Below are 129,803 nucleotides of genomic sequence, written 5' to 3' on the forward strand. Positions count from 1 at the left end.
ATATCACAGTCCTGCTGCTACTAACAACATACACAAAGGTCTGATTATGCATGTCTCCAGAGACAGTACATAACACTGGCCGAAGAGAGCACACAGCACAGCAGTGTGAGGACATTCCTCTGGAGAAGCTACAATCATGGATATAAACCCATATTTCACAATCCTGCTGCTACTAATCAGAAACGTCTGATTACACATCTCTCCAGCGTCAATAGCTAACACTGTGTGTAGAGAGCACAGCAGTGTGAGGACATAATTCTGGAGCAGCTACAATCCTGGAATATAAATTTATATATCACAATCCTGCTAGTCTTTATGGGCATGGGATTGTCCTGAGTGGGCCCAGATCATATACCTGCATATCTAGGATGTCCAGAGACTATGAGCCTCCCTGACATTCATCCATACTGGGGGTAACCCTACAATAGGGGTGGGGGGCAGACTTTTGGTAACATCACCCTAAATATCACATAAAGGGAGTTGTGCCTAGGAAATGATATCCTCTCCCCTTGTGAGATGCCGTCCTCTCCTCTTCTCCCCCTTCTGAGCACTTACTACATGAGGTCACCGCTCTGACATCACATCCTGACAAATGGCCGCATTAGTCGCACCCAGCAGCGTCCCATCATCCATCACCCCTTCTGCTGGGAACCAATTCATTCCCATTAATAGCTTGTAACGCTCCTTCCCAGCTGAGAGCGCGTCCGCAGACTCCCCCCCCCCCCTCCCCGTGGCGCGTGCAAGGCCATTAAGCGCTGTGTGGCACCTGCTATATATAGGCGGGTGACATCATCACTGGCTCCTTCTCCCATCTAGGCTCTTAGCATCACTCCCTGGAAAGGTCACGCGACAAAAACACTCAATGACGATTGCGTCTCTTTTATGTCAAAAACAAAAATTACATTCTGTTAACTTTTACAGCCCGTTTCTGATGTAGCTTAAAGGACACCTGTCATCAGGTCTCTGTCACTATTTCTGTCACTACTACGTGTTGGAGCAGCTCACAAGGATCCCATCCCAGCCTTTATCTAGTTATTTCATACATTATTCAGTGTAAAATCATCTATTCTTTATTATGTAAATGAGGCTGGTCACATGGTCATAGGCAGTGATGTCACCCCTGTTACCCCTCCCCTCTCCTCCCCCTGCTCATGTCTGTGTGTAATGTATAGTAAAGCATGGCTAGTGTGTGTGCTGCATCTGCTGACATGCTGCATCCTCCTAATATACAGGTGAGAGACACAGACATCAGTTACACATGAATCTGACATGTTCTGCTGTAACATGGCTGCCTGGAGCTGCTGTATCTCTCCTAAACACACACACACACAGGCTGCAGGGGGCGTGGCCACCAGCAAGCACATCATTATACAGCCTCACATCATTATACAGGCTGTCAGTCATGCACTGGGGGTGTGGCTGTGCCTCCCACTCATGAATAAGCTGGACAGCTTGAATATGCTAATGCTTCATTGGACATTTCACAGGTCATTTGCATACAGCTTTAGGACCTCATTGCTTAGGTTTACAGGCATGTAGAGGGACAATGAAGGGATAGAGGCAATGCTCTCTAATGGCAGTTTATGAAAATATATTTTGTTTAGGGGGGTTATTTTGCATGACGGGTTCTCTTTAAAGGGGACCTGTCTCTAAAACCAAAATCCTGAAAGACCCCCCTCATGTGATAGCTGTCGTTCCACCCACTAGTTCAAAAGATATGACCCCAGATATAAATATGAATACGAGCCTATTAGACAGGGGGCGTGTCATTGTGTGTTGTATGCACCGCCCACTTTCCTAGTAGGTGCTAATTCCCTCATAAACTTCCAAGGGCTGTATCTTTTGATTGGATGAACGGATTTGAATAAAACTGACTCCATGTTGATCATGAGGGAAGCAACCTTCAAATGATGTATGTTGTACAGCATTTGTACTTCGATGACTGGGCCTCCTTAAAGGGGCATTCCAGAAATAATTAATTAGGTGTCCGATCACTGCTTCTTTGAATTTAAGGATGAACCCTTTAAATTGAAGTTACCTCCTCAATTAAGGGGGTTTTGTTAAGAGGATACAATATCAGTACAAAATCAATGACAGGCCAGGACTAATGCCTGGCGTAAAGAAACTGGAACAAAGTCGAAGGGGGGCGCTTGGTTTTACAAATTGTTGCTGATGTGGTTATCTTTTTCAAATATGCTTCTTTTAAATACTCTACTATGGCACCGCAAGTACTAAAGGAGCTCCCCCAGAGGACTCTGATGGCGGGCCTACAAAACCACCACAAGGAGGCGCCATTTCAAAACAATAATAAAGTCCTGGAACTATTTCTGAAGACGCCAATTTTGTCCTTGTCCTCAATCTTTCATGTCACGGCCGACTGTAAGAAAGTAGCACAGAGTAAGACGACGCCGTTACACCACTTGTGACAGATTATCCTGGATGATACGGTCTCTGTGGTAGCCATAATGCGGAAGCTTTAACATTGCACCCTCCTTCAATCTTGACCTATTTTAATCTGTAGTGTAGGGAGTGATACATGTCTGTTGTGTAGCCCCCTATATTTTACATCTTATGGATAACAAAAACTGGGGTCCCTACTTATCCAAGTAGCTGCTGTGCTTGTAGGAGCTTTAACATTGCACCCTCTTGCAACCTTCACTTAATTATAGTGACAGTTATTTCAAATCTAAAATGTTGCAAGCTGCGATTATTAGCATATAAAGGCCTCTTTATTTTATGGAGAGCCTTTACACCTCTGCACAGGGGGACTTAAACCACGCCCCTTTACTGGAATGACCCCCCCCCCTTTAAATGTGACACACCCCTTTTTGTGCCATGTCTATACATATAAGAACCAGGAACATTCTGAAGGGTTTGGGGAATTTGCTTACTCTTTCAGGATTTTGGAAGGTCTCTTTTTTTTCGGGAGCCTCTCATCTGAGTTGTTAAGTTTTCAGTAGACCCACGCCTTGTATAGCAGCATATACACTGCAGTGTAGTGTTAGCATGTGGCCACTAGAGGGCGGCAGATTACAGACACAGGATGAGCCATTCCCTTCCATAAAGGGCCCTCTGCCCAGTCATAATTTATGGCTCCTCAATCAATGGGGCGGGTGGAATCTAACGTCGGGGTCCTTGCTAATCCCCAGATATTAGGTTAGAATATATATATATATATACACATATATATATGTAATAGTTAAATGGGGTCTCCTACACGGGTTGGTTCAGGGTTTCTATCCTTCCATGTTTGGACAGAGATACGTAATATTTAGGTGAGAGTAATTTTTGGAGATTGCTGCCTCTCCCTCTTCCCCGGTGTGTGGTGCCCTCTGCAGGCTGAAGTCGGAGTGACACCGATGTCCCATCTACCAGACAGATACAGATTTTCTGTCACTCCGGGATCAGTGATCTGCGCCTTATTGATCGAGGCTCCATTGATCGCAGTTACTGCAGCAATAGCGCACAACTCAGTCCCTGTCAGTGGCAGGAAAAAAAATAAAAACACTTGACCTCCGCCAAAAAAATAGCAAAGTTACAGCATCATAAAGCAGTAACCAAAACTTCCCTTAAAGCCGTGACCCTACAAGTGTCAGCCCCAGTGACCCCATAGGTGGCAGCACTGAGTCCCTGTAAGGGCAGATTCCCACCTGGCGTTTTTGTTGCGTTTTTAAACGTATCCAAAATGCAAGTGGGAGGAGCGCAGAGCCCCCTCACAGAAGCCCCTGAGGCCGCGGTCACACGTTCCGCTAACAGTCGGTTCATAACGCGCCGCTAGCGCACAGGGGGTGGTCCTCGGCCCGAACGCACATGCGTTTCCAATTGCATGCATTTCCCTGGAAACGTATGTGCTTTCCTGTGCGCTGGCGGCGCGTTATGAACCGACTGTTAGCGGAAAGTGTGACCGCTTCCTTAAAATTGCAACAAAACTGCCACGCGGGAATCCACCCTGCAAGTGAAAAGGGGGTGTGGCTAGTAAAACCCCCACCCCTGAAGTGGGTGGCCACAGATATCATCTGGGACATCGGATATGTGGGAGATCCAAAGCGGGATTTAAATGTACGTAATTAGGGTGGGAATTTACCCTTAGCAGGTGTATGATCTATATATATTATCTGAAGGCGTGATACTGACTGCTGAGCTGTGTATCTAATCCTATCCTGTGTGATACTGACTGCTGAGCTGTGTATCTAATCCAATCATGTGTGATAATGCCTGCTGAGCTGTGTATCTAATCATATCCTGTGTGATACTGCCTGCTGAGCTGTGTATCGAATCCTATCCTGTGTGATACTGACTGCTGAGCTGTGTATCTAATCCTATCCTGTGTGATACTGACTGCTGAGCTGTGTATCTAATCCTATCCTGTGTGATACTGACTGCTGAGCTGTGTATCTAATCCTATCCTGTGTGATACTGTCTGCTGAGCTGTGTATCTAATCCAATCATGTGTGATAATGCCTGCTGAGCTGTGTATCTAATCATATCCTGTGTGATACTGCCTGCTGAGCTGTGTATCGAATCCTATCCTGTGTGATACTGACTGCTGAGCTGTGTATCTAATCCTATCCTGTGTGATACTGACTGCTGAGCTGTGTATCTAATCCTATCCTGTGTGATACTGTCTGCTGAGCTGTGTATCTAATCCTATCATGTGTGATACTGACTGCTGAGCTGTGTATCTAATCCTATCCTGTGCGATACTGACTGCTGAGCTGTGTATCTAATCCTATCCTGTGTGATACTGACTGTTGAGCTGTGTATCTAATCCTATCCTGTGTGATACTGTCTGCTGAGCTGTGTATCTAATCCTATCATGTGTGATAATGCCTGCTGAGCTATGTATCTAATCTTATCCTGTGTGATACTGACTGCTGAGCGGTGTATCTAATCCTTTCCTGTGTGATACAGTTTGCTGAGCTCTGTATCTAATCCTATCCTGTGTGATACTGCCTGCCGAGCTGAGTATCTAATCCCATCCTGTGTGATACTGTCTGCTGAGCTGTGTATCTAATCCTAACCTGTGTGATACTACTGAGCTGTGTATCTCATCTTGAGCTATGTATCTCATCCTGTCCTGTGTGATACCTCTGAGCTGTGTATCTCATCCTGTCCTGTGTATCTCATCCTATCCTGTGTGATACCTCTGAGCCGTGTATCTCATCCTGTCCTGTGTGATACCTCTGAGCTGTGTATCTCATCCTGTCCTGTGTGATACCTCTGAGCTGTGTATCTCATCCTGTCCTGTGTGATACCTCTGAGCTGTGTATCTCATCCTATCCTGTGTGATACCTCTGAGCCGTGTATCTCATCCTGTCCTGTGTGATACCTCTGAGCCGTGTATCTCATCCTGTCCTGTGTGATACCTCTGAGCCGTGTATCTCATCCTGTCCTGTGTGATACCTCTGAGCCGTGTATCTCATCCTGTCCTGTGTGATACCTCTGAGCCGTGTATCTCATCCTGTCCTGTGTGATACCTCTGAGCCGTGTATCTCATCCTGTCCTGTGTGATACCTCTGAGCCGTGTATCTCATCCTGTCCTGTGTGATACCTCTGAGCTGTGTATCTCATCCTGTCCTGTGTGATACCTCTGAGCTGTGTATCTCATCCTGTCCTGTGTGATACCTCTGAGCTGTGTATCTCATCCTGTCCTGTGTGATACCTCTGAGCTGTGTATCTCATCCTGTCCTGTGTGATACCTCTGAGCCGTGTATCTCATCCTGTCCTGTGTGATACCTCTGAGCCGTGTATCTCATCCTGTCCTGTGTGATACCTCTGAGCCGTGTATCTCATCCTGTCCTGTGTGATACCTCTGAGCTGTGTATCTCATCCTGTCCTGTGTGATACCGTTGAGCCGTGTATCTCATCCTGTCCTGTGTGATACCTCTGAGCCGTGTATCTCATCCTGTCCTGTGTGATACCTCTGAGCTGTGTATCTCATCCTGTCCTGTGTGATACCTCTGAGCTGTGTATCTCATCCTGTCCTGTGTGATACCTCTGAGCTGTGTATCTCATCCTGTCCTGTGTGATACCTCTGAGCTTTGTATCTCATCCTGTCCTGTGTGATACCTCTGAGCTGTGTATCTCATCCTGTCCTGTGTGATACCTCTGAGCCGTGTATCTCATCCTGTCCTGTGTGATACCTCTGAGCTTTGTATCTCATCCTGTCCTGTGTGATACCTCTGAGCCGTGTATCTCATCCCGTCCTGTGTGATACCTCTGAGCAGTGTATCTCATCCTGTCCTGTGTGATACCTCTGAGCCGTGTATCTCATCCTGTCCTGTGTGATACCTCTGAGCCGTGTATCTCATCCTGTCCTGTGTGATACTTCTGAGCCGTGTATCTCATCCTGTCCTGTGTGATACCTCTGAGCCGTGTATCTCATCCTGTCCTGTGTGATACCTCTGAGCTGTGTATCTCATCCTGTCCTGTGTGATACCTCTGAGCCGTGTATCTCATCCTGTCCTGTGTGATACCTCTGAGCCGTGTATCTCATCCTGTCCTGTGTGATACCTCTGAGCCGTGTATCTCATCCTGTCCTGTGTGATACCTCTGAGCTGTGTATCTCATCCTGTCCTGTGTGATACCTCTGAGCCGTGTATCTCATCCTGTCCTGTGTGATACCTCTGAGCCGTGTATCTCATCCTGTCCTGTGTGATACCTCTGAGCTGTGTATCTCATCCTGTCCTGTGTGATACCTCTGAGCCGTGTATCTCACCCTGTCCTGTGTGATACTTCTGAGCAGTGTATCTCATCCTGTCCTGTGTGATACCTCTGAGCTGTGTATCTCATCCTGTCCTGTGTGATACCTCTGAGCTGTGTATCTCATCCTGTCCTGTGTGATACCTCTGAGCTGTGTATCTCATCCTGTCCTGTGTGATACCTCTGAGCTGTGTATCTCATCCTGTCCTGTGTGATACCTCTGAGCCGTGTATCTCATCCTGTCCTGTGTGATACCTCTGAGCCGTGTATCTCATCCTGTCCTGTGTGATACCTCTGAGCCGTGTATCTCATCCTGTCCTGTGTGATACCTCTGAGCCGTGTATCTCATCCTGTCCTGTGTGATACCTCTGAGCCGTGTATCTCATCCTGTCCTGTGTGATACCTCTGAGCCGTGTATCTCATCCTGTCCTGTGTGATACCGTTGAGCCGTGTATCTCATCCTGTCCTGTGTGATACCTCTGAGCTGTGTATCTCATCCTGTCCTGTGTGATACCTCTGAGCCGTGTATCTCATCCTGTCCTGTGTGATACCTCTGAGCTGTGTATCTCATCCTGTCCTGTGTGATACCGTTGAGCCGTGTATCTCATGCTTTCCTGTGTGATACCTCTGTGCCGTGTATCTCATCCTGTCCTGTGTGATACCTCTGAGCTGTGTATCTCATCCTGTCCTGTGTGATACCGTTGAGCCGTGTATCTCATCCTGTCCTGTGTGATACCTCTGAGCTGTGTATCTCATCCTGTCCTGTGTGATACCTCTGAGCCGTGTATCTCATCCTGTCCTGTGTGATACCTCTGAGCTGTGTATCTCATCCTGTCCTGTGTGATACCGTTGAGCCGTGTATCTCATGCTTTCCTGTGTGATACCTCTGTGCCGTGTATCTCATCCTGTCCTGTGTGATACCTCTGAGCCGTATGTAAGCCTTGCAGGTGAAGCTGGGATGCTGATGGGTTAATGTGGGAGGCTGCTGCACTGGCGCTGTGCTGCCAGCAGGGGGCAGTGTGGTTATGGCCTGGACACCTGGCTCCCCCTTCTATTCCTTGCAGCCTCCTCCGGAAGCCTTTGTACATGAGCTGTAGGGAGCGGGGATCTCCAGACTGCAGCCTGGCACTGCCCTCACCTGTGCGCCTGGCACTACCACCAGTGCTTGTGGACCCTACATGCACCCTGACACCCCAGGAGAGAGGAGCTGAGCGCTGCTGAGAGGTGAGTGCTGACCTGGGGGCCGGTGATGTGTGTGTGATCCCTATCACAGGGTGCCAGGCTGTCTGCCAGTGCCAGTCATTAGTAGATGATGGATGATCCCTGTCTGGTCACTGATGTCACTCATGCTGCCACTCAGCCCTGGCATCAATCTGTGGCAGCCGGGCATGCTGGGCACTGTAGTCCTACAGAGCCAAACTTGGTTTTCCTCTCTCAGACAGCTCTGGTATGTTACTGGTTAACATTGGCCAGAGACTTCTAGGCGGGGGCCGCCCTGTAATTAGTTTTAGGGTCACCCTCCAGGATAGTGGGGGCACAGGACAAGGGCACCCTGATATTTAAAGGGGGGAGATGTGGCCTTGTGTTAAGGACCCCTGAAATCTCTGCTTCATTATTTGATAATAGAGGAAACCTGCTACAATTTTGGGGCCAATTATGGGTGTACCCGGACCATATATAAAGGGGAAGAGCCCTGATTGTCCTTATTTTGGTTTATTCCTGCAGAAAATTTGTGTTGACGCCAACAGTTTTGTGACCTGGATTTGGGGGTGACCCCAGGGACCAGGTAGTAACAGGTGTGAGCAGGTGGGGGGGTCCTTATTCCCACTGTGGGTATATATGTGTTTGTTCGCCAGGGGAGAGCGGCTCATGACCTAATTTTCTGTGCCCTCCAGAGACGGCCTCACTTTTCGGAGTCTCGCTTGTGGTGCGTATATCTGTGTAGCCAAAAAATTAGGAGAAGGCATCGAAACTTAAAGGGATATTCCTATTAAATGTTATTGTTTGACTACAATTTTCCAATGTTCTTTATCAATTCCTCACGGTTTTCTAGATCTCTGCTTGCTGTCATGTGATCGACATCTTTGTCTATTTCCAGTGGACAGAAATCTGACCATGGTCGCACCTCGTTATAACTCACCCCTCTGATTACTTTTCCCAATGTAATGACCCTAACGAGCCGCGCACCTGTGTGACCATGGTCAGGTTCCTACAGAATGACAGTAAACAGAGATCTAGAAAAACCGGGAGGAATTGATACAGAAAGTATAGTGGGAAATTGTATCATTTTTCATATTATAAACAATAACATTAATTTGCCGAAATGGGAATATCCCTTTCATTTGGAGGAGATGCTCATTTAGCTGGAAATAATAGAAAGGATGTCATTGTAATTATTCTATAGGGACGTCATAGGGGAGGAATGTGGTGGTCAGGATATATTACATATGGAGAATCGCCTACTTTAACCAAGTTTGGGTTCTCCTTTATGTATACAGAGTGTGATTGCTTCCTTGTACCTGTGAGCCCAAACTTGTAAAATGTTTGATTCTGACCTTCCCCGGGGGTCAGAAGAATCAGGGTAACTATCTATTCTATAGCATATATAAGTCTCGTATAGCTTCCACCCCTTGGTGAGGTTTCTTTTCCCAGTTAAGGCATGTCACAGGTTACCCCTCTTTTTTGGGTTGTGACCCCCCCCCCCCCCCCCAATGGTGAAGTGTCAGATTTTGATTGGATCCACCAATCTACCAGTATCATGTCTGTAGTTCCCCACTTACCAAGTGCCACATATAATAATGTGGATAGAAAGGGGTAACAATGAATATGATTGTACAGATTTACCTTATTTTCACATACATGGCCTTTTCTGCCTTCCCTGAGCAGAATGTGTGGGAGGAGCCAGATCATTTACACATGATGGCAGTTTCCTACAAGCCTAATAATGCCTTGCATGTACTTCCTTTTGATTGGTTCCTCAACATACAATATACATACTGCACTTATCCCACAGATGTCTGTTTTACAACCAAATTTGGCTATTGCTCCCCTCTCTGAGCAAACTCTAATATGAGAGAAGTGAAGGTAGCAGCGTCCTACAAGCCTAAGGGTGAAGACACACGTGGCGTTTTTGGGCCGTTTTTAGTTAGTGCGTTTTCAGATTGTGAAAAAACGCATGCATTTTTGACAGGTTTGACCAATTATCTTAATTCAAACTGGTCAAAAACGCATGCGTTTTTTTCCAATCTGAAAACGCTCTACTAAAAACGGCCTAAAAATGCCACGTGTGTCTTCACCCTAATAGTGGAATGGATGCACCTCCTTCTGATTAGTTCCTCCATCTACTGTACACACTGTAATTTTCTTATATACAGTGACAGCCCCCTCCTCTTTCCCCACATGGCTATCTTCTTTTTGTGTTTTCCTGCTATGTATTTTTAGAAGTTCATGTAAAAGTAACAATTTTTATTGATTGCATGTTCGCTTTTGAGCTGGACTATCCCTTTATTCCTTGAATGTATCTTGACTGCAGCACTACAGGTCCGTTTGCGGCATCTTTCGCTCAGTGTGTTCAGGTGAACTGACCCTCCCTAAATTTTGTTAATGTACAATATACATAATGTAATTATCCTACGGATCTTCGTTTTCCAAACATAAGTAGCAATTCCTTCTGTCGTTGAGCAGGACCCTAACAGGAGAGTGAGAGAGACCATTGGATTCACTGCTTATGGCTGTTTCCTACAAGCCTAATAATGCCTTGCATGTGCTTTCTTCTGCTTGGTTCTTCCACCTTCAGTAAACACACTGCAATTTTCTTACATACAGTGACTCCCCCCAGCTTCAGGCTATTGTTAATGATGATATACAGAAGCGAGATTGTTCTTATATTTATCCCAATCTGTAACTCGCATTGTATAGTGGAAGTTGATAGAACTTATTTTAGACTTTCAGGACAGTAGGAAAACCTAGTAGAAGAGAACGACTTGCAACACTGTATCACTGTGCTGAAAAGTGATTTCTACTGAGCATGCCTGACATCAATAGTCTCATAGGAATAGCTATGTATGAGGAAACAGCAGGGGGCGCCACCAGTAGGGTCCACATACCTATAACGTCCTCCAATGTAGTCGGTAAAAAAATACAAGGCGAGATAAGCAGTGCCTGGCATCCGCTTATCTCCATATAAAGAGGAGCTTAGTCCTTATTAGTCCCCTGGACAGATGGTCACATGGTCAGGGGGTGCCGGCTGGTGTGACCCTGATTTCCACTCTCTGTATAGCACAGGCAGCTGTGGGTAGTGCGCGGCGATCTCCCCCTAGAGACAGAGGAGTGCGGAGGCTTTGATACAAGAACTAGACGGCTTTTATTATTCCCTCGAGGCGACCAAAGGAAATCTATACTGGAATCTCTCAGTAACACTAAGCGCACTTTTTTATCCTCGGCGGTTTTAATTGAGAGGGCCGAGAGCTTCGGCACAGATGGAAATGTATATATATCCATCCATCTATACATGTATATCTATGCACTATTAACCCCTGCACTGCTGGCGCCCCACAACCTGCACTCACTCCAGAATCCTGCAAATTCTCAGACAGGGTAATTGTTAGGGGATTAGATGAGTGGAGCGCCAGGCATTAGCGGGCAGCAGCGTGGGGAGGCCAAATGGCCCGGACTCTCACCTCCCGAGAGGGGATGGAGGGGTCAGCAGCGCAGTTGTTTGCGGTTTGCAGTCTGGAGCTCAGAACATTGCAGAAAGAAATGACATAACCCTGTACAGAGGGAACTGGAAGGAGGGGAAATATTACAAGCGGCTCCGGATAGACACTGAAAACAGATTATTTTAGATTGCATGTTCTTCTGCTGAGGAAATGTACAGCAGGGGCCAGATTCCTCTTAAAGGGCAATTACTGTAATTATTCATAGTTACATATGTGGTATCCCCTATGTACAAGAACATAACTATAATACTGCCCCCTATGTACAAGAATATAACTACTATAATACTGCCCCCTATGTACAAGAATATAACTACTATAATACTGCTCCCTATGTACAAGAATATAACTACTATAATACTGCCCCCTATGTACAGGAATATAACTACTATAATACTGCCCCCTATGTACAGGAATATAACTACTATAATACTGCCCCCTATGTACAAGAATATAACTACTATAATACTGCCCCTATGTACAAGAATATAACTACTATAATACTGCCACATATGTACAAGAATATAACTACTATAATACTGCCACATATGTACAAGAATATAACTACTATAATACTGCCCCCTATGTACAAGAATATAACTACTATAATACTGCCCCTATGTACAGGGATATAACTACTATAATACTGCTCCCTATGTACAGGAATATAACTACTATAATACTGCCCCCTATGTACAAGAATATAACTACTATAATACTGCCCCCTATGTACAAGAATATAACTACTATAATACTGCCCCCTATGTACAAGAATATAACTACTATAATACTGCCCCCTATGTACAGGAATATAACTACTATAATACTGCCCCTATGTACAAGAATATAACTACTATAATACTGCCCCCTATGTACAAGAATATAACTACTATAATACTGCCCCCTATGTACAAGAATATAACTACTATAATACTGCCCCCTATGTACAAGAATATAACTACTATAATACTGCCTCCAATGTACAGGAATATTACTACTATTATACTGCCCCCTATGTACAGGAATATAACTACTATAATACTGCCCCCTATGTACAGGAATATAACTAATATAATACTGCCCCCTATGTACAAGAATATAACTAATATAATACTGCCCCCTATGTACAAGAATATAACTACTATAATACTGCCCCCTATGTACAAGAATATAACTACTATAATACTGCCTCCTATGTACAAGAATATAATTACTATAATACTGCCCCCTATGTACAGGAATATAACTACTATAATACTGCCCCCTATGTACAAGAATATAACTACTATAATACTGCCCCCTATGTACAAGTATATAACTACTATAATACTGCCCCCTATGTACAAGAATATAACTACTATTATACTGCCCCCTATGTACAGGAATATAACTACTATAATACTGCCCCCTATGTACAGGAATATAACTACTATAATACTGCCCCTATGTACAAGAATATAACTACTATAATACTGCCACATATGTACAAGAATATAACTACTATAATACTGCCCCCTATGTACAAGAATATAACTACTATAATACTGCCCCTATGTACAGGGATATAACTACTATAATACTGCTCCCTATGTACAGGAATATAACTACTATAATACTGCCCCCTATGTACAAGAATATAACTACTATAATACTGCCCCCTATGTACAAGAATATAACTACTATAATACTGCCCCCTATGTACAAGAATATAACTACTATAATACTGCCCCCTATGTACAGGAATATAACTACTATAATACTGCCCCTATGTACAAGAATATAACTACTATAATACTGCCCCCTATGTACAAGAATATAACTACTATAATACTGCCCCCTATGTACAAGAATATAACTACTATAATACTGCCCCCTATGTACAAGAATATAACTACTATAATACTGCCTCCAATGTACAGGAATATTACTACTATTATACTGCCCCCTATGTACAGGAATATAACTACTATAATACTGCCCCCTATGTACAGGAATATAACTAATATAATACTGCCCCCTATGTACAAGAATATAACTAATATAATACTGCCCCCTATGTACAAGAATATAACTAATATAATACTGCCCCCTATGTACAAGAATATAACTACTATAATACTGCCTCCTATGTACAAGAATATAATTACTATAATACTGCCCCCTATGTACAGGGATATAACTACTATAATACTGCCCCCTATGTACAAGAATATAATTACTGTAATACTGCCCCCTATGTACAAGAATATAATTACTGTAATACTGCCCCCTATGTACAAGAATATAACTACTGTAATACTGCTCCCTATGTACAAGAATATAACTACTATAATACTGCCCCCTATGTACATGAATATAACTACTATAATACTGCCCCCTATGTACAGGAATATAACTACTATAATACTGCCCCCTATGTACAGGAATATAACTACTATAATACTGCCCCCTATGTACAGGAATATAACTACTATAATACTGCCCCCTATGTACAAGAATATAACTACTATAATACTGCCCCCTATGTACAAGAATATAACTACTATAATACTGCCCCCTATGTACAAGAATATAACTACTATAATACTGCCCCCTATGTACAAGAATATAACTACTATAATACTGCCCCCTATGTACAAGAATATAACTACTATAATACTGCCCCCTATGTACAGGAATATAACTACTATAATACTGCCCCCTATGTACAAGAATATAATTACTATAATACTGCCCCCTATGTACAGGAATATAACTGCTATAATACGGCCCCCTATGTACAAGAATATAACTACTATAATACTGCCCCCTATGTACAAGAATATAACTGCTATAATACGGCCCCCTATGTACAAGAATATAACTACTATAATACTGCCCCCTATGTACAGGAATATACCTACTATAATACTGCCCCCTATGTACAAGGATATAACTACTATAATACTGCCCCCTATGTACAAGGATATAACTACTATAATACTGCCCCCTATGTACAAGAATATAACTGCTATAATACGGCCCCCTATGTACAAGAATATAACTACTATAATACTGCCCCCTATGTACAGGAATGTAAGTGACATTTGGCACTGATCATGTAATGTTCTGATTGTTTGTTACTTTGTGTTAGGGCACTGACCCCTGCACACACAGATGTCAGGTATAATACCGCACTGTTGTATAATCTCCCCGCTTTCCTTCTATAGTCTCAGTAGAGGAGGATTGGAGGGGTTAAACATCTTGCACGCTGGCGGTAATCAGAGGCAGGCACAGTAGGGCTGCGGCTTATAATCATGTCCTCGGGAGTTCCTGGGCAGTGAAATCCATGGATCTTGCCACAAAATTCATCTCTCTGGCGTATGTAACCGCACACCGAGAGATTCACCTGGATTAACCCGTGTCTGGGGGGGGGGGGGTGCAGGGGGTTGGAGGGGTGTCTTTTGTTAGCGCTGCCCTTCCCCAGGATCCTCCAGTGACTCAGATAGCGGGATGTTTATGATACAGCAGTGCAGACTTGTTATTGCAGCAGTGGCGTACATAGAGCAGAGGAGAGCAGTGTATGAAATGAGGCCCCCTGGTGTCTGCCTCCTGCTATTACATGTCCCAGGGTCATGCCTTAACCCCTTCCCCTATATAAAAGTTCAGGTGCTCCCTCTAACGCTGGATCCAGTCTCAGGTGGGTCCCAGCTACATGGCAGCCATTTCCCTAAAATTCATAGCCAACGCTTCATCTGTCCTCACACTGCTGTGCTCTTAGTTTCCTGCATCGAACTGTTCCTTCCTTTTTGCTCCAAGTAAGAGGTAAAGCTTATGGTACAGCACAGTGCAGAGAGCTAGGGACACAACAGTGTGAGGACACGCCCCCAGTATAATCCTGGAACATAAATCAATATTTCACAGTCCTGCTGCTACTAACAGCGTACACAAAGGTCTGATTACACATCTCTCCAGTGACCATAGTTATCATTGTCTGTAGAGAGATAAGAGCACAGCAGTGTGTGGAGAAGCACTTAGTGCTACATAGATACTACAATATCTATCCGTTCATCACAGTCCTGCTGCTACTAACAACATACACCAAATATGAATAGAATACACAACGCTCTTTGTAGTTTGCATAGTGGTTGGTGCACAAGTAAGGGAACCGCCCTCTTCTCATTCATGCAGTGGGATTCTCACAATCCATATATCACAGTCCTGCTGCTACTAGCAACATACACAAAGGTACGATTACACAAATCTCCAAGGCTAAAACCTTACACTGACTGCAGAGAGAATAGAGCACAGCAGTGTGAGGACATGTCCCCAGTGCTACAATCTTGGAACATAAACCTATTTTTCACAGTCCTGCTGCTACTAACAACAAACACAAAGGTCTGCTGTCTGATTGGTTATTCTGTGAGGGCTCCTAGTAAAATACCATGGGGCCTGAAACAGGTGTGAACATGGCCTAACGTGTGTGAGATAAATGTGCGCGGCGCAGGCTATTAGTTTCCCCGCGCACATACTGTCTGTCTGTCGGGCCAGTGAAGCGCGTTGCCGTCAGTCACTTTTAGATGACATCTGCAGAGATGATTGATAACAGAAAGCAATAGTTCACACGCTGCTGCACAAGAACGATGAGATTTTATACACTGGGAGATTTCTTTCATCTGGAACCTGATTATCCGGAATGTCAGGTGAAATTGCTTTGGGATAAGGAAGTCCCATCTGGTCATCTGGTGTTTTTGGAGGAGGCAAGCAAACGCCTGGCCCCTCGCCTCACCCCAGAACAGCGTTATCTGAGTGTAATACTAGTGTCATAGCTATACCTCCAGGTCTAGGGGGCGCTGTGGTGCTAAATGATCTGCTACATTGTGATCACTGGTGGGTAAAAGCCTTGTGAGCCCTCAGCCAATCAGCAGAGCCATAACTGGTCACCTGTCACTCCCCTACAGGCCTGTCACAGGAAGAGATTTTTATGGTTTGGGCAGGGGCATAACTAGGAGAGGCAGGGACCCATAGTAGACCTCTGAATGGCCCCCCCCCCAAAATTTACATATTTGTATACTCACATGAGTTACAATCACACACCATAATACACTTGTGTATACAAAAAACATTTTATATACTTATATACATACAGCATATACATACAAACACGTACCGTATATAATAAACTTATATACTCACCCTCCAGCGTCCCGATGCTCCAAGCGGCTCCCCGATGTCGTCTCCTCTTCTGTCTTCTTTAACTGCAGGCATGGGCGCGGCCATGTTATCTTCCTGCCGTCCGGCACATGCTATGATGTCAGCAGCGGCCGCGTCATGGTATGCGCCTGCTGAAAGAAAACATGGCCACGTCCATGCCGGCAGTTAAAGAAGAGGAGCCACGTGGTAGAGAGGAGACAAGCCACACCGACAAAGGGGAGCCGCGCCGAGCATCGGAGGGTGAGTATATAAGTTTTTTTTTTTTTTTTTAAGTGCGGGGGGGGGGGGGGGTCTGCTGGCTGTATACTAAATGGGGGCTGACAGGCTGTAAACTACTGGGGGCTAGAAGGCTGTATACTACATGGGGGCTGGCTGGCTGTATACTACATGGGGGCTGGCTGTATACTACATGGGTGTGGCTGGCTGTACATGGGGGCTTGCTGGCTATATACTACTGGGGGCTTGCTGGCTATATACTACTGGGGGCTTGCTGGCTATATACTACTGGGGGCTTGCTGGATATGTACTGGGGGGGGGGGGGTCTGTGACCAATGCATTTCCCACCCTCGGCTTATATTCAAGTCAATAGTTTTTCCCAGTTTTTGGTGGTAAAATTAGGGGTCTCGGCTTATACCTGGGTCGACTTATACTCGAGTATATACGGTACAATGCCATGCACAGACATAGAGCATATACACACCATACATACATACATACATACACATACAATACCATACACAGACATACAGTATATAGACACCATATATACATAAACACACATACAATACCATACACAGACATACAGCATATACACATACAGTATATAAACACCCAATACACCAAATGCAAGGGACCTCTAACACTGTGGGCCCCATAGTAGCTACTATGTCTGCTAACCTTGTAGTTATGCCCCTGGGTTTGAGGTCTGCCTCTGGTCTGATTAATGAGTCTAGCCTGGAGTCTCGTTAATCTTTGTGTCTGGTCAGGGGTCTTTTATTAAAAGGGTCTTTAGGTAGTATATTGTTATGGCCTCATAGGACAGGGCATCATTATCAAATCAGAGGGGGTCGTACATCTGGTTGCAGAGGGTTATCAGACTCGCCCTATGTAATTTTGGTGACCTTTCTTATGGATGAGTAAAAGGGGTATGAATATATTTTGGGGGTTAGAATCTCATATAAAAAAATAATAATATGAGGGAGCTGAGTATACCCCGGTGCGGCGGTGATAATAATATGAGGGAGCTGAGTATACCCTGGGGACGGGGGTGATAATAACATGAGGGAGCTGAATATACCCTGGTGCGGTGGTGATAATAATATGAGGGAGCCGAGTATACCCTGGGGGCGAGGGTGATAATAATATGATGGAGCTAAGTATACCCTGGGGGCGGGGGTGATAATAATATGAGCGAGCTGAGTATACCCTGGGGGCAGGGGTGATAATAATATGAGCGAGCTGAGTGTACTCTGGGGGTGGGGGTGATAATAACATGAGGGAGCTGAATAAACCCTGGCGCGGTGGTGATAATATTATGAGGGAGCTGAGTATACCCTGGGGGCGGGGGTGATAATAATAGAAAGGGACTGAGTATACCCTGGGGGCGGGGCTGATAATAATAGAAAGGGACTGAGTATAACCTGAGGGAGGGTGATAATAATATGAGGAAACTGAGTATACCCTGGGGGGCGGGAGAGATAATAATATGAGGGAGCTGAGTATACCCTGTGGGCGGGGGTGATAATAATACGAGAGAGCTGAATATACCCTGGGGACAGGGTGATAATAATATGAGGAAATTGAGTATACCCTGTGGGCGGAGTGATAATATTATGAGAGAGCTGAGCATACCCTGGGGGCGGGGGTGATAATAATATGATTGAGCTGATTTTACCCTGGGGGCGGGGGTGATAATAATATTAGGGAGCTGAGTATATCCTGGGGACGGGGGTGGTAATAATATGAGAGAGCTGAGTATACCATGAGGGCGGGGGTGGTAATAATATGAGGGAGCTGAGTATACCCTGGGGGCGGGGCTGATAATAATATGAGGAAACTGAGTATAACCTGGGGGTGGGGGTGATAATAATATGAGGGAGCTGATTTTACCCTGGGGGTGGGGGTGATAATAATATGATGGAGCTGAGTATACCCTGGGGGCGGGGTTGATAATAATATGAGGGAACTGAGTATACCCTGGGTTTGGTCTAGGGTCTGATAATATAAGGGGACTAAGTATATTTTGAGATTTAACTGGGGTCTAATTTAGGGGGTATGGTTTGAGAACTGTCTGGGGTCTAATAGGGGTCTGGAGCCTGAATTTATCTAGATAAATTGGTTAGGGGTCTAAAATATAATATCAATAGATGAAGCGCAGCTCTTACTTAGAGTAAGTGGGAGCTGCACCTGTAGTTACGTACATGTAGTTATCTGTGTGCTTTTTGTATGTGCTACCCAATAGCTGATCATTGCAGGGGCCGGGTGTTAATAACTGGAAAACCTCTTTAATATACGGTAAGTATATAAGATTGTATTACACCCCGCCCCCTATTATATAATTTCTGCCCGCCATTAGGGCCTCTTCCTTTGTAGCGGCTTTGAAGGAGTCTGTAATAGTCTGAGGAGTGCTTTATATTCAGGGAAATGCCCTTTAAGCTTATTTGGAAGCAATGTCAGAGGCGCCAGCGTTCCACCCCGCCGCCAGGCTGCAGAGCGTTAGAAGAGGCCGGCGATGAGATTCTGAATCATTTGATAGAGTTCAGTGCGTCTCAGCGGGGAGTTGATGGTATGAGCAGGACTCTGCTGCAGAGCTGAACGCTCGCCTCGTACAAAGCAGCTTTGTCTCGCTCGCCGCCTTCTCATCTGTGATCCTGAGCCGATAGCGCCGCGCTGCAGACAGATTTTTCTGTCGGTTCCGTTGCCAGGCAGATGTGGCGTTCCCGTCCTTGGGGCCGGTACCCGCATGGAGGTCTTGGGTCGGCGTCTGCAGCTGTTGTAGGAGAGTAGGACGCGGTGTCGCTGCCAGCTAATAGACTACGCCAAAGCCTGCCAACTCTATCGCTTACAACATGCCGTACATGTTGTCACCGTCGTGTCGCCCATCTTATCAGCAGGCACCTGCGAAAAACAAAAACAAAAGGAATTGGTAGTATTTTTCCGCCGTTTATCCGAAATTAAAGGAGTTTCTGGGGTAAAAACGATACTAAAGAATCCACTAATTGAGTGATATATCAGATTTTAAGGGGTCTAACACCCAGTGCCCCCAAAATCGACTGCGGAAAGCCCCTTTATCTGCATAGTGGCCAAACCAAGTAACTACAGTTTAGCTTTCACTGAAATGACTGATCTGCAGTAACCTGGCCTGGCCACTACAATGATAACAGCGCTCTCTGCTACCTCCGTCGGCAGCCATACTTCCTGAGGATTGAAATTCCTCGTAATTTTCCAGATTATTGGACCGGATGTAAAAATTTCCAGACATCGGGATCAGCAATTGGGACTATAACATTTAAGGAAACTGCTCTACGAACTCATTACATGATTTAACTAAATGTCCACTTTTTTTTTGATGAAATACTTAAGGTTTATGTCTATTTTCTGAAATCTGCCACAGATTTCAGTCAGAATCTGTCTCAATAACTAGAATCCAGCACATAAAGGGTTACGTGGCCTGAAATGTGCGGTGTTTTGGATACGTCTTTTCTCTGAGGTAAAAAAATCTCCTCAGATCGCGGCATTCGCAAGCAGCTTTACGATAGATGGCGTCTGGTTGCTATGGGTTACTACACGGTTATTTTTTACCTGCATTTTCTTCCTCTTACATAGAAAAATCTGGAATCGTTTAAGTCTCCATTATAGAAAGCCGGAGATTTATTAGACATGGAGGAGCCTGGAATAAATGGCGCTTAGAGATTGCGGGAAAATAAAACGTGAGGTGAACTGAAATAGCGAGATCAAAGGAAACCCCATCGGCCAGACATCTGGATTCATTTTTTCCTACTTTCTGTATATTACGGCTCCTCTGTGTCGCGTACTTGTATTATGGTTAACGTCAAGGACTGCAGTTCACCCCAATATCGCTCTCTCGGGGTCCGGGAAGCTAAATCTGAGGGGCTTTCTGATGGGGTCCTTACACTATGGTCATATTTGTGCTGCCTGTCATGTGGGGGTAGTCACTGGTAATATCCTTACATAATATGTGCTGAGGTATGTCATATTTTGAGGGTCTCGGTTTTTCGGTACCCTCTGTTTTCCTGCTTTGGGGATTCCTGGATAAACATGGATCACATATTATCTGGGTTCTGTGTAAAGGGATTATGGCTCAAATCCCATAAACGTAAGACAAGTGCAGGTTGCTGGAGGGGGCCCACAATTGGGGCCCCCACAAAATAGCCACATATGTTTTATTGTTGTGGATAGGGGATACATGTCTTTTGTGGCAACACCCCTTTAAGTATAGGTCATCAATGTTTAATCCTAGAACGTGTACTTTTATGCAAATTAGCTTCTAGGTCACCACCACCATTTACAAAATGACTGCCCTCTCTGAAGAAAGAATAAGGGTCATGGCACACGTGGCGTTTTGAACAATTTTTTGGCCCGTTTTTCAGCAGTCCGTTAAAACCGCGTGCGTTTTTGACAGGTTTGACCAATTATCTTAATTCAAACTGTTCAAAAACTTTCAAATTTCCAAAATGTAATGGACTGCTTAAAAACAGGCCAAAAACGCATGCCATCACCCTAATACAGGTGCACTAAAATGCATAGCCCCGCCTCTGATGCACCGAAAACTAATTTACATAAAAACACAACAGAATTTCCTCTGACATAACAGTTGGAATCAGGAAACAGATGTATCTATATATATCTTATATCTATGGCAGATTGTATAATAAAAATATCTTCTATATGTAGAATTTTCGAGTATGTTCTAGTTTGATCCGACGCATTTCGCGGCTCACACAGTGTTAATACGGCTACAATATGTGCCCACTCTGTCCTGCCCAGCAGCCACTATGTGCGCGCTCAGGCTGTGTGTTTCGGAGGATGTGTGTGGGGCACGGAGCCCGCTAATCTCTTTTTAATTGGTGTGCTCGGAACGGCTGGGTAGAGAAATGACAAAACCCAACGACAAGAAGGCTCATGCCTCTGCAACACATTCATCTTCTGTTCTGTAGCGCGCGGGGAACAGGCACCTTCTGCAAAGGAACAGCTAATCCCCAGCTCAGCGCTCGCGGGGCGCACCGGGTGTGAGGCGCAGGCACCAGCCAGTCCTGATATTTATTCTCAGGTCCTTGGAGGACCAGTCAAACGCCGCGCTGCATTGATTCCCGGCTCCGCTCGCACCCGCACACAGGTTGTCATTTTTTTTTTGTTTTGCTTTATTCTTTGTCAACAGGAAAAGGAAATAGAAAAAAATCTGTTGTTCTGAAGAAGGGACAGAGGTGTCAGGGAGAACTGCAGTCACCTGAGGGAGAGAGATGGAGGGGCATTGTTCTAGAAAGATTACTTATAAGATCCTGATCTATCTATCTCAAATATATCTATCTATATCATATATATCTATGTCATTATCTATGTATTTTTGTCTATCTACCATGTATACTCTAGTATAAACCGAGGCTCCTAATTTTACCACAAAAAAACTGGGAAAACCTGTTGAAACGAGTATAAGCCTAGGGTGAGAAATGCATTGGTCACAGCCTCCTCCCAGTATATAGCTATTCAGGCTCCTGCCTCCAGTATATAGCTATTCAGGCTCCTGCCTCCAGTATATAACTATTCAGGCCCCTGCCCCCAGTATATAGCTATTTAGGCTCCTGCCTCCAGTATATAGCTATTCAGGCTCCTGCCCCCAGTATATAGCTATTTAGGCTCCTGCCCCCAGTATATAGCTATTCAGGCCCCTGCCCCCAGTATATAGCTATTCAGGCCCCTGCCCCCAGTATATAGCTATTCAGGCTCCTGCCTCCAGTATATAGCTATTCAGGCTCCTGCCTCCAGTATATAGCTATTCAGGCTCCTGCCTCCAGTATATAGCTATTCAGGCCCCTGCCCCCAGTATATAGCTATTTAGGCTCCTGCCCCCAGTATATAGCTATTTAGGCTCCTGCCTCCAGTATATAGCTATTTAGGCTCCTGCCCCCAGTATATAGCTATTCAGGCCCCTGCCCCCAGTATATAGCTATTCAGGCCCCTGCCCCCAGTATATAGCTATTCAGGCCCCTGCCCCCAGTATATAGCTATTCAGGCTCCTGCCTCCAGTATATAGCTATTCAGGCTCCTGCCTCCAGTATATAGCTATTCAGGCCCCTGCCCCCAGTATATAGCTATTCAGGCTCCTGCCCCCAGTATATAGCTATTCAGGCTCCTGCCCCCAGTATATAGCTATTCAGGCTCCTGCCCCCAGTATATAGCTATTCAGGCTCCTGCCCCCAGTATATAGCTATTCAGGCTCCTGCCCCCAGTATATAGCTATTCAGGCCCCTGCCCCCAGTATATAGCTATTCAGGCCCCTGCCCCCAGTATATAGCTATTCAGGCCCCTGCCCCCAGTATATAGCTATTCAGGCCCCTGCCCCCAGTATATAGCTATTCAGGCCCCTGCCCCCAGTATATAGCTATTCAGGCCCCTGCCCCCAGTATATAGCTATTCAGGCCCCTGCCCCCAGTATATAGCTATTCAGGCCCCTGCCCCCAGTATATAGCTATTCAGGCTCCTGCCTCCAGTATATAGCTATTCAGGCTCCTGCCTCCAGTATATAGCTATTCAGGTCCCTGCCCCCAGTATATAGCTATTCAGGCCCCTGCCCTCAGTATATAGCTATTCAGGCCCCTGCCCCCAGTATATAGCTATTCAGGCCCCTGCCCCCAGTATATAGCTATTCAGGCCCCTGCCCCCAGTATATAGCTATTCAGGCCCCTGCCCCCAGTATATAGCTATTCAGGCCCCTGCCCCCAGTATATAGCTATTCAGGCCCCTGCCCCCAGTATATAGCTATTCAGGCCCCTGCCCCCAGTATATAGCTATTCAGGCCCCTGCCCCCAGTATATAGCTATTCAGGCCCCTGCCCCCAGTATATAGCTATTCAGGCCCCTGCCCCCAGTATATAGCTATTCAGGCCCCTGCCCCCAGTATATAGCTATTCAGGCCCCTGCCCCCAGTATATAGCTATTCAGGCCCCTGCCCCCAGTATATAGCTATTCAGGCCCCTGCCCCCAGTATATAGCTATTCAGGCCCCTGCCCCCAGTATATAGCTATTCAGGCCCCTGCCCCCAGTATATAGCTATTCAGGCCCCTGCCCCCAGTATATAGCTATTCAGGCCCCTGCCCCCAGTATATAGCTATTCAGGCCCCTGCCCCCAGTATATAGCTATTCAGGCCCCTGCCCCCAGTATATAGCTATTCAGGCCCCTGCCCCCAGTATATAGCTATTCAGGCCCCTGCCCCCAGTATATAGCTATTCAGGCCCCTGCCCCCAGTATATAGCTATTCAGGCCCCTGCCCCCAGTATATAGCTATTCAGGCCCCTGCCCCCAGTATATGGCTATTCAGGCCCCTGCCCCCAGTATATGGCTATTCAGGCCCCTGCCCCCAGTATATAGCTATTCAGGCCCCTGCCCCCAGTATATGGCTATTCAGGCCCCTGCCCCCAGTATATGGCTATTCAGGCCCCTGCCCCCAGTATATGGCTATTCAGGCCCCTGCCCCCAGTATATGGCTATTCAGGCCCCTGCCCCCAGTATATGGCTATTCAGGCCCCTGCCCCCAGTATATGGCTATTCAGGCCCCTGCCCCCAGTATATGGCTATTCAGGCCCCTGCCCCCAGTATATGGCTATTCAGGCCCCTGCCCCCAGTATATGGCTATTCAGGCCCCTGCCCCCAGTATATGGCTATTCAGGCCCCTGCCCCCAGTATATGGCTATTCAGGCCCCTGCCCCCAGTATATGGCTATTCAGGCCCCTGCCCCCAGTATATGGCTATTCAGGCCCCTGCCCCCAGTATATGGCTATTCAGGCCCCTGCCCCCAGTATATGGCTATTCAGGCCCCTGCCCCCAGTATATGGCTATTCAGGCCCCTGCCCCCAGTATATGGCTATTCAGGCCCCTGCCCCCAGTATATGGCTATTCAGGCCCCTGCCCCCAGTATATGGCTATTCAGGCCCCTGCCCCCAGTATATGGCTATTCAGGCCCCTGCCCCCAGTATATGGCTATTCAGGCCCCTGCCCCCAGTATATGGCCAGCCTGGTCCTGGAATATGGCCAGCCAGCCCCTGGAATATGGCCAGCCAGCCCCCTGCCCCCGGTGTATGGCCAACACATAAAAAAAGAAAGTCAATACTCACCTTTCCAACGCCCCCCCTACAGGTCTTCTTTTCTTCTGTCTAGCAGGGGCAGGTCTGTGTAATGTTGCGATGCACAGGCTCTAACATCGGCCGCTGCTGCCATCTTCACTCCAAGTGGGTGTGGAGGGGTATAAAGGGGGTTGTGGTTCCTGCCCCGCACCTGCACACTGACTATACTAGCCTCCATCCATACAGGCACAGTCTAGGGCGCAGCGGCCCGCTAGGAAGAGCCTCCTGATTAGAGATGAGCGAACACTAAAATGCTCGGGTACTCGTTATTCGAGACGAACTTTTCCCGATGCTCGAGTGCTCGTCTCGAATAACGAACCCCATTGAAGTCAATGGGAGACTCGAGCATTTTTCAAGGGGACCAAGGCTCTGCACAGGGAAGCTTGGCCAAACACCTGGAAACCTCAGAAAAGGATGGAAACACCACGGAAATGGACAGGAAACAGCAGGGGCAGCATGCATGGATGCCTCTGAGGCTGCATAATCGCAACATTATGCCAAAATTATGGGCAACAGCATGGCCATGACAGAGTGACAGAATGAAGCTAGATAGCATCTAAAACATCCAATAATTGACCCTGACACTATAGGGGACGGCATGCAGAGGCAGCGGCAGCAGGCTAGAGAGTGTCATGGCGACATACCCTAAATGGACTCAGGCTTCAAACCAATGGGTGGCAGAGAGGAACCAAAGGAGGTGAGCAAGAAGCGCTCAAATAATATCGGTACATGATAAAAGTTTGCCAGTATATTTTGTGGATTACACAGCAGGGTGGCGACAAAGTTAACATGGAAGCCATGAAAACAACCCAAAATTCTGCCTGACACAGCTCGTTTGATAAGGGGACCATGTATGGAGGCAGTGAACTAGTAGTAGATTAAAGGTGCTGCAACTATGTTAGTTGGATCTTGGGATGGAGCTGGCGCTCCGCTGCCAGGCAAGCTTTCGCCAATCCAAGCCCCTGTCTATAGGCTACTCCCCAAACAGCACTTCTAAGAACCTTTTGTATAAGATCAAGTGTAGTAGCGTTCTTATAAGTTTAGGATATGGCGGGTGAGGGGAATGTAAACAGCTGCGCAAGAAGCGCTGAAATAATATCGGTAAATGATAAAAGTTTGCCAGTATTTTTTGTGGATTACACAGCAGGGTGGCGACAAAGTTAACAAGTTTGTTGTGGAAGCCATGAAAACAACCCAAAATTCTGCCTGACACAGCTCGTTTGATAAGGGGACCATGTATGCTTACAGTTCATGCCAGTCGCTGCACTGGCTGCCAGTCTCCTTTCGAATACAGTTTAAAATAATAATAACCCTCATCCATAAAGCTCTGTATAATGCTGCACCCCCCTACCTCTCCTCTCTTATCTCAGTCTATCGCCCAACCCGTGCTCTTAGATCCGCCAGTGATCTTAGATTAACCTCTACCCTAGTGCGGACCTCCCACTCGCGTCTCCAAGACTTCTCTAGAGCTGCACCAATTCTATGGAATGCTCTGCCCCGGACTATCAGACTAATACCTAACCTCCAAAGTTTCAAACGTGGTCTTAAAACCCATTTCTTTAGGCAAGCCTATAACACTCATTAACTGCATGAAGTTTTAACTCTTCTACTAACCCGTCCTCCCATCTGTTATCCAGCAACCAACAGGCACCAGACTTCTCTGCAGTCCCATTCACCCTGGACCTGGTATATAAGATGACGGCTGAGTGGTTCAAGCGACAGCAATTCCATTTATTATATTTTGTTCTATTCCCTAAGAAGAATGGCTTGACCATTAAATATTCTTTTACCTCGTGTTACCCCATCATCTTCATAAACCGTAAGCTCTGGCGAGCAGGGACCTCACTCCTGTTGTTCCATACAAATGTTGTGCTCTGTTACATTACATTTGTATTTGTTTCCTATGATTTGTAAAGCGCTACAGAATATGATGGCGCTATATAAATAAAGATTATTATTATTATTATTATTATGGAGGCAGTGAACTAGTAGTAGATTAAAGGTGCTGCAACTATGTTAGTTGGATCTTGGGATGGAGCTGGCGCTCTGCAGCCAGGCGAGCTTTCGCCAATCCAAGCCCCTGTCTCTAGGCTACTCCCCAAACAGCACTTCTAAGAACCATTTGTATAAGATCAAGTGTAGTAGCGTTCTTATAAGTTTGGGATATGGCGGGTGAGGGGAATGTAAACAGCTGCGCAAGAAACGCTGAAATAATATCGGTTAATCATAAAAGTTTGCCAGTATATTTTGTGGATAACACAGCAGGGTGGCGACAAAGTTAACAACTTTGATGTGGAATCCATGAAAACAACCCAAATTTCTGCCTGACACACCTCGTTTGATAAGGGGAGGATGTATGGAGGCAGCTATATGGACGACTTTTGGAGGTAGCAATGGAGACAACGTGTGGAGGCTGCTATGGAGACAATTTAATTTGGATAGTGCCTGTATGTGGCAGTCCCAAAAAGTTTTCAAACCAGAGGAGCAGGTAGGTGTCCCTCCAGAAAAATGGAATAGATTGAGTGCATGTATGTGGCAGTCCCAAAAAGTTTTCAAACCAGAGGAGCAGGTAGGTGGCCCTCCAGAAAAATGGAATAGATTGAGTGCCTGTATGTGGCAGTCCCAAAAATTGTTTCAAACAGAGGACCGGGTAGGTGGCCCTCCAGAAAAATTAAATGCATAAAGTACTATAGCAAGAGCCAGTGGGCCCTGTCAAAAAATAGCCATTTTCCTCTGCTTTACTGTACAAAGAGGAGGAGAAGGAGGAAAATGAGGAGGAGGAGGAGTGGATCAATTATTCAGGTTGAGCTTCCTTCACCTGGTGGAGATTGGAAATTCTGAGAAATCCAGCCTTTATTCATTTTAATAAGCGTCAGCCTGTCAGCGCTGTCAGTCGACAGGCGTGTACGCTTATCTGTGATGATGCCACCAGCTGCACTGAAAACCCGCTCGGACAAGACGCTAGCGGCAGGGCAGGCAAGAACCTCCAAGGCGTACAGCGCCAGTTCGTGCCACATGTCCAGCTTTGAAACCCAGTAGTTGTAGGGAGCTGTGTGATCATTTAGGACGATGGTATGGTCAGCTACGTACTCCCTCACCATCTTTCTGTAAAGATCAGCCCTACTCTGCCGAGACTGGGGACAGGTGACAGTGTCTTGCTGGGGTGACATAAAGCTGGCAAAAGCCTTGTAAAGCGTACCCTTGCCAGTGCTGGACAAGCTGCCTGCTCGCCTACTCTCCCTCGCTACTTGTCCCGCAGAACTACGCACTCTGCCGCTAGCGCTGTCAGAAGGGAAATACTGTTTCAGCTTGTGCACCAGGGCCTGCTGGTATTCATGCATTCTCACACTCCTTTCCTCTGCAGGGATGAGAGTGGAAAGATTTTGCTTGTACCGTGGGTCCAGGAGAGTGAACACCCAGTAATCGGTGCTGGAATAAATTCTTTGAACGCGAGGGTCACGGGATAGGCAGCCTAGCATGAAATCTGCCATATGCGCCAGAGTACCAACGCGTAAGAATTCACTCCCCTCAGTGGCCTGACTGTCCATTTCCTCCTCCTCCAACTCCTCTTCTTCTGCCCATACACGCTGAACAGTGAAGGACTCAACAATGGTCCCCTCTTGTGTCTCGCCAACATTCTCCTCCTCTTCCTCCTCATCCTCCTCCACCTCCACCTCCTCCGATATGCGCTGAGAAACAGACCTGAGGGTGCTTTGGCTATCAACAAGGGAATCTTCTTCCCCCGTCTCTTGTGACGAGCGCAAAGCTTCCGACTTCATGCTGATCAGAGAGTTTTTCAACAGGCCAAGCAGCGGGATGGTGAGGCTGATGATGGCGGCATCGCCACTGACCATCTGTGTTGACTCCTCAAAGTTACTCAGCACCTGACAGATATCAGACATCCACGTCCACTCCTCATTGTAGACTTGAGGAAGCTGACTGACCTGACTACCAGTTCTGGTGGAAGTTGACATCTGGCAGTCTACAATCGCTCTGCGCTGCTGGTAAACTCTGGATAACATGGTCAGTGTTGAATTCCACCTCGTGGGCACGTCGCACAACAGTCGGTGAGCGGGCAGTTGGAGGCGGCGCTGCGCTGCCCTGAGAGTGGCAGCATCTGTGCTGGACTTCCTGAAATGCGCACAGATGCGGCGCACCTTCGTGAGCAAATCAGACAGATTGGGGTATGTCTTGAGGAAACGCTGAACTATCAGATTTAACACATGGGCCAGGCATGGCACATGTGTCAGTCTGCCGAGTTGCAGAGCCGCCACCAGGTTACGGCCGTTGTCACACACAACCATGCCTGGCTTCAGGTTCAGCGGTGCCAGCCACAGATCAGTCTGCGCCGTGATGCCCTGTAATAGCTCTTGGGCGGTGTGCCTTTTGTCGCCTAGGCTCAGCAGTTTGAGCACCGCCTGCTGTCGCTTAGCGACGGCACTGCTGCTGTGCCTAGAGCTACCGACTGATGGCGCCGTGCCCACGGATGGTAGTTCGGAGGAGGAGGTGGAGGAGGGGTGGGAGGAGGAGGAGGCATAGTAGGCCTGAAACACCTGGACCGAGGTAGGCCCCGCAATCCTCGGCGTCGGCAGTATATGACCAGCCCCAGGGTCAGACTCGGTCCCAGCCTCCACCAAGTTAACCCAATGTGCCGTCAGCGATATATAGTGGCCCTGCCCGGCAGCACTCGTCCACGTGTCCGTGGTCAGGTGGACCTTGTCAGAAACGGCGTTGGTCAGGGCACGGGTGATGTTGTCTGACACATGCTGGTGCAGGGCTGGGACGGCACATCGGGAAAAGTAGTGGCGGCTGGGGACCGAATACCGAGGGGCGGCCGCCGCCATGAGGTTGCGAAAGGCCTCGGTCTCTACTAGCCTATAGGGCAGCATCTCCAGGCTAAGCAATCTGGAGATGTGCACATTAAGGGCTTGGGCGTGCGGGTGGGTTGCACTATATTTGCGTTTCCGCTCCAGCGTCTGGGGTATGGAGAGCTGAACGCTGGTGGATGCTGTGGAGGATCGTGGAGGCGACGATGGGGTTTTTGTGGCAGGGTCCTGGGCAGGGGGCTGACTATCAGCTGACACAGGGGAAGGAGCAGTGGTGTGCACGGCCGGAGGTGAACGGGCTTGTTGCCACTGAGTGGGGTGTTTAGCATTCATATGCCTGTGCATACTGGTGGTAGTTAAGCTAGTAGTGGTGGAACCCCTGCTGAGCCTGGTTTGGCAAATGTTGCACACCACAGTCCGTCGGTCATCCGGTGTTTCCTTAAAGAACCTCCAGACTTCTGAAGATCTAGCCCTCGCCGCAAGAGCCCTCACCACGGGAGCTTCACTAGTTGACACATTTGGCGCTGATGCACCAGCTCTGGCCCTGCCTCTCCGTCTGGCCCCACCACTGCCTCTTCCAACCTGTTCTGGTCGAGGACTCTTCTCCGTCTCAGAAGCACTGTGTTCACCCGGCCTCTCAACCCAGCTTGGGTCTGTCACCTCATCATCCTCCGATCCCTCAGTCTGCTCCCCCCTCGGACTTCCTGCCCTGACAACAACTTCCCCACTGTCTGACAACCGTGTCTCCTCATCGTCGGACACCTCTTTACACACTTCCACTACGTCAAGAAGGTCATCATCACCCACAGACTGTGACTGGTGGAAAACCTGGGCATCGGAAAATTGCTCAGCAGCAACCGGACAAGTGGTTTGTGACTGTGGGAAGGGTCCAGAAAACAGTTCCTCAGAGTATGCCGGTTCAAATGCCAAATTTTCCTGGGAGGGGGCAGACTGGGGGGGAGGAGGCTGAGGTGCAGGAGCTGGAGGAGTGGCGATTTCGGTGACATGGGTGGACTGCGTGGAAGACTGACTGGTGGACAAATTGCTCGAAGCATTGTCAGCAATCCACGACATCACCTGTTCGCACTGTTCTGGCCTCAACAGTGCTCTACCACGAGTCCCAGTAACTTCAGACATGAACCTAGGGAGTGTAGCTCTGCGGCGTTCCCCTGCTCCCTCATCAGCAGGTGGTGTCTCACCCCGCCCAGGACCACGGCCTCTGACCCCTGCAGTAGTTGGACGCCCACGTCCCCGCCCTCGTCCTCTACCCCTAGCCCTGGGGTTAAACATTTTTAAAATGAGAGTTATAACTTTATTTTTTTTTTAACTTTTTTTTTGTGTTTTTTGTTTTTTTTTGTGTTTTTGAGTTTTTAAAACCAAACGATGCTATCCTATTGCTATGGCTATTTTCTAGCCAAGTATGAAAGCACACTACTGTGCCAGATGAGATGACGCTGAGTTATTAAACAAAATAAACGTAAAATAAAAAAGGACAAATGGCAGACTGTGCCTAATTGAAATCCAACCCCTACTAAATTTTCCCACTTCGGTCTTTGCTATGGATATGTGCGTCACTAAGCGCAAAACACAGCGGTCGCAAGTCTCACTACAAATTGCTCACAATTGGCTAGTAGATGCACTGCAGCAAGTACAGCCACCAGCAGATCAACCAGAAATCAAATATATAGAACGCTACTGTAGGCGTAAGTAAGCTGTTTGGATTCTCCTATGGCTATTTTCTAGCCAAGTATGAAAGCACACTACTATGCCAGATGAGATGACACTGAGTTATTAAACAAAATAAACGTAAAAAAAAAAGTTAATGGCAGACTGTGCCTAATTGAAATCAAACCCCTACTGAATTTTCCCACTTCGGTCTTTGCTATGGATATGTGTGCCACTAAGAGCTAAACACAACGGTAGCAAGTCCCCCTGCTAATTCCTCACAAAATGGTACTAGATGCAAATAAAAAAAAAAAAAGTAGAACGTTATTGTAGCTCTAAGAAGGGCTGTTGGGTTCTTGGAGAATCACTCCTGCCTAACAGTAAGCTAATAGAACACCCTAACACTTTCCCTGACCAGCAGCAGCTCTCTCCCTAGCGGCATCCAGAGACAGAATGATCCGAGCAGCGCGGCCAGCGGCTAGTCTATCCCAGGGTCACCTGATCTGGCCAGCCAACCACTGCTATCGACGTGTAAGGGTACCACGTCATGCTGGGTGGAGTGCAGAGTCTCCTGGCTTGTGATTGGCTCTGTTTCTGGCCGCCAAAAAGCAAAACGGCGGGAGCTGCCATTTTCTCGAGCGGGCGAAGTATTCGTCCGAGCAACGAGCAGTTTCGAGTACGCTAATGCTCGACCGAGCATCAAGCTCGGACGAGCATGTTCGCTCATCTCTACTCCTGATAGATCTGGTGGTGCCAGCATCATACACTGGTGCACTTGGCGCCAGGGTATGATAAATGTGTCCCATAGATATATAGATGTATATGAGATAGATATATGATGGACATGAGCTAGTTAGATGGAAGATATATAGATATAGAGAGTCAAATAGCTGTGAGATATACATAGAATAAGATCAATAAATAGATATCTTATGGATCTATATTTCTCATTGCCGTTGCTCCTGTATATCTGCCCGGTGCTGGATTCTGTATATAGCCACATGTAATATACCGCATGTTTTATATTTAGCTCATATGCTCATTTTCTCCCCCATTTCTGACATATTCCCGCTGGGACAGGAAGCAAATACAGCAAACTGCAGCAGACACTGAGCACTGCCACTCGCCGGATCATCTCGCGCAGACCGCCGGGGAGCCGCGATGCGTCATCTGTCACTACATCCCATAAATACACGGATAATATCTCACATTAATGGAGTCTACCACACATCTTGGCTTTGTCCGGCCAGGGATGGAGAGCAAAAATGCCCTAAATATTTGATAAAGGAGAAACACGTCTTATTTACAGGCCCCTTCATATGTCCCTGTGGTCTTGTTACAGAGGCTTTTATTAACCCTTCGAGGGAATGAGCTGTGATAATGTGGCAGTCTCACAGGAGCTGATGGGTGACAAAAGCTAAAAGCATGGACTAAGAGGCGGCCGTACAATACACGGCGGACATGGAGTTACCACACAGGTCTCCTTACCCCCTGTATACCTAGTTATACATTATATTCTGTATTACTATTAACCTCAACCATAACTAACTGCAGCTTATAACTAACCACAACCTATAAGTAACTGCAACCTATAACTAGCTTCCATCTCCAAGACTTCTCCCGAGCTGCACCAATTCTCTGGAATGCCCTAACCAGGATTATCAGACTAATACCCAACCTCCAAAATTTAATTCATGCTCTTTAAACCCATCCATAAAACTTCAATTGTTTCTTTATTAACCCGTCCTGTGTCCTCCTCCCCCCTGTTATCCGACAAACACCAGATACAAAGCTCCAGGCTTCTCCGCAGTCACATTCACCTTGGACTTTGTATCTTAAGATGGTGGCTGATGGCTGGGTCAATCATCGGCTTTATATATTAAATTATTTTATACTGTTCCCTTATACAGAATGGCTGGACCATTATACAAGCTCTTATATCTCTTGTGTCACCTCCTCGTCCTCATAGACTGTAAGCTCTTGTGTCACCCCCTCATCCTCATAGACTGTAAGCTCTTGTGTCACCCCCTCATCCTCCTAGACTGTAAGCTCTTGTGTCACCCCCTCATCCACATAGACTGTAAGCTCTTGTGTCACCCCCTCATCCACATAGACTGTAAGCTCTTGTGTCACCCCCTCATCCTCATAGACTGTAAGCTCTTGTGTCACCCCCTCATCCTCATAGACTGTAAGCTCTTGTGTCCCCCTCATCCTCATAGACTGTAAGCTCTTGTGTCACCCCCTCATCCACATAGACTGTAAGCTCTTGTGTCACCCCCTCATCCACATAGACTGTAAGCTCTTGTGTCCCCCTCATCCTCATAGACTGTAAGCTCGTGTCGCCCCCTCATCCTCATAGACTGTAAGCTCTTGTGTCACCCCCTCCTCCTCATAGACTGTAAGCTCTTGTGTCCCCCCCTCATCCTCATAGACTGTAAGCTCTTGTGTCACCCCCTCCTCCTCATAGACTGTAAGCTCTTGTCACCCCCTCCTTCTCATAGACTGTACGATCTTGTGTCACCCCCCTCATCCTCATAGTCTGTAAGCTCTTGTGTCACCCCCTCATCCTCATAGTCTGTAAGCTCTTGTGTCACCCCCTCATCCTCATAGACTGTAAGCTCTTGTGTCACCCCTCATCCTCATAGTCTATAAGCTCTTGTTCCCCCTCATAGACTGTAAGCTCTTGTTAGCAGGACCCTTACTCCTATTTGTACACATGATGCTTCTACTCTGTGATGTATTATTTTATTTCTATATGTCCCCTATGATTTGTTAAGCCACATAATATGATGGCGCTATATAAATAAAGATTATTGTTATAACCGCATTCTATAACTAATGACTCCATAGAACTATCCACATTCTATAACTGACCACAACTAACCACACTAACCACAACCTATAACCAAGTCCTATAACTAACCACACTAACCACAACCTATAACTGGACACAACTAACCACACTAACCACAACCTATAACCAAGTCCTATAACTAACCACAGTCTATAACTAACTACATTATATAACCACAACCTATAACTGACCACCACCTAAACGTCACCGCAGCCTAGTTATAGTCTCCCTCTTCTCCTGTATTCTACATATTCTCTTGTCTTGTGACTGATCGGGGGAGGGGCGGGGGTGTTTTTTTTGCTTTTGGAGTTGTTCTTTCTTAGAATTCTTTTTCAAAAACGGTTTGGAAAGGGATAAAAAAATCTGGAATAATTGCCGAGGTGTCGTAGTCTGAGCGCCGTCGCTGTCTCTCCTCTCATCCATTGGCGGCTCTGATTCTCTTCTTCTCTCAGTAGCCGCTCGTCAGCCTCACTTCCTTCCTAATGAGCTTGCAAGTGGCCCTATGGGAGATGTACCTCACTGTAGTCTGGGATCCCTCCCTCCTCCTCCAGTTATGGAGGTCCCCTAGCACCGCGTTCACACTGCGCAGTACATCCCAGCGTGGAGCAGGCAGCCAGGATTATCTGCTGCTATCATCCACGTCACTGGAGAGACAGTCACAGAGACAGCTGGAGGGACTACACAGAGACAGCCACAGAGACTGCAGTACATCCCAGCGTGGAGCAGGCAGCCAGGATTATCTGCTGCTATCATCCACGTCACTAGAGAGACAGTCACAGAGACAGCCACAGAGACTGCAGTACATCCCAGCGTGGAGCAGGCAGCCAGGATTATCTGCTGCTATCATCCACATCATTGGAGAGACAGTCACAGAGACAGCTGGAGGGACTACACAGAGACAGTCACAGAGACTGCAGTACATCCCAGCGTGGAGCAGGCAGCCAGGATTATCTGCTGCTATCATCCACGTCACTGGAGAGACAGTCACAGAGACTGCAGTACATCCCAGCGTGGAGCAGGCAGCCAGGATTATCTGCTGCAATCATCCACGACACTAGAGAAACAGTCACAGAGACAGCTGGAGGGCAGCCACAGAGACTGCAGTACATCCCATTGTGGACCAGGCAGCCAAGATTATCTGCTGCTATCATCCACGTCACTAGAGATACAGTCACAGAGACAGCTGGAGGGACTACACAGAGACAGCCACAGAGACTGCGCAGTACATCCCAGCGTGGAGCAGGCAGCCAGGATTATCTGCTGCTATCATCCACGTCACTAGAGAGACAGTCACAGAGACTGCGCAGTACATCCCAGCGTGGAGCAGGCAGCCAGGATTATCTGCTGCTATCATCCACGTCACTAGAGAGACAGTCACAGAGACAGCCACAGAGACTGCAGTACATCCCAGCGTGGAGCAGGCAGCCAGGATTATCTGCTGCAATCATCCACGACACTAGAGAAACAGTCACAGAGACAGCTGGAGGGCAGCCACAGAGACTGCAGTACATCCCATTGTGGAGCAGGCAGCCAGGATTATCTGCTGCTATCATCCACGTCACTAGAGAGACAGTCACAGAGACAGCTGGAGAGACTACACAGAGACAGCCACAGAGACTGCGCAGTACATCCCAGCGTGGAGCAGGCAGCCAGGATTATCTGCTGCTATCATCCACGTCACTAGAGAGACAGTCACAGAGACAGCTGGAGAGACTACACAGAGACAGCCACAGAGACTGCGCAGTACATCCCAGCGTGGAGCAGGCAGCCAGGATTATCTGCTGCTATCATCCACGTCACTGGAGATACAGTCACAGAGACAGCTGGAGGGACTACACAGAGACAGCCACAGAGACTGCAGTACATCCCAGCGTGGAGCAGGCAGCCAGGATTATCTGCTGCTATCATCCACGTCACTAGAGAGACAGTCACAGAGACAGCTGGAGGGACTACACAGAGACAGCCACAGAGACTGCGCAGTACATCCCAGCGTGGAGCAGGCAGCCAGGATTATCTGCTGCTATCATCCACGTCACTAGAGAGACAGTCACAGAGACAGCTGGAGAGACTACACAGAGACAGCCACAGAGACTGCGCAGTACATCCCAGCGTGGAGCAGGCAGCCAGGATTATCTGCTGCCATCATCCACATCACTAGAGAGACGGTCACAGAGACAGCTGGAGAGACTAAACAGAGACCGCCACAGAGACTGTGCAGTACATCCCAGGGTGGACCAGGCAGCCAGGATTATCTGCTGCTATTTTCCATGTCACTTTATAGACAGCCAAAGGGACTGTCCAGAGACATGACAGACTGCCACAGGGACAGCAATAGAGACTCCCCAGAGACAGCCGCAGAGATTTCCCAGAGACTGTCACAGAGATGGCTATGGCCCATGCAGCAACAACCACTCATCTAACTATTATCCATTAACTGTTGACGTTATTCCTACTTATGTGTTCTTTGGGGTGAAGGGGTTAATCACATTATAAAAAGGATGGTGGCTGCGGAGGTGACCGTGACTGATATCACTAATTATTACTCCTATTATCAGACATGTATTACAGATTTGTTTGTACATAGGGTTGTACAGACGGAGGAACATGATAACATTGTTTCTGCCAGCAGTCACCACTAGAGGGAGCTCAGTTTTACTATGGATCTAAAATTTAGTGAGTGGTACATGCAGATAACCCTGGTGATTAGTGACAAATACATATAGACCACCTTGCTGACTAGTGAGAAGTTGATGAGAGGTTTAGTGAGAGGTTTATATGGAACCTCCTCGTCACTAGTAAGAGGAGCATATAGACCACCTTGGAGACTTGTGAGAGGTTCATGTAGACCACCCTGGTGACTAGCGACAGGTTCATGTAGACCACCCGGGTGACTAGTGAGAACCTCATGTAGACCACCCTGGTGACTAGTGAAAACTTAATGTAGACCACCCTGGTGTCTAGTGAGAACTTAATGTAGATCACCCTGGTGTCTAGTGAGAACTTCATGTAGACCACCCTGATGACTAGTGAGAACTTCATGTAGACCACCCTGGTGACTAGTGAGAACTTCATGTAGACCACCCTGGTGACTAGTGAGAACTTCATGTAGACCACCCTGGTGACTAGTGAGAGGTTCATGTAGACCACCCTGGTGTCTAGTGAGAACTTCATGTAGACCACCCTGGTGACTAGTGAGAGCTTCGTGTAGACCACCCTGGTGACTAGTGAGAGGTACATGTAGACCACCCTGGTGACTAGTGAGAGGTACATGTAGACCACCCTGGTGACTAGTGAGAGGTACATGTAGACCACCCTGGTGTCTAGTGAGAACTTCATGTAGACCACCCTGGTGACTAGTGAGAGCTTCGTGTAGACCACCCTGGTGACTAGTGAGAACTTCATGTAGACCACCCTGGTGACTAGTGAGAGCTTCGTGTAGACCACCCTGGTGTCTAGTGAGAGCTTCGTGTAGACCACCCTGGTGTCTAGTGAGAACTTCATGTAGACCACCCTGGTGACTAGTGAGAACTTCATGTAGACCACCCTGGTGACTAGTGAGAGCTTCATGTAGAACCACCCTGGTGACTAGCAACAGGTTCATGTAGACCACCCTAGTGACTAGTGAGAACCTCATGTAGACCACCCTGGTGACTAGTGAGAACTTCATGTAGACCACCCTGGTGACTAGTGAGAACTTCATGTAGACCACCCTGGTGACTAGTGAGAGCTTCGTGTAGACCACCCTGGTGACTAGTGAGAACTTCATGTAGACCACCCTGGTGACTAGTGAGAGCTTCGTGTAGACCACCCTGGTGTCTAGTGAGAGCTTCGTGTAGACCACCCTGGTGTCTAGTGAGAACTTCATGTAGACCACCCTGGTGACTAGTGAGAGCTTCATGTAGAACCACCCTGGTGACTAGCAACAGGTTCATGTAGACCACCCTAGTGACTAGTGAGAACCTCATGCAGACCACCCTGGTGACTAGTGAGAACTTCATGTAGACCACCCTGGTGACTAGTGAGAGGTTCATGTAGACCACCCTGGTGTCTAGTGAGAACTTCATGTAGACCACCCTGGTGTCTAGTGAGAACTTCATGTAGACCACCCTGGTGACTAGTGAGAGCTTCGTGTAGACCACCCTGGTGACTAGTGAGAACTTCATGTGGACCACCCTGGTGACTAGTGAGAGGTACATGTGGACCACCCTGGTGACTAGTGACAGGTTCATGTAGACCACCCTGGTGACTAGTGAGAACTTCATGTAGACCACCCTGGTGACTAGTGAGAACTTCATGTAGACCACCCTGGTGACTAGTGAGAGGTTCATGTAGACCACCCTGGTGTCTAGTGAGAACTTCATGTAGAACACCCTGGTGACTAGTGAGAGCTTCGTGTAGACCACCCTGGTGACTAGTGAGAGGTACATGTAGACCACCCTGGTGTCTAGTGAGAACTTCATGTAGACCACCCTGGTGTCTAGTGAGAACTTCATGTAGACCACCCTGGTGACTAGTGAGAGCTTCATGTAGAACCACCCTGGTGACTAGCAACAGGTTCATGTAGACCACCCTGGTGTCTAGTGAGAACTTCATGTAGAACACCCTGGTGACTAGTGAGAGCTTCGTGTAGACCACCCTGGTGACTAGTGAGAGGTACATGTAGACCACCCTGGTGTCTAGTGAGAACTTCATGTAGACCACCCTGGTGACTAGTGAGAGCTTCATGTAGAACCACCCTGGTGACTAGCAACAGGTTCATGTAGACCACCCTGGTGACTAGTGAGAGCTTCGTGTAGACCACCCTGGTGACTAGTGAGAACTTCATGTGGACCACCCTGGTGACTAGTGAGAGGTACATGTGGACCACCCTGGTGACTAGTGACAGGTACATGTGGACCACCCTGGTGACTAGTTTTTGATTGCCCTTGGACATGTGACAGATGTGTAGATTGTAAGCTCTGCAGCACATCTACATCCTGATGTACATATATATATATCTTGTGCGCTGAGCTTCTCTCATTATGGGCCGCCTGTCTCCTCCATCTTCCTCCTCTGAGGAGGTACATCACAGCTTAATGAGTGTGAATGAAGGGGGGGGGGCTGGTAATTGCACCTGTGTGGGTAGTGGGGGCAGGGCTGTCATTACCAGGGAACCAGTGCCCGTGATGGGGCATGCCAGGTGCGAGGCTGGCACAAGCTTATTTTAGAAGCACATCGCTAGTAGTCAGGGAGTGCGGAGAGCTCACATTTCACAGCAGCGCTACCTCATCGTTGCACTTTGACCTCTTATGCTGACATTTGCCCTCTGATCCTTGGATGGCACAGTGATTAACACCACCGCTATCATCTGCATCGCCATTTTCTTCAAATCTATATTCTGTGTGTGTGTGTCGGAGCAGTCCATCAAATTTAACCCTCACCGAGTCACTAGTGCCTGTAATTTATCTGTAAGGGCAATGCCTCCTCTAATACTTTGTAGTCTTTTACTTAATACCTTTTTTTTTTTTGTGAAATATGCAACGTTACGTTCCGGTGAGATGTCACAGCCCCGCCCCTTTAAGAAACCTAACTCTGCTGCGAATCCTGGAGCAGCACCTTAAAGGGGATTTCCAGGAGCCTAGAAAATTTCAGCTCTGGGCAAAATAACATTCACCCTGCATCTCCCTCTTCCTCTTCACACCTGTCTTCCAATTCTGCCCCTTGCTCCACCATACAAAATTCGGCTTAAAACCATCTTGTTTTTAGTTTTTAGTTTTCAGATCGTAAAAAACGCATGCGTTTTTGTCCCTTTTTAATTGTGTACATTTGGAAAACCGGACAAAAATGTATGCGTTTTTAAAAAAACAGATGCGCTTCTTAACGCATGCGCTTTTTACGATCTGAAAACGCACTAGCTAAAAACGGTCCAAAAAACGGCCTAAAAACGCCATGTGTGACATCACCCTTAGGCCGCGGTCACGCATTCCGCTAGCATCTAGTTCCTAATGCGACGCTAGCGCAGAGGGGGTGGGCATCGGGCGATAACCCGATCACATGCATTTCCTGGAAACACATATGCGATCGGACCGAGGCCCACCCCCTGTACGCTAGCATTGCGTTATGAACATGACGCTAGCGGAATGTGTGAACGCGCCCTAAGGAGCTCATTTATCGTACGCTGCCCCCACCCCTGTGTCCGTACCGGATATATCAGAAGGCTCCGGCCTCCTGATATCTCCTGGCAGGAAACTGAGCTGTGGGGCCTGTCCTGGCCTGCGCCGGTCCTCTGCACAGCCTGGCACCGCCCCTTCCACACCCTAAAGGTGATGCCACACATGGCATTTTGGAAACCGTTTTTGGTCCGTTGTTAAGCAATCCGTTAAACGCATCCGTTTTTTGAAAATGCATACGTTTTTGACAGGTTTTCCAAATTTGCGCAATTAAACACGGACAAAAAACGCATGCGTTTTAAAAACCGCTTTTTAACGTTTTTTAACGGACTGCTTAAAAACGGTCCAAAAACAGTTTCAAACGCCATGAGTGGCATCACCCTTACCAAAAAAGCTTTCTCAGAAACACGGAAGCTCGACTGCAGATTTAACTGCATCACAGTGGCTCGCAAGAGGGTGAGAAAACCTTCCTGGAAAAACTGCATAGTGTGAATATACCGTGACAATGATAGGTTGCAAATGAAGCGTAAAAAAAAAAAAAATTCAAGGTGGAAATGCTCTTTATTACGAGTGTGAGCGTGACCTCTCCTTGTAGTGAGTGAGCGGTTGACAGTTCAGTGGTCCGTGAAATGCGCGGTGAGGAGCAGGTCGGGGCGCCCTCCCTCCATCCCTCCCCTGTCAGTCATGCAGTCAACGGGGTGGACCGCCCCACCGCTCAGTCCGGCGCTGGCAGGGTCCGCGCTGCAGGTAGTAGCGCCTGTCATCAGCTGGCTGCTGCTGGTAATTAGCCGGAGAACACGAGTACTCGCTCGTTAGGGGCTCCTTTTAAGCACCGCTTGAAGGGAACGACAATGGGAATAAAGATGGGGTTGTCAAGCCAACTGCGCCGCTAGATGAGGTGGGCTATTTCTGCTCACGTCCGGGGTCCCAGGCTGGGGGGGGGAGGGGGGGATATGCTGGGTCTTCACTGAACCATAGGCAATAATGATGATAATAGAATGTGCGGCGGCTTTCTGTATGGCCGCTCGCCTGCGCCGCCGCGCTTCCAGCTCCTATTGATTAGGCTGAAATCATTTCCCGGGAGAAGACGAGATGTTCCATTTTTTTTTTCCCCCCATACAATGAGCTCTTAAAGCCGAGGCTTATTATTCATCCCCTCCCGTCACGCGCCAATAATTCATCTGATACGACCGTCCGCGCTGATATTTCAAAAAACAAAGGAATTTGTGTCCGTAAAAATCTAAACCGTTTTTTTTTTTTAGGTAGGATTTTTTTTTTCCTCTAATGTTGACATGATGGGTTAGAGGAGTGCGGCGATGCTCTGCGGATGCTCTCTGTTGCTCGGAGCCTGCAGAACATCACGGCGGTCAATTACTGTTCAGGGTTTTTGAAGCTGCACAGAACGATGATTGACAGGTGCGTTATGCCAAGGACCGCGACTGACTGACTCCACGGTAATACCTGCTTGGGGCTGGTGCCATGCTGGGAATTGTAGTTCTAAATCTATACTGAATAATGACGGACTAAAAGCACAGCAACCAGTCCAATACAATATCTTCTAGCAACCAATCAGATTGGTGCTTATATTTTAATCACCCGTTGCTATGAATAACACTCTTAGAATCTTATTGGTCGCCAAGAGCAATATGATTTGTTGCTATGAGCAACAGCAGCAGCTGGAATCTAGGCTGAAATGTAGAGATTTATCTACTTAACCCTTTATTTCTTGACACATCCAAACGTGAGGTTCAAGGGACGATTTCTGCGGGAAACCAATTGGAGTAGTGATGGGTCGTTCGCGAACGCGCCGGCACATTCGCGTGAACGACTTGAGTCGGCTCACTAAACCCACCCCTAAACGTCTCACCACGCCCCCTTTAACCCGATAAAATCGGGTTAAAAGTGGTGTGGCGTGGGGTGACTGACTAGCCTGCGGCTCCCTATTATATATTTAATAGGGAGACGTTCAGGAGCCAAAAGAGCCGGCTCTTCTTAGTCAACGGAAGCTAATGAGTCAGCTCACTAAGAAGAGTCGGAACTCCCATCACTAAAATATTAAAGTAAAGTTTGCTTTAAGGAAAACTTTAATGGCAAAAACACTAAAACTGTGCAAGTAATAAGCCCCCTACACCAACAGGTGCGGTCACAGTTTTCCAATATGTGGTGACAACTAATATAGGCCTCAGTTACCAAAAGTACAGTTTGTGGCCCATGGCAACCAATCAAATGTCGGCTTTCATTTCTGAAACTGCTTTGTTGAAATGAAAGCTGAGCTGTGAGTGGTTGTAATGGGCCACATAAACAGTGAGGCCCATAAGAGATGTTTATCATCGTATTATGTCACTTGTGTCACGTAGTCTCCTCACACACAGGTGTGTCGCTATAATTATCCGGAAATCTGACGTCTTATGTGGGATAATGACATTAACCCATTCCTTGTCATGCCACCAGCTTTTACAGAGAAAACATAATTTTTTTGGGGGGAGGGGGCTGGACATGTAGCCATTGGGGTGGCGGGGGGGGGGGGGGGGGAGGTCAGTCACGAACCAAGGGCTTAGATAAGGATTGAAATCAGCCGATCCCACGTGTGAGACCAACTAGAAAACAGCTTAAGCCCTTTGATTTCGGAGCAAAACTATGAGTAAATAACTGGATTATGTTCAGACGTAGAAAATGGGGGATTTATCTTCCCGCACATGAAAAAAATAAAAAGATTAGAAAAAAAGCCTGTAGCTGCCGCCGTTCCCTGCGCGGAGAATTACCTCAGATTTATCCGCACGCAGCCTGTCAGCCGAACACGAAGGATATTTCATGTTTTTTTTGGGGGGGAGGGGGGTGTATTTTGGGATAAATTAATGACACATTTTTGTGGAAAAAGATTGTGGATATCTGATTTTATGGGTTGGGGGGTGAAGGTTATGGGAGAATTGGCAGTGGGGGGTAATATGGCGGGAGGTGGAGACGGATCGGGGATTATTCGGATCTTATTGTGTGAGATTTTGATGTGATGGTAGAAGGAAGGAGAGCGAAGCGACAACAAGGAAGAGGATGAGAGACTAAACAACCAACATTTAATCATTAGTTACAAAAAACATGGCTCCCGTCTCCCCAGAACAGCGCCACCCCTGTCTGCAGGCCATGTGTGGTACTACTGCTGGCCAACTCCATTGACGTTAAAGGGGGTTTCCAGCAAATATTGTCATACAGCGTTCGATGTGGAAGATTTGTTCCCGTTATCGCTCTACCGCATTGTGCGGGCATGCTGGTACTTGTAGTCAATGTTATCGAAGTTATGGCACACAGTGACCACCTCATGCTGAATGGAAACTGAAAGCTGAGCTGTGATTGGTTGCTGCGAACAAGGAGTGATACGTTCTATACCACATAATCCTTGGAGCCATCTCCTTGCCACGGAGCAGTGGGTACGGTGCCTATTCCCATGATCTGGTAGGGTTAAAATATCCAGGTAGCACTTATCTGCTAGAAGAACCCGGGCCACAGCATCATCGCACAGCACTACAGCTTTCCGTGAGATTGATATGTCTCCAGGGGTTTCCTAATGCCTTGTCTAATCCTCGAGGTGTGAACAGGAAGTAACCTTGTCTGCCAGGGAAACCTGCGTCATAGACAGCAAAATTAGACAGACTGACCAGACAGCAGGGACCCTAAGATGCCAGGCTGGGCACATAGGTATATACTGCCAGGGTGTATGCCCTCCCATACCCATGAAAAGTAGGACGTATACATAGTAATGATATGTGCCACAAAATGTGATGAAATATGCAAGAATAAACATACTATAATACTGACCCCTATGTACAAGAATATAACTACTATAATACTGCCCCCTATGTACAAGAATATAACTACTATAATACTGCCCCCTATGTACAGGAATATAACTACTATAATACTGCCACCTATGTACAACAATATATCTACTATAATACTGCCCCCTATGTACAAGAATATAACTACTATAATACTGCCCCCCTATGTACAGGAATATAACTACTATAATACCGCCCCCTATGTACAAGAATATAACTACTATAATACTGCCCCCTATGTACAAGAATATAACTACTATAATACTGCCCCCTATGTACAAGAATATAACTACTATAATACTGCCCCCTATGTACAAGAATATAACTACCATAATACTGCCCCCTATGTACAAGAATATAACTACTATAATACTGCCCCCTATGTACAGGAATATAACTACTATAATACTGCCTCCTATGTACAAGAATATAACAACTATAATACTGCCTCCTATGTACAAGAATATAACAACTATAATACTGCCCCCTATGTACAAGAATATAACTACTATAATACTGCCCCCTATGTACAAGAATATAACTACTATAATACTGCCCCCTATGTACAAGAATATAACTACTATAATACTGCCCCCTATGTACAAGAATATAACTACTATAATACTGCCCCCTATGTACAAGAATATAACTACTATAAAACTGCCCCTTATGTACAAGAATATAACTACTACAATACTGCCACCTATGTACAGGAATATAACTACCATAATACTGCCCCCCTATGTACAAGAATATAACTACCACAATACTGCCCCCTATGTACAGGAATATAACTACTATAATACTGCCCCCCTATGTACAGGAATATAACTACTATAATACTGCCCCTTATGTACAAGAATACAACTACTATAATACTGCCCCCCTATGTACAGGAATATAACTACTATAATACTGCCCCTTATGTACAAGAATATAACTACTATAATACTGCCGCCTATGTACAGGAATATAACTACTATAATACTGCCACCTATGTACAGGAATATAACTACTATAATACTGCCCCTTATGTACAAGAATATAATTACTATAATACTGCCCCCCTATGTACAAGAATATAACTACTATAATACCGCCCCTTATGTACAAGAATATAATTACTATAATACTGCCCCCCTATGTACAAGAATATAACTACTATAATACCGCCCCTTATGTACAAGAATATAATTACTATAATACTGCCCCCCTATGTACAAGAATATAACTACTATAATACTGCCCCCCTATGTACAAGAATATAACTACTATAATACTGCCCCCACCCTATGTACAAGAATATAACTACTATAATACTGCCCCCCCCCCCCTATGTACAAGAATATAACTACTATAATACTGCCCCCTATGTACAAGAATATAACTACTATAATACTGCCCCCTATGTACAGGAATATAACTACTATAATACTGCCCCCTATGTACAAGAATATAATTACTATAATACTGCCCCCTATGTACAGGAATATAACTACTATAATACTGCCCCCTATGTACAAGAATATAACTACTATAATACTGCCCCCTATGTACAAGAATATAACTACTATAATACTGCCCCCTATGTACAGGAATATAACTACTATAATACTGACCCCTATGTACAGGAATATAACTACTATAATACTGCCCCCTATGTACAAGAATATAACTACTATAATACTGCCCCCTATGTACAGGAATATAACTACTATAATACTGCCCCCTATGTACAGGAATATAACTACTATAATACTGCCCCCTATGTACAAGAATATAATTACTATAATACTGCCCCCTATGTACTACTATAATACTGTAGTAAGCTATCGCTGTGTCTTATGGCAGGTGATTTGATTTCCTCTAGTGCTGCTCCGGTGTAGTCAGTGTTGGTGACTGATCTTATCATTATGGCGGTATAATATGTGACACTGTTACAGTTTGTGTATCAGGGATATTCCTCCCTGTAGATGTCTCTGTGATTCTCTTGTAGGGTTCCGGGTTCTCTCGCCCGGTCGCCCCGGGGCTGCACTGACCTCGGGCTCGCTGTATGAGAGGAGGTGGCGGTAGGAACGTTTCTGTGTCTGGCAGATAATGACTTGTGCGCTGGGTGACATTATGGCGGTCGGGGGTCCGTCACACACTCAGATTCTCCGGGAACATGATTGATCACATTGAGCGCAAGACGTTTCTGGTCCCCGGGGAGGACGCGTTCCCCTCCCCCATCTCCCCATCATTGATGACCCTCCCAGGTGGACGGCGCTCTATAATCATCTGACAAATCGCTGCGCTTCCTCGTCACGTACAGATGTCGCTGAGAGGAGTCTGTCTATGAGCTGCATCCCTGCAGTCCTGTGAAAAACACGCAACGCACTACACTATTACAGTTATGATGTTCAGTTTACCTGCAGTCCTATGTAAAGACTGATTTTTCATTATGATATGGTAGCTTACATAAAATAATAGCTTACCTGCAGTCCTATGTAAAATACTGTCATTGTTACAGATATGGTAATAGGTTTACCTGCAGTCCTATGTAAAACGTATTACGAAATACTGGCACAGGTATGACGATATGTTGAAGTGTTAAATGAATCATGTGTTATCTATTTAGGGTAATATGTGTACCTGCAGTCCTAAGTAAAAGTACAAGTAATGAAGTTTGATATATCCAACATAAGATTCTACATTTACATGCAGTCCTATGTAAAATACTGTCATGGTTCTAGTCGCAAGTTTATCTGCAGTCCCATGTAGAATGTCAGATGACCTTTCATCAGATAAGGGAGCGAGTTTACCTGCAGTCCCATGTAAAACAAAATGTAGATAATTCATTACAACATATAATGTTGCACGTTCATCTGCAGTCCTATGTAAAATCGTAAGGCTATCGCTATGGTAGTAGGGTCACCTGCAGTCCTGTGTAAGATGACAGATAAGACAGTCTCATGTAAAATTCTGTCATAGTGATTGTCACAGGTTTATCTGCAGTCCCATGTAGAAAGACAGGTGTCCTTTCATGAGATAGGACCGCAGGTCAACTTTTGTAAAGCTGTCGATGTGATGCAGTCCTATGTAAAATAGCTATTGTAAAGCTGTCGCTGTGATAGTAGTTTTACATGCAGTCCTATGTAAAACTACAGGTAGTTCATTAAAGGCAGCGTAAGGTTTTTCGCTGCAGTCCTATGTAAAACCATCTAGAACACGTTCTGCTTTGCTACATTGTTGCAGCGCTCGCTCTGAGGCCTCTGGGTCATTGTATGACTTTCGAGGGGTCTTCTACAGGGGTCACAGCCTCTCCCGGGGAGTTTCCTGTAGCATAGGAGCGGGTGTCAGGGGGTCTCTGTGGGTGGGCGTCTCAGGAACCTCCCCACAGCTGCCAGGATGGTCAGATACAGAGGTGGTCCGGGGGGCCCATATGAAGGGGAGTCACATGACATGTGTGGGAGGATGCGTTCCCTTTAAAATCAACCTTCAACCCTGCTCATTTGTGTCTGGGAAAGCTGGGTGACAGCCATGCGAGCGTAGTCACATCTGATACTTAGGGGTTGTCACTTTTTCTGTAAATGGGAGGTGAACATTTGATTACTGCGATCTTATTGGTGGAATCTGACAGTAAGTGTTCAGTTGCTCTACAGCTCCTCCACAGGGGAGATAAGGTATTACACACTTGATATCGGGATGATCTATGCACATGCCGGGTCCTTCAGAGCATGAGGAGTCCCCTCATATATCACTGAAAGAATCTGGCAGTAAGTGTACAGTTTCCCACAGCTCCTCCAGAGGCGAAATTAGGTATTACACATTTCTTATTGAAATCTGGATGATCTACCTGTAATACATGGACATGCGAGGTCCTCCAGAGTAAGAGGAGGCCTTTGTAGTTACTCTATGCCCCTGGATCGGTGAGGGAATCTGGCAGAAAGTGTACGGTTTCTCTACAGCTCCTCCAGAGGCGAAATTAGGTATTACACACTTCTTATTGAAATTGGGATGTTTACCATGCGTATGGCTGCTTACAACATGTTTATCTGTGAAGATAATTGGGAAAAAAAACCCTCAAAAACAAATGCGTTTTAAAAACGCACTGAAAACGCATGCTTAAAAACGGACCAAAAAACGCCATGTGGGGCATCACCCTCGGAGTGTAAAACAAATTATCGGTATCGGTGCAGGTGTATCCGGTGTTCAACTTAAAGGATACCGTTATCCGGTGCGGACATAATAATAATTCCTTTATTTATATAGCGCCAACATATTCCGCAGCGCTGCACACAGCTTGCCAAAGCAGTCCATGTAGACTGCAACCGGTGTTATGTATTGTGAGGGTGCGTTCACACGTCGCAGTAACGTACGCTTTTTCAAACGCAAGAGATTTGCCTGATTACATTACATTGTTAACACAACGTTAACAAATCATGTGTAAATGCAATGTTAACAGCCATGTAATCAGACAAATCTCCTCTTTTAGCTGTTCTGAAGCTTTTGAAAACGCATGCATTACTGCAACGTGTGAACACACCCTGAAAGATCATACCGCTGTGCATGTTGTTAGTAGCAGCAGGACTGTGATATATGGATTGATATACCAGGATTGTGCAGGGGGATTGTCCTCACTGCAGCCAGTGTTGGGTATTGTCCCTGGAAAGCTGTGTAATTGTTAGTAGCAGCAGGACTGTGATATATGAATTCCAGTATTGTAACTTATCCAAGTGCATCAGGGGTTTGTCCTCACACTGCTGCGCTTTGTGCTCTCTGCCGCCAGTGCTATGTATTGCCCCTGGTGAGATGTGTAATCAGACCTTTGTGGATGTTGTTAGTAGCAGTAGGACTGTGATATATGGATTTATATTATAGGATTGTAGCTTTGGCGAGGGGGTGTCCTCACACTGCTGTTATTTTAGCTCTGTGTAGTGAACATTCACACAACTCCTCTGCTATGAGGAAAGCTGCACAGCAGTCACCATGGAGGAGAGATGCTGTGGAAAAGATCAATTCAGATAGAAAAGAACACAGCAGTGTGAGGACATTTTCTCTTCAATGCTCTGAGTAAAAGCTGTAGAAGGCATTTGATAAATAAGAGAGCAATGGCAGGGAGCATGGAACAATTCAGTGCAGAGAGCTAAGAGCACAGCAGTGTGAGGACATAACCCCAGTGTTCTCCCATTGCTCTAGTTTTAGTTCTCTGTTTCAAACTCTTCCACGTTCTCTCTTCATTGCTCTGAGTAAAAGCTGTAGAAGGCATTTGATAAATAATAGAGCAATGGCAGGGAGCATGGAACAATTCAGTGCAGGGAGCTAGGTGCACAGCAGTGTGAGGAAATGTATATTTAGAAATGTAAATACATTTTGCGCAGTCTTGCAGCCACTAAGAGGAATGATTAAAATTGGGTGGATGTGATACATTGTAACGCATCCTCCGCTGTGAGAAGTGTTCGGATGTAAGGAAGAGTGACGGCTATGTAATGCCTGTAGCTTTGTTTGCATTGCATGAGCACCGTTATGGGGTCCCTGCTTCCCCACCACATATTGTAGATGAGTCGGGGCCACGCGGCTGCCCAGGATGCGCCTCTGCCGGCCTTCTGGAGTGCGGCGGCTCTGTCATCGTGAGTCATGTGCAAGAAGGGACAAGGCTACATCTGTTGTGCAGACAGATCTGGCACACTGCGCCCCCCCCCCCCTCCCCGCTACTACCACCCAGCCAATAGAAACCAATCTTGTGTCCCGCGTGTCATCACGGGTCTCCAGGAGGGGGCACTCCGCCATAGCGTACCTGCCCCCCCACCCCTATTATTTCACCATTAGTCGCCTGGCGTTGGATGCACATCACTCTGCAGAATCTTCTGCTCAGTAAGTGAGATCCTCCGAGAATTTCCCCTGAGAGTCATGAAGCCAGAATGTAATAGGGACGGCAGACAGAGCGGTACCGCGCCGTAATAAGGCACTTACCGGGGCGCACGTCGTGTCACATCACAGGGTCCATCATCAGATCCTTCTTCCTGACGCCTACACTTACCCGCTAAAAGCTTTTCCTGCAAAATAAATGTCCCCTTTAAGTGAGCTTTCCTTTTTAGGCTATTTTAAAGGGGATGTCCACTACTGAACACAATTCTACTGATTATATAGGAAAAGAACTGGCATGTTACATCCTGTATTATACCCCAGAGCTGCACTCACTATTCTGCAGCTGGTGCAGTCACTGTGTACATACATGACATTACTTATCCTGTACTGATCCTGAGTTACATCCTGTATTATACTCCAGAGCTGCACTCACTATTCTGCTGCTGGTGCAGTCACTGTGTACATACATGACATTACTTATCCTGTACTGATCCTGAGTTACATCCTGTATTATACTCCAGAGCTGCACTCACTATTCTGCTGCTGGTGCAGTCACTGTGTACATACATGACATTACTTATCCTGTACTGATCCTGAGTTACATCCTGTATTATACTCCAGAGCTGCACTCACTATTCTGCTGCTGGTGCAGTCACTGTGTACATACATGACATTACTTATCCTGTACTGATCCTGAGTTACATCCTGTATTATACCCCAGAGCTGCACTCACTATTCTGCTGCTGGTGCAGTCACTGTGTACATACATGACATTACTTATCCTGTACTGATCCTGAGTTACATCCTGTATTATACTCCAGAGCTGCACTCACTATTCTGCTGCTGGTGCAGTCACTGTGTACATACATGACATTACTTATCCAGTACTGATCCTGAGTTACATCCTGTATTATACTCCAGAGCTGCACTCACTATTCTGCTGCTGGTGCAGTCACCGTGTACATACATGACATTACTTATCCTGTACTGATCCTGAGTTACATCCTGTATTATACTCCAGAGCTGCACTCACTATTCTGCAGCTGGTGCAGTCACTGTGTACATACATGACATTACTTATCCTGTACTGATCCTGAGTTACATCCTGTATTATACCCAGAGCTGCACTCACTATTCTGCTGGTGGTGCAGTCACTGTGTACATACATGACATTACTTATCCTGTACTGATCCTGAGTTACATCCTGTATTATACCCCAGAGCTGCACTCACTATTCTGCTGCTGGTGCTGTCACTGTGTACATACATGACATTACTTATCCTGTACTGATCCTGAGTTACATCCTGTATTATATTCCAGAGCTGCACTCCTTATTCTGCTGCTGGTGCAGTCACTGTGTACATACATGACATTACTTATCCTGTACTGATCCTGAGTTACATCCTGTATTATACTCCAGAGCTGCACTCACTATTCTGCTGCTGGTGCAGTCACTCTGTGCATACATGACATTACTTATCCTGTACTGATCCTGAGTTACATCCTGTATTATACCGCAGAGCTGCACTCACTATTCTGCTGCTGGTGCAGTCACTGTGTACATACATGACATTACTTATCCTGTACTGATCCTGAGTTACATCCTGTATTATACCCCAGAGCAGCACTCACTATTCTGCTGCTGGTGCAGTCACTGTGTACATACATGACATTACTTATCCTGTACTGACCCTGAGTTACATCCTGTATTATACTCCAGAGCTGCACTCACTATTCTGCTGCTGGTGCAGTCACTGTGTACATACATGACATTACTTATCCTGTACTGATCCGGAGTTACATCCTGTATTATACTCCAGAGCTGCACTCACTATTCTGCTGCTGGTGCAGTCACTGTGTACATACATGACATTACTTATCCTGTACTGATCCTGAGATAAATCCTGTATTATACTCCAGAGCTGCACTCACTATTCTGCTGCTGGTGCAGTCACTGTGTACATACATGACATTACTTATCCTGTACTGATCCTGAGTTATATCCTGTATTATACTCCAGAGCTGCACTCACTATTCTGCTGCTGGTGCAGTCACTGTATACATACATGACATTACTTATCCTGTACTGATCCTGAGTTACATCCTGTATTATACTCCAGAGCTGCACTCACTATTCTGCTGCTGGTGCAGTCACTGTGTACATACATGACATTACTTATCCTGCACTGATCCTGAGTTACATCCTGTATTATCCTCCAGAGCTGCACTCACTATTCTGCTGCTGGTGCAGTCACTGTGTACATACATGACATTACTTACCCTGTACTGATCCTGAGTTATATCCTGTATTATACTCCAGAGCTGCACTCACTATTCTGCTGCTGGTGCAGTCACTGTGTACATACATGACATTACTTATCCTGTACTGATCCTGAGTTACATCCTGTATTATACTCCAGAGCTGCACTCACTATTCTGCTGCTGGTGCAGTCACTGTGTACATACATGACATTACTTATCCTGTACTGATCCTGAGTTACATCCTGTATTATACTCCAGAGCTGCACTCACTATTCTGCAGCTGGTGCAGTCACTGTGTACATACATGACATTACTTATCCTGTACTGATCCTGAGTTACATCCTGTATTATACCCAGAGCTGCACTCACTATTCTGCTGGTGGTGCAGTCACTGTGTACATACATGACATTACTTATCCTGTACTGATCCTGAGTTACATCCTGTATTATACCCCAGAGCTGCACTCACTATTCTGCTGCTGGTGCTGTCACTGTGTACATACATGACATTACTTATCCTGTACTGATCCTGAGTTACATCCTGTATTATATTCCAGAGCTGCACTCCTTATTCTGCTGCTGGTGCAGTCACTGTGTACATACATGACATTACTTATCCTGTACTGATCCGGAGTTACATCCTGTATTATACTCCAGAGCTGCACTCACTATTCTGCTGCTGGTGCAGTCACTGTGTACATACATGACATTACTTATCCTGTACTGATCCGGAGTTACATCCTGTATTATACTCCAGAGCTGCACTCACTATTCTGCTGCTGGTGCAGTCACTGTGTACATACATGACATTACTTATCCTGTACTGATCCTGAGATAAATCCTGTATTATACTCCAGAGCTGCACTCACTATTCTGCTGCTGGTGCAGTCACTGTGTACATACATGACATTACTTATCCTGTACTGATCCTGAGTTATATCCTGTATTATACTCCAGAGCTGCACTCACTATTCTGCTGCTGGTGCAGTCACTGTATACATACATGACATTACTTATCCTGTACTGATCCTGAGTTACATCCTGTATTATACTCCAGAGCTGCACTCACTATTCTGCTGCTGGTGCAGTCACTGTGTACATACATGACATTACTTATCCTGCACTGATCCTGAGTTACATCCTGTATTATCCTCCAGAGCTGCACTCACTATTCTGCTGCTGGTGCAGTCACTGTGTACATACATGACATTACTTACCCTGTACTGATCCTGAGTTATATCCTGTATTATACTCCAGAGCTGCACTCACTATTCTGCTGCTGGTGCAGTCACTGTGTACATACATGACATTACTTATCCTGTACTGATCCTGAGTTACATCCTGTATTATACTCCAGAGCTGCACTCACTATTCTGCTGCTGGTGCAGTCACTGTGTACATACATGACATTACTTATCCTGTACTGATCCTGAGTTACATCCTGTATTATACCCCAGAGCTGCACTCACTATTCTGCTGCTGGTGCAGTCACTGTGTACATACATGACATTACTTATCCTGTACTGATCCTCAGTTACATCCTATATTATACCCCAGAGCTGCACTCACTATTCTGCTGCTGGTGCAGTCACTGTGTACATACATGATATTACTTATCCTGTACTGATCCTGAGTTACATCCTGTATTATACTCCAGAGCTGCACTCACTATTCTGCTGCTGGTGCAGTCACTGTGTACATACATGACATTACTTATCCTGTACTGATCCGGAGTTACATCCTGTATTATACTCCAGAGCTGCACTCACTATTCTGCTGCTGGTGCAGTCACTGTGTACATACATGACATTACTTATCCTGTACTGATCCGGAGTTACATCCTGTATTATACTCCAGAGCTGCACTCACTATTCTGCTGCTGGTGCAGTCACTGTGTACATACATGACATTACTTATCCTGTACTGATCCTGAGATAAATCCTGTATTATACTCCAGAGCTGCACTCACTATTCTGCTGCTGGTGCAGTCACTGTGTACATACATGACATTACTTATCCTGTACTGATCCTGAGTTATATCCTGTATTATACTCCAGAGCTGCACTCACTATTCTGCTGCTGGTGCAGTCACTGTATACATACATGACATTACTTATCCTGTACTGATCCTGAGTTACATCCTGTATTATACTCCAGAGCTGCACTCACTATTCTGCTGCTGGTGCAGTCACTGTGTACATACATGACATTACTTATCCTGCACTGATCCTGAGTTACATCCTGTATTATCCTCCAGAGCTGCACTCACTATTCTGCTGCTGGTGCAGTCACTGTGTACATACATGACATTACTTACCCTGTACTGATCCTGAGTTATATCCTGTATTATACTCCAGAGCTGCACTCACTATTCTGCTGCTGGTGCAGTCACTGTGTACATACATGACATTACTTATCCTGTACTGATCCTGAGTTACATCCTGTATTATACTCCAGAGCTGCACTCACTATTCTGCTGCTGGTGCAGTCACTGTGTACATACATGACATTACTTATCCTGTACTGATCCTGAGTTACATCCTGTATTATACCCCAGAGCTGCACTCACTATTCTGCTGCTGGTGCAGTCACTGTGTACATACATGACATTACTTATCCTGTACTGATCCTCAGTTACATCCTATATTATACCCCAGAGCTGCACTCACTATTCTGCTGCTGGTGCAGTCACTGTGTACATACATGATATTACTTATCCTGTACTGATCCTGAGTTACATCCTGTATTATACTCCAGAGCTGCACTCACTATTCTGCTGCTGGTGCAGTCACTGTGTACATACATGACATTACTTATTCTGTGAACCCCATTTTAAAAAATGAATTCATTTCATGTTTTCTTTCTACAATAGACCTTAACCCTTGATGATACCTGGGATGTATTGTGCCCTCGGGTGTGTGCTTCTTCCTCAGATTCGGTGAAATCGCTGTATATTTCCGCCATACTGCTCTTGGCCGCGTCGCCACTTTAATTCGCTGCTGAGAGCCGCAGCTACATTGGGTACATGATCTCGGCTGCCTGTCTAATGATGTGTAGTCTCTAACTGTCCTTGAATCCACCGGCTCACACTGTGCTATTGAAGTAACGCAGCGGCTCTAGAACACGCTGGTATAAAGGGGATTCATTATAGCGGAATATATGTATGAGGAGGGGGCGACGGGTCCCCGAGTTTCATCACAGACAATGCTGTATCGGAGACATATGGTTCTTACATAGGTAGTGAAATATCACCTAAATCGCACTGTTTCATCCTGAGCCTCCTGGTTCACGAATAGAATTACAGACTGACTGTGAAGACTGACACTTGTATTTCTGCAGAACTGAAAGATTAATAGAATGCATACATGGATTTTTGTGGTATCTAGATCAGATAGGTGACCTTGGATACGACACTGATCTGTGTGCTGTATACTGCGTATACTGAGCGCATGCTAGGGGAATAGTCACTCAATGAAGGGTTAAAACCACTAAAAGGGGAGTGAACGGGGGGCTAAACATATAGATTTACTGTCTTGTACTTGACAAAGTGGTGCCTGTCCCCTATAGAGAGCAGCTCTGGGGTGTCCAAGGGCACGGACAGTAAGTAGCTCCAGACTGTATTGATGGCTGTCTGCACCGCAGAGACAGATATCCACGGATACAGCACACTGTATACAGGCAGCATATGGGAAACCATCTGCAGGAATTACCAGGTAGACATGCAGCCAGAGATCTATGTTGTCCCTAAGGAGATACAGTGTATGTATATATATATATATATATATATATATATATATATATATATATATATATATATATATATATATACACACGGCCACTTTATTAGGTACACCTGTCCAACTGCTCGTTAACACTTAATTTCTAATCAGCCAATCACATGGCGGTGATTGATGCCAGAGGTCAGAGGAGAATGGGCAGACTGGTTCGAGCTGATAGAAAGGCAACAGTGACTCAAATCGCCACCCGTTACAACCAAGGTAGGCAGAAGAGCATCTCTGAACGCACAGTAGGTCGAACTTTGAGGCAGATGGGCTACAGCAGCAGAAGACCACACCAGGTGCCACTCCTTTCAGCTAAGAACAGGAAACTGAGGCTACAATTTGCACAATCTCATCGAAATTGGACAGTAGAAGATTGGAAAAACGTTGCCTGTCTGATGAGTCTCGATTTCTGCTGCGACATTCGGATGGTAGGGTCAGAATTTGGTACAACAACATGAAAGCATGGATCCATCCTGCCTTGTATCAGCGGCTCAGGCTGGTGGTGGTGGTGTCATGGATCCATCCTGCCTTGTATCAGCGGGTCAGGCTGGTGGTGGTGGTGTCATGGATCCATCCTGCCTTGTATCAGCGGCTCAGGCTGGTGGTGGTGGTGTCATGGATCCATCCTGCCTTGTATCAGCGGGTCAGGCTGGTGGTGGTGGTGTCATGGATCCATCCTGCCTTGTATCAGCGGCTCAGGCTGGTGCTGGTGGTGTCATGGATCCATCCTGCCTTGTATCAGCGGCTCAGGCTGGTGGTGGTGGTGTCATGGATCCATCCTGCCTTGTATCAGCGGCTCAGGCTGGTGGTGGTGGGGTCATGGATCCATCCTGCCTTGTATCAGCGGCTCAGGCTGGTGCTGGTGGTGTCATGGATCCATCCTGCCTTGTATCAGCGGGTCAGGCTGCTGGTGGTGGTGTCATGGATCCATCCTGCCTTGTATCAGCGGGTCAGGCTGGTGGTGGTGGTGTCATGGACCCATCCTGCCTTGTATCAGCGGCTCAGGCTGGTGGTGGTGGTGTCATGGATCCATCCTGCCTTGTATCAGCGGGTCAGGCTGGTGGTGGTGGTGTCATGGATCCATCCTGCCTTGTATCAGCGGGTCAGGCTGCTGGTGGTGGTGTCATGGATCCATCCTGCCTTGTATCAGCGGGTCAGGCTGGTGGTGCTGGTGTCATGGATCCATCCTGCCTTGTATCAGCGGGTCAGGCTGGTGGTGGTGGTGTCATGGATCCATCCTGCCTTGTATCAGCGGGTCAGGCTGGTGGTGGTGGTGTCATGGTGTCTTTGGGCCCCTTGGTACAACGCCACAGCCTATCTGAGTATTGTTGCTGACCATGTCCATCCCTTTATGAGCACAATGTACCCTGTAACATCTGATGGCTACTTTCAGCAGGATAATGCGCCAGGTCATAAAGCTGGAAGCATCTCAGACTGGTTTCTTGAACATGACAATGAGGTCACTGGACACAAATGGCCTCCACAGTCACCAGATCTCAATCCAATAGAGCATCTTTGGGATGTGGTGGAACGGGAGATTCGCATCATGGATGTGCAGCCGACAAATCTGCGGCAACTGTGTGATGCCATCATGTCACTATGGACCAAAATCTCTGAGGAGCTTCCAGCACCTTGTTGTATCTATGCCACGAAGAATTGAGGCAGTTCTGAAGGCAAAAGGGGGTCCAACCCGTTACTAGCATGGTGTACCTAATAAAGTGGCCGGTGAGTGTGTGTGTGTATGTATATGTATATGTATGTGTGTATATATATATATATATATATATATATATATATATATATATCTCTATCAGTTTTGTATGTTGTTAGTAGCTGCAGGACTGTTATATATGGATTTATATTCCTGGATTGTAAAACTAGGGGTGTCTCCTCGCACTGCTGTACAGGCGGTCCCCTACTTACAGACGACCCCTAGTTACAAATGGACCTCTGGATTTTGGTAATTTATTGTACTTTAGTCCTAGGCTACAATAATCAGCTGTAACAGTTATCACAGGCGTCTGTAATGAAGCTTTAGTGCTAATCCTGGTTCTTATAACAACCCAACATTTTAAAAAAAAATGGTGACAGAGACCCAAAAAATTCTGGCTGGGGCTACTATTATAAAGTATACAGTTCCGACTTACATACAAATTCAACTTAAGAACAAACCTACAGACCCTGTCTTGTATGTAACTGCCTGTATTCTGTGATCTCTTTGGCTTGTGTTATGTATTGCCTCTGCAGAGATGTGTAATAAGACCTTTGTCTAAGTTGGTAGTAGCAGCAGGACTGTGATATATTGATTTATATTCCATGATTGTAATTTCTCCAAATGCACTTTGCGTGTGTGCTCACTGCTGTGCTCTGTGCTCCCTGCAGAGCTATTATATAAGCTGCTAGTAGCATCAGAACTGTGAGCAATGGATTAATATTCCAACATTGTAGCTGGAGGTGTGTCCTCACACTGCTGTTTCCTATGCTCTCCGCAGTGATCCGCTCCAAAGCCCCTCCCCTCTACTCTAAATGAAACCTTTAGTATTGGACCAGAATCCTGTCCCAGCTTTTCTTTAGAGTGGCTGGGCTGTGGAGCAGTTCAGTGTTACGGAGCACAGTTAGTGATAGGAGCTTCTTGATGTACACTAGGGGCATGTCCTCACACTGCTGTGCTCTGGGATCTACACCTTGAGCTGTTCCACAGCTCCTCCCCTTTGTTCTGAGTAAACCCAGGCTTCTGATTGGATCATCGGTCACATAGAGTAGAGAGGAGGGGTTTTATATTCAGTGTATTGTTTATTCAAAGAATGTTGAGGTTTGCTTACAAAGTGTAAATAGATTGATACAAATGTGTAACAATCACAGGACCTGATCAGTGTGATCTCTCTAGAGAGGGGATATACCACTAGATGTTTGTGAGAAACAGAGGGGCCGCAATTACTGTATAGGCAGAGTATGCAAACATCTATGGAGAGAGGAGGGGTTTTAGAGCATTTCATGCAAAGAGCACAGCAGTGTGAGGACAGCTCAGTACAGAGCCTAGCCCGTCTTTTTGTCCCTCATATATCTTTATGTATAGATAGTGTTGGCCGTATACATTTAAAGGAAATCTACCACCAGGATGAAGGATTGTAAACCAAGCACATGCTGTTGTATGCCCCCTCTGACCGGATCTGCTCTTCTTTTAGCTTCTTAAAGGGCTTAACTTGCTGATCAGTGGGGGTCTAAGTGATGAGACCTCCCACGGAGCACGAAAACTAGGGGTCTGAAGGAGTCCCATGTACCTCTGTCGGACCCCTCAGTGCTCCTTCAATAATTATGAAGCTGAGCGTGGGGTTTGATGGAGGTACATGGGACCCCATCGGACTCCTCGTTTTCCTGATCTCCGCGGGTCTCATCAATGAGACCCCCACTGATCAGCAAGTTAGGCCCTATCCTGGGGATAGGGCCTAACTTCTATTTGTGGGAAAACCCCATTAAGACCTTCTTTTTCCCAAAAATTTTTTACATTATGCAAATAAGCTTGAGGGGCTCTAGGGTCCATTGACATCTATTGAGCATGGAGCCCCTCAGGCTCATTTGCATAATTTTTTTCTGTGTTTTTTTTTTTTAAACAGGGGCTGAAGAGCTAGAAGAAGAGCAGAACCTGAGAGAGAGGACACACAACAATATGTAAGTGTCGGGCTCATAATCCTTCATCCTGGTGGTAGATTTCCTTTAACAATTAAAGACCCCACACCATAGGAGGGCCTTGGATCTGTGCACTGTATACATCCATCCCCGGCTCTATGGACTGGACTGTATACTGTATACCCTGCTCTGTGTGCCATGGGGCGAGGGGCATGGAGCGGCACTAATTCTCAGATAGAAGTGAATTTCCCTTTAATCACAGCGCTCAGTTTTTAATGGGAAAGAGCTCGGGGCGATCACACGGGATCCTCTGATCTGGAGACGCTTTGGTGTCGCCTCTAATCAGAAAGAGTCGCACCTGGTGACAGAGCCGGGGACTGGCTGCCATTGTAATGAGTCATTTATCTGGGAGCTGTGCCCCACCCCCTTATGGAGACCCCCTTATGGAATCCCATAGGACACTATTATTATTATCCTGCTCCTTTAATGCCGGGTTTTATGGGATTGGGTCCTGGTTCCCCAATTCTCCGGGTCTCTGGGTTACCTTCTTGTCACACCCCTTTAAGGGGCTCTCAAGGGATCTTAAAGGCAATGTTATAGGGAGGATTGGAAATAAGACATTTACACTGGGCCTGAATCCCATAGAATGGAGCAAAATTCCAGTAATGATCCAATCCTAATGGTAACAATACTGGATTTGTGCTCCACTCTATGGGATTCTGGCACGATAACCCATTCTCAGGGTCTATATGTCACCCAGTTGTCACCCCTCTATTTGTCAGATTCCATATTTAGCACAGGAAAAGCACATTGCGCTATATAGTCTTAACCTGCCCACAAAAATACCAAAAATAGGGCACGTTCCAGTATATAAAAGATAAAAACATTATTCCATAAAAGACTCAAAAACTTTACCCAGCTGTCATCGAATGCAAATTTTTGCTTTAAAAGATTCAATTAAAACAACAATTTTGAATTGCATTTTATAAAGAAAATACTTTTAATGCCTTTTTTCACATGCGGCTGCGTTGAAAATCTTGCAAAAAATTCTAAAGATTTTTTTGTGAGTTTTCTGCAATTTTTTTTTATATATTTCAATTCTGACAATGGGGTAATGCAAATTTTACATTTTAATCCAATTTCGGTGGAAAATTGATGACTGGGTGATATACATGTCGAGAAAAAACTTGGGGGCCTTATTGGGGTACAAGGTCATTTAAAAAAAAAAAAAAAAAAAAACATAAAAATTGATTTAAAAAAAAGTGCTTCTGTCTTTCTGGGGCGATGCTAGTTTTTTTTTTGTTTTTTTTTAACAAAAATTGTCAATTTTGCTGATGTTGTTTTGTGGGGGGATGTAAATTTTTGAAAAGTGATTGATTTTTGATAATTGACGGGCAATGTCATTTTTTTTATACAAATTTTTGAGAAACAATTTTTCAGAATTTTGTGGTGGGGTGCTAATTTTTGCAGAAAAAAAAAATAGTAATTTTTAAGAAAAATGTAGATTTTTAATTTCAGGGTACATGGGTGAGATTTGGGTAGAGGAGTGTATCCCACCAGCCCCGGTGATATTTTGGGTATTGTCTGTCCCGGTCAGCTTCCTTCCACGCACCCTCCTTACGGGTGACCTTGGAAGAGTTAATGACTGATAGAATTTCGGATGTTTTATTGATGGAGCCGGGGAATAGAATCTGGATGAGAGCACGAGAAGTCGAGCCCGCGCCCCCCCCCCCCCCCCCATCCCTCCCCTCAATCTCCTTCTGCCTCCTGAGGATAGCCAGCAAAGAGCAGAGCTCTCCGTCTCTCCCTGACCCTTCTCGTTGGCATTTCGGTTCCTTGCTTTCTATTCCTGGCACAAACAAGCAGCCACACACTCATCCACACAAACACGGCACACGAGAGGGGCGAGGGAGGGGGGGCACACCACCTACTCCCCAAACAAAGGCTGCCGTGCCAGCAGCATCTCCGCACATCCAAGCCCCCGACCTGATGTCTCAATAGACACTGTCAATGACCCCCCCCCCCCAAACACCTCCTCCTTTCGCCCCAACCTCGCGCTCTCCTCCCCACTATGCTGTCTACTCTCACACCCCTCCTACTTCTGCCTCTACATTTTCAGGCTGGATGCTACAGCGGCCGTTCCTAATTACCTCTTATCCCCAGTGGTTTGTGAATAATCACCGCTGAGAAGCATTGAAGGGGCTGCTGCTGCTGAGGAGGAGGATGAAGAATATGAATTGTGCCATATTTCACGTCTAAGGACATAACCTGGTCACGGTGCCGCGGTGGAGGAGAGCAGCGAGCGGAGGAGACATCTCAGGTACCTTCCCCTAATCTTCTCTTATGTCTATTTCTACGCGTTTCAGGTTTTGGGGGTTCTTGGTAGTTGACTTTATAAACAATGCAGTCATGGACCAGGGGACCTCAGGTGGACATGAAGGTCCTCTTCTGTCTTCTCCTAGTGGTCCTGTAGGTGACACTCGGAAGTTCCCGCACTAGATGTCCTTGTTTGTTGACCAGGGGCAGTCGATTGGAAAGCGTCGCATGTCATTGCAATACTTGGATCTCCGTGCACGTTCTCCATCCTACGTGACGGTGATCTGCTGATCTGTATTGATTAGATTGTTAGCTCTTTAGATCGTTTTTGGACCAGCGATAATTGGCAACTATTAGTAGAAACAGAAGAATGCGGCTTTAACCCTTTCTATGTTTCGTGTGTAAAACCTAAACATGACACCAACTGGCTGAATCCCCGTGTTGGTAAGGAGCCTACCTTGACGTATTGATGTGAAGGAAATTGGGAGGGGGTTGGGGGCAGGTCACCCATTTATATCAGACCCCAATTTTAGATGTCGTATTCACTGCAGTGGTTCCCGGATCCGTCACTCGGGGATCAGGTGAAATAATGTACGTCACATCTGTACTCGCAACCTTGTCCTTAGCAAGTTATGGTGGGAGGGAGGGAAGAGTTAAAATTTTGCGAGCCATTAGACGATGGCATCCATCATCGGTCCTTGTCCATTAACTCTTCTGTGACCGGTGACAGGCGCAGGGGGTGTGTGGTCGATGATTAGGAAAGGGGCAGTGCTGCTGCCTATATGACTTGAGCACCTGCCTAAATCCCCCCCCCCCCATTTCCCCTTAGACAGTCCTCCCAGGGTGATGATATATAGGAGCCACTTAACGTGTCACCGGGACATGACATCATTCTGCCTGTGCTCTTCGGCGCGGTCACATGACCTTCGTTTTTTGGCCATAGCATATGGAACTTTTTGCAGTGCCCGTTTAATGGGCTCATGATCTATTACCCTGCTGATTGGTCATTATGACGGTATCGGGAGCTTAGAGTTGGAGCTCATCCTAATGCATTTCAATAGGTCTTGGTGCCCTGAAAAGCGTTGCCTCTAGTCCCATATTACATACAGTACATGTGCTGGTATTGGGAGCCTAGATATTAAGATATTGCTATTGCATTTCGATGGGACATCGTGACCTGAAACGCGTCACCTCAAGTCTTGTATAACCCATGACATGAGATGTCACCAGGAGCCGAGCTACGGGACTAATTCTTACTCATATTGATAGGTTATCGTGCCCTGAAACGTGTGAAACCTTCTGTCCTGTGTTACCTATATGTCAAGTGATGGTATCAGGAGCCTCGCTGTGGAAGTACTCATTATATAATGTCCTGTATTACCTATAGATCATATGATGGATTAGTAGACCAGATATTGAACTCATCACAATGGGGCATTGTGCCCTGAAACGTGCCGCCTCCAGTCCTATATTACCTATAGGACAGGCGATGGTTTCAGGATCTTTCCCTTGTGTCTTCATATTCTGCAGTGCATCGCCTCCAGTCCTATATTACCTATAGGACAGGTGATGGTGTCAGGATCTTTCCCTTGTGTCTTCATATTCTGCAGTGCATCGCCTCCAGTCCTATATTACCTATAGGACAGGTGATGGTGTCAGGATCTTTCCCTTGTGTCTTCATATTCTGCGGTGCATCGCCTTTAGTCCTATATTACCTATAGGACAGGTGATGGTGTCAGGATCTTTCCCTTGTGTCTTCATATTCTGCGGTGCATCGCCTCCAGTCCTATATTACCTATAGGACAGGTGATGGTGTCAGGATCTTTCCCTTGTGTCTTCATATTCTGCGGTGCATCGCCTTTAGTCCTATATTACCTATTGGACAGGTGATGGTGTCAGGATCTTTCCCTTGTGTCTTCATATTCTGCGGTGCATCGCCTTTAGTCCTATATTACCTATAGGACAGGTGATGGTGTCAGGATCTTTCCCTTGTGTCTTCATATTCTGCGGTGCATCGCCTTTAGTCCTCTATTACCTATAGGACAGGTGATGGTGTCAGGATCTTTCCCTTGTGTCTTCATATTCTGCGGTGCATCGCCTTTAGTCCTCTATTACCTATAGGACAGGTGATGGTGTCAGGATCTTTCCCTTGTGTCTTCATATTCTGCGGTGCATCGCCTTTAGTCCTCTATTACCTATAGGACAGGTGATGGTGTCAGGATCTTTCCCTTGTGTCTTCATATTCTGCGGTGCATCGCCTTTAGTCCTCTATTACCTATAGGACAGGTGATGGTATCTTACACTAAGCTAATGCAGCTCAATAGATCACTTTGCCTGGACATACATCATCTCCGGTCCATCATAACCTCTAAAGGACAGGTTCTGGAATCAGGAACGGACAATATGAGCTCCCATGGGTCACCATGCCATGAAACCTGCAGTCTTTTATTACCTATAGGAAAGGTTCTGGTATCAGGTTGCAATATTTTGAGCTCCCATGGATCATTATGCCCTGAAATGCATCACCTGTAATCCTTTATTACCTCCAGGACCAGGTCATTGTATAAGGATGCTTTAATTTTGAGACATTTTCAAGCTCTGAAATGCATTACCTGCAGTCCAATGTTAGCTTTAGGACTAGTGCTTGCATCTGGAACATAGATTTTGAGATATTCCCATGGCTCATGCCCTGAAACGCGTCACCTCCAGTCCTGTATTACCTATAGAACCTGTGGTATCAGAATCCTATATTTGGTGCTAATCCATTGGGTCACCATGCCATAAAACATGTCACCTGCAGTCCTCTAGGACAGGTGCTGGCATTAGGAGCTTAGATTTTGAGATATTCTCATGGGTCACGTGTCACCTCCAGTCCTGTGTCACCTATGGGAGCAGTGGTACCAGAACCCAGAGATCCCCTTGGGTCACCATGACATGAAACGCGTCAACTGCAGTCCCCTAGGACAGGTGCTGGCATCAGGAGCCTAGATTGTGAGCTATTCCCATGGGTCAACATGCCCTGAAATGCGTTGCCTGCAGTCCCTGACAGGAGCCTAGATGTTGAGCTGTTCCCCAGGGTCACCAAGCCCCGAATATGTCACCTGCGTTACCTATAGGCCAGGTGCATGTATAATGAGACTATTTGCTTTGGTCCCCATGTCCTGAAACGCGTCGCATTCAATTCAGCGCTCTGTCATGTTGTTGTTGACCTGAAATGCAGCAGCGTTGCTTTCTTGTTTTCCTTCTGATGCCTTTAATTTTACTTGAAGCTTCATACCCCCCCTCCCCCTCCCCCTGCAATATTTCCGCTCTATTCCAGGATAGGAGTTGTTTACGCTGCAGTGAGAGATCAGACCTCGGCACAGGAGGGGTTAAATCATGAACCCCCCCCCCCTCCACTCGCCCGGTAGTTGCCTTCATAGAACAGACATCCGTAGCTGATCCCGGGGAGATTAGTGTCTCATCTTCCCACTGCTGACACATGAAGGACTCCAAAGTTTCTATAGATTGTCCAATATCAGCAATCCTCTTCAAAGTCTTGTATCCTAGCAACCGGGTGCCAACCAGTGTCCAGATGATGGCACAGGGGCCATATGTCAGTGCCCGGGGGCATTTGCAGCACTTTGTTGCCCGCTTGGCACCGGCTGTACCTCCCAATTGTAACCTTCATTCTCTTTCATTTTACATCCTCTATTGCTTTGGTAAGAATGTTCATCCCGATCCACCTGTTTCATGAATGTAATGATAGTAGGAAACTACTGCGATATTGGATGACATGACTGCACTCCACGTGACCACCTGGCACATAAACAGCCTGTGACTGCTGAGGCCAGTGATTTGGATGAGGGACCCCCCCCCCCCCCCAGGTAGCGGACCCCTCAGTGCTGGACCACGAGGTCCTTTCATTTGTATAACGTTATCTGCACCCTGCACGATGTACTTCTCCTTTAAGCGGGAGATGGAATAAGTCTGTGCTGGAGGGGCCTGGTAGCAGTCTGCTCTTCTCCGCATTCAGAAAACACGCAAGCTCAGCCGAGGGCTACATGAGAAATTATAATCCGCAGAATCCATAATATTATATTCCCCAGAATATTACAAACTGGAAATTATTCACAGGCTACGCAGCCTTAAAGGGAACCTGCCACCATTAAAACTGCAGCCCAATGTACCAGAAGTGCAGGCAGCATGTTATAGAGCAGCAGGAGCTGAGCAGTTTGTGCATAGTGTCCTATCACAAGGCAGCATGTTATAGAGCAGGAGGAGCTGATCAGTTTGTGCATAGTGTCCTATCTGCAGGCAGCATGTTATACAGCAGGAGGAGCTGCAGGACATAGTGTCCGATCTGCAGGCAGCATGTTATACAGCAGGAGGAGCTGAGCAGTTTGTGCATAGTGTCCTATCTGCAGGCAGCATGTTATAGAGCAGGAGGAGCTGAGCAGATTGTACATAGTGTCCTAAATGCAGGCAGCATGTTATAGAGCAGGAGGAGCTGAGCAGATTGTACATAGTGTCGTATCTGCAGGCAGCATGTTATAGAGCAGGAAGAGCTGAGCAAATTATATATTGTGTCCTAATTGCAGGCAGCATGTTATAGAGCAGGAGGAGCTGAGCAGATTGTACATAGTGTCCTATCTGCATGCAGCACATTATATAACAGGGGGAGCGGAGCAGATTGTATATAGTGTCCTATATGCAGGGAGCTTCTTATCGAGCATTAGGAACCAAGCAGATTGTACATAGTGTTCTATCTGCAGGTAGTATGTTATAGAGCAGGAGGAGCTGAACAAATTATATATTGTGTCCTGCTTGCAAACAGCATGTTACAGAGCAGGAGGAGCTGAACAAATTATATATTGTGTCCTGCTTGCAAACAGCATGTTACAGAGCAGAAGGAGCTGAGCAGATTATATATAGTGTCCGATCTTCAGGCAACATGTTATAGAGCAGGAGCAAATAAGCAAATTTTACGGTATCCTATATGCAGGCAGCATCTTATAGAGCATAAGAAGCGGAGCAGATTGTATATAGTGCCCTATCTGCGGGCAGCACATTATATTGCATGAGGAGCTGAGCCGATTGTACAAAGTGTCCTATTAACAGGCAGTATGTTATAGAGCAGGAGGAGCTGAGCAGATTATACAGTGTCCTATCTGCAGGCAGCATGTTATAGAGCAGGAGGAGCTGAGCAGATTATACAGTGTCCTATCTGCAGGCAGCATGTTATAGAGCAGGAGGAGCTGAGCAGATTATACAGTGTCCTATCTGCAGGCAGCATGTTATAGAGCAGGAGGAGCTGGCTGTCACCCAACTTTCCCAACAGCTTCAGTTTTTGATGTGAATGGACGTCTCAAGGACTTGGATTTTAAAAAAAAACCTATTTTGGAGGGAAAAGCGCTTTCAGGGCAAGACCTAAGCCGTGTAAGATGCCAGACGGACGGGAAGACGCTCATCCGAGCGCTGCCAGCACGTAAGTGACTCCTTCTTCCGGGCTGCGATTACCTCTGTGGCCAAGGACATCAGCGCAATGATCCGCACATTAATTAAGAATTATTAGATCCTGATTGAGCGGCTCCTGCATCACCTCTGCAAGGAAGAAGGAGGCGAGAGAGGAGGAGGAGGGGGACAAACCTGGACTACAATGTATCCGGCACTGCACAATACAAAAAGATTCCACAATTCCAGGACATTGAAACAATTCCCCAAAAATGTAAATATTTTTAAATCTCTATTTATTCCTTTTTGTTACTGGTTACTTTCTAGATTTTGTTACATTAAGAACAAAAGTCGCTGAAGATTCCGACTATAAACCCTGGACAGGTATTGTCTGATTTTTAGGAGAAAATAAGAAAAGAGAAAATGACAACAAAAAGTTGCAAGAAAAAAAAACCTGTGAAAAAAATGACATAAATAATGGAGAATCCAAAATTTTTAAATACAATTTATTCACCTGGTTTCAATATTCTAAACTGTAAGATAAATGTTACATTTGTGTAAAGAAAAGAACGAACAAGAATTCTAGAACATGAGGCCTTAGAAAAAGGATTCAAAAATTTCCCAAAAAATTGTATACAGGATTTTCTGGGTGTGCGCTGGGTCCCCCGCCCTCCCCCCTGGCGGCGCGCCCTGATATTATAACACCGGCGGAAGCTTCTTACTGCTGTTCCGGTCATAAAGGCAGAATCCTGGGCTCTGCAGAACGTGGCTCCATTAATCCCTGGGCCGGCGCTGAGCCGCAGATCTGCAGCAGGAAGAAAAAAAAAAGGCCTTGTAGTCTGGAGAAGGTCAATCCGGCAAGTTTAGAGGGGCGGGAGGAGCGGGCAGTGGGGGGCTCTGATTGTGTCCTCGCTATAGAGAGAGAGAGCGACTGCCTGATCAGTACAATACAGGAGACGGGGGCAGGAGGCGACCCACCTGGGCTACTGTGGGCCGGCATCCAGGTCAGTGCCCATAGTCTGCTGCGGGCATCGTATTGTCTCCTTTACTAATACCATCTGCTGTGCTATCTAAAGGGGAACCCCGCAAGGGATTGTGCCCATTGATTGGCACCAAATGCCATCAAGTGGTCAAGTACAAGCAAGCGAATATCCCTTCAATGTAAGATGGTAGCTTCATGAACCAGGGGGCGCAGGATGAACGTTGTAATCAATTCCTTCCATGAACCAGGATGCGCAGGATGAAAAAGATGATGACTCGCTTCTGCCTTTGGGTCATTGGCAGGGTACTAATGAACCAGGGGGCCCAGGATGAATATTGGTTTTTGATTGCCCCTACCAGTGTGCATATCATAATTGGTGAATTGATGAATCAGGTGGCTCAGGATGAACAGTGCTTTTGATTATCTGTGTCTGGTCATGAATCAGCCTGGCTTATCTATTTAGCAAATTGTATGTGAATCAGGGGGCTCAGGATGAACATTGCTTTGCATCAGCCCTACTAGTGGCAGTGTCACAACCAAATTCTCTATGAACCAGGGGGCTCAGGATGAACATTGCTTTGCATCAGTTCTACTAGTGGCAGTGTCGCGAGCAAATTATCTATGAACCAGGGGACCCTGGATGAACATTGCTTTGCACATGTTCTACCAGTGTGCGTTTTGCAAGAAATTTGTATTAGAAGGCTCAGGATGAAGTTGCTTTGTGTCTACCCCACAAGTGTAAGTGCTACTTGCAATCTTTCTATGAATCAGGCTGCTCAGTATGAACATTGCTTTTGACTTTCTGTATGTTTGTAGGCGTCCCTGGTGGTCAGCTCATGAATCAGGAGGCTCTGGATGCACACTGTGATATAGTGATAGAATAGAATCCCGGAACTACGGTATAGACTGACACTAGATTTATCCGGGCTGCAGTAATGGCCGCTATTGCTCGTCATCCAGTACATTTACATAACTCAGGCTGAGATTTCCAGGTCATTTGTTTGATTTTTTTGGAGGAAATGCTGAGATGACATCAATAATGGATCGTACCATAATAAATCAGGCGATTATACAGCGGTGACCTTTACTTTCTGGCATTTATATAATGGTACTGCCCGTGTCATCATCATATAATACATGATCTGTCAGGACATTGCTCCATAATGTGACTGAATCTACGTCCACTAGGGTGGTGCTGCCCGGACGCGGACCCCTATGGGACAGGAGGGTGTGTGGGTTTATGGGTGGGGAGGTATCACACTGATCCCTACACATCCACCCAGAAATAGCAGAAATCAAGCTCCCAAATCTGTATTATCAATCAAGAGTCTGGGAAAGCTGGGTGATTTCAACTCGGAAAGGCTCCGCCACACAGCTTTTCTAAAGTAATAATGCTTTGTTGAGCATTTTATTTGTAGGTTTGGTGCTACGGCTCTAGAAAAGCTGGGTGATCTCTAATGTGTATCATTCTGGGGATGTTATGAGGTTCCTCACACTGCTGTGCTCTTGGCACTTTGCGTTGAGTTTCTTCACAAGTAGTAAGCTTCTGATCACATACACTACCCCACCTCTGCACCTAACACTAGCTGCAGAGAGCACAGATCACAGCAGTGTGAGGACACGCCCCTAGTACAATCCTTGAATATATATCCATATATCACAGTCCTGCTGCTACTAACAACATACACAAAGGTCTCATTACACAGTGACAATACCTAACACTAGCTGCAGAGAGCACAGATCACAGCAGTGTGAGGACACACCCCCAGTACATTCCTAGAATATATATTCAGATATCAGCAAGTACTACAATCCCAGAATATAATCAATTTATTACAGTCCTGCTGCTCCTAACAACATACACAAAGTCTGATTACACATCTCTCCAGGGACAATACCTAACACTGGCTGCAGAGAGCACAGATATATATCCATATATCACAGTCCTGCTGCTACTAATAACATATGCAAGGTCTGTTTACACAGTGACAATACCTAACACTGGCTGCAGAGAGCACAGATCACAGCAGTGTGAGGACACACCCCCAGTACAATCCTAGAATAAATATCAGCAAGTACTACAATCTCGGAATATAATCAATGAATCACAGTCCTGCTGCTCCTAACAACATCCACAAAGTCTGATTAGACATCTCTCCAGGGACAATACGTAACACTGGCTGCAGTCTCCATGGTAATACCTGGTAATACCCCCCTTTTAATGCCGGCCATATTAGGCACTCTGGACTCCGGAAAAGCTGTGTGATCTTCATGAAACCATTAATAATAACCATATAGGTTGTCACTTAACACTTTAAAGTGGGTTAGAGTCTAGGATAAGGGTATTGGTGGCCACTTACAGGTTGTCACTCAGCTTTCCCAGAATCCGATATGTACCGATTGAACTGGTAACAACTTTCCAGGGACTTTTCTGCTTCGTTTCAGTGTGTCAGTACAGTCAGTCCCGGTGTGAGGACGCAGCGTCTCTTAAGTTCAAGGTTTCAACCATTTACATGATTTTCTCAAGGTTAGAACGACCCAAACAGCATCTGGGCGCCGGCGCCGAGTCCGGGGAAGCGCTGAGCGTGATTCATGCGGCGGCTGCTGTCATCACACAGGAACGTGGCCTTACATAATGGGGGGGATGAAGATGGAGCGAGGCAGGGGGGATGCTGAGGTCAGTGATTATTCTATACAAGGCATGCTGGGACTTCTAGTTCCTCTACAATGTCTAGATTTGGGACCAACACGGACAATGAGACCCTTAACCCAAAATGGCAAGGAAACCTGTCAGCAGGAGTAACCATGTAGCTGCAGATTGTAGCACTGGTCGAATGTCCTCACACTGCTGTGCACTTGGCTCTTTGATTTGAACTGCAGGCAGTGTTAGGTATTGTCCCTGGAGACTAGTAGTTAGTAGTAGCAGTATGTCCTTACCCTGCTTTGTTCTAAGCTCCTTCATCCACTGTAAATTACTTCTTTAGTATTTGACCAACAAAGTTCATTTTATTTAGTGCACAGGGGCTGTGGTACCATTCAGAGCAGAGATTTAGGAGCACAGTAGTGTAAGGGCGCACTACAATCCTGGAATATACAACCATATAACACAGTCCTGCTGCTACTAACAGCATACACAAAGGTCTGATTACACATCTCTCCAGGGACAATGTTTAATGCTGGCCACAGAGAGCACTGAGCAGTATGAGGAGACTTCTACATAAAGTTCAACACCGGACTATAAATTTGTGTATCACAGTTCTGCTGCTACTAACAGCATACAGAAAGGTCTGATTAAACATCTTTCTAGGGACAACACATAACACTGCCTTTAGAAAGCACAAGGCACAGCAGTGTGAGGACACGCCATCTTAGCACAATCCTTGAATTCAAAAACATATTTCACAGTCCTGCTGCTACCAGCAACATATACAAAGCTCTGATTACACATCTCTCCAGGGGCAATACCTAGCACTGGCTGCAGTTCAACATGTTGACAGTTTCCCTCTAATCTCTGATTGGCACAAATAATTTGGGCAGGAGGAGCTAACCTCTTTATATGGGGATATCCGATTCTAGCCCAAATGATGTTGCCATAAGAAGAGAGGATCATGGTGGCTGAGTGAGTAGCACTTCTGCCTTGCGGCGCTGGTGTCCTGGGTTCTAATCCCACCCAGGGTCAACATCTGCAAAGATTTTGTATGTTCTCTCTGTGTTTGCGTGGGTGTCCTCCGGTTTCCTCCCACACTCCAAAACAGGTGGACATGTGACAAGCTTTGTGCAGCGCTGCGTAATCTGTAGACGCTATATAAATAAAGAATTATTATTATATTGTTGGATTTCGTCATGCCCGATCCTTTGGGTAAGCCTCCATCAGGTGATGATTTTGGCCCCACTTGTGCAGTAATAGTAAATGTTCGGGGGGGGGGGGCGCTGTGTGTCATTTCTCCCCCTCGCTCTGCTTACAGGTTGTGCTGGGTAGTGTAGTTCCCCAGGACGCCGTATACATCAGCGCCTTCCTCTTGTGCATTGTGATGAGCGGGTAACAGCGGGGAGAGGGAGAATCTAGAGATCATTAGATGACGGATTAGGCGGGTACCGGCTTCTTAAAAGGATTGTGTCTGAATCCTCTATTGATCAGGCTGATGAGGGCAGGTGGACGGGGGAGGGGGGCAGAGGACGCCGGGGTCACCGCTCATTATTCCTCCCAGAGGAAGGAGAAGCAAGTTCAAAGCATGGCCTGGCTTATCCGCACTGATAGATATCTGGCCAGGAAGACGCTACAGCAAACTTTGCACGTTCATTCCCGTGGCGCAGAATGTGCGGCGATGAGAACCGTAGATCTATACGGTGCACAGTCATATGTGTTGTATCTGTGCCTGTATAGACCTCTCAGCATTCCTTTAGGGTATGTCCACACTTGCTGATGATTTAGTGTCACTAAAAAACCGCTAAAACAATCTGTTTCCTCACACTGCTGTGCTCTAAGCTCTCTGCATTCAGTTGTTGCACAGCTACTCCTCTCTCTTCTCAATGACTGGTAGTATCGAACCAGAAGCCTACTCTACAACTTTACTCAGACGCCAAGGACTCTGGAGCACACAGAGCACAGCAGTGTGAGGATCCGAATGCTACATTCTTGAAATATGAATCCATATATCACAGTCCTGTGACAAAGGTCTGATTACACATCTCTCCAGGGCCAGAGTATTTTATACTAGACATCAGGTCGTCGATAATCTACACATTCTTCATTGTTCTAGAATTCCCTTGTTGTAGGATCAACCACTATATATGTGATCCGGAGCACAATCATGTCCAATAACCGATCTAAAGGGAAAGAAAGATCAGGCATGTTGAATTATATTATGCCCAATCCAATCCTTTGTCCTTTTCGGAGATAATTCGACACCATAAGAAGAGTCTGGAGAAAACACAGGGGTCTAGAGTAAGACAGAGGAGTCTGAAGAGAACATGAGGGCCTAGAGTAAGACAGAGGATTGTGGTGGAAACAGAAGGGTCTACAGTAACACAGAGGAGCCTGGAGTGACCACAGGGGTCTAGAGTAAGACAGAGAAGTCTGAAGAGAACAGAGGGTTCTAGAGTAAGACAGAGAAGTCTGGAGAGAACAGAGGGTTCTAGAGTAAGACAGAGAAGTCTGAAGAGAACAGAGGGTTCTAGAGTAAGACAAAGTAGTCTGGAAATAACACAGGGGTCTAGAGTAAGACAGAGGAGTGTAGTGGAAACAGAAAGGTCTACAGTAACACAGAGGAGCCTGGAGTGACCACAGGGGTCTAGAGTAAGACAGAGAAGTCTGAAGAAAACAGAGGGTTCTAGAGTAAGACAGAGAAGTCTGGAGAGAACAGAGGGTTCTAGAGTAAGACAAAGTAGTCTGGAAATAACACAGGGGTCTAGAGTAAGACGGAGAAGTCTGGAGAGAACAGAGGGTTCTAGAGTAAGACAAAGTAGTCTGGAAATAACACAGGGGTCTAGAGTAAGACGGAGAAGTCTGGAGAGAACAGAGGGTTCTAGAGTAAGACAGAGAAGTCTGGAGAGAACAGAGGGTTCTAGAGTAAGACAGAGAAGTCTGAAGAGAACAGAGGGTTCTAGAGTAAGACAAAGTAGTCTGGAAATAACACAGGGGTCTAGAGTAAGACAGAGGAGTGTAGTGGAAACAGAAGGGTCTACAGTAACACAGAGGAGCCTGGAGTGACCACAGGGGTCTAGAGTAAGACAGAGAAGTCTGAAGAAAACAGGGGGTTCTAGAGTAAGACAGAGAAGTCTGGAGAGAACAGAGGGTTCTAGAGTAAGACAGCGGAGTCTGGAAATAAGAGATATTTAGAGTGAGACAGAGGAGTCTGGAGAGAACACAGGGGTTGGACGGGACAGGGGGTTTGGAGTAGCCCAGGGAGGACAAGGAAAGGATAGGTATTGGCATTAGAAAAACAGGTACACAATTCTTCCAGAAAGAAGACTGGAATAGGACACAATCCATGTACAGGTTTTGAACAACCCCTTTAATACAGACTCATTGGATGGTGTTTGTATTCTAGTTGAGCAGTAAATTGTGTAACAGGTAAGTGTCTGAGGTTGGTTGTACAGTGTAGAGCAATATCAGTTGTGGTGCATTATTGTACAGTGAGAGAACATGTGACATTGCAGAGTTGGCTGGAGATGATGGTCATACAATCGGAGTTGTAGTTGGAGTAGTCGCATGTATTGGTGACAGACATAATTGCATGATTGTTTATGCAGAATGGTTGTACAATGCACTATATCTAACAATGTGACTCTGCCTCTAGCCGGTGATTATACCATTGGGTTGCAGTTGTAGCCAGTTTTTCTCAAGCTGTTTAAACATATGGGAGCAATACTGTTACTTAAAGGGGATGCTTGTACAAGGAGAGAACATCTGACTGTAACTTTTGGGTTGTGGGTATCGGTGTAACTTGGATGTAGGTGCCTTTGAAAATTTGTTACTGATCAGGTACAATCAGGTTGTAGTTGATGGTTTTTCTGATGGTGGTCTGACTAGTAGACAATCTGATTGTCAGTGATAGGGGTGTGCAGGGAAGGATTGTGTAGAAATTTGCATGCTTTCTTATGACAGCTGGCTACATGAGGGGACAAGGTAGCCCACCCATTAATGAGGGGACGGGGGGCACAATGTCACCGCTGATTACGAGGGTCTTTGTATAATGACTTGTCATCGAGCTGTTATACAGCCAATGAATGGTAGTCAAGTGGCTACATTGGAACATACAGATGATACATTGTAACAAAAGAGGGGGTCACAAGCAAAGTTGTAACTTTCAAGCAGATTTACTACAAACAAGCAACATTTTCCGTTCCCTCTTTGTCTATGAATAGAGCTGTACACTGAGGCTTTATAGGCGGGTGCCTTTGTATGGGGGGCCGCTGCGGTGGAAGGAGAGGTATAATTTAGTTTGTCGTCATTGGCTGCCAGCCGGCTCGAAGGGGTTAAGCAGTGTAATGCTGTAAAATATTCCGGTTTACAGCCCTTAATTAGCTAACATCACCTCTGGCACTGGGATAAGATGAATTAGGAGATTGTGAGCGATGGCGGTGCCGGTGGTGGCGGCGGCAGAGTGCATCTCGCTTTGCCTAGCACCTGAAAGACGAGCAGCGTCGGAGGTGTGGGGCTGGGGAATATTAGCGCGCCGCATGCTGGATGAAATATATCAAGGCCTTGACAGCCGCGCAGCTGAGACGGGAGCGAGCCGTGATTGACACCTGGGGCACAAAGAGAACAATGATTCCAAGGATTTCTTCTTTTCCAAGGCGGAGAGGTGATGCGAGTAGTGTGGGTTGTATGCGGCTTTCACATCTTGGAGGTGGGCCAGAAGAAAGATGGGGTCAGCACCAAGGGGGACGGTCAGGATAAATGAGGGGTGATTGGAGGTGGGGGCTTGGTGCTCATTAAGAACTGGAAACTTCTAGGAAAATTGGAAGCTCGTGGCAGAGAGTCTGATCCTGTAGGCACCTGGAGGGTATATTATTCAGGGCTGGCATAAGAGTCACACTGAGCCCCCCGGACCGGCACATGTCACACTGGTTCTTTGAAGGGGACTGATGACTATTGTATGGTTTACGGACCCAGAACACTAGAGGGGTAGAGTTCACATCTGATTTGGTTACTGCAGGTTTCTGAGAATATCAGACTAGACAGAAATGGAGGATGAGACCAGAATAGTCAACACCAAGGGAGAAGATAAGACTAGAGAGAAAGAGAAAATTAATCTAGACTAGACAGAGAGAAAAGAACTGACTAGACTAGACAAGACAGAGAGGCAGCTAGATAGAGGGATTAGATTAGATTGTGGCTCAATTCACGTGTGGCATTTACAATGCTTTTTGAAATGCAGTGCAACAACTAAGGAGAGGAGATTTGCCAAATTACATTCGTGTTAACATTTGTGTTTACAAAACATGACTTGTTAACGTAGCACTAGTGTGCTGTGTTTTGGGAATGCAAATGTTAACAGTAAGGTAATTAGGCAAATCTCCTCTCTTCAGTTGTTGTATTGCGTTTGAAAACGCAATGTAAACGTCACATGTGAGCCTAAGCTAGATTTGAGAAGTTTAGACTAGACTGAAAGAGAGAGAATAAACTAGCCTTGACTACACAAAGACAGGATAGAGAGATACAGGGGCAGATTTACTTACCCAGTCCATTGGCGATCCAGCGGCGCGTTCTCTGCGGAGGATGCCGATGTGCCACAATCCGATCGCGTGCGCCAAAATCCCGGGGCAATTCAGGGAAAATCGGTGCAAATCGGAAATATTGGGATAACCCGTCGGAAAACCGTGATTTGGGCCCTTAGTAAATGACCACCACAGGGAACATTATACTGATTGCAGATTAGTCTACACTAGAATAGCCTGAGAGAAATCAAAATGGTATATAGAAAGAGAGATTAAATTACACTAAACTGGAGGGAGAAGATTAGACTAGGAAAAACGGAGACAAAGTTTAATAAACTTGACAAAACAGGGAGAAAAGATAAGACTAGTCTGTACAGAGAAAGAAGTTTAGAATGGACTAGAACAGGAGAGACTATATGACTAGACCAGAGAGCGAGATTAAACTAAACTAGACTAAAGAAGATTAGACTAGATTAGACAGAGGAAGATAAGACCAGACAAGGCAGAGCGTGAAGATTAGACTACCATACTGTCTAGATGAAGAGAGATGATTAAAATAGACTAGACAGAGAGAACGTTACACTGGCTAGTAAAAAAAAAAAAATTGACTAGACGGAGACTAGAATAGACTAGTACCAGTGAGAAGATCACTTTAGACTTGACAGACAGGGAAGATAAGACTAGACAATTAGACTAGACTATGATAATGAAGACTAGACTATGGAGAGAAAATTTTGTTTGACCCTGAGGGTGTGTTCACACGTTCAGTTTTTCAGATGCAGTTTCTGATGTCCAAAGCAGGAGTGGAGTGAAAAATAAGGAGGAGCAGCTTCTCTCATTGATATGTTCTGACCCATTATGAACCACACCCGCTTTTGGCTTTGAAAACTGCATCTGAAAAACTGAATGTGTGAGCGCAGCCTTGGTTTGTACTTGGTCCGTGTTTTTTTTTTTTTTTTTTTTAAATACTGAAAATGCATGTGTTTTCAGTCCGTTTAAAAAGTATCCAAGACCGCACTGTGTGACAGCATCCGCAATCAGTAATCGAGTGGCATGATTCATTTAGGAGCCCCAAAGTGGCGGTAAATAAAAGTGTCTGCACCTGTAATCAGCAGGGGTACAGAAACTGGGGTTACAACGCAGTGATAAACTCTCCAGCGATCCTTGGGGTGCCGTCTGCCTGGTCATCTTCTGCCCTCTGCAGTATCCTAACTGTTGGCTCAGTATTAAGAGGCCTCGTATAGTGGGTGGATATTGGGGTTCTGCCCTGTTGTGACGATCCTCAAGAGCCCAGGTGTGATTCTCACTTAGGGCCCCAGAAGATGGCAATAAAGGTCCTCTCATTCATGTGATCCTATGAAAGGCCTTATCTATTGGTTTCTATGGTGAGGCGGGTGAAGGAGATGACGGTTTTGTGTACAAGGTCATTATAGAAGTGAATGGGAAGGGGGGGGGGGGCGGTAATTGTGTAAAACACGCAGCCATCACGCCTTTGTGTTTTATGTGTGGGACACGAACAGCCCTGAAGGTTACAAGGTGACACGTAAAACACAGAGACAACGTGCGCTGCCAAAGCGGCTCCAGCGCCATCCATCCTCATCAAAAACGGATCTGCATCCTGTCACCATATGTCTACAAATGTGCATCAGGGGAGCGGGGGAGAGGGACGGCGATGTGATGGCTAAGACGGGGTTAAGAAGTATTTTTGGATTGTTGTGGCCTATGTAGCCAGGACTTGGGGGAGTAAACGGTTAAGGAATGTCATCATCACAATAAATTTTGCGATTTGTAGATAGATTTGGCAATTAACATGACACCAAACAGTATTGAGGAGCGTCCAACCCCTTAGCCTAGGCGACAGGCAACCTTCATATTCACAAATGTCCCCAAATCAGACTAGAGTCCAAAATGACACCTCCACTCAAGAAAGTGAAGTCCTAGACCTTTCCTAGTAAAAGAAAATCAGTTTTAGGCCTTGTTTATCTGCAGTGGGGTCCCTCATGTAGCAACAGCCAATCAGACGGATGCTTTGATCTTGGCAGTACTGGTTATGTAATTGTAAGCTGGAATTTGATTGGTTGCCAAGGATGAATTTGTCCACCATAGAAACAGAGGCCCAGGATCTAACACAATAACAGGCCCACAATATCCAGGAGAAAACAATCTAATGGGAAGGGTCATGGAAGTAATGGAAGTAAGTCTAAGGAGCCCTTACCCCACACAGTATTAGGTTTTTTTTGTCATATCTACATTGCTGATACAAAAGATGGCTGCCTCCTTAAAGGCAAAATTTTGGGTCTCTGGAATCTAGCAGTCAGTATTTTGCCTCGACCTTGTAATTGATTGCAATAGATTATTTCACATAATGAATTTCTGCTGAGCTACTGTCATCTCGTTCCGCCAAGGTAAAATGTCACCTCCAAATTGTCCCCGGGATAAGACCACTGAAGCAGGAGCGGGGTCTTACGATGAATAGGTATATGCAAATTGGCCCTATTATCATGCAAATTAGTCTCACCGCCTTGAAAAGGCACATTACCCTCCTCACTGGTGGATAGCCTTCCAGCGGTGCAAGTGGCTGGGCCGGCATACCGCGTCCGCGGGCCGCATCCTTCGCACTGGTGGTCAAAGATTATCCCAAATTTTATCACGCAAGCAAGGGCACTGCTTTATCGAATAATCTTTCAGCTAGGTAAGCAGAAGCCAGACAATTTTCGGACAGTTGCTTAGCAACAGCGCTCACGCTGTGTGGGTGACAACACGGGATCGCCATGATTGTTTTGCTGCATTTTGGAGGGTTAGAAAAACGTGTCTGTATTTATCCCAAAACAGCACCGCTCCTGACCATAGGTAGTGTCAGGTACTGCTGCTCTGCTTCATTGTTACACGAAGCCTGTGCCTGAAATTACTACATGGACTCAACCAATTTTTTTCTTATGCCCCTAAAACGATAAAACCCAACTAATCGAAATCTGATCCAAAGCCCGATTGGATCAGCAACGATAACATCTTCTTGACTATGGCTGCACTTTGTCTCCATTCCCATCATTGGGAATTTTTTCCCAAAAAATTGAGCAAAGTTGACTTCTTTTTAAAGGGTTAAAAAAAAAAGGTTTTTTTGTTGCAATGCTCCCTTCCCAGAGCAAAGTGGTGAATAGTGTGACACTGCGGCGTGTGACCGGGATGAGGGATGGGAAGTGATAAATAAATAAATCACGCTGCGGCGTTCGGGGGAGCTGGGATCTAATTGCTTCTCTGTTTGGACGCGGCGGCTCCTGACATCTCATCTACCGATGTCTTCAATGAGGTAATCACCACCTGTCAATCTGCCGCCACCACCGCTGCCCCCACTGACAAAAACGAGTCCCACCCTCCCCGCAGCCCTAGCTCCAGATGTTCCCTATGTCACGATGGCAGGCGGCTCATAATAGGGGCAGGAGAAATATGCAGATCAGGTACGATAAGGGGCTGCGTAATTGGAGTCATTAGGATTGGCTGCTGATTGGTTTTTTTTTTTTTTTTTTTGCCTGAACAATGAATTTTTTTTTTTCCCAAAAAATAAAACAATACAAATCTGCACAAAGGTCCGGTTTATGGTATTAAAGGACATTGACCACCTTTATGCAAATGAGCCCGGGGGGCTCCATAAGCGTTATTGGAGCATGGAGCCCCTCAGGCTCATTTGCATACATGTCCTTTAAGGCATCTTGCATACATACAGCATTGCCACCTTTTTGAATCCTGTAAAGTAACATATAAATATACCGCTGCTACATCTGGTCACTTTGGCGACCCCTAAATCTGGATGTGGTGCACCTATACAATAATACCAGGAAGATCCTGATTGGGCACTATCCCTATACGCCTATATTACAGTAATAGGGAATGGCGTTTTTATTTTACGGCAGTGGGTGGCCACTTACAAGAGCGTGAATTTGGATCAGATATGGAGACAATCTGATCCAAAAACATAAAGCCAGCCTTAAAGGGGAAGTACTGTTTTACGCAACACCTTTGAAAGTAGGCAAAACCATCAGATAAAGGGGCAAATATACTTATTTGGTCCTTTCGCGATCCCCGATTCGGACTGTCCGCCGAGGATGAAGTCCGAATGAAGATCGTGCGCCCGAGTTCCTGTATCCGTCGCTTTTGCGCCGAGGTCCGCCGGAGTTCACCTTCTCCTTCCCGGTGCTTGTAAGTGCGTGTCTTGCGACACAATTCAAAATGTTAAATCTTGCGCATTGTCCGAATCCATCGGGTTGTCCGACGGCCCGCCCCCCGATTTCTGTCGCGTGCAAACCAATGCACCAAATTCCGACCGCGCGCGACACAATCCCTGGCTTGATGCAGCGCAAAACGTTAAATCTTTACGAAAATGCGCTCCTCGGACCCTTAGTAAATGAGCCCCATAGAATCCCGGTAAGTTTCCCCCTATTATGGGCAGTTTTATTTAGTATTATGCCCGGATTTCCATGGCGTTTCGCCGGCCCTTCAGTATAGCTGGGGCCTGGTACAATTTTTGCGGCCTAGCAGATTCTCATGAAGCCTCACCTGGGAGTAGTAGTTCTAATCCGCCAGATAATCCCTTCTGGGGGCCCAGTGTAGCCAAAGAGATGAGATTGTGTGCTTCAATGTCTGCCACAAGAAGCAGCGGAGCCTCCTGGGGCCTCGTGAACTCCTCTCAATAACTCTCCATGAGATGCCTCAGAAGAAGACGACGACGACGTCCTGAAGAGGCTGCAGACGCTTCCCGGGTGTTCCCCTCACAGAACTGACGCCCTTCCCTGTTAGACGCCATTTTCGTTGTAAATATTATAGATTTCCTATTTTAAATAAAGGTTTACGTGAATATTTGAAGAGAAGCCACAGGCGACAATACAGGGAACGAAATCTAAAATTACCCGATAAATGTGCGAGCTGCGACATATATTCGTGAACCCTCTGCCCGCTCCTGGAAGTTATTAACACCTCCGAAATTGCAGGCGACAAACAAACACAAGTAACGTGGCAGAGTCTGTGTGAGTCATAAACACGGGGGACGTCTGTCGCTAAGGAAAACCGGAGAAGGTGCCCATAGCAACCAGTTTTCACCTTTCATTTTTTGAGAAATCCGGTGGAAAATGTAAATATTAAGCTGGTTGCTATGGGCAACTACTCTGGTTTTGATCAACCTCCGACATCTGAAGGTGGAAAGTGATGACATCTTCCCCCACTAATAATATCTCGCCGCCATTTTGTTAGCTTTGGTTTTTCAGAACTTTGTCGTCCTTGTCTTCCAACCATATTTTGGAAAAATACACCAGATGTAAGGGTCCCGGACCTCATTATTCTCATCCCCTGTGTCATTGGGTGGGAAACCCTGTGTATGAGTATGTGTTCCTGTCATGGACCATGGAGGCCCAACTGGACCTTTGATGTAGGTCCCATCTCTTGTACGTTGTGAACGCCTCTGTCCGGGGAGGTTTGAGGTAAAAATAGGCCCCATCCCCCTCCAAAACATGTCATCAAGATTTTGTAGCGTAAAAGAATATTTTTATGATTTTTTTTTTGTTGACTTTTTATTATTTTAATAAAATATCATTCCTGACTAAAAAAAAACTGTAAAAAACCCAATTTTTAAAAATATATAATCTCTTTGTCCTGCACATGTGACAGCGGTGTATATCATGGTGTGAACAGGGTCAGAGGTTAAACTGTCCAAAGCGGATGCTGATTCTTATTCCGGTCACGGCGAGGGTCAATCGCCTGTCTGCGGTTTTGTGGATGGATACTTGAGCAGGGGCGGAGGAGGGGTCCCCAGCTGTCCCTTCCTTTTGAGGTGACGGGGGTCTGGTACTTTTTGGCAGGCGGCCAGTGCATCCCCTTTAACGTCATTATCCGCAGTGACATGGGCTTCAAAATCTGTCTGGAGGTCACACGAAATCAATTGCAAGGTCAGGAGCGTACACACTTAAAGGGACGGCGCGGATTACACAGCTTTTTGAGGATCGCATTACAGCGTGTACATAGGTTGCCTAAAAAAATTATTGCAAATATACAACTGTGGCGTAAACATACGATTCTTTTGAAGCAGAATAGGCCAGAAATATATTGCGGCGATGGATAAAAAAAACGTTAATTTTGAGAAAAACAAAAATGGTGCCAAATCCATGCCAGGGAAATCGGCCCTGTCCCCCCCCAGGAGTAGTATATGATGATATGTTTGTGGCTATATGTAAATATTTCGATATTTTTAGTCTGTCCCCGACGGCAGCTTTTGCGACGGTCACGGTTTTCCAGAGGTGACGTTGCCGTGGTTACCTCATGTCCTTAACACGGAGTGATCTTTACTTCCTGGCTGGTGTTTGCACACCTCCGGTAAGATGGATTAGAGCGTGTTTACTGGAAGGGAACAAGAGAGCGCGCAGATGTGAGCCGATAAAGTTACAGGAGAGACGCTCTGCGCGCCTGATTGGAAATGCTCTGCACAACATGCTCACAGCGCCAGCTGCCCTGCACCCCTCCAGGTAAGTAGAGAGGCGCAGCCGCCTACTAGGGACATGTAGCATGAAGACGAACGGTAACACACCCTCATTTGACTGGTATTTTTGGGTCCTGACCCTATAATGAGTGGTATTTTTGGGTCCTGTCCCTATTTTGACTGGTATTTTTGGGTCCTGCCCCTATTATGAGTGGTATTTTTGGGTCATGTCCCTATTATGAGCGGTATTTTTTGGGTCCTGTCCCTATTATGAGCAGTATTTTTGGGTCCTGTCCCTATGAGTGGTATTTTTGGGTCCTGTCCCTATAATGAGTGGTATTTTTGGGTCCTGTCCCTATGAGTGGTATTTTTGGGTCCTGTCCCTATAATGAGTGGTATTTTTGGGTCCTGTCCCTATAATGAGTGGTATTTTTGGGTCCTGACCCTATAATGAGTGGTATTTTTGGGTCCTGTCCCTATAATGAGTGGTATTTTTGGGTCCTGACCCTATAATGAGTGGTATTTTTGGGTCCTGACCCTATAATGAGTGGTATTTTTGGGTCCTGACCCTATAATGAGTGGTATTTTTGGGTCCTGACCCTATAATGAGTGGTATTTTTGGGTCCTGCCCCTATTATGAGTGGTATTTTTGGGTCATGTCCCTATTATGAGCGGTATTTTTTGGGTCCTGTCCCTATAATGAGTGGTTTTTTTTGGGTCCTGTCCCTAATATGAGTGGCATTTTTTGGGTCCTGTCCCTATTATGAGCAGTATTTTTGGGTCCTGTCCCTATGAGTGGTATTTTTGGGTCCTGTCCCTATAATGAGTGGTATTTTTGGGTCCTGTCCCTATGAGTGGTATTTTTGGGTCCTGTCCCTATAATGAGTGGTATTTTTGGGTCCTGTCCCTATAATGAGTGGTATTTTTGGGTCCTGACCCTATAATGAGTGGTATTTTTGGGTCCTGTCCCTATAATGAGTGGTATTTTTGGGTCCTGACCCTATAATGAGTGGTATTTTTGGGTCCTGACCCTATAATGAGTGGTATTTTTGGGTCCTGACCCTATAATGAGTGGTATTTTTGGGTCCTATCCCTATAATGAGTGGTATTGTTGGGTCCTGTCCCTATGAGTGGTATTGTTGGGTCCTGTCCCTATGAGTGGTATTTTGGGGTCCTGTCCCTATGAGTGGTATTTTTGGGTCCTGTCCCTATTATGAGTGGTATTTTTGGGTCCTGTCCCTATTATGAGTGGTATTTTGGGGTCCTGTCCCTATAATGAGTGGTATTTTTTGGGTCCTGCCCCTATTATGAGTGGCATTTTTTGGGTCCTGTCCCTATTATGAGCAGTATTTTTGGGTCCTGTCCCTATGAGTGGTATTTTTGGGTCCTGTCCCTATAATGAGTGGTATTTTTGGGTCCTGTCCCTATGAGTGGTATTTTTGGGTCCTGTCCCTATAATGAGTGGTATTTTTGGGTCCTGTCCCTATAATGAGTGGTATTTTTGGGTCCTGTCCCTATAATGAGTGGTATTTTTGGGTCCTGACCCTATAATGAGTGGTATTTTTGGGTCCTGACCCTATAATGAGTGGTATTTTTGGGTCCTGACCCTATAATGAGTGGTATTTTTGGGTCCTGACCCTATAATGAGTGGTATTTTTGGGTCCTATCCCTATAATGAGTGGTATTGTTGGGTCCTGTCCCTATGAGTGGTATTTTGGGGTCCTGTCCCTATGAGTGGTATTTTTGGGTCCTGTCCCTATTATGAGTGGTATTTTGGGGTCTTGTCCCTATAATGAGTGGTATTTTTTGGGTCCTGTCCCTATAATGAGTGGTATTTTTTGGGTCCTGCCCCTATTATGAGTGGTATTTTTGGGTCATGTCCCTATTATGAGCGGTATTTTTTGGGTCCTGTCCCTATAATGAGTGGTTTTTTTTGGGTCCTGTCCCTAATATGAGTGGCATTTTTTGGGTCCTGTCCCTATTATGAGCAGTATTTTTGGGTCCTGTCCCTATGAGTGGTATTTTTGGGTCCTGTCCCTATAATGAGTGGTATTTTTGGGTCCTGTCCCTATGAGTGGTATTTTTGGGTCCTGTCCCTATAATGAGTGGTATTTTTGGGTCCTGTCCCTATAATGAGTGGTATTTTTGGGTCCTGTCCCTATAATGAGTGGTATTTTTGGGTCCTGTCCCTATAATGAGTGGTATTTTTGGGTCCTGACCCTATAATGAGTGGTATTTTTGGGTCCTGACCCTATAATGAGTGGTATTTTTGGGTCCTGACCCTATAATGAGTGGTATTTTTGGGTCCTGACCCTATAATGAGTGGTATTTTTGGGTCCTGACCCTATAATGAGTGGTATTTTTGGGTCCTGACCCTATAATGAGTGGTATTTTTTGGTCCTGACCCTATAATGAGTGGTATTTTTGGGTCCTGACCCTATAATGAGTGGTATTTTTGGGTCCTGACCCTATGAGTGGTATTTTTGGGTCCTGACCCTATAATGAGTGGTATTTTGGGGTCCTGTCCCTATAATGAGTGGTATTTTTTGGGTCCTGTCCCTATAATGAGTGGTATTTTTTGGGTCCTGCCCCTATTATGAGTGGTATTTTTGGGTCATGTCCCTATTATGAGCGGTATTTTTTGGGTCCTGTCCCTATAATGAGTGGTTTTTTTTGGGTCCTGTCCCTAATATGAGTGGCATTTTTTGGGTCCTGTCCCTATTATGAGCAGTATTTTTGGGTCCTGTCCCTATGAGTGGTATTTTTGGGTCCTGTCCCTATAATGAGTGGTATTTTTGGGTCCTGTCCCTATGAGTGGTATTTTTGGGTCCTGTCCCTATAATGAGTGGTATTTTTGGGTCCTGTCCCTATAATGAGTGGTATTTTTGGGTCCTGTCCCTATAATGAGTGGTATTTTTGGGTCCTGTCCCTATAATGAGTGGTATTTTTGGGTCCTGACCCTATAATGAGTGGTATTTTTGGGTCCTGACCCTATAATGAGTGGTATTTTTGGGTCCTGACCCTATAATGAGTGGTATTTTTGGGTCCTGACCCTATAATGAGTGGTATTTTTGGGTCCTGACCCTATAATGAGTGGTATTTTTGGGTCCTGACCCTATAATGAGTGGTATTTTTTGGTCCTGACCCTATAATGAGTGGTATTTTTGGGTCCTGACCCTATAATGAGTGGTATTTTTGGGTCCTGACCCTATGAGTGGTATTTTTGGGTCCTGACCCTATAATGAGTGGTATTTTTGTGTTCTGTCCCTATAATGAGTGGTATTTTTGAGTACTGAACCCAATATAACTGATATCTCTGAGTCCTGTCCTATCATGACAAGTATTATCCAGTTCCACCCCCTATTTTCACCCCTATATTTGAGTCCTGCCCATATCATGTGTCAACCAACCTTTGGGTTTCTAATAGCTGGAGACTCTTACTTCCAGTATGGCCACCATTAGATGGTCCCACAAGAGAAGTTCCTCAGATTTCCTGGTATTCTATATAGACTATGTACAGAGGACGATATAATTAGTCCATTTTAGGGGAGTAGTTTGGCCACCCCATGGGCCCTGCAATGGCAGCCATATTAGTTAGTACCCAAGTTTCCCAAAAAAATTTTATACCAAAAGGCTGACAAGCAAGGGGACAACCACAGTAGTAGGTTTGAATTTCTCTTCCTACCACTCCGCTCTAGATAAAATACAGACAACTCTTAGCTGAGAGCCATCGTCAGGGTTTGCAGGATCCAGAACTGGAGGCGGAAATCCTCTTTAAAAATTTTGGAAAAATGAGAAATTTGGATCCGAAAATAGGGATTGTGTTGGCAAACAGGTTAGTTATGCAACGGTGGCCACGTAATAGGTGTGGGCTGGTATGCATGGCAAGCTGTTGTGCCTGTTCCTGACGCCGTGCCACGGATTATCCCCATGCCCGCACACCACTCTGCCAATCACCCCCCCCCCCTCCCCCGATTCCCAGGTGCCGTCTCTTCATATCGTTCCCTGATTGTGCGGCTCAGGATGAGCGCGGATCCTCCCCTGTAATACAATCAGCAGCTGCGGCGGAGACGCTATGATGTGTCTATTCATCCTTTTATGATGGATCCTAATCTAATTCCATAGCAACAACACCAATCCTGCCTGCCTGTCCCTCCGTCTGCAGGGAGCGGGGGCCGCCGCCGATGCCAAACTCATTCCGATGCTGCCACATTGTGGCTCTAGGCGTTACATTTCACAACAAATAATTGGGGCGAGGGTTGTACAGCTGGATACGGATATGACCCTACACATTTCCACTATAATGTAACAGGACCACAACTAACCTGTGGCAGGAGGACATTACACCAGGTACACGTGACACACCTCATCTGATCGCCTCTCATCTCCTGATCAATTTGGCATTTGTTTTTTGAAAATCCACCTACCCGTTCAGGAGATATGGCCCCCTGGAAGTTTTTATGTTTATCAGTTCATAATAGGTGGAAGACATCTTTGGGGGCGTGTCTCTTGGTAGCACATGTACCGCCCCCACGGCTAGGAAGAGCAAATTCAAAAACTTCCCAGGCCACACCTTTTTAATAGGTGGGCGGATTTTAACAAAACAAACACCAATTTGATAAGGAGTGTAAGGACAGTCCTGTAAGGTAGGTCATTCAATGTTTTGTAATTGGTAACAAGTCCCCTTTAAGGCCCCGCAGACACCAGGGATAGGGTCATCAGGTCAATCTAAGCCTGTAGCAGCTGTATACACTTCTTTCATCAGACTTCTATAGTATGTATACCTATCACTAGCGCCACCAGAACTCATGGTGACATCTGGTACTGCAATAGTTACAGAATCTCAGTGTAGGCTGAGCCTTAATGAGTCCATTAACGACCTGACATTATTTCCCGGTACAAAGCGGCCAGCTCAATGATTTAATGGCGGGTCTGACTGAGCTTCCACATCACAAAGGGCAAGCAGAGTCTTCTGTAATGACAAGCACAAGACCACAGATGGAGTGTATAGTGCAGGCTGCGATTACTATTCCACAGAGGGTTAATTCAGTATCCGAGCTCACGTCAGCGGAGCTGCAAAGCCAGACACAAACAATATACTGATGGCCTGCTGTGTTTCAAGGCCCTATATTTTAGAATTCACTAGTTGTTAGTACTATACATAGGACAGTGAGTGCAGCTCTGGGGTATAATACAGGATGTAACTCAGGTTCAGTACAGGATAAGTAATGTCATGTATGTACACAGTGACTGCACCAGCAGCAGAATAGTGAGTGCAGCTCTGGGGTATAATACAGGATGTAACTCAGGTTCAGTACAGGATAAGTAATGTCATGTATGTACACAGTGACTGCACCAGCAGCAGAATAGTGAGTGCAGCTCTGGAGTATAATACAGGATGTAACCCAGGATCAGTACAGGATAAGTAATGTCATGTATGTACACAGTGACTGCACCAGCAGCAGAATAGTGAGTGCAGCTCTGGGGTATAATACAGGATGTAACTCAGGATCAGTACAGGATAAGTAATGTCATGTATGTACACAGTGACTGCACCAGCAGCAGAATAGTGAGTGCAGCTCTGGGGTATAATACAGGATGTAACTCAGGATCAGTACAGGATAAGTAATGTCATGTATGTACACAGTGACTGCACCAGCAGCAGAATAGTGAGTGCAGCTCTGGGGTATAATACAGGATGTAACTCAGGATCAGTACAGGATAAGTAATGTCATGTATGTACACAGTGACTGCACCAGCAGCAGAATAGTGAGTACAGCTCTGGGGTATAATACAGGATGTAACTCAGGATCAGTACAGGATAAGTCATGTATGTACACAGTGACTGCACCAGCAGCAGAATAGTGAGTGCAGCTCTGGAGTATAATACAGGATGTAACTCAGGATCAGTACAGGATAAGTAATGTCATGTATGTACACAGTGACTGCACCAGCAGCAGAATAGTGAGTGCAGCTCTGGGGTATAATACAGGATGTAACTCAGGATCAGTACAGGATAAGTAATGTCATGTATGTACACAGTGACTGCACCAGCAGCAGAACAATGAGTGCAGCTCTGGAGTATAATACAGGATGTAACTCAGGATCAGTACAGGATAAGTAATGTCATGTATGTACACAGTGACTGCACCAGCAGCAGAATAGTGAGTGCAGCTCTGGGGTATAATACAGGATGTAACTCAGGATCAGTACAGGATAAGTAATGTCATGTATGTACACAGTGACTGCACCAGCAGCAGAATAGTGAGTGCAGCTCTGGAGTATAATACAGGATGTAACTCAGGATCAGTACAGGATAAGTAATGTCATGTATGTACACAGTGACTGCACCAGCAGCAGAATAGTGAGTGCAGCTCTGGGGTATAATACAGGATGTAACTCAGGATCAGTACAGGATAAGTAATGTCATGTATGTACACAGTGACTGCACCAGCAGCAGAATAGTGAGTGCAGCTCTGGGGTATAATACAGGATGTAACTCAGGATCAGTACAGGATAAGTAATGTCATGTATGTACACAGTGACTGCACCAGCAGCAGAATAGTGAGTGCAGCTCTGGAGTATAATACAGGATGTAACTCAGGATCAGTACAGGATAAGTAATGTCATGTATGTACACAGTGACTGCACCAGCAGCAGAATAGTGAGTGCAGCTCTGGAGTATAATACAGGATGTAACTTAGGATCAGTACAGGATAAGTAATGTCATGTATGTACACAGTGACTGCACCAGCAGCAGAATAGTGAGTGCAGCTCTGGGGTATAATACAGGATGTAACTCAGGATCAGTACAGGATAAGTAATGTCATGTATGTACACAGTGACTGCACCAGCAGCAGAATAGTGAGTGCAGCTCTGGGGTATAATACAGGATGTAACTCAGGATCAGTACAGGATAAGTAATGTCATGTATGTACACAGTGACTGCACCAGCAGCAGAATAGTGAGTGCAGCTCTGGGGTATAATACAGGATGTAACTCAGGATCAGTACAGGATAAGTAATGTCATGTATGTACACAGTGACTGCACCAGCAGCAGAATAGTGAGTGCAGCTCTGGGGTATAATACAGGATGTAACTCAGGATCAGTACAGGATAAGTAATGTCATGTATGTACACAGTGACTGCACCAGCAGCAGAATAGTGAGTGCAGCTCTGGGGTATAATACAGGATGTAACTCAGGCTCAGTACAGGATAAGTAATGTCATGTATGTACACAGTGACTGCTCCACCAGCAGAATAGTGAGTGCAGCTCTGGGGTATAATACAGGATGTAACTCAGGATCAGTACAGGATAAGTAATGTCATGTATGTACACAATGACATACAAACACATTGATACATTGCCAGAATGAACGATTATTACATAGATATTTTTTACGAAAACCAAGCTTACTTCATAGAAACAGCACCAGAACCAAGATTTCTACATAAAGACAGGACCAGAAACAAACCGAGGGAAACAGGTCAATACTTCACCAGATTTATCACCATGTCTGATGCTGGATGACAAATCTGACATTGTATAAGACTGATTCCATGTAGGTCACCCTTCTAAGAAAAGATAACCTAGAGTCATAGCACACAGAGGCTACAGAATTGTGAGTTCATGGGAAAAACAGCACCTACTGTAAATCTGGTGACTCACAGATGACGTCTGTGTTTGGAGTCTCTCAATTGTTTTTTCTACCCGGCCGCCATGTCAGCTTCTTCCAGCCATCCTCGCTAGATTTTCCTACAAAGAAATTTTTGGGTCCCCACGTCATATTCATCTCCTTCACTGTCTTATGACAAACATAATGCTGTTCTTTTGCTCCCCTAGAGATCACTAGTATGCCACCACTGTAGCCAATATAGCAAAAGTGTCCCAACAGCAGCCAATATAGTTATGGTGACTCCACAGTAGTAAATATAGTCACTGGGCCTTATTTATCATAAGTTTTATCTTCAATCAATCCAAGCACATCTTTCATTTTATAACTTACTGTGGGAAATCAAAGCTTAGCTCTGATTGGTTACATTGAGAAAAAATTTGCTCTTAGACACTTGTGATAAATCTCCCCCATTAGGTCTCTGCTGATTAGAACATAGTCACTGGGTCCATCCTGTAGACACTATAGTAACGGTGCCCCCACAGTATCCAAAATAGTAACGGTGCCCCCACAGTATCCAAAATAGTAACGGTGCCCCCACAGTATCCAAAATAGTAACGGTGCCCCCACAGTATCCAAAATAGTAACGGTGCCCCCACAGTATCCAAAATAGTAACGGTGCCCCCACAGTATCCAAAATAGTAACGGTGCCCCCCAGTATCCAAAATAGTAACGGTGCCCCCACAGTATCCAATATAGTAACGGTGCCCCCACAGTATCCAATATAGTAACGGTGCCCCCACAGTATCCAATATAGTAACGGTGCCCCCACAGTATCCAATATAGTAACGGTGCCCCCACAGTATCCAATATAGTAGCGGTGCCCCCACAGTATACAATATAGCAACGGTGCTATATAGTCTCATTGCCACAACAGTAGCCAATACGGTAATTGTGCCAATATAGTATTGATGTCCGCAGAATAGCCAATATAGTAACAGGGCTTCCACAGTAGCCAATATGGTAATGGTGCCCACAGCAGCCACTACAGTAACAGGGCTTCCACAGTAGCCAATATGGTAATGGTGCCCACAGTAGCCACTACAGTAACAGGGCTTCCACAGTAGCCACTACAGTAACAGGGCTTCCACAGTAGCCACTACAGTAACAGGGCTTCCACAGTAGCCACTACAGTAACAGGGCTTCCACAGTAGCCACTACAGTAACAGGGCTTCCACAGTAGCCACTACAGTAACAGGGCTTCCACAGTAGCCACTACAGTAACAGGGCTTCCACAGTAGCCACTACAGTAACAGGGCTTCCACAGTAGCCACTACAGTAACAGGGCTTCCACAGTAGCCACTACAGTAACAGGGCTTCCACAGTAGCCACTACAGTAACAGGGCTTCCACAGTAGCCACTACAGTAACAGGGCTTCCACAGTAGCCACTACAGTAACAGGGCTTCCACAGTAGCCACTACAGTAACAGGGCTTCCACAGTAGCCACTACAGTAACAGGGCTTCCACAGTAGCCACTACAGTAACAGGGCTTCCACAGTAGCCACTACAGTAACAGGGCTTCCACAGTAGCCAATATGGTAATGGTGCCCATAGTAGACAATATAGTAACAGTGCTTACACAGTAGCCAGTACAGTAACAGTGCTTACACAGTAGCCACTACAGTAACAGTGCTTACACAGTAGCCACTACAGTAACAGTGCTTCCACAGTAGCCAATGTAGTAACAGTGCCCTTCAAAGTAGCCAGTAAAGTCACTATTGGCTAGACTATTTCCAAAGTTGCTTTATTTTACATTTCAGCGATAGTCGGCGTGGATTGACCTTGCTGCTGCTGCTGTGTGAATGTAGAGATTTTAGCAGGACTGTATCTGCAGGACAAGCACTAAAGAACTGCCCTTCAGCTTAATATATTTAATTGTGTATAATGTGCGGGTCCTTGTCTCTGTTTCCCCTCCTGTGACTGCATAGTAGGGGGGCAGTGTATAATGTGGTAGGGGGGGGGGGATTGTCTCCTTTCTACATATTTTTGGCGCTGCTCGTAGGTTGCAAAACCTAATATTTTAGCTGTTGCAGTAAAGCGGTGAATTGCGTATTCCTGGCACGGGGGGGGGCGGGGGGGGGGGGGGGATTGGGATCTCTGCTCAGATTTATTTTTAAAGCTTGGCCGGGGTGAAAAATATCTCTAATTCTCAATTTCATTGGCTGCAACGATCAGTGGCAAAATTACTCAGCCATGCGGTGGGAATGAACATCCAGACGGGGGGGAGGAGGAGGATGGCTCAGTATTCAGATAATGGAAATCTGGCCAGGGAATTTGTACAATCCGACGTCTGTGGCTTAGGCTGAGGAATACAGAGCGAGCAGCATGGAGGCAGCGCGGAGCCTCTGCGGGATCTCTGAGGGGGCACGCATCCCTCCATTGTCACTAAGATATTCATCTGCGCGCCTCTGTGTGCCGGGATCAAAATGGAGGTCGCGTTTCTCCAGGCTGTGTCACTATGTCCCCCCCCCTCCCGGGGAGGGGGGTACAGTGTAATGATTTGGGGGGGGGGGGTTCTTTTGTGTTATCTGCGGCCTCCGCTTGTCACAGGAGGAGAACGTTTTTCATACGGCGGCAAATCGTTTCCTTGTATTTTCCGGAGCCGCCGTTCCTCGCTGTGAGGTGAATGAGATAGGCGTCATTTTCCTGTCATGTGGCCGTCAGCCGTACACAAAGGCCCCCGTGCGCGTCCTGCACCAAAAATACAGCTGGGGAAAGGGGGGGGGGTGAAAATCGGGAAATCACATGAGGATATCAGCCAAAATCGCCACTCTGCTGGAGATAATTTTGAGCTTCCTGTCCGTCACCTCCTAAATTGGCTGATAACAGTGAACAATAGAATGTATTCCTCTGTCTAGTTGTACTGTGTCACTCACAAGCTGGAAATATTCAGCAGGTGTCACCGTACAGACCGCAGCCAGTGTCCCAGGAGAGATGTGTAATCAGACCTTGTGTATGTGCTGTTAGTAGCAGCAGGACTGTGAAATATGGATTTATATTCCAGGATTATACTGGAGGCGTGTCCTGACACTGCTGTGCACTGTGTTCTTTGTATTCAGCTCATCCTTAGATCCCTGCCTACTGCTATGAGTGATTGCTGTAGTATCCAACCACTAGCCAGCTACAGCTTTTATTCAGAGTACAGGGGCTGTAGAGCAGCTCAATACATAGAGCTGAGTGCACAGCTTCGTGAGGACATAACCCTAATTCTACAATCCTGGAATTTTAAGCCGTTTATCACAGTCCTGCTGCTACTAACAACATACACAAGGTCTGATTACACATCTCTCCAGGGACAATTTTTAGTGCTGGCCACGGAGAGCACTGAGCAGTATGAGGACAATTCCACAGAAAGTTCCGGAATTTACATTTGTGTATCACAGTTCTGCTGCTACTAACAGCATAAAGAAAGGTCTGATTACACATCTTTCCAGGGACAGAACACTGCCTTTAGAGAGCACAGAGCACAGCAGTGTGAGGAAACACCAGTACAATCCTTGAATTTAAAAAAAAAAAACATATTTCACAGTCCTGCTGCTACTAGCAACATATACAAAGCTCTGATTACATATCTCTCCAGGGACAATACTTAACACTGCCTGCGAAGAGCACAAATCACAGCAGTGTGAGGACATGCCTTGAATCCATATATCACAGTCCTGCTGCTACTAACAACATACATAAAGGTCTGATTACACATCTCTCCAGGGACATTACATAAAGTACTGGAAAATAAATATGTATATCACAGTCCTGCTGCTACTAACAGCATACACAAAGGGACAATGCTGACTGCAGTCTACATGTTCATTCCAGTATTATAAACAGGAACCATTTTGCACAGGTTGCTGTCAGTGAATAGAATCGCTCCAGGTACATCCAGAGGTGGAAGACAAGAATAGACCTCGGGGAATGTTCACATGCAGACGATACTTAGCATAAATGCATTGGGCATTTACATATACACATCCTTCTCACAGCTGAGATTTTTCTACATTTGTATTCAGCGTGAATTAAACAGTCTGGATTACATGTCACCAACACTGATACATTGTTACAAGCTATCAGGACAGAAAAGCGACTGTCTAGACCAGTGGTGGCGAACCTATGGCACGGGTGCCAGAGGTGGCACTCTGAGCCCTCCCAGTGGGCACTCAGGCTGTTGCCCCAGCTCAGAATTCACCAGACAGGACTTGAGGGATCCTCCTGCAAGCCCAGGTAGCCCAAAACGTGAAGCATCTTGGTCTACATGAGACTACAAGAAGAGAAGTTGAGGACATGGTCAGATTATCATTGGAGCCATTGAAGCTCCTGCTCCTGGCCCCACAATTTTTCAAGTTCAGGGAAGCTCCAATGGCAATCTGAATTTTCCCACCTTCTGTCAACGATATTAATGTCCTCGGGACCCTTGAAAGCTGTGGTATAGCACGGAGCAAGAAGATTTTAATAATTTAATGCTAGAATTGCCGTGTTGGCACTTTCCAATAAATAAGTGGTTCTGGTTTGCATTTTGGGCACTCGATCTCTAAAAGGTTTGCCATCACTGGTCTAGACTGTAGCAAGTATGTTCCTTGTCACTGACAGCAAGCAGAGATCTTGGGAGAGGTAATGTGATGCACATACTGCAGATTTCGGAGGGTATTGTAGATGGTGACACCCCTAGATCCCCTGTGGTCACATGACAGGCCCCTGGCAGTATTTGGGTCGTGCGTGATCTGGTGACGGGCTCCCATTCTGCTCAGCATCCGAGAGGAACCTGATATAAATAGTCAGCGGATGAATAATTTATTTTGTGGGCTCCCTCTCCGCGCAGCCATCTCCTATTTATAACCCGTCCTGTGACCTGGAACGCAGAAACCGTGGATTTGGATCTTACAGATAATTTTTCCGCTGTCCCGGGAGGGATGGGTCCCCTTCCTGTTCACCATGGTAACCTCACGTGCTGTAATCTATCATGGTGGCCTCTTAAAATATCCTCAGTCATTAGAGGTGGGATCGTCTCAAAGGGATACTCCAGCTGTGCACAAATCCCATGTGGGAGGTGCAGGGTGGAAGTGTTTCCAGCAGTGGGCAGCATGTGACCCATTGCCCCCAACCAGAACACTGACCAATCACAGGAGTGTCCCGGACCCCTGGACAGGTTCATCCATGCACCTTTGGGCAGCAGATCCCTGTGGGACCTGGGTCGGGTTAGATTTGTCAGTAACAAGGTACAAGCGAACCCTAATATTACATTGTGTACGTGGCTCATGGGCCTTGCATGGATTGTATGAATCTTGAGGTACAGTCACAACTAGAACTTGGGGGGGTCTTTCTGAGGATCCAATAGCAGCTTAGTGTTCTCTACTGCTAACTGATAAAAAAAGATAGATGTTAAAACTATGATTGCATTGTCTCCTCACACTGCTGTGCTCTTAGCTCTGTGCACTAACTCCCTCCACATACCCTTTCCAAAGCTCTGAGTAAAAGCTGTTGCTGGCTTCAGGTTGAATATTACAACAGTCACTCAGAACCAAAGGGGAGGGGCAGTAAAGCAGTTCAATGCACAGAGCACAGCAGTGTGAGGAAACGCCCCCAGTGCACTTGGAGAAGCTACAGTCCTAGAACACAAATCCATATTTCACATTTCTGATGCTACTAACAAGAACCCCAAAGGTCTGATTACACATCTGTTCATGGAAACTACCTAACACTGGCTTCACAGGGCACAGAGCACAGCAGTGTGAGTCCTGCACGATTACTATAACATGTGGCCCTTTCTATATATAGGTCAGAGCTTGCAGCGAGTCCTCTAACCTCCCCTAGAGCTTGGGCCCTTTGTTATGGCCCAGAATTTTTTTTAATTTTTACAAAATCCGTCCACCCATTCAAAAGAAGGGAGAGATCTCATACTTATCTCATGTTTGCCAAGTGGGCGTTAACATCATATTTTTTCCTTAATGGGTAAACGGTTACCGCCCCCTTGGATAGTGGATGTTAATTCCCCGGGGTGGGGAGGGGGTGGTCATATCCTTTGACCGGGTGGACGGATTTTAACATGAGGGGGCTCCTTCTATATGTCGTATTTGGTGACAGATCCTCTTTAATGCAGGAGTCCGATTATTTTCCATATCAGTCGCATATTCCGGGCTGTGCAGAGATTTATACTGCGGTCTGGGGCCCAGATCCATCCGGTAATGTAGAGCACTGCAGTGCCACCATCGCGGGCCCCATGCCTGGCGTTGCCATCCTCTATGTCTTCTGATACGCCATTAAGTTCCAGATAATTACTGTAATTCATTTGTCATCAGTAAGTATCTGGTGAGTGCCAGGCGCGCGGCCCTGCGCTATCTCACGGGGTGGATCCTGACCATAAAACCTACACACCGCAAAGCATTTCCATGTCCTCGCTGCCGGGCTCTGATCTCGCGGTGCCCCCCGTGATGCCCGCTCCATGCTAAGTATATGAAGCACACAGCAAGCTGCGAGGAATATGACAGCGTAATGGATTTATTAATAAATCGCTGCGAGGAGGACGGATAAACCCTCGTGGAGGGAAAGCGGAGCACCCATAGACTTCACGTCTTAAAGGGGAAGCACATCCCCATTAGCCGAGTGGTGGGCGATAATGGTAGGCAGTGGTGGGCGTCACGTGATGATTTAGTCTCCGCTGATTAGCTGTGAGGTGTTATCATCCAGTGCTCAGCGTCTCTTCGTGCAATCCGAATCATGCGCATTTAGCCGGCAAGTAATTTTACCAGATGATAGGAGTCATAACAGCAGCAGGAGATGAGTGTGTCGCTCTTGTGGGAGACAGTGACCTGACACTGGAGGGAATCCAGCAGCACAGAGTATTTCAGGATGGTTTTGGTTCTGTAGGGGGCAGTGACTTGGCCATTCATCATAGTGAGGATTAGGCTAGAGACAGCAGAAGCAGCACAGAGTATTTCAGGATAATAATAGAGTTACATTATTGGAAGGGGCGGCCACACAGGAGCACAGAGTATTACAGGAGTGGAGTGTGCTGAGCAGAGTGATACATAGTGGCACAAAGCAGGATTGTCTTCTCATCACAGCACAGAGTATTTCAGGATAATAATAGAGTTACATTATTGGAAGGGGCGGCCACACAGGAGCACAGAGTATTACAGGAGTGGAGTGTGCTGAGCAGAGTGATACATAGTGGCACAAAGCAGGATTGTCTTCTCATCACAGCACAGAGTATTTCAGGATAATAATAGAGTTACTTTATTGGAAGGGGTGGCCACACAGGAGCACAGAGTACAGGAGTGGAGTGTGCTGAGCAGAGTGATACATAGTGGCACAAAGCAGGACTGTGTCAATTTTGTGGACTGCCGTCTCATCACAGCGCAGAGTATTTAAGGATAATAGATTGCTGATCTAGTGCCACAGATTGGAAGGAAGACCACAGTATTACAGAAGAGGGAATATGCTAATCCTGTCCTGATGGGGGGCAGTGTGAGCGCAGGGCCGCGTGCATGATATCATGATGTGGGAATGGCGCCCCCCCACAGGGTGGGATCCTCTCCAGGGAACCTGCGGATATCATTGAAAGTTATCAGTGCAAGGAAAGTATGCAAAGGCGGAAGGGAAAGAGACTTGGCAGAAGTACAGGAGATCAGGGGAGGACAGGGAACACAGACAGGAATGAGGCGGAGGAGGGTGTGCATATATATAGGAGGCGCATGCACGATTAAAGTTACTAATCTGCTTTTCACAATCTTATTGAATTCTAATGCCTATATGTTCACGTCTGCATATTGTATAGATTGTATACAGTATGTCCCTTCTTATGGACCCTGGCCAGGCGTGCCTCCAGACTGGCATTGAGCTTCCAGATTTTTGGAGACATGTAAGGGATCTTCTGTATCCTGCAGGCCTCTCCAGAGCTCCTCTGCAGTTTCAGATTATGTTCCTTTTATCTGAATCTTAAAGGGACCATCTGTTTCCAAAGGATGTTAAAAAAACAAAGACCCTGGGGAACGGCAATTGTGAGAGAGTCTGGGACTGCAAACCTCCTGACAAGAAGCTGGGAACGTCTTGGGCCGGCACACATAAGACATATGAATGGCCAGGAGCCCAAAACACCAGACGCCTTGTGTTTGGTGCTGCGGGTTGACAGACCCAGACGGCAGAACAGTGCGATAATCTGCTGCTCCATACTGAGGAACAATGGGTCTTTTAACCTATTGGGGGGGCTATATGTGGATAAAAATGGCCACCCTGACGTTAATAATAAGAATTTTGTAATCCGATCTCATCACAGAGGATGTGTAAATCATTTTATGTAATGCAGCACCTTATACAAGGCACATGCCGTAGTCTCATCACTGCTTACCCAGCACAGTGCCGTGCATAGTATAGTGGCTGTGCTTAGTATTGCAACTAAGACCATAGACTTGATTAGGACTGAGCTATTGGTTATGTCACAGGCCTGGGACGTGGCGCTCCGGGTGGGTGTGAGACCCCTGCGTCTGCATATTGATCAACTATTGTATTTTCATTGCAGATTCCTACATACAGCTCCTCCTTCTGGACCCCTATGGGTGTTATATTGGGGTGCACCATGAGACTTTTTTGTTTTGGTGTCTGTGACTCCCATTATACTAATGGGCAGTCACAGAAATGTTGGCAGCAAACCCAGCTCTGCTACATCCTCCCACAGCAGGCCTTGCCACGTGTGGCGGTATGAAGGACACCTCCGGTCATTTTTCTCTGCGGATGATTATTTTTCCCGCTCCCGGAGGTGGGCAGGAGGCGCAGCGCACTAATTCTCCATGTCTCATCTCCTTTCCCTGTGTCAGCAGGTAACCCGAGGCGGAGACGCTTGTCTGTGCTTCCTCTCGCTCTCCGCTCTGATTGTTCTGCCACAAGCAGGTGTGGGAGTTACAGACCCCCGGGCAGAGGATGCTACACGGGTAAAAGTGTGTCAGCTCCACTCAGCCGTCTGCTCCGACTTTCACCGTTTCACCAGCAGATCAGCCCCGAAGCAGAAGGCAATTACTGGGGGCTCAGACTGCGCGCCCTCCGTCCCCCTCCTCCACCCAAAATGCACAGATGTTTACTCGCACACAATGGAGAGACTCTCATCAGGACCCATTGATTGCGAGGAATATACAATGGCCCTGCGCCATTTCACTCATATACCAGGCCTCATTTATACAACCTGAACCCCTAGCAACCAATCAAGGCCGGGCTTTCATATTTCTGGAGCGGTTTGAGAAATCAAAACGGAGCTCTGATTTGTCCCTTGTCTAGCACAGACAATGCTGATTTCACAAGTGCGGCCTTCGTTTTGACTGAAAAATGGCGCAATTAAATCACGAAATAGTCCTAAACATAAAGGGGGGGATTTATCATCGAGTTTCTGAGGTAAAACTGGTCTAGTTGCCCATGGAAACCAATCAGAGCTCAGCTTTAATTTTATAAACCGCTGTGGGAAAATGAAAGCTGAGCTCTGATTTGTTGCCATGGGCATGTAGAATAGTTCTGCTCTAAGAGACGTATGATAAATCTCCCCCAAAGAACAGTTTTACCTCAGAAACTTGATGATAAATCTCCCCCAAAGAGTCATAAAGGCCCGCACCTAATCCCTCATCACATATCAACAGCTTTAGCATCCTTAAAGGGGATGTCACAATAGAAGAAGTCGCTGCAGCCTTTAACACGATAATAGTGACGTGCAGCACCGACATGACAGAACGGGCAGGCAGTGTTTGTTTACATGCGCTTCACCGTATGTATCACTTCCATGCAGAGCAGACATGACCAATCAATCCTGCGGGGAGCACACGTAAACAAATGATGGCTGCCTGCCGCCTCCACCAGCCGGGATCAGCAAGCGGGGGCAACGACTTGTAACACGATGAACGTTCGATGGATGGCGAATCATAACTTTTACCTCAAATTATAGAAAATAGTAGAACCCCTCTACATGATAACGTTTTTTTTGTGTGCGCGCTGAATGTAGTATACGTCTACGTGGCGCACGCCAATATATTAACCCCTCCACCCCTACCCTGCATTACACAGCAATGTCCCCCTCCCCTCCCGTAGCATCGCACAATAGCTCATTTTCAACTCCAATCCCGCCGCTAAAATCTCACACAGCGCTCGTGAAAGGATTGCCGCCGGATCCTTCCTGTGAGTGCTTCTCGCCTTTTATATATTTATTTATTTAATTTTTTTTCATTTATTTTTTTTTCCTGTGGCGTAGATAGATTTTTATAGAGCCTGGATATTAATTGATCGCTTCTGACTCCGGCGTCTCCACCTCCCCCCATCCCCAATCCCAGACCTTTTAGGGAAGATACATGGGGGGGGGGAATTAAAAGGCGCCCTGTGGTGTGGAGTAGATTTTTTATTTCTTGCTGATTTTTTTTTTTTTTTTTTTTCCGGAGCTGTCGAGGAAACTGTATTTTTCATCGTGCGCGGTTCCCCCTGTGTCGGGGAAGGGGTTAAGCACTAATAAGCCGCTGCCTGGAATTCATCCTGCACCTTGTGATATTGGCAGCGTTGCAGCAGCGCGAATGGCTTGCACTCCTCTACATTTCATTTGTATGCAGCGTCTGGCTCCACCAAAGCACCTTCTGTGCAGCTTCAAACATAGATCATGTAAAATGTTGCTGATCTTCCCCTGCACAAATCACTGGGAGGGAACCAGCTGACGGCGCGGGGGGAGGGAGGACGGTCTGTCCTGCTGGTGCAGGCTTTATAGGAAAGTACTGGGTAACCTCAGCTAATGAGGGGCACAGGTGCCGGTGTGGTGGGCACATTCGCAGACACACTGGGGAACGTGTGCAGACTTTGAGCTTGATATGTGATTAGGTCTGGAGATGGCAGGCTGTGTTTTTCCATCTGTTCGGATATGCTGGGACCTGTAGTTGGAGAACTTGAGGTTGCCAGGTTCTAGTGCATGTTCTAAGCTCAGGAGACCCGATATGTAATGCTGCGATCATCAAGATTTCCATAGTCGTGAGTATGTGCAACCTTGTTCCAGGACTAGTGTCGGACTGGCCCACTGGAGAATCAGAGGATCCTCTGGTGGGCCCAGGCTCCAACATGTTCTGTATCAATGGAGTCCAGTGTTAAGTCCACCTAACTCAGAGGCTGGACAGCCTATTTCCTAGGGGAGAATGAAGGGTGGGCATGGTCAAGGACTACATTTTGGAAATTTATTCTAAAGTGCATCTGATCCATGTAAGTACCTATAGGTAGTACCCAGCTGAGTCACAAGGTCTAAGGTGCCTCATCTCCTAGCCATAGGGTTTTGAGGGATAATCTGCTTAAATGCACATCAGGTCCTGTGCCAGGAAATTGTATCTTTAGGTTGAATTTCAGGAATTCCTATAACTTCGAAGAGTAGGGACTATAAATGGGTAAGCCGGCAGTGACAGGGTAGCAGGATTAGCGTGGTAGCAGGTGAAAGCCTCGTATCTGAATCTCTCCTGTTCTATTTTTTTCTACAGATAACAAGAGCAAGTCATGCAGTCTTTTCGGGAAAGGTGTGGTTTCCACGGCAACCAGCAGAACTACCAACCATCTTCACAGGATTCCTCACGCCTGGAGAATTACAGGCATCAAAGTCACCCGGGGCTCAACTGTGTGCGTCAGAGACAGATGACCAAAGGCTACTATGCCCAGACGTCCTATCAAGGTTACGAGAACAATACTGGGGAGAAGTACCCCCGCGGTGACAAGCACATGAATGTCCAGCAGCTCCAAGGCAGGGTCTCTTTTGCCAGTTTCCCTGAGGGCAATGTGTACCCAGGACAGTATACCGGAGAGGATGGGATGCAAAACTGGGGGCAATCTCAGGCTATGAGTGGGGCAAAATACGAGGAAAACGTAATAAAGAAGACCCCTGGAGAAAGCCGGGGGTATCAAGATCCAACTGGACAGATACAGTTCCGTTCCCACTCTCTACACCACCCCCAACAACCAAATCTTCCTTACACTAAGCTTCCACGGCAGAAGGTCCAGAATGACGTCCCATCTTCCCCCTTGCCTTTTACCCAGTCCTCCCACTTCAATCAGAATTTCCCCACTTCCACGTACTCCTCCGTACCAGGGAGCAGCCCTGTTTCTCATTCCTTTAAAAGTTGCACAGCCCCTTCTAACCCTCCTCATGACCGTGCTATGGCTACCGCCAGCCAACGGGTGCAATCCATGCATGGATACCAGTCGTCTAGAATGGCTTCCTTTGAGCAAACGCAGCGCCATACACAGGAAACTTTGCACTACCAGAGCATGGCTAAGTACCATGGACAACATTACAGCCAACAAGGCCAAGCGTATTGTCAAGCCGAGACTCCCAGCAGAACTCCAGAACAGTATTATCAAGCATTCAGTCCAAGTGCCAGCCATTCCCCAGCCCGCTCTGTGGGCAGATCCCCATCCTATAGTTCTACCCCCTCTCCACTAATGCCAAACATTGAGAACTTTCAATACAACCAGCAACAGCATAACGCGAACACATTCCCTATGGGTATTTCTGATCATAGCCACTACATGCCTCTATTGAATCCTTCACCTACGGGCACCTCCAGCCCAGAGTCTCAAACAAAAAACTTGCAGAATGACAAAATCCCAGAGACCTTGCTGTCTGACCTCAGTTTGCAAAGTCTTACAGCCCTCACTTCACAGGTGGAGAACATCTCAACAACAGTTCAGCAACTTCTTATGACCAAGTCTGGCATTCCACAGAAGAAAGCGATTAAGACATCTCCCAGGACTCCAGAGCAAATGAAAGGACAGCATTGCAGTTCAGAGAGTAGTGCCTACTCATCTGAACCAATGGGGACACCTCTTTCTGAAACCCTTGGTACCCCACAATCTGTCCATGCTGAGGTTCAAGACACAGACTACCTTAGTGGCTCTGATGACCAGCTTGAGAGGAACTACTTGTATTGTGGTCCTGGACGAAGCCCAGCAAGGTCCAACAGTACCAAAATGAAGCCAGAGTCCCTCTCTACATGTTCTGTGACATCACCTGACAACATGTCTACAAAATCTGACGATTCGTTTCAAAGCATACATGCCAACCTTCCCTTGGAAACCTTCGCAAAACTAGTGAGCAGTGAGAGAGAATGCCCACACTTACTGGTCAACGCTTTATCCCAAGAGGAGTTGTCTACAGAAATCATAGCTTTACAAGATGCTATTGAAAACGAGAAAGCAGAGAAGGCTTGGGTGGATTCTCCAGAATTGGATAACAGTTCGCCCAAATCACCATTTCCTGATCATACCTGTGTGGAATCAGTGGTCAAAACGACATGGTCCGTTCAGGAGAATGTACAAATGTTTTCGGAAACTTTGAAGAAAGTCGCACCAGAAAAAACTCCTCTGAGGAATCATGATGACTTCAACAAGGACTACTATGAGAAGAAGGAATTTAAAACATCTAATGAAAAAGTTGCAGAAGAAAACACTGAAAATTCTGTTGTTGTTGGCACAGGGAAGAATGTGGAGCCTGTAACATCTAGTGCCAGCTATACCAGTTACTCAAATACGGTGGCCAACTCAAATTGTGCAAAAAATTCTGATCCCTTTGACTGGCCTGACAAAAATATGTCTGAATCTTGCCTTCGGTGGAAGGAAATTGAGCTAACTCTTCGTTCTGCAGATCTGCAAAAAGGGTTGTTTCAATGCAAGGAAAGTAAAGTTGATAGCCAGCTAGACGTGCCCGATGTTGAGACAACTCTTGAAAATGACTCTGGAGAAGAGTTTAATAAAGAGGTGGCAGAAGAAATGGCTTATCCAGAAGATAGCAAAGACCATGAAAAGTGGTTGGAGGATACCAGAGACTGTTACACTGAAGATGATTTCCAAGACATACCTGATCTGCCGTCCCAGAAGGAATCTAATCTAGAACCAGAAGACTATTCCTCTCTGTGTGACTTCTCTGAAAGAAAATCTTTTATTTATGATGAGTCTATTACAAAACCAACTAGGGGATCTGAAGCATTGTCCTCCATAAACACACCGGAGTCGATTGAAAATCCAGGTGCCGAAGAGAAAGAGAATTTGGTTGGACCTTCCCATTTGTCTTGTAATTCTATCATGTTGCTTGGCCCTGCTGTCGAAACGGAGTCAAAGGTGAAAAGCTGGTTTGAATCCACAATACCACACATCGATGACACAAAAGAAAAGGTTGAAGAAGACATTGTAGACAATGTGCCAGACGTTGAAACCCTTCAAGAAGCTGAAGAAAAAAAAACAGACTTTATGATTGACCAACCACCTCCAAAAACTGAAGAAGTAGTTGAAAAGAAATCTCTGCGTGGTCGAAGGAGTCACTGTAGAATTGCCGAAAAGTCTGAGCCTGCCGCCCCTGTTCATACTGCAACTGAATCAAATAATAAACCTGAATCTGAAGAACATAAAGGTCCAACAACAGAATGTACAGATGAAATACCAGTAATCAGTAAGGTTCCTCTGACCGAAGTGACTCCAGCAAGGATGTGCACCCGTTCCTCTACTGCCAAAGTTGAACTTCAAGGAGGTGGAACAGGTCTTAAGGCACCCCCTCAAGAAAAGGTGACAAAGAAAGGAGCATTTGGCGAGAAAGAGAGGGCCCCATATAAAATGGGAAGGAGAGGTGGGAAGAATGCCCTGAAATTGGTACCAGAATCAAATGACGAAAATGTGTTTCTACAGCAAAACAACACACCCACAATCCTCAGTGGCACTAAGAAATCAAAAGATAATGGCTTCAGCATTCTGAAGGATGAACGATCCATGATTCTAAGGTCAAGAAGCAAGAAACAGGAGCTTTTTCCTGCCAAGAGAAGAAGAGGAAAGAAGGGAATGAACTTTGTCCTGAAGAAGCGTTCAACCTTAAAGAAGATAATCGCCAACAATTGCACAGCCGCCGATACATTTCAGATGATGCCGAAAGTCAGGAAAAGGATGAAGCTCACAAACCCGGCAGTGGGGATAAATGTCAAAAATTCTGAGCGGCCACTGCATTCCCTGAAGAGAAAGTCAAACTTGATCTCTCCGGTCCCAACCAAAAAACGAAACCTGATCATACGCACCAAAAAGACTAAAGAACAGAAGTCAGAGACTCCTCCCAATTTATTCAAAAAAATTAAGCCAGCCAAAAAAGAGAAGAAGGTCAAGTTAGCAATAGCAGCAAAGAAAAACTGTAAGGTCATCCTAAGTGCCCCCTCTGTGCGATTAACCCAAGACGTTTGCCTGAAGATGACCTCACGTGGGTCACATCATGGGCCAATGAAGACAAAGGTCTTACCTCCGAGAAAAGGCAGAGGTTTGAAACTGGAAGCCATTGTTCAAAAAATTACATCACCAAATCAGAAGAAGCACGGTGCTACCATGGCAGGGTCAATGAATGCTTTGGCTTCTAACAGCAGTTGTTTGAGTAGTATTGCCCAAGGAAGAGATAATAAAAATGGCTCCTTACTTATGCCAGAAGCTAACACAAAGATGACGGCTCAGGTTTTGACGTCTAGTGATTCTTCGAAAACAGAGCTTGAAACACATAATGGGAGCTGTCAGGGGTCGAGCCACAAACCCCTTAAGGGAAAACAGCTCTACAAAAAGAAAGCAACCCAAAATTCACTACATGGAGATACTGGTTTAAATAGTGTGGCCAAGAGGGAGGGCAAATGCCCACGCCCAAAAAAAACTAATGCTATTCCCAAAAAGAAGTTCAGGAGAGGAAGAACCAAAAGTTCCCCAAGCACTTCTAAAAAATCACCAAGGAAGCTCCTTGGTTCTTCTCCTTCTGTACTTCTTACATCTAAAGATAAAGCTCTGTCAGACAATATTCTGATGTCCAGCAAGTTCCGCTCAAGTGAATGCAAACAGGCCGGACCCAAAGAGAGATGCAGCAATCCTGACACATCTGTGGAAGCCTTGTCCCAAACCAGACCGAGGAAAAAATCCAAGTATCCATCCTTCAATGGCTACACCAAGAGGCAACGCAAGTGTCCTCCGCAAAGCAGGTCCACCAGCCAAGCCCCTGTCACCAAGCGGAGGTCAAAGAGACAAAACATTCCTCTTGTTGCACCCAAAGAGCCAGAGATTAAATTGAAGTATGTGTCCTCCAAGCCGGTCCGGGCTGAAAGAGTCCGCCTCTTCTCCCCATATATTAAGCTGGAGAGAAAAAATGCCTTTGTTACTACTTGCACTGTCGTCAATTCCTCTGGCGACGAGCTGCGGTTATTGAAGGAGAGGAGTGCAGTCCATTCTTCTTCTCCATTGGTCACTTTTTCCAGTCAAGGTTCTCTACCCGTTTCTTCTAGGATGCAGTTGGGACCTCTAGTGTGCAAGTCGGTGAGCTCTGGTTGTCTCCTCTGCTGTCTGTGCCGTTGCCCCGCCAACTATAAAGACTTGGGTGATCTTTGTGGCCCCTATTATCCCATGGACTGTTTACCTAACAAGAAACCAAGGCCTAAGGATAAAGTCAAACCAGAGGACACCTCAACAGAAAAGTCCTCCAAGACTGTAGACTCTCCTTGCACAACAGGGAGTGTGAGGACGTCTTGCACAGACAGTGGAGCTACTGACCTTGTCAAACACAGCAATCTCCGCTGTAGTGCCCGCGCAATGCTCAGGAAGCTGCCCAGCTGTTACTGCTGTAGTAAAAAGACTGAGGGGGCAGACGCTGAGAAGCCCAAGAGGCACCACTGCAGCAAAAGCTCCGAGTCTCATTCACAGGAGCCCGAGACGCAGGAGCACTGGGTCCATGAAGCCTGTGCGGTGTGGACCAGCGGAGTCTACCTGGTGGCGGGAAAACTTTACGGTGTCCATGAAGCTATACAGATGACAGCTTCAGGAGTGAGTAACGTACTTGTTTTGGAAACAGTTTTGGAAATTTTGTAGTCTAGTTGTCGCTAAATAGAAGAGTTGGACTGGGATAACTTGCTCCTCCAACATGACCCCCTCGGGATTAGACCCTAGTAGTCTCCATATTAAGTTGTCTTCTGCTGGACCCATTGTTGTGTTAGCGAGCCTGGCCCACCAAGGGGTCCTCTAGTTCTCTGGTCTTGTTGGACACTGTTAGTGTCTTATAAAATGGGGAGCTATTATATGTCAGTTATCTCTGATACTTGATGTTTGACCCTTCAGATACCATGGTCATTAGCAACTACAAGCATCTAAGAGGTTAGATAGAGGGAGGGGCTATTTCTAAGGGCCGAACGTTTGTAATGGCAGTTGTGGACCTTGTATAAGAAGCAGAATGTAACTGGAGTACAATACCCTGTAATATTGTACATGTTCTAATGAACAAAAACAGCCCCCCCCCCCCCCCCCCTTCCTAGGGATAAAAGAAAACAAAGGAAGAGGTTAAGATTCCCTTACAAAACTCCTCAGCTCGATAAAGCCCTTATTCCATACTTCCACTTTAATTTTGTGGCAAGGCCGTACGGGCTGCAGCATAAGGCAGTGTCACCACCTAGTGGCCAAGAAGAGTCACAGCACCATCGTAGGAGTCCACAACTGTTGTGTACAGGCTCTTATATAAGGATTGCATAAATGCCCTGTACAGGACTCCTTTACAGATTTAAAGGGGAAGCATGTAATGGGGTCATATTCTGTATATTTTCTAAATAGGTGGTCAACATTGCAGAGAGATCAATTTAGGTAGACTTCCCCTTTAAGTGTTTCCATCTGACTAATTACACTCCCTTGGGCTACAGTTTTGGCATCAAAAATGAGCTAATTTTGCGCAGTGCTGGCAGAAGACCCGCAATGTGTTCATGCAGTGATGATCCCAGTCGTCTGCCCCGGCACCTCCATCTCTATTCTGTGCCCCAGATTTATACGTCTGCATCAAAGCTCAGATCCACAGGGTTAAGACGCCCACGCACAGAGCTGCACTGTGATCATACTTGATGAGGATGGAAGGCTCCTCTACATCTGTAGTGCAGAGATGATACAGAACATCTCAGAGGATGGATTATAGGGGAATCATTACTTAAAGGGCAACTCCACCCCAGATGCAAAGGTCCTTCCCAGTGCAGCCGTTCCAGTGACATATCCAGGAGAGATCAACTTCTTATCTCCTCTATTCACATGGATCTCTGAGAGCACTCAGCACTTTCTGCTGAATCTCTGTAAGTGATGACGACTACTGTCATGGCTCCACAGGACTGGACTTACACCCAGAATCTGCCCGGACCCCACTATTGTGTATACTGCTGATTGTGAGTGACTGATAGCAATACCTGACATTACTTATGCTGTTCCCATCCTGAGCTTTATTATACCCCAGAGCTGTACTCACTATTCTGCTGCTGGTGCAGTCACTGTGTACATACATGACATTACTTATCCTGTACTGATCCTGAGTTACATCCTGTATTATACTCCAGAGCTGCACTCACTATTCTGCTGCTGGTGCAGTCACTGTGTACATACATGACATTACTTATCTTGTACTGATCCTGAGTTACATCCTGTATTATACTCCAGAGCTGCACTCACTATTCTGCTGCTGGTGCAGTCACTGTGTACATACATGGCATTGCTTATCCTGTACTGATCCTGAGTTACATCCTGTATTATACCCCAGAGCTGCACTCACTATTCTGCTGCTGGTGCAGTCACTGTGTACATACATGACATTACTTATCCTGTACTGATCCTGAGTTACATCCTGTATTATACCCCAGAGCTGTACTCAATATTCTGCTGCTGGTGCAGTCACTGTGTACATACATGACATTACTTATCCTGTACTGATCCTGAGTTACATCCTGTATTATACTCCAGAGCTGCACTCACTATTCTGCTGCTGGTGCAGTCACTGTGTACATACATGACATTACTTATCCTGTTTCCATCCTGAGATACATCCTGTATTATACTGCAGAGCTGCACTCACTATTCTGCTGCTGGTGCAGTCACTGTGTACATACATGACATTACTTATCCTGTTTCCATCCTGAGATACATCCTGTATTATACTGCAGAGCTGCACTCACTATTCTGCTGCTGGTGCAGTCACTGTGTACATACATGACATTACTTATCCTGTTTCCATCCTGAGATACATCCTGTATTATACTGCAGAGCTGCACTCACTATTCTGCTGCTGGTGCAGTCACTGTGTACATACATGACATTACTTATCCTGTTTCCATCCTGAGATACATCCTGTATTATACTGCAGAGCTGCACTCACTATTCTGCTGCTGGTGCAGTCACTGTGTACATACATGACATTACTTATCCTGTTTCCATCCTGAGATACATCCTGTATTATACCCCAGAGCTGCACTCACTATTCTGCTGCTTACAGGATAAAGCCAATGCTTCTGAGACCTTGAGCAAGCTGGGAATCATGAAAAGTTTTAGTTTTGTGGCCTGTAGAATTGTGAATACAGCTCTGGAGAGTAATACAGGCAGATAAGTAATGTCATGTACTTACACAGTAAAGTGTGATATTTTTGTACAACTTTACAGACGTTATGATGTTTGGATTAGATGGTTGTCAGACAAGTCTGAACAGAAGGAAGCCATTGGAGTAGAGGCTTCTGGGTAGTGACATAGAATCGCGGTGAATCACCTAGGATAAACTTGTCCTAGGACGACCTTTTCTGACAAATGCCTCCTTGTCTCGCAGCTCTGTCCCAGGTGTCAGAAGCCGGGAGCGACTGTGGGCTGCAACCACAAGGGCTGCACGCAGACCTACCACTACACGTGCGCCACTGAGGCAGGTGAGTGACACCACCGCACGGCATTCTGGGTAGCCTGCATCATACTTGGCAGCGACTGGGATACTTACTCTGATAGGTCATGACCTAAACCTATCAGCTGCTGTCACTGGGGGAAGGAACGTAGCTCAGGCGGCAACAGGTCTTCATAGGGTAACTAAAGCAGCCAATCAAATCCGTCGCCATCCTGACAGAAAATCTACCTCAACTTCTGGAGGGAAATTTTCCCTCCAAAAGTTTAACCCTTTCTGACTAAACTTAATTGTCATTATCACCTGTGGATCCCTCCTAAGCTTCCGAAATCCTAACATGGTGGTCAGGCCCTTTTTATATATGTAAATGAGTATGTAAATGAGCCCACCAGTTTGGCCATTCCTCTATGATGCCAACAGGTGGAGGTATCTGAGGAGTCGGGAGCTCAACGGTCTTACATCTGAGCTTGTAAAGGAAGACAAGCAGCCCCCTCGCTCGCCCTGTCCCCCCAGAGAGGAGATTTAGGGAGCTGCGCTCTGTCTGTCTCCTCTTCCCCTCCGTCTCCCCCCGTCCCGCGGTTTACATTGACATTTCTCCAAGTCCAGAAACAACAGGAGAATTTCCCAGAGAAGGAAATCAATTAGAGGAGCGGCGTACGGCGTGTATACACGGAGACGCGACTCCCGGGGCTATACCCGACAACGCCGCTACTCCTTCATCATATAGACCCCATGCTATTCCCTATACAGGCCCCTTGGCAGCTCAGGACCAACCTTAAAGGGAACCCGTCACTAGATTTCACCTCATTAAACTACCACCCCCCTCAGGTCGGGGATGAAATGTCATATTTTACCTGAGAGGAGTCAGGTTGAGAGGCTGCAAGGGTTGGGTCACTTTGGTACTACAGTATCTATGAACATGCTGCTGGTGTCATATTAAAGATAAGAATCTCATCTTTCAGATCACATCAGGATTATGGCTCTGATCCGAAGAACTAGACATCTAAGGAGTTAAAAAAAAATAAGGAGGAATTGGATCTTTGTCTGCAGCTCAAATTTCCAACTATGTATTTAACTGCTTGTATCTTCGGTTCTGTAGATGACAGAACCACACACTTATCTGTAATATGACAACAGTGGCAGGTTTCTAGGTGCTACAGAAACAAAGATGAAGTGACCATCTCCCATCGGCCACTAAACTTGACTCATCTCAGGCAAAATATGACTCTTCTCTGCTCATTGTCACATGACGTTGGAGATTTGTTTTAATAGGTAAATTGACGTCATTTCATACCCTGCAGAGGGGGTTGGTTTTTTAATGAAGTGGTTTAATGAGTCTCATTAAAAATAGCAAAATCTGTTACAGCACCCTACCATGCGTTGCACCCTCATGCAACTTCTACTTATCTTATCCTTTGTTCTCTCTTGCAGGCTGTTTGTTAAACGAAGAGAACTTCTCGTTACGATGTCCTAAACATAAGGTATTGTACAATCTACAGCAGAGGTCCCCAACCTTTATTGCACCAGGGACCGGCTTTAAGCTAGACCAGTTTTCCATGGCCCGGTGGGGGTGGGGGCGGGGCTTTGGTCATATGGGGTGGGGTTATGGAGGGGTGGAGCTTATAACATAAGATATCAGGGAGTGTCCGGACCAGATCCATCATATTGGTTTGGTGTAAAAATAAAGCAATGCAAAATGCATACAGCGTACCGCCATGTAGTATAAAATGCATACAGCGTACCGCCATGTAGTATAAAATGCATACAGCGTACCGCCATGTAGTATAAAATGCATACAGCGTATCGCCATGTAGTATAAAATGCATACAGCGTATCGCCATGTAGTATAAAATGCATACAGCGTATCGCCATGTAGTATAAAATGCATACAGGGTATCGCCATGTAGCATAAAATGCATACAGCATACCGCCATGTAGTATAAAATGCATACAGAATACCGCCATGTAGTATAAAATGCATACAGCGTACCGCCATGTAGTATAAAATGCATACAGCGTATCACCATGTATATAAAATGCATACAGTATGCCACCAAGTATTATAAAATAGATACAACGTACCGCCAAGTAGTATAAAATGCATACCGAGTACTGCCATGTAGTACAAAATTGAAGCCCTGATAAATATCACAAATGCTGCATATACATACAGCATATATACACATAAACAAACAGTAGATACAGCATATACACACACACATACATACACATATATGTATACACACACACACATCTATACATACTTATACATACACATATATGTATATACACACACACACATCTATACATACTTATACATACACATATATGTATACACACACACACACATCTATACATACTTATACATACACATATATGTATACACACACACACACATCTATACATACTTATACATACACATATATGTATACACACACACACATCTATACATACTTATACATACACATATATGTATACACACACACACACACACATCTATACATACTTATACATACACATATATGTATACACACACACATCTATACATACTTATACATACACATATATGTATACACACACACATCTATACATACTTATACATACACATATATGTATACACACACACATCTATACATACTTATACATACACATATATGTATACACACACACACATCTATACATACTTATACATACACATATATGTATACACACACACACATCTATACATACTTATACATACACATATATGTATACACACACACACATCTATACATACTTATACATACACATATATGTATACACACACACATCTATACATACTTATACATACACATATATGTATACACACACACACATCTATACATACTTATACATACACATATATGTATACACACACACACATCTATACATACTTATACATACACATATATGTATACACACACACACATCTATACATACTTATACATACACATATATGTATACACACACACACATCTATACATACTTATACATACACATATATGTATACACACACACACACATCTATACATACTTATACATACACATATATGTATACACACACACACACATCTATACATACTTATACATACACATATATGTATACACACACACACACATCTATACATACTTATACATACACATATATGTATACACACACACACACATCTATACATACTTATACATACACATATATGTATACACACACACACACATCTATACATACTTATACATACACATATATGTATACACACACACACATCTATACATACTTATACTTATACATACACATATATGTATACACACACACACACACATCTATACATACTTATACATACACATATATGTATACACACACACATCTATACATACTTATACATACACATATATGTATACACACACACACACATCTATACATACTTATACATACACATATATGTATACACACACACACATCTATACATACTTATACATACACATATATGTATACACACACACACACATCTATACATACTTATACATACACATATATGTATACACACACACACACATCTATACATACTTATACATACACATATATGTATACACACACACACACATCTATACATACTTATACATACACATATATGTATACACACACACACACATCTATACATACTTATACATACACATATATGTATACACACACACACACACATCTATACATACTTATACATACACATATATGTATACACACACACACACACATCTATACATACTTATACATACACATATATGTATACACACACACACACACATCTATACATACTTATACATACACATATATGTATACACACACACACACATCTATACATACTTATACATACACATATATGTATACACACACACACACACATCTATACATACTTATACATACACATATATGTATACACACACACACACACATCTATACATACTTATACATACACATATATGTATACACACACACACACACATCTATACATACTTATACATACACATATATGTATACACACACACACACATCTATACATACTTATACATACACATATATGTATACACACACACACACACACACATCTATACATACTTATACATACACATATATGTATACACACACACACACACACACATCTATACATACTTATACATACACATATATGTATACACACACACACACACACACATCTATACATACTTATACATACACATATATGTATACACACACACACACACACACATCTATACATACTTATACATACACATATATGTATACACACACACACACACACACATCTATACATACTTATACATACACATATATGTATACACACACACACACACATCTATACATACTTATACATACACATATATGTATACACACACACACACACACACATCTATACATACTTATACATACACATATATGTATACACACACACACACACACACATCTATACATACTTATACATACACATATATGTATATACACACACACACACACACACATCTATACATACTTATACATACACATATATGTATACACACACACACACACATCTATACATACTTATACATACACATATATGTATACACACACACACACATCTATACATACTTATACATACACATATATGTATACACACACACACATCTATACATACTTATACATACACATATATGTATACACACACACACACACACATCTATACATACTTATACATACACATATATGTATACACACACACACACACACATCTATACATACTTATACATACACATATATGTATACACACACACACACACACACATCTATACATACTTATACATACACATATATGTATACACACACACACACACACACATCTATACATACTTATACATACACATATATGTATACACACACACACACACACACACATCTATACATACTTATACATACACATATATGTATACACACACACACACACACACATCTATACATACTTATACATACACATATATGTATACACACACACACACACACATCTATACATACTTATACATACACATATATGTATACACACACACACACATCTATACATACTTATACATACACATATATGTATACACACACACACATCTTTACATACTTATACATACACATATATGTATACACACACACACACACACACACATCTATACATACTTATACATACACATATATGTATACACACACACACACACATCTATACATACTTATACATACACATATATGTATACACACACACACACACACACACACACACATCTATACATACTTATACATACACATATATGTATACACACACACACACACATCTATACATACTTATACATACACATATATGTATACACACACACACACACATCTATACATACTTATACATACACATATATGTATACACACACACACACACACACACACACACACATCTATACATACTTATACATACACATATATGTATACACACACACACACACACACACATCTATACATACTTATACATACACATATATGTATACACACACACACACACATCTATACATACTTATACATACACATATATGTATACACACACACACACACACATCTATACATACTTATACATACACATATATGTATACACACACACACATCTTTACATACTTATACATACACATATATGTATACACACACACACACACACACACATCTATACATACTTATACATACACATATATGTATACACACACACACACACATCTATACATACTTATACATACACATATATGTATACACACACACACACACACACACACACACATCTATACATACTTATACATACACATATATGTATACACACACACACACACATCTATACATACTTATACATACACATATATGTATACACACACACACACACATCTATACATACTTATACATACACATATATGTATACACACACACACACACACACACACACACACATCTATACATACTTATACATACACATATATGTATACACACACACACACACACACATCTATACATACTTATACATACACATATATGTATACACACACACACACACATCTATACATACTTATACATACACATATATGTATACACACACACACACACACATCTATACATACTTATACATACACATATATGTATACACACACACACACACACACACACATCTATACATACTTATACATACACATATATGTATACACACACACACACACACACATCTATACATACTTATACATACACATATATGTATACACACACACACACACACACATCTATACATACTTATACATACACATATATGTATACACACACACACACACACACATCTATACATACTTATACATACACATATATGTATACACACACACACACACATCTATACATACTTATACATACACATATATGTATACACACACACACACACATCTATACATACTTATACATACACATATATGTATACACACACACACACACATCTATACATACTTATACATACACATATATGTATACACACACACACACACATCTATACATACTTATACATACACATATATGTATACACACACACACACACATCTATACATACTTATACATACACATATATGTATACACACACACACACACATCTATACATACTTATACATACACATATATGTATACACACACACACACACATCTATACATACTTATACATACACATATATGTATACACACACACACACACATCTATACATACTTATACATACACATATATGTATACACACACACACACACATCTATACATACTTATACATACACATATATGTATACACACACACACACACATCTATACATACTTATACATACACATATATGTATACACACACACACACACATCTATACATACTTATACATACACATATATGTATACACACACACACACATCTATACATACTTATACATACACATATATGTATACACACACACACACACATCTATACATACTTATACATACACATATATGTATACACACACACACACACATCTATACATACTTATACATACACATATATGTATACACACACACACACACATCTATACATACTTATACATACACATATATGTATACACACACACACACACATCTATACATACTTATACATACACATATATGTATACACACACACACACATCTATACATACTTATACATACACATATATGTATACACACACACACATCTATACATACTTATACATACACATATATGTATACACACACACATCTATACATACCTAAGCATACATACATACATAGAAGTTACCTTACCGTACTCTTTTCTTCTTTTACGGTCCTGGCAGGTTCTGCCTTTTCTTCCGGCGGGGGTCTGGAGCCTGGGGGGGGAACTGGAGCCTAGGGGGCTGTCTGGAGCCTAAGGGGCTGTCTGGAGCCTGGGGGGGGGGGGTGACCGGAGCCGGGGGGCGGCAGAGCGGAGGGGGGGGGGGGGAAGCCGGAGCCGGTAGCTTAGGGTAGTATGCAGGGAGTAGGGGAAACCCGGAGAGGACAGGTGGGGCTGCAGTCAAGGGGATGTTCCGGGAGTTCACAGGTGCCGGCCGGCAAGCAGGCGGATGTGCCGCCGGCGGTCATGTGGAGGTGCCGCGCTGCAGTGCGGGAGGGTAAATGTGCCAGCAGGCGCAAGGGTACATGTGTCGGCGCGAGCGGGGGGAAGTACCGGGCGCCTGTCATGGGGAAGTGCCGGCTTGCGGGGGGATATGCCAGCCCGCGGGACAGGTACATGTGCTGGCAGGGGGTTGTGCTAGCCGGAGCATGTGGCGGCGGGCGAGAGTATGTGTCCGCCGGTGGGCTGGATCCCGGTGCTGCGCCCTCATGGCAGGTGCGCCCCTGGGAGCAAGGAGCCGAGAGCCTGGAGGGGGGAGCTCGGTGCCGGCAGGGTCTGGGGGCCGTGGTAAGGTGCCGGCGGCGTCGGCGGGTGGGCGCAAGGTGCTGGCAGCGTCGGGGAGCAAGGTGCCGGACGGAGGGCTGCAACGTGGTCCCATCCGGTGTGGAAGCTCAGTGCTGGCCGGGGGCCGCCCCTGCGCGGACCGGCTGATAAACTCCAACGGCCCGGTCCTGGTCCGCGGACCGGCGGTTGGGGACCTCTGATCTACAGTATATGATCTTTCCCAATAACGTATCCAGATCCGTCTTGCGTTCACAGAGACGGAACCCCACCGATAAATTTTTTTTAAAGGTTTCCATATTTCTTTTGCCCAAGTATAAAGTTCACTGGAATATTGTGACAACTCCAATGAAATTTTTTACGTGATACCAGTCGTGTCCAGTAGGTGGCAGTTCTGCGCTATAGAACTTGTAATGCGCTATAAAATACGGAAGGACAAAAGAGCTTCAGTGGGGGAGGGGTTAGCAGCGCAAGTCCAGTTCTATTGTCATTTTTATAATAATATTTTTTATTAAACGTTTTGTTATAATTCAGTAATTAAATTTTACCAAAGCAGTTTAAAAAGTAAAAGCTGATTTCCTATTAGACAGTCTCCTAGATTGTTTTGATAAACAAAGCCTTATTGTAGGTTTGGAGATGTAGTGTAGTCGTAGTCAGATCGGCTGCTCTGTGAATATAATTTTAAATTCACCGGAAAAATTCTTCTTTGTCTTCCAGAGGCACCTGGTGTAACCGTCTCTAAAACCACCATCACCTTCATCACACCCAGGATCTTTCATTCACTCCTCCACACTGTCATGGCGCCGCGCAGAGGAGTCTAAGCTGCCGCCTCCATCGTGACTAAAGTCGGTTCGGGCCCTACCATGTCCATGGGTGTTGACGGTGCAGGAATAAGAGGTTCCTAGTGTCTTAACGGAGGCAACTCATGACACAGATGATGACGTAAGAAAAAACTGAGGGGCCATCAGGATGGCACCGGGATGGCGCAATAAAGTAGACACGGATTTTGCACTGATGGCGCAGATTTCTGGGGGCGACGCCCCTAGTAGGGAAACTATTGATCCCTAACTTGTTTGACGTCAAACCTTTGCTCCTAACACAATCTCGAAGAAAGACGGCGGGAAGTTGTAGTGTTCCAATACCCGGCACAGACATTGGTCTCACATCACGTGGAACCCTGCATCTGCCAGAAAGGGGCGCAGGGTCTCCAGAGGGCCGACAAATATGGCCGCCAGTTTGATACCTGAGCCTCAAATTGTGCGTTTTGCGAAGGTTCCTGCGAGAAAGAGACAGAACCATCAGCCAAAAGGGGTTAATGAATGTTTGTATGCCTCCCCCCCCCCCCTCCCCCTCGCCACGGTCCTTGTCCTTGTGTCTTATTTCGTGCCCTCATCCGCCATTTTCCACCCTCCCCCGTTTCTTGTACACTTCTTCATCTCGTCCTAACACTTCTTGACGTGTTTCATGTTACTTCTTCTAAGATTCTGGAGTGGAGCACATTATCAGCAACACGTGTCCTACTGCGGAGGGGGCCGTGGGGGGCCGCAGTCAGCTGATCACGGCGAAACGCCAACACGATTTTCCTGCTGTAAATACAAAGTGTTTGACAGTCGAAAGTACGGACAATGCCTCATTATCTGGTGTGTGTATATATATATGTGTATACATATGCATATATATAATATATGAAGACTGTAAACGTTTAACCCCCGAGCTGCCGGAACGGCCTGCACACAACGTTGCGCTTTTTGCAGGCTCGGCCGGCAGCTTCAGAGTTAAAGCTAGTGTTCTTTTTAGTAAATTTGCTTCACACTGAAGACTGTGTGTACCGAGCTTTCTAAAAGATGTTTATTTTCTTTAAGAGTAAAAGAGGCTATTGGGAATGTCAATAAAATCTACAATGAACCGTTCGCCGCGCGTCTCTGTGTCCGCCATCTTTGTTTTTTTCGGATGTGGAGTCCTTAGATACCTTGTGCTGTATAAGGCTGGGTCTTAGCTCACTTGTCGCCAGATAATGCGCAATTTGGCGCAATTATAGAGTCATCGTGGTTACAGACATGACATTAGAGCAGAGCAACCTCTACAAAGCTTAATGCATGTTTGTCCGAAAATTTGGGTGAATCTCCTCAGTTTTCTAGAATCTCCGCAAATGTTGAAGGAGGAACCTTAAACCCCCTTGTCCCAAACGTAAAATATGTGATGGTGCCCTATCCCTACCATGTCTGAGGAAAATGGAATCAGGAAATTGGAGTGATGGCATGATGATTGATAGATGATAGATATGAGATGGATAGATCGCTATAGTAGGGGGAGATTTATAAGAAATGTCTGAGGTAAAAGTGTTCTAGTTGTCCATGGAATCCAATCAGAGCTCAGCTTTCATTTTCCCACAGCTGTTTATAGAATTAAAGAGGACCTGTCACCTAAATTTTCGGCACTAGTAGCTGCTTACTAAAGTGCCGATAAATTGGGTGACAGGTCCTCTTTAAAGGTGAGCTCTGATTGGTTTCCAACAATTTCCCCCATAGCTATCTATCCAAGAGGTGTCTGAGGTAAAACATGGAATCCAGTCAGAGCTCAGCTTTCATTTTCCCACAGCTGTTTATAAAATTAATGGTGAGCTCTGATTGGTTTACATTGGCAACTAGAACATTTTTACCTCAGACACTAAAGTTAAATCTCCCCCATAGTTATCTATCCAAGAAGTGTCTGAGGTAAAACTGTTCTACCCTGTTTCCCCGAAAATAAGACCTAGTACACTTTTGTTCAATCTTAGGCCACTTCCACACTCGCGTTGCATTTCACGTCAGAGTTTGATCAGGGTGCGATCAGGGTTTGGTCAGTGAAAAACGCACATTTTGCATCAGAGTGCAATCAGTTTTCAGTCAGAGTTTGATCAGGGTGCGATCAGGGTTTGGTCAGTGAAAAACGTGCATTTTGTATCAGAGTGCAATCAGTTTTCAGTCAGAGTTTGATCAGGGTGCGATCAGGGTTTGGTCAGTGAAAAACGTGCATTTTGTATCAGAGTGCAATCAGTTTTCAGTCAGAGTTTGTTCAGTGTCTCAGTTTTTCACGCGCGTTTTTGATGCAATTTCAATGCGTTTTTCACGCGCAGAAAATGCGCGTGAAATGGACTCAGGACTGAGCTCTATCTTTTCTATGGCAATTGATGCGTGAAAAACGCATTGCACTTGCATTGCACTTGCACGTGTCTCAGAGTGCAATGCGTTTTTGATGCATCTCCATAGACTTGTATGGTGCGTTTGTCACGCACGTGACTTGCAAAAGTAGAGCATGTCGAGATTTAAACGCACGTTAAAAAAAAACACGCGTGTGCGTGAAAAAAAATGCAAGTCTGAAAAGACCCATTGGTTACAATGGGTCAGAGTGCAATGCAAGTTCTGTGCGTCAAAAGCACGCACAGAAAACGTGCGTGAAAAACGCAAGTGTGAAAGGGGCCTTAGTATTATAAGGCCTCCCCTGAAAATAAGACCTAGCAGCAGTCATTTCTACATCTCACCCCAAGCTGTACATTAGTATTAGTAGATTTTTTCGATGCTGCAATAGGTTGTGACATAGGTGAAGAATTTGCGGAATAAAATCACTGACTGTTGCAGGACAAATTGCTAAACATGAGAGATTGGGGCCAAATAGTTGATTTTTTGTTCACCAATAAATGTAAATTCTTGTTAATGGAAAAATAAGACATCCCCTGAAAATAAGACCTAGAGCCTCTTTAGGAGCAAAAATTAATATAAGACGCTGTCTTATTTTCAGGGAAACAGGGTAGTTGCCCATGGAATCCAGTCAGAGCTCATGTTTCATTTTATAAACAGCTGTGGGAAAATGAAAGCTGAGCTCTGATTGGTTTCCATGGGCAACTGGAACAGTTTTACCCTAGACACTGATAAATCTCACCCATAGATCGATTATAGAGACATGACGTAGATATAATAGGAGATAAATAGATGATAGAGAGATCTGGTCCTACCAATAAAGCTTATTTGATTTGATACAAGATGGATGCAGGAGGGGATTTATCACAGCTTGTCAGGCATTTTTCCGATGTACAAGCCTTAGGCTGAATTTACACAAACGTATGCCCGGGGGGGCGTAGCTGGGCGGCCATAAGTCCGGCGCGATGGAGAGGAGGAGGGGTGACCATGTATGGGCCGTGCACATGGGGCATGTCCTATCTATTTCCCGTGTACGGAGCGGTATGGTGCCGCATGCGTATGGCACCGCAATGCTCTGTGTGGCCAATGCCGTCTATGGGTGATATATGCGGCCGTACATATGTCCCCCATACAGTTGTGTGAATGCGGCCTATGAATGGTAATAATTTATCGGAAATGAGCTGAAAGATAAGTCAAAGAACAGAAGTGCTCAAAGAAAAAAACTGCAAGACGTCAGATACGTTTATTTATCGATTTATTACCAGCAGATTTATAACTAGCAGCAGTTCCCCCGATCCCCACTAGGGGACGCCTGTTGATTGCAGTTTTCCATAGAACCTTCCCATGGAGAGGTGACATATTACCGGACCCTTCCACACCATTGTGTCCCCCTATAATATCCATCCAGTTCATTGATCTCAAGGAATAAGGAGCCGAGGAGCAAAGCAAAAAAACTACTTTATTATTATTTTTTCCTTATAAAAGAAAATTATAAATATTTCGGCATAAAATCCTCTGTACAAAAACACTAAGAAAATAAGATCTGAGAAGTGGGTGAGTTGGGTGATTCCCCAGTGTGTTATGTACATGGTGAGGGGTGGGCCAGGGGTCTCAGGGTATTCAATATGTCGGTGACCCATTCACATAGTGCAATGTCTTCTGTATGGGGCGGTGGCAGGACCTGATTACTACGGACGAGAGCCCGACCCATTTATTACAATCATCCATGAATATGCTAAATGCTTGGAGAACCCCTTTAAGAGGGAACCTGTCAGCAGGTGTAACCATTACAGACAGCGTTATGTATTGCCCTGGAGATATGTGTAATCAGACCTTTGTGTATGTTATTAGTAGAAGCAGGACTGTGATTTATGGATTTCTATTCCAGGATTGTAGAAGTGGGGCAGGTCCTCACACTGCTGTGCTCTGTGTTGAGCTGCTCCATTATCCCACCAGCCTACTACTGAGCTCAGTGCTGATTGCTAAGAGCACCACCGTGTAAGGACAACCCCATAGTGCACAATATCAATCCATATATCACAGTCCTGCTGTAACACATCTCTCCAGGGACAATACATCATACAGGATGCACAGAGCACAGCAGTGTGAGGACACGCCTGCTGAGGGTTTCCTATACATTGTGTAGTAGATGTAGATGGAAGATGTAGAGCTGTGTGTTATGTCTCTGTGAGGTCCCTGTCATCTACACATCACTGAGGCGGCCATCTTGTCTTGTCTGACCTGAGGTAACAACCACCAGGCTGTGTCCTGAATACTGAGAACATTGCCCGCTACATGACCGCCCCTCCTGGTGTGTAAACTAAAGGGGAGGGGTAAAATCTCCACCGGGAGCTGTATAAATATTTGGCAACCATTTAAACATGGCCGCCACTTCTTACTTTACATCTTGGTGATGCTTCACAAGCAAATACTGAAGAGCTGACAGTCAGCAGCCATGACACAGGGCGAGGAGCAGGGAAGGGTCTAGCTGGAGGTCACCGCCGTCCCGCTGCCCAAACTCAGGATGAACTGCTGACAGTCCTGCAGCGTGCGCTTATCCCCGAGCTTCTCCAGGGTGCGGGCAGCTTCAGCCAACATACCCACCCGCTGCCCCGGGGCAGATAGGAAGGAAGGGGGCAAGTAGCGGCAAGCTAAGAGAAGGGCTTCAGCGTGCTCCCGAGTCGGTAGAGTCACCTCACAGGTCCCTGATAGGAAGAGAGAGGGCGCTAGAGTTACACAATAGTCACAGGACTAGTCACTGGGGAGACTTTATCCCAGATATAGGGGTGCACCTGAAGCGTCACTATCCTGTCCCCCAAGTGTCAGCGTGTCCCTGTCCCTCAAGTGTCAGCGTGTCCCTGTCCTGTGCCCCAAGTGTCAGCGTGTCCCTGTCCTGTGCCCCAAGTGTCAGCGTGTCCCTGTCCTGTACCCCAAGTGTCAGTGTGTTCCTGTCCTGTCCCCCAAGTGTCAGCGTGTCCCTGTCCTGTCCCCCAAGTGTCAGCGTGTCCCTGTCCTGTCCCCCCAAGTGTCAGCGTGTCCCTGTCCTGTCCCCCAAGTGTCAGCGTGTCCCTGTCCTGTCCCCCCAGTGTCAGTGTGTCCCTGTCCTGTCCCCCCAAATGTCAGCGTGTCCCTGTCCTGTACCCCAAGTATCAGCGTGTCCCTGTCCTGTACCCCAAGTGTCAGCATGTCCCTGTCCTGTCCCCCCAAGTGTCAGCGTGTCCCTGTCCTGTCCCCCCCACGTGTCAGCGTGTCCCTGTCCTGTCCCCCAAGTGTCAGCGTGTCCCTGTCCTGTCCCCCAAGTGTCAGCGTGTCCCTGTCCTGTCCCCCCAAGTGTCAGCGTGTCCCTGTCCTGTTCCCCCCAGTGTCAGTGTGTCCTTGTCCTGTCCCCCAAGTGTCAGCGTGTCCTTGTCCTGTCCCCCAAGTGTCAGCGTGTCCCTTTCCTGTCCCCCAAGTGTCAGCGTGTCCCTGTCCTGTCCCCCCAAATGTCAGCGTGTCCCTGTCCTGTCCCCCCAAGTGTCAGCGTGTCCCTGTCCTGTCCCCCCAAGTGTCGGCGTGTCCCTGTCCTGTCCCCCAAGTGTCGGCGTGTCCCTGTCCTCCCAAGTGTCAGCGTGTCCCTGTCCTGTCCCCCAAGTGTCAGCGTGTCCCTGTCCTGTCCCCCAAGTGTCAGCGTGTCCCTGTCCTGTCCCCCCAAGTGTCAGCGTGTCCCTGTCCTCCCAAGTGTCAGCGTGTCCCTGTCCTGTCCCCCCAAATGTCAGCGTGTCCCTGTCCTGTCCCCCAAGTGTCAGCGTGTCCCTGTCCTGTCCCCCAAGTGTCAGTGCTATAACCTTTATAGTAAGTATAATCTGGGGGACACTTGTGTGATACATTTATAACCGGTTATATCTCAGGATATTACATGACCTTCTACAATATAATGCATTTTATTCCATATACTTGTCATTTATATGTCATTGCACACATTGGGCCTCATTGTCTGTAACAACCAATCAGCGGTCAGTCTACTACTGAAGCACAAGCTGATAGGATGCTACAGGCGTGCTGGGATCTGGGATCTGATTGGTCAGCTATAGATATGCCATTGTACACACAGAGAGGCGGCTGCAGTCAATTCTTCTTAAAATCATTTAATAGAAAGATCAAACTCCAGATCCATAATATAATATATCTACAAGCTGCGACACGTGACGTCCCCCTCATCCACCCACTGACTCGGGTCAAAGAGTCCAGAAACTGATCAGGGGGGAAAAGACTGAATCCTCTCAGTGATCCTGGACCCCGAAACATCATCTGGGCCAGTGTCAGGGGGCAGAGGTCATCACTGGGGGTCATATAAAGAGGGGCAGCTAACAATGATCAGATGTTAACCCCTTTAAACCATCCAGGGGGCGGAGCTTGACACACGTTGTTCTCTGAGCCCGGTCCTCATGCTCCGCCTCCCTAAACGTCTTTCATTTTAAAAATGGCTGCTCAATACACGCGACTGAGTCCAATCCAGAAACCGCAAGCGACAAGAGTCCATCCCAAGGTTTCCTCTTCTCCGTACACAAAAAAATAAAGTGAAAACTGAAGATATTGCAATGTGATAAAGTCCTTCCTGCTGTCCTCTCCCCGCTCCCACATGTCCGCCACGCTGGCAGGGGGCAGTATAGGGGCGGCTGATGGGCAGTTACTGACAGGGCAGGGTCGGGAGGGTCACGCTGCAGCTGACAAGCCGCGCAATATCTGCAAATGAAAGAGAAGGAGCTTCAGTATCAACTGCTCTGACACCCCAAAACCTGCCCCGACCGCCACATGCAGTGCAACTGTAAGGGGATAGCAGATAATATCCTCTGTGGTCTGATCACTACTGACCCAGCACAGCACCACGCAAGATATAGTGGCTGTGCCTGGTATTGCAGAGTATTCCTATTCATCACTGGATGGTCACATGATTGGATGCAGCACCACAGGCCGATATTGATTACCTATCCTTAGGATTGGCGATCAATAAAAAAAAAAGAGGTTTCTTGTGTCAGTAAATCTTCCGTGCTAGAATTCGCCTTCAGGGGACGCGATCAGTCTCCAAGGACTGAACTGCAGGTATTGACTTTCTCACGCTCCAAGAATGTAAAACCGTGATGTGGCGCCATATATGGACACAACCCAAGGCTCCTATTATGTGGTACAGAGGTGTATGGTCCCTATTCAGGACTATGGGAACATTGCAGGATCGACTAGTAATGTCTTATTGCTAGGGGTCCGACTTTGAGGACCCCCATCAACCAGATGGGATTTCTTTTCCCCCAGAAAAAATACATTTAGGTAAAACTCCTTCTAGATAACACAGGATTGTATCGTTACAAGGGTCCAGACGCCCCAAAAAATGGCTGCCCCCCACATTAACAATCCACCAACAAGGTCCCGGCCATATTAGTTTCCATGCACTGTGTGTGTCACCACGCGGGGTTAATGGATGGAATTCCAGATCACTTCCTCTGGGAAAGCGAAACCCCCTCCATGAAATGTATCCATGTATTAAGAGATGATTGATCTGCATTGTCTCTCTGGTATCAGCCATCTCTAGGGTCCTTCTCATTAACCCCTTCGGTATGCACAGCTCAGAAGCTTGTTAGTTAAGGGTTAATCAGCGGGTATAAAAATAATGGCGCGTATATATGTAAGGGGTGGTGGTAATCACTGCCCTCACCGACCAATCAGTTCCCAGCTCTAGCATGTGACTGGCTGCGCCAATTTTTATACAATACCCCTGTGAGCATCAACATGTCGTGCCGATGCCACCCAGAGGTCTACGGGTTACAACCTACCTTCTTTACTCGATGGAGCCACCCTCCTACGCAAGCTCCGGTCCAGCAGCTGATGTGTCCGCGTGGGACTGGCGCCCGCCATGAGCCGAGCTGTGGCTTCATGAAGAAAGACCTGAGACAAGGGCAAGAGAGGTCAGAGGTCACATGGTGGATTAGGATCTTCTGGTCAGATTAGGGTGAGCATTGACCATACGGTTTATACGCACCCTGCGCATCGCGGGCCTGAACGATTGTGCTAATCTGCGTAAACTGCTGAGGTCGAGCTGGAAGCCCCGGAGCTCCTGCGGGGACGCGGGGTGTGTGGGGCTCGGCTGCTGTGCTGGACAGTTCTGCTGCTGCTGCTGCCAGATGTTAGTCCTGGTCACCAGGAGAAGGTCACACATGAGGAACTGCACCGCCTGGGGCAAGAGAGAGGGGCATTACATGACATAACCACTACAGAGGCTCCACAGCAATCGCCAATACTAAAGGACATATAGCGCCAGGATGAAGGATTGTAAACCAAGCACACTGACATACTGGTGTGCGTCCCCTCTGGCAGGATCTGCTCTTCTTTCAGCTTCTGATCTCTTGTTTTTACAGAAAAAAAAGACTGTAAAAATTATGCAAATGACCCCTCTAGTTAATTTGCATAATTTTCTAAACCTTTTTTGAAAGTTTTGTAAACTAAAATAAGAGTAGATCCTGCTAGAGGGGGCACATACCAGTCTGTCAGTGTTCTTGGCGTACAATCCTTCATCCTGGTGGTAGATGTCCTTTTAAAATGCCCAGGACATAGACATATATACAAATGGAAGCGCCCCTTTAAGAGTTTATGTACAGGAGGATTAGCAGCGCATGTATTAGAAGGGGCATCTGAGAAGGTTGTGCTGCACCACCCAGACCACCAGGACTGCAGCTGCTAATAAAACAGAAAAGCAACAAAAATCCTACAAATGGTAAAACAACAAGCGGCGGCTATGCTTCAACCCAAACCACTAGATGGCGCCAGAACGTTACACAGCAGCAAGGGAAGAAGTGATGGGGGTCATTCTAATAGGAAGAGGGGTCCAGTGCAGTGTTAGATACAGGGTGGTCCGATAGATATGGTGGTAGATAAATAGATAGATAGATAGATAGATAGATAGATAGATAGATAGATAGTTAAATATGAGATAGATAGATAGATAGTTAAATATGAGATAGATAGATAGATAGATAGATAGATAGATAGATAGATAGGAGATAGATATGAGATAGATAGATAGATAGATAGATAGATAGTTAAATATGAGATAGATAGATAGATAGATAGATAGATAGATAGATAGATAGGAGATAGATAGAGAGATAGATAGATAGATAGATAGATAGATAGATAGATAGTTAAATATGAGATAGATAGATAGATAGATAGATAGATAGATAGATAGTTAAATATGAGATAGATAGATAGATAGGAGAGAGATAGATAGATAGATAGAGAGATAGTTAAATATGAGATAGATAGATAGATAGATAGATAGATAGATAGATATGAGATAGATAGATAGATAGATAGATAGATAGTTAAATATGAGATAGATAGATAGATAGTTAAATATGAGATAGATAGATAGATAGATAGATAGATAGATAGATAGATAGATAGTTAAATAGATAGATAGAGAGATAGATAGATAGATAGATAGATAGATAGATATGAGATAGATAGATAGATAGATAGATAGATAGATAGATAGGAGATAGATAGAGAGATAGATAGATAGATAGATAGATAGATAGATAGATATGAGATTGATAGATAGATAGATAGATAGATAGTTAAATAGATAGATAGATAGATAGGAGATAGATAGATAGGAGATAGATAGATAGATAGATAGATAGATAGATATGAGATAGATAGATAGATAGATAGATAGATAGTTAAATAGATAGATAGATAGATAGATAGATAGATAGATAGATAGGAGATATATAGATAGATAGATAGATAGTTAAATATGAGATAGATAGATAGATAGATAGATAGATAGATAGATAGATAGATAGGAGAGAGATAGATAGATAGATATGAGATAGATAGATAGATAGATAGATAGGAGATAGATAGATAGGAGATAGATAGATAGACAGATAGATAGATAGGAGATATATAGATAGATAGATAGATAAAGAAAGCGGGCAGCACTCTGTTGTAGAAAAAAGTAAAAAAGTGTCTTTATTCCATAGTGAGCAACTGATACACGATACGCGATACGATCCAACCGCAAAGATCTCCCGGTACCGTAACATTTTTCAGAAGCTGGACATCTAGAGAAACATCTCAGTTT

General features: G+C 45.5%; 2 protein-coding genes across 11 annotated transcripts in view; one reads left to right on the forward strand and one right to left on the reverse strand.

Annotated features, from left to right (window-relative positions):
* Positions 1-7,736: 7,736 nt before the first annotated feature.
* Positions 7,737-120,418, forward strand: RAI1 (retinoic acid induced 1). Of its 7 annotated transcripts, none has more exons than XM_072119855.1 (7): positions 7,739-7,926; positions 59,797-59,885; positions 61,929-62,129; positions 102,307-107,641; positions 110,433-110,526; positions 111,927-111,976; positions 119,226-120,418. In XM_072119855.1, exons 4-7 carry the CDS (start codon positions 102,323-102,325, stop codon positions 119,238-119,240), a joined length of 5,478 nt encoding a protein of 1,825 aa, XP_071975956.1. In that variant the 5' UTR covers positions 7,739-7,926; positions 59,797-59,885; positions 61,929-62,129; positions 102,307-102,322; the 3' UTR covers positions 119,241-120,418. The 7 variants fall into 7 exon arrangements, with proteins under 7 accessions (XP_071975961.1, XP_071975959.1, XP_071975956.1 ...); XM_072119856.1 differs by having other exon boundaries at positions 59,797-59,851; XM_072119854.1 differs by lacking the exon at positions 59,797-59,885.
* A 2,707-nt stretch (positions 120,419-123,125) lies between these two features.
* Positions 123,126-129,803, reverse strand: part of SREBF1 (sterol regulatory element binding transcription factor 1) — a 25,963-nt gene continuing 19,285 nt past the window's right edge. For 3 of the 4 annotated variants that reach the window (XM_072119863.1, XM_072119862.1, XM_072119864.1), the window contains exons 17-19: positions 127,695-127,886; positions 127,489-127,600; positions 123,126-124,389 (exon numbers count right to left, since the gene is read on the reverse strand). In XM_072119863.1, coding sequence (XP_071975964.1) covers positions 124,169-124,389; positions 127,489-127,600; positions 127,695-127,886 — 525 coding nt within the window. In that variant the 3' untranslated portion in view covers positions 123,126-124,168. Of the gene's footprint in view, positions 124,390-125,792; positions 126,407-127,488; positions 127,601-127,694; positions 127,887-129,803 lie in introns of those variants that run through there. The other variant, XM_072119865.1, reaches the window with a different exon arrangement.

Source organism: Engystomops pustulosus, chromosome 8, assembly GCF_040894005.1.
Source record: "Engystomops pustulosus chromosome 8, aEngPut4.maternal, whole genome shotgun sequence".
NCBI lineage: Eukaryota > Metazoa > Chordata > Amphibia > Anura > Leptodactylidae > Engystomops > Engystomops pustulosus.

Bases quoted from the DNA above. Each gene is read 5' to 3' on its own strand.
- RAI1 (XM_072119858.1), top strand. From the start codon at position 102,323: ATGCAGTCTTTTCGGGAAAGGTGTGGTTTCCACGGCAACCAGCAGAAC. The intron at 107,642-110,432 runs GTGAGTAACGTA...CTTGTCTCGCAG, and splicing joins TACAGATGACAGCTTCAGGA to CTCTGTCCCAGGTGTCAGAA. The intron at 110,527-111,926 runs GTGAGTGACACC...TCTCTCTTGCAG, and splicing joins CACGTGCGCCACTGAGGCAG to GCTGTTTGTTAAACGAAGAG.